The 124157-nt window shown below is 41.6% G+C and overlaps 1 protein-coding gene across 1 annotated transcript; it reads left to right on the top strand.

Moving 5' to 3' along the window:
* The first annotated feature begins 45866 nt into the window (after positions 1-45866).
* On the top strand, positions 45867-118793 carry LOC124595033 (juvenile hormone esterase-like). The gene is made up of 10 exons (XM_047133594.1): positions 45867-46118; positions 78613-78741; positions 79769-79928; positions 86739-86924; positions 91450-91634; positions 93047-93221; positions 95078-95256; positions 104498-104645; positions 109172-109304; positions 118495-118793. Exons 1-10 carry the CDS (start codon positions 45885-45887, stop codon positions 118703-118705), a joined length of 1740 nt encoding a protein of 579 aa, XP_046989550.1. The 5' UTR covers positions 45867-45884; the 3' UTR covers positions 118706-118793.
* Positions 118794-124157: the final 5364 nt, after the last annotated feature.

Genomic DNA, 124157 nt, shown 5'->3' with positions numbered 1-124157 from the left:
TGTCACTGATTGTAATAATACTGAGGTGTAGGGAGTCGGGTTATTCTTGTACTTAAATGTTTTGTTTCGTGTCTAACTGGGAACGAAAGCAACACAGTAGCAGAGCCAGGGACGCGAGGTGTGTCGGAACCAGAAGCGGTACGGATTTTGTTGGAAAATGTAGCACAAGTGACAGCAGACAATATGCAGTTGAGAAATGAATTAACATCTAGAGGTGAATGGGAAACTGCACCTGACCAGTCATTGCAGCCTAGGGTGCAGGATCCAGCTGCCTCAAGTTAGATTATTCAGTTTTCTGGCAAGGCATCTGAGGATGTGCGTTCGTTTGTGGAGGTCTTGTAGACTTCAGCGGTGATGAATGGTTGGTCTGGTGAGCAGTTGTTACATATAGCCAAGATTAGATTAACGGGTGAAGTGAAGACATATTGAAAGTGTTCTGAGGCCTTAAGGAAGGCAGGACAGTTTAAGCAGTTGAAGGAAGGGCTTTTACAAAGGTACCAAAAACAAAATAGCACTCAGTACTTTAGAGAGAGGTTAAGAACAATGACAAAGAGACAGGGGGAGACAATGGAGAAATTTGCGGACAGGATAAGGGAAATTAATGAGTATACTTACGAGTTGGGTCAGAGTGATGAAGCGAATAGTGTTCTGTTGCAGGAGGCCGAGCAAAGGGCACTTGATGTATTTTTGAGAGGGTTACCAGAGCATATGTCACGGAAAGTGTGTGAAGGGGCTCCTAAAGATTTGTATTCGGCCATACATCTGACAATTAAATGTGAGGAAATAGACATGGCGAGAGGCAAACAGTGTTTACAGCGGGTGTAAAATGTTTTAAGTGTGGTTGTATGGGACAAGTGCAGAGGCAATGTACCCAGTCACCGAGGAATAAATGAAGGGGTGGAAATCGACAGCAGGGAGGATGGAGAAGTGGAGACAGGAGAGGTGGACAAGCGTTAATTGGCAGAGGGGGCCCAAAACCCACCTAAGGGAACTCCAGTTTCATTTCATTGCTACAAATACATATGCAGAGGTGGAATGTTCAGTGGTATGATCCATAGGAACTAAAAAGTTTAAGATTTTGTTGGACACAGGGGTGCAAGTGTCAGTGGCTACTTGGAATATAATGGGACGAAGGAAGCTAGACCCACCACGTTATAGACTGCATGGAGTGGGGAATAAGGAGGTCACGCCTTTGGGGTCAGTGACAGTTGACTTTCGAACAGAGGAAGTCCAATTTAATGCATGCATGGAGGTAGTATCATGGGTAAGCGAAGGCTATGACATGAACATAGGAGTAAATTTCTTGTATCAACACCATGCCAAAATTGACCTTGAAAAACGAACTGTGGAACTTGGTGTAATGTTATTTCAGCTGTTGTCAGCGCTGAGCAGTTGCGAGGGTCGTTCAACGTAATGAATAAACCAACTGAACCGCGTACATTAGCGTTAAGTCTTATTTCGCATGAGTGTGTGTCTAGTGGCACTGGCAAGTCGCTTTGGGTAAGTGTTGAGTCAAATCTACCTGTGGGTACAGTATGTGTTATTGAACCATTGGAGGATAATGAAGTTTTGAGTCCATTGGATTGTTTTGTGAAACATAGTGTTGTACGCATACAGGAGTGGAATGACGGGCAAGTAGTTCCCATGAACTGGATAATTTTAGCATTGTAGACGCGAATTTGGAAAGGAATTTTAGTAGCAAATTTGGATGTGCCAGTGACAAAGACTGGTGTTCGAGAGGTAGGCGTAGCGATGAACCACTAACTGCTGATAGAACTGCATTGCGTGAAACAATTAAGCATTTGAAAGGAGGATAAAGAGAGCACATGGAAGAATTATTGTGGGAATTTAAGGATTTGTTTTTTTTTCACAAGCGCCGTTCCATGTAACTTCATTAGTTTAACATAGAATACTAACAGGGAATGAAGCAACTGTTTACCATAAACCAAATAGAATACCGAGGTATTTGCAACTGATTGTGGACGATTTCATTGATCAGCAGCTTGCGGACGGTATTATAGAGCATAGTAATAGTTCCTGGGGAGCAGGAATTGTCGTTGTGCCTAAAAATCTATGGATGGAACTGTTTGCCAGACCGAGACTCGAACTTGGGACCTTTGCCTTTCGCGGGCAAGTGCTCTTACGGATAGGGAAAGTTAGTTTTGTGCAATATTCTGAGAACAAGTTACAGCCAGGTGCAGGCCAGATTGCAGTGAGTTATGCATACCAACAGTTGCGAAGTAGAATGGAGGCCATAGGGCCGTCAAATAGCTGAAAGAGTATACGTAGCAGTTTTGCATGTCACAAATCACTGGCAGAAGGGGCCCACTGGCCAACCTAGCATGTTATGAGTACGTGACACCAAGTGGTGCGTATGGCAAAACAGAGGCGCACAGCCGCGTATAAAAAGGTGTGGATTTCTAATGAGATTCATTCAAGTGTGGCAGCTCTCCTGGACAGCAGGGCAAGTCACACCACCAGCTACATGCAGCAGCAGATGGGGCACTAGCATTCCAGTCCATGGCAGGTCACTGGTTCGATCCTCTGAGGCCAGCTAGCGGCAGGCAACTCCATGGTTTGCTACCACAGGCAGCAAGCGTCCTGGCTTCCAACACAATGTGGAGGCCTCTCGAGGTGAGGGCCACAGATTCGGACGCCGGATTGCTGGTACTTGTTTTCGCCGTGATTTCAGCCATGCTGGCGAGAAGCACGCAGCTGGCCGCCTATGGCTCTCACCGAGCGGCACTGAGTCAGCTGAGACGCAGGCTGCTGATTCGACTGCTGGCATCCTGACGACACCGCAACTCTGCTGGCGTACAAGGCCGACACACAGTGCATGCACGGTTTGCTGAGGCAGCCATTCCATGCCAAGCCATTTGCAGACAGCAAAGTGGTGTCCTCAGCATTGCGGGACCCAATGACACAGATTGAGAGGAATGGGGGCACTGTATTTGGAAACAATAAATCACTTGGAAAAATCTTAATACGGCGCCTTCTACCTCTTCCCGCTACATTTGGTCATCCTGACACATTCGCTGGCAGAAGTTGCCACTACACTACCTTGTGAGGGGTCCACTTGTACGTGGATCCCGATTTTACAACATATTTAATGAAAAATGACATGAAATGGCTATCACATGTAGAGATTGTATCTTTGACACCACTGAACTAAAAATGTTGCCTGAGTGGCAGAATCGGCAGTAAGTAGGGGCGCGTGAAGTGCAGAAGCAGTTACCATTGCTCTCTGTTAAAGATAGGATGTAAGGAAATTAGTGGCTAGCTGTGAGAATTTAACTGTTGGCCTGTGGACACAGTATAAACAGTTTTGTAAGGTAATGAAATTTTGTACATTTAGTTTTAAGTATGCAGCAACGCAATGTGGATCTTGCTAATTTTACATTACTGACCCCTGATTAGTAATATTTTGTGTGTTTTGTAATCCTGATACAGACAAGTTAAATTTTGTAATCTATTTTGTTAAACGATGTTAGTCTTCTGGCCTTTTAACAGTCCAAGTGTCTTTAATTATGACAATAAGTGAGAATTATAGAACACTTTAGAAGTTCACTGATTTTGAAGTTAATGCAATATGTTTCATATTAGATTTTGCGAAGGAGAAACATTATTTTGAATACAATTTTAAACTGAAGCTTTCGGTCTTAGCATATACTGTTTTCAGTCCCCTATCCCCTTCTGTGTCATGTTGTTTAAATCCAATGAGTATTTTTCATTTTCAATCAGAGTCAGAAAAGTATTAATGTGCAAGAACCAGAAAAGTATTAATGTTTGTAACAGCTTCAATGTGGACAGCGTTGCACAGTACTGAGCCAATATCTAAAATTATCACTCAACATTTGCAAGGTTATTCATTTATCAACTAATTACTGACATTATTGTATGAAGCTATTCTATGGCCAGCAATGCACTTCGCTGAGCCAAGACTAAAAATTTTATATGCCTACTGTGGAGAGAACAGAATACCAAGACTACATCCTTTGCACTTCAAGAGCTAAGAAAATTGTATTTCATTACTTATTTGCGCAGGGAATTTTACCAGTTTACTGCAAAGGAGCATAGAACTCGGTGCTCACGAGAATGAGTAAATTTCAGAGTGATTGATTTCATTATAGGCATTACATACTGGTTTTCCAGATTAAGTTGTTTAATTTTTCCTTGGAGTACAGTAAAACTGATTAAGCACACAATTTTCTCAACAACACATCACAGAGTAAATTTGGATAACACAAACATATTTTTAAAGAACATTACACTTTGATATTTATTAAAGAATGTTACAACCCTTTAAATGAAACATGTTTAAGACTCTTTTGACTTCCACATTCATGAGGACCGTTTCACTTGGGGTATGTGGAAGGCACATCAGCATTTTTTTAAATGGTTATTGTGTATTCTAGTTTTTCTGACATGTTGTACATGCTGGAAGATCTCCTCACTATGGATCTATTGAAGCAAGACCAAAAAAAATACATCTCATCTCTAATGTAATATAGATCGCTCTTCATACACTTCCAAAATTCTAGCTGCAGACCACTTTTTAACTATTATTTTAATAAGAAAATGAAAACACACTGAAAACAGACGTAACACAGCAATAGTGTTCCACGAAAACAGGTAAACAATGGTGGTGTTTTGATGAACATCCAGCAGGGAGCAGTGAATAGATTATGGTAGGGGAAGGCTTGTGGCGTCACTAATTACACCGGCTTTGGAGTTTAGTGTCGTGGCAGGTAGTGGCACTATTGTAGCGACGCCATCGGAAACTAGTTGTTCACTCGTGCAACTGCGGTGCAATTGCAGAATGCCTCGAGCACTGGCATCACTTTGGTTGCGCGACTTTCAGCGCGCTGATTTGCTGATTTGCCCGGCCTTGGCCGCGCGCTTCGGTGGGTCCCCTGACGCAGGACGTGACCTCAAGGGAGATTCCCCTTCCTCCTACGCTTGCCTTCCCGCCGGGCAGAGCCCAGCCGACGAAGCGATGGGAGCGGAGCGGCCTCATTTCTCAGCATTACCAGTAGCACATTTGTCTTCTACCGCTCCATTTCATCGAATTGAACTCATATATTAATGCATATCCTATCGTCATGTCTCTTACCCTTCTTAGTGTTCTGCACACACTTTTCCCTCGGCGATTCAGCGGAGAACCTCCTCGTTTCTGTCAATGACAAAATCCGCTACAGCTGTAAAAATGATTAATTTCTAAAAAGGAAAGCACTATCCCGTTTCAGGACATCTGCTCCATCTTTCAGGTGCAGATAAAAACATGAGTCCGGGTAGTGCTTTCCTTTTTATAGATAAATAATTTTTACAAGTGTAGCGGTATTTGTCATTGACAGTTGTGGACGTCCCATCAAGAGAAAAATTTGTCTCCTCGCTTCTTATCTCATCAATCCATTTAATCTACGGCAGTGTTCTGTCACATAGCATTTCAAACGTTTCGATGCTCTCCATATTTTCACGCTCTTGGTGATTCAGTTCAACACAGTACTGTGCTTCAGATGTTCAGAAATTTCATTATCAGATTAAGGCGTGCGTTTGATACCAACAGATTTCTGTTGGCGAGGTAAGGTTTCTACACTAGTGCTGGACTGCTTCTTATACCCTTCTTGCTTCGTGCCCTATGCGTTTTTGTCAGCTACAATAAGACTAAACTTACGAACAATACATCAAGGAGATAACAGAATAAATTAACAATGAAGTTCTATAACAAGTTCACAAGTTTTTATATTTATTCTAATTTGAGACGACTGTATGGACATAGAATCGTACCGAGGAGATCCTTCCCACTTGGCAGAACTGCCAAAACTGCGCTCTACACCCCTAAAAAGCTTCCTTTCTGCAATTTTTTTCTAAAAATATTTCACAAATTTTAATTTTCTAAGTCGGTTCAACAAAAATGTAGCACGTCGTGTGAGACGAGATGCCAGAATTACATGCGTTAAACGTTCAGCAAAGTGATTGGCAAAGACTGTGAAGACTTTAGACGCTTTAGCATGTGCCAGAGTTCCATTCGCACTAAAATAACAACGAGATACCTAATACATAGGTGCCCTATTGTCAGTGGTCTTACCACACCAGATGCTGGGACGGAGACGATGAACAAAGGCAGGGCATGCGTTTACTTATTAACAGATTCGACGTGATGTATCACTGCCATGTAACGTAGCTCGATGAAACTTGGACCACACATAGAAAGAAATGCTGCACTATAGTACAGAAGGAAACTTAAAGATACACACAATGAACCGAACAGAAATGACAGTTTTATCCAAAGTCAATAATTGAACTGAAATCTTACAGTTTTAAACATGGCTGTTCCTCAGCAACTTAATACAATTTTCAAACATAGATATTATACAGACAACAGGTTGCAAATAACGATTTGGTACAACTGAACTAGGTTTCGACACCTACTAAGGGTGTCTTCGTCAGAATGAAATTTTGACAAACACTATAAAATAATACATAGGAAAATAAGAAAAAAAAAACATTAATTAAGATGACAGCTGTCATGACGTACAAGAGTTACTTAGGTAAAATTACTTTACGAGAAAACAATGGTCAGAATTTAGAGCAGCTATGCGCAAGTCAAAAATAATATAAAATACGTTTCAGCCTTGTCACGTATTCCTAACTGGGAATAACATCAGACTGATCGGGCCAGTGACTCACATTGCTGCCACGAAAACAATACAAGTAACGCCACCTATCGGGCGTGGACAGTGACATGTGGCATTTGAAACATGGTACAGACATCATTAAAAAAGACAGTTAATTATAAAACCAAATTACGAGGAAGATAGCTTTATGTATTTTTGAAATTGCACAGTAGTCAATCAGATGAAGTACGGGAATTATTCATTAGGCTTTACAGAATTTACTGTTACGTAAAGGACAGGAAAGTATAGAAAATTTATACAAACAGCTGCACAATCCAAGAAATATCTCTATTAAGGTAACTATAGTAGTACACATCGGCGAGATCCGAAGAAAATGATGTTTCGAACTAGATGCAGAAAAAGACACTAAAAATAGAGGAATCAAAATCCTGCGAGTAGTGAAGTAAAACCATTGAAAAAATGTTTGTTACGTAATGGTAGCTGTTCACTCAGGATGAAACCGTCGTTCTTAGAAAAATGCTTGAAAGTCTCCAGTCCTTCCAGTACGTCCAGTCTACGACCTTTCGTTTCTCTATGTTGAAGAAATTTCCATTTTTGGACTGAAATTTTAAACGCGTGGATATAGAGAAAAAACGTAGGTTGCCCCCCTTGCCCAAAAGTTTCTTAGTTGTCAAAGTACGGGATGTTCAAAAAGTCTCTCCGCAGTGCCGTATGATTGTTATCCGCGCGTGCCGTATGATAGTTCACCTGCCTGAGTTTTTCAACGAAACAATAACGCACAACGATACTGCAGTGATATTCTGTACCCATTCATAGGAGAACTTGTGTTAGGTGAAATACTGAACGGTTATTTTCAACAAGATAGTGCAACCGTGCATACAGCCCACGTTTCAATGTCACTGCTTGCTGTCCTTTTTGGTGATCGCGTAATTTCACAGGGGTTTTTTCCTCGACGATTACCTGACCTAACACCACCTGACTTTTTCTAAAACAGTCCAAAATCCATAGATGAATTGAAAACTGCAATATCCACTTCACTGCTTCTGTTACAGAAGAAATGTTACAGCTTGTATTTGGAAACATGATTAGACGAACTGAATTGTGTATTCAACAACAGGTGGACACTTTCAACATTTAATGCGAAAATTTGTAAGTAAAAATGAATATTCAATAAATTAATAACTTGTGTTTCACTGAGTTTCATTTCGGTATATTCAATGCGGCATACGGCACGCGCGGCTAACAATCATACGGCACTGCGGAGAGACTTTTTGAACACCCCGTATAATGGAGTAAGTGGCAGTTAGAAAGAAAGACGAAAGGAACTGTAAGTGGAAGAGCAGACATTGGTAGTGAGATACACTATAAATCGACGGAAGAAAAAAAAAAGACAGTGGGAGTGAGACACATATACAGCACCGCAAATCAGTGTAAAAGCAAGGTAACCACGAAAGCAATAGTACAAAGTCTAAAAGCATAAATGTATAGAATTTGTTGTGAAAGCGTATGTACATATAAGACCTAAACAATAATGACGGAATAACCAAATTTCTTTCATAACACGAGTAACAAAATACTGCATTTGGATTTCCTGGATGGATATTGGTATATTGTTGTGTCATTGCATTCTTAGTACTTCGTCCAACTTCCGCTCTTCGTAATTACCTCAAGAATTCTCTTCGCCATTTATTTTGTCACGGTTTATACACGGAAGCACCAAAGAAACTGGTATAGGCATACATATACAAATACAGAGATATGTAAACAGGCAGAATACGGCGCTGATATCGACAACGCCTAGGTAAGACAAGTGTCTGGTGTAATTGTTAGCCGGCCGAAGTTGCCGCGCGGTTCTGGCGCTGCAGTCTGGAACCGCGAGACCGCTACGGTCGCAGGTTCGAATCCTGCTTCGGGCATGGATGTGTGTGATGTCCGTAGGTTAGTTAGGTTTAACTAGTTCTAAGTTCTAGGGGACTAATGACCTCAGCAGTTGAGTCTCATAGTGCTCAGAGCCATTTGAACCATTTTTGTAATTGTTAGATCGGTTACTAGTGCTAAGATGGCGGGTTATCAAGATTTAAGTTACTTTGAACGGGGTGTTATAGTCAGCGCACGAGCGATGGGTCACAGCATCTCCGAGGTAGCGATGAACTGGGGATCCTCCCGTACGACCATTTCACGAGTATACTGTGAATATCAGGAATCCTGTAAGACATCAAACGCTCGACATCGCTGTGGCCGGAAAAAGATCCTCCACGAACGGGACCAGCGATTGCTGAAGAGAATCGTTCAATGTGTCGGAAGTGCAACCCTTCCGCAAATTGCTGCAGATTTAATTGCTGGGCCATCAACAAGTGTCAGTGTGCGGACCATTCAACGAAACATCATAGACATGGGCTTTCGGAGCCGAAGGCCCACTCGTGTACCCTTGATGACTGCACGAAACAAAGCTTTACGCCGACATTGGAGTGTTGATGACGGGAAACGTGTTGCCTTGTCGGACGAGCCTCATTTCAAATTGTATCGAGCGGATGAACGTGTACGGGAATGGAGAGAACCTTATGAATCCATCGACCTTGCATGTCAGCAGGAGACTGTTCAAGCTAGTGGAGGTTCTTTAACAGTGTGGGGCGTGTGCAGTTGGAGTGCTATGGAACCACTGATACGTCTAGATACGACTGTGACAGGTGACACGTACGTAAGCATCCCATCCTGTCTGATCATCTGCATCCATTCAAGTATATTGTGCATTCCGACGGACTTGGGCAATTCCAGCAGGACAATGCGACACCCTACACGTCCAGAATTGTTACGTAGTAGCTCCAGGAACACTCTTCTGCGTGTAAACACTTCCGCTGGCCACCAATCTCCCTAGACATGAACGTTATTGAGCATATCTGGGATGCCTTGCAACGTGGAAGAGATCTCCACCTCGTCAGGCTCTTACGGATTTATGGGCAGCCCTGCAGGATTCATCGTGTCATTTTCATCCAGCACTACTTCAGACTTTAGTCAAGTCCATGCCACGATGTATTGCGGCACTTCTGCGTGCTCGCGGGGGCCCTACACGATATTAGGCAGATGTACCAGCTTTTTGGCTCGTCAGTGTAGTTCTTGCGGTGAAATTGTCGCCCAGTCTTCTCGTGTCGCTCTTTTCAGCTCACATGCGGCCTCAAATTATTTTCCTTTGTAATCGACGCGCCTTGCAAATATCCCCAAAGGTTTTTCACGGGGTTAAAATTCAGTCTACGTGGAGGTCAGGGCAAGACATCGATATCGTTATCTGAAAACCACTTTCTGTTCTAGCAGAACCATACACAGATGTAATCTGTTGTTGAAATATTAGACTTTCGTCCCCTAGGTTCTCATATATTCCAATCAATTCTGTTTCTAGCATCTCAGTGTAGACGTTAAGAGTTCATTCTAGTATTCAGCCAAGCATTGCGCGGCTTATCTTTAGCGCAGAAGGCTGCGCATATCATAACACTTCCACCACCAAAATTTCTGCTCATTCTTACCTGCTGCTCTGTTCTCAGATCACGTCAATCATACTGAAATCCATCCGGCCCATATAAATTACGCTTCTTCTCGTCACTGAAGATCGCTTTATCGCATCATCAAGTGTTCCTAATCAGGGGCAAATTATTTAGTTTCACCTGAGTGCTGCGGTAGTTAGGTTTTCGAATATCTGCGTGTTACTAGACACAGTTCGTGCGTTTCCGTCAGGGTCTAGAGTCGAGTTGCGCAGCACATGCCGATAATCCGTTTATCTGCATAGTTTAGTTTTCCACGATCATCCGTTTATCTGCATAGTTTAGTTTTCCACGATCTTTAGTATGGTCAGGGACTGCGATTGTTGTGTGCGGATGCGAGCCGAGTAGGTGACACTTCGCTCTCAGCTTCAGGCTGTGATGCAGAGCTTTAGGCAGCGGTGGATGGGCGCCACTGTTGTGGGCCAGCAGTGGGGATGCAACGGACGTCCAGTACGTCAGAGTCCGACGATCAGTCCTCACCGGTGGCCAACCGAGTTACTACTCGCACTGAGGCTGACCCTTCACTTGTGGTCGAGTGGGAGGTCGTCCTGGGGCGAAGCAGGCGGCGAAAGGCTTCCCAGGCGGCCGCTCGTAAGGCCTCCCCAGTTTGTCTGACAACCAGGTTCCGGGTGCTGTCTGTGGCTGACACTGTCGCTGAGCCAGATGCTGTCGCCTGTCCTGTTTCAGAGGAAACCACTCAGCCTGCAAGATCCGGGCAATCGCAGAGGGTGGGGTTATTGGTATTTGGGAGCTCCAACGTTAGGAACGATATGGGGCCCCTTAGGGTCTTGGCTGACGAGAAGGGTAAGAAAACCAACGTGCACTCCGTGCACATACCAGGTGGAGTCATTCCAGATGTGGAACGGGTCCTCCCGGATGCCATGAAGAGCACAGGGTGCAGCCAACTGCAGGTGGTTGCTCACGCCGGTACCAATGATGTGTGTCACCTTGGATCAGAAGAGATTCTCTCTGGATTCGTGCGGCTAACAGAAGTGGTAAACACTGCCAGTCTTGCTTGCAAGATGAAAGCAGAGCTGACCATTTGCAGCATAGTCGACAGGGCCGATTGCGGACCTCTGGTACAGAGCCGAGTGGAGGGTCTGAATCAGAGGCTCAGATGGTTCTGCGACCGTGTGGGCTGCAGATTCCTCGACTTGTGCCAAAGGGTGGTTGGGTGTCGGGTTCCGCTGAATAGGTCAGGTGTCCACTATACGCAGGAGGCGGCTACACTGGTAGCAGGGGCTGTGTTGTGTGGACTGGGCGGTTTTTTAGGTTAGAGGGTCTCGGGAAAACACAAGAAGGGCTTCACTCACAAAGGGTGAAGGCTGAGCACTGGAAGAACGTAGATACAGGAACTACTGGTATGACAGTTGTAAACTGTCGTAGCTGTGTTGGGAAAGTACCAGAGCTCCAAATGCTAGTAGAAAGCACTGATGCTCAAATCGTTATAGGCACTGAAAGCTGGCTAAAGCCGAATGTAAGCTCAGCCGAAATTTTTGCGAAGAACCCAACGGTGTTCCGAAAGGATAGGCTAAACACGGTTGACGGTGGCGTGTTTGTTGCTGTCAGAAGTAGTTTATCTTGTCGCGAAATTGAAGTAGGCACTTTCTGTGAATTAGTATGGGCAGAGGTCATTATTGGCAACCGGAATAAAATGATAATTGGGTCCTTTTACCGACCTCCCAATACATATGATACAGTTGCTGAAAGGTTCGAAGAAAACTTGAGTTTGATTTCAGACACGTACCCGACTCATACGATAATAGAGGGTGGTGACTTTAATTTACCCTCGATATGTTGGCGGAAATACATGTTTAATTCCCGAGGTACGCATAAAATATCATCCGAAATTGTGCTAAATGCATTCTCTGAAATTTATTTCGAGCAGTTAGTTCATGAGCCCGAGCGAATAGTAAACGGTTGTGACAACACACTTGACCTCTTAGCAAGAAGTAACGAGCATCAAAACCGATTCAGGGATTAGTGAACACAGAGTTGTCGTAGCGATATTGAATATTGTAATCCCCAAATCCTCGAAAAATAAGCGAAAATTTTTTCCTGTTCAAAAAAGAAAATAAAAATTCACTTGACGCCTTCCTAAGTGATAATCTCCACTTATTCCAGATTAATAATATAAGTGTAGACCAGATGTGGCTTAAATTAAAAGAAATATTATCGGCAGCAATTGAGAGATTTATACCAAATAAGTTAACAAACGACGGAGCTGATCCTCCTTGGTACACAAAACGGGTTAGAACACTGTTGCAGAAACAACGAAACAAACACGCCAAATTTAAACAGACTCAAAATCCCCAAGATTGGCGATTTTTTACAGAAGCTCGAAATTTAGCACGGACCTCAATGCGAGATGCCTATAACAGTTTCCACAACGAAACTTTGTCTCGAAACCTGGCAGAAAATCCAAAGAGATTCTGGTCGTATGTGAAGTATGTTAGCGGCAAGAAACAATCAATGCCTTCTCTGCGCGATAGCAATGGAGATACTATCGAAGACAGTGCTGCCAAAGCAGATTTACTAAACACAGCCTTCCTAAATGCCTTCACAAAAGAAGGCGACGTAAATATTCCAGAATTCGAATCGAGAACAGCTGCCAACATGAGTAACGTAGAAGTAAATATTCTCGGAGTAGTGAAGCAATTTAAATCATTTAATAAAAGCAAGTCTTTTGGTCCAGACTATGTACCAATTAGGTTCCTTTCGGAGTATGCTTGCTGATGCATTAGCTCCATACTTAACAATCATATACAATCGTGCGCTCGACGAAAGATCCGTTCCCAAAGACTGGAAAGTTGCACAGGTCACACCAATATTCTACATCTACATCTACATGATTACTCTGCAATTCGCATTTAAGTGCTTGGCAGAGAGTTCATCGAACCACAATCATACTATCTCTCTGCCATTCCACTCCCGAACAGCGCGTGGGAAAAGCGAACACCTAAATCTTTCTGTTCGAGCTCTGATTTCTCTTATTTTATTTTGATGATCATTCCTACCTATGTAGGTTGGGCTCAACAAAATATTTTCGCATTCGGAAGAGAAAGTTGGTGACTGAAATTTCGTAAATAGATCTCGCCGCGACGAAAAACGTCTTTGCTTTAATGATTTCCATCCCAACTCGCGTATCATAGCTGCCACACTTTCTCCCATATTGCGTGATAATACAAAACGAGCTGCCCTTTATTGCACCATTTCGATGTCCTCCGTCAATCCCACCTGGTAAGGATCCCACACCGCGCAGCAATATTCTAACAGAGGCCGAACGAGTGTGGTGTAAGCTGTCTCTTTAGTGGACTTGTTGCATCTTCTAAGTGTCCTGCCAATGAAACGCAACCTTTGGCTCGCCTTCCCCACAATATTATCTATGTGGTCTTTCAAACCGAAGTTGCTCGTAATTTTTACACCCAGGTACTTGGTTGGATTGACAGCCTTGAGAATTGTACTATTTATCGAGTAATCGAATTCCAACGGATTTCTTTTGGAACTCATGTGGATCACCTCACACTTTTCGTTATTTAGTGTCAACTGCCACCTGCCACACCATACAGCAATCTTTTCTAAATCGCTTTGCAACTGATACTAGTCTTCAGATGACCTTACTAGACGGTAAATTACAGCATTATCTGCGAACAACCTAGTAGAAGTAGTAGAGGTAGTAGAAGTAATCCACTAAATTACAGGCCCATATCATTAATGTCGATATGCAGCAGGATTTTAGAACATATACTGAGTTCGAACATTATGAATTACCTCGAAGAAAACGGTCTATTGACACACAGTCAACATAGGTTTAGAAAAATTGGTTCAAATGGTTCTGAGCACTATGGGACTTAACTTCCGAGATCATCAGTCCCCTAGAACTTAGAACTACTTAAACCTAACTAACCTAAGGACATCACACACATCCATGCCCGAGGCAGGATTCGAACCTGAGACCGTAGCGGTCGCGCGGTTCCAGGCTGTAGCGCCTAGAACCGCTCGGCCACTTCTGCCGGCTGTTTAGAAAACATCGTTCCTGTGAAACACAAGTAGCTCTTTATTCACTTGAAGTGTTGAGTGCTACTGACAAGGTATTTCAGATCGATTCCGTATTTCCGGATTTCCGGAAGGCTTTTGACTCAGTACCACACAAGCGGCTCGTAGTGAAATTGCGTGCTAATGGAATATCGTCTCAGTTATGTGAATGGATTTGTAATTTCCTGTCAGAGAGGTCACAGTTCGTAGTAATTGACGGGAAGTCATCGAGTACAACATAAGTGATTTCTGACGTTCCCCAAGGTAGTGTTATAGGCCCTTTGCTGTTCCTTATTTATATAAACGATTTTGGAGACAATCTGAGCAGCCGTCTTCGGTTGTATGCAGACGACGCTGTCGTTTATCGACTAGTAAAGTCATCAGAAGATCAAAACAAACTGCAAAACGATTTAGAAAAGATAGCTGAATGGTGCGAGAAGTGGCAATTGACCCTAAATAACGAAAAGTGTGAGGTCATCCACATGAATGCTAAAAGGAACTCGTTAAACTTCGTTTACACGATAAATCAGTCTAATCTAAAAGCCGTAAATTCAACTAAATACCTACGTATTAAATTACGAACAACTTAAATTGGAAGGAACACATGGAAAATATTGTGGGAAAGGCTAACCAAAGACTGCGTTTTATTAGCAGGACACTTGGAAAATGTAACAGACCTACCAAGGAGACTGCCTACGTACACTACGCTTGTCCGTCCTCTTTTAGAATACTGCTGCGCGGTGTGGGATGGTTACCATATAGGAGTGACGGAGCACATCGAAAAAGTTCAAAGAAAGGCAGCACGTTTTGTATTATCGCGAAATATGGGAGAGAGTGTCACAGGAATGATACAGGTTTTGGGCTGGAAATCATTAAAAGAAAGGCATTTTAAGTTGCGACGGAATCTTCTCACGAAGTTCCAATCACCAACTTTCTCCTCCGAATGCGAAAATATTTTGTTGACACCGATCTACATAGGGAGGAACGATCACCACGATAAAATAAGGGAAATCAGAGCTCGTACGGGAAGATATATGTGTTTATTCTTTCCGCGCGCTATACAAGATTGGAATAATAGAGAACTGTGAAGGTGGTTCGATGAACCCTCTGCCAGGCTCTTGAATGTGTTTTGCAGAGTATCCATGTAGAGGTAGATGTAGATGTTTCTACATTCATTTCTTGATACAAGACGTTTGTCATATGACAAGATTTGTCGTGCACGTCTGGCAACTGTAAATCAGCAACAAGTTGAGAAGAGTAATAGTTTGTGGCCCTTACTTTGCGGAAAAGTAACCGTTTCGTTGCCTCAGATAATTTTCTACTTTGTCATATTTTCCTTTCAATCCATATCATGCAGCCAGTCATACGAAATTATAAATCAAATGGTTCAAATGGCTCTAAGCACTATGGGACTTAACATCTGAGGTCATCAGCCCCTAGAACTTAGAACTACTTAAACCTAACTAACCTAAGGACATCACACACATCCATGACCGAGGCAGGATTCGAACATACGACCGTAGCGGTCGCTCAGTTCCAGACTGACGCGCCTAGAACCGCCCGGCCACACCGGCCGGCCAATTATCAATCACTGTACTTGAACGGTTCAAATTCATGGCGATTTGACGATTAGAGAGTCCAAGTTTCTTGTAAGCACCGATTTTCGCTTTTTCATCTCATGATAACAGTTTCCTTGTGGCACCGTCACACTCGTGCTTTATGTGCACAACACGCATTATCACTTCGGGTTTCTGGTTCCTATCCGCACTAAGCGTACGTACGCATGCACTAACACGCGCTGCCTTCATACCGAGCTCCAGCCTCTACCACCAAATTGTCGATGTCTTGTTGTGTATTGTACAACTGCCATCAAATGCGATGCCATTTGCCCACATTTGTAGGTATACTGGACCTTATGCTACTGCATATACACTGTGCACATCTATTCCAATCGACAATGTATTTTCCTACAAATACCCATGCCTTTACGCTGATTACCATTGCTATAGAGAGTGGCAGTGAGAGGGAGAGGTTGAGTGTGAAGGCGTAACTACAAACAGAGACTGGGTAAAAGGATTTTAAATGTTTTGTGTCAAAAGAGCGCGAATATATTTGCCCACAAAATATTCCGGCGAGGAAGGCAGATTGGGAACTGAAGCAGCTAGTTCTCAAATTCTCTGTCAGAATGTTTTAAAGAGGTACATGTTCATCTTTTCTGTACTCCCACAGGAGCATTTCCCGGTGGTATTTTTATCTTATTCGTGAATATCTCCTTCACCTTCTTTGCTTGGTTCCTCCACATCCTTCGCGTCTCGCTACATTCCTCAGTCTGCAGAAACCGGCAAAAATCGAGAACCTTCGATCAAGTAGCATATTTGCTTCAGCATCAGCTTGTTGACCTTTGAGATCCTAGTACAACACTGCAGCGAAGTAACTGCATGAAATGCATTGTCGAACACGAGCGAGCTGCGTGGGCAGTAGCTGTGTGAACAAAGTGCCCTATTGCCACACATTCTGCATCTGCATCCACTATAGCTATTTCTGTAATCTGCAAACCATCTTGAAGTGCACGGCAGAGGGTACGTCCCATTGTGCCAGTTATTAGGCTTTCTTCCCGTTCATATTCACGTATTGACCGCAGGTAGAATGATTGTTTAAATGTCTCTGTGCGTGCTGTTATTATTCTAATCTTATCCTCATGATCCCTGTGTGAGCGATACGTAGTGGGTTGTAGTATATCCCAAGAATCATCATTTAAAGCCGGTTCTTGTAACTTTGAAAACAAGCTTTCTTGGGATAACTTACGTCTTTCTACAAGAGTCTGACAGTTCAGTTTCTTCAGGATCACTGTGGCACCCTCCCACGGATTAAACAAACCGGTCACCATTCTTGCTGCCCTTCTCTGTATACGTGCAATGTTCCCCGTCAGTCCCATTTGGTACGGGTCTCACACAGTTGAGCTAAATTCCAGAATGAGCCGGACGCGTGATGTGTAAACAATCTCCTTTGTAGATTGATTGCCCTTCCTCAGTATTCTACCAACAAACCAAAGTCTACCACCTGCTTTATCCATCACTGAGCCTTTATAATCATGGCGTTTCATATCCATAGAAAGTGTTACACCCAGGTATTTGTGGAGTTGGACCATTCCAACAGTGACTCATTGATATTATAGTCATAGGATACCAGTTTTTTCGTTTTGTGAAGTGCACAATTTTACATTTTCGAAGTCATTTGCGAAAAGTCTGAGGTTACTATTAATATTGCCCCACATAAAGCCGGTACGCCTCAAGTACTGGTTAATCATCTCTGGTCGAACTGCTTGTGAAGTCGCAACATTGTGTCGAGAGTTTGCTACACTGCATCTCTTATAAACAGGTAATAACATCTTTTTTAACATTACTGCTACCTATTCCTTTTTAGTTAGTCCATTTTTATTGAATCTTGAGCGTGAGGGGTACCTGTGTCATGTGGGATACCCTGCACAACATGAACAGGTAGAGTCCCAACACACTTCCTTGGGATACACCCGAAGTTACTTCTACATCTGACGATGACTCTTCATCCTAGGTAATACGCTGCGACTCCCTACCAAAAAGGCCTCAATGCAGTCACAAATTTCACTTGATACCCCATATGATCGTACTTTTTGCAATAAGTGTAGATGTGGTACAGGGTCAAATGCTTTTCGAAAATGAAGAAATGCAGCATCTACCTGTCTGCCTTGATCGAAGAATTCAGTATGTCATGTAATAAAAATGTGAGTTGGGTTTCACACTTCACATGTTAGTGATAGACGTCTTTTCGGTGGAAGTTGTTAGGTTAGGGTGCTACTTGGACGAAATAAAACGACCTGTAGAAACGAATTGTGAGAGCACCGAGGCGTTTGCAGTTGCGTGTCGAGGGAAAGTCATCTTCTCGTAGGCAGAAGGCACATGCCGGTACACCAGTTGTAGAAATCATGCAACTCCCCCACGTAATTCTTAAACCAGTGCTTCTCAAATTTTTTGAGCTTCGGGCGCATTTAAAAGGCCGCAAATAATTGTGGGCACACTATGTGCACATTTCTTAGGAATATTTTACAACAGTCCATACAGGAAATAAATACTGTGATAAAATAACAATTAAGTAATTTTATTTTGAATTTCGCGTCCAGACTACAGAAAGTAAAACTTATATTAATAAAAAAACATGCATTATCACAAATGAACAAATAATTTTTGTATAAAAAATGTGAAAGATTCATGAAACACGATTGTCGCCCAAATGAGACGCCCAAGCGCCGTGTTGCCTCTTAACCTGCCAAGACGAAGGGCAATAGAAACTCTTAAGTGAAACGCATTGAAATGAAATAATGCAACAAAACTAACGATTAATTCAAATTATAGAGAAAGTAAAATGCATTACGAATGGAACGTACCTTAAGTCTACTCTTTCTAGTGTTTATAAGAAACATGAACCTGATGTGGCCTGCGATTTCTTCAATGTTTGGAGATGTATTTAAAAGACAAACTCTCATTTTCTCGTCAGTACATTCAAGAGTTCCTCTCTTTTTACGTTTAATTGTGGTGAGGGCAGAAAATCCTCATTCACGTAAATATGACGTCGAAAATTGAAGTAAAATGTTCAATGCCTTTTTAGATATCGACACATATTCTTCTTTTATAGAAATCCGAAAGGCTTCAAGAGACAGTTCCTTATGCTTAATCTCCAGTCCACGATCAGTAGATACAGCTGCCAGTTCTTCTTCATCTGCTAATTTTAAGCCGAAGTCACCTGAAGTTTCCATGAATGGGTTTCGAATCCAATCGTACTCTTCATTATTGATGGATGGAAAATATGAACTCAGTTTCTCTTCTAAACTTATTAAATAGTCTACTACTACTGGAAGAATTTCATTTATGCACGTGTTCTTTACCAACGGGAAAATTTCCACTTTACCTTCAACAGCTTTTCTTTTCCATATTTGTAGTTTTCTGTGAAACGCTTGAATTTTGTCGGTGGATGTGAGAATATTTTCTTCTTTCCCCTGTATGCTAGTGTTCGAAATACCGAACTTTAGACGTATATCGGTCAAATACTGTAACTGGCAATCCAAAATTCACTCCGAAGGAGGTTGCAAAAATGTAAATGTTTTATTTCTTTGAAAAACACGAGAAGTTCTGATCGTAGCTCTTGCACACGGGTAAGTATTTTCCCCCTAGACCACCACCTGATTTCCGTGAGTAAAAGCAACCGTCTGTGTTCTGACTCCATATCGATACAAAGTTTTTCGAATAAACAGGTTTTGACAGGTCTTGTTTTAATCAAATTTACCATCTGAACAGCTCCTCCAAGACTTCCCTCCATTTTTCTCCCGATGTTTTTGCTATTATGGCTTCCCTATGAAGAAAGCAGTGAGTTACTATAACATCTTCATTTTGGCCCTTAACACAGCCTACCATGGAAGGGGCGCCATCTGTACAAAAGCCTACACACGACTTTTATGTTAACTCCGCTTAGTAAGTTAAAAATTTAAAATGTTGAAAACGCCCACACCTTCACCAGACACACTTAATTCTTTGCAAAAAAAACTGATTTACTATTTTATCTTGATTAACGAAACGGACAATTGCTAAGAGTTGCGATTGGTTGGTAATGTCTGTTGATTTATCAACTTGCAATGCAAAGTTTGAGTGCTTGAGTTTATTACTGCATACATTTTTCTCAGTATCAGTAGATAGTTCTATAATACGCCTGTGAACTGTCATTCGACAAAGGAATCTTGCTTATTTTCATAGCTGCTTTATTTCCTAGCACCGTCATGACTATTTTTTTGCAAGCAGGCAAAATAAGTGACTCAGTTATGGTATGAGCTTTCATACTCTTTGCTATTAGTTCAGAGACTTGGTAGGAATTGATCAGAACTTTATCAGAAACAGGAATTACACTTTTAAAAGAATTTGCTACCCTTGTTTGCTGTTCAGACGACCTTGAAATAGATTACTGGTTTATCTTGCAAATGCGAATGTATTGTTTTAAAATGTTTGCTCAGTTTATTAAGAAGCAGAGATTCATTTTCCGTTTTATACCCACATACTAAGCATAGTAGGATAGGATAATTTTCACTCCTCGTCCAAGTGAAACCATAGCTTAGGTAGCTCTCATTGTATTTACGGGTAGGCTACTGTTTTGCTTTTTTATTTGTACTTACCGTTTGTTCACTTCTAGACTCGGATTCGTCGACAGCATGCTTTTTTTCAGAAATCTGCCCATTTTATTCAATTGTGTTTTGCATATGAGATTCACTTCTAGCGCTTTGAAAATAAGCAGTACGCTGCACACGAAACACAAGCCCCATGTACACTAACAATACCTCACCGATATATCACCTGAAAGCTCTGCGATAACGTCAAGCGCACAACTGTGGAAACGTGTTTTCCTTCTGGGCCTGGATTCCTGTGCCCCCGGGGTTAACAGTGCTGTCAACGATGTTTTTCAAGTTCCGATAACCTTGTTGGAAGCTTCTGTCATGAATCTGCTGGATCACTGAACTACAGTGGAAATGACGTTCAGAAGTAGCAAGGCTTCACGAACAATGATGATCATCTTCATCTGTGCTACTCATCTGTAGCAAAGAACTTGAAATGAAATTCTTTTAGTCACGGACAGCTCGAGGTCAAACAATAAGCAGCTCTCATAGATAATTTCCTCTGCTAGCAAATCTTTTCAACAATATTTTGGTGACAACAGCAAGGTATGCATTTTCAATAAAATGTTGCGAGTCCGTCTATTTCTTCGTCAGGAATTCCTCATATTCCGATTTCTTCAACTGATATCATCAATTTGTTTTTGGAACGTCACAAATAATCTACCAAAACAATAAACACAATTAAATGCATAATTTGATCAGAAACCTACAATGTTTGTATTTTCCGAATTTCATATTTATTCATAATTGTATTTTTATTAATAACATAATCTCAAATCTAGCCTAATAAATAAAATCGATTATTTTACATGTGTTTTATTGTTTTGCCTACTACTACAATATCACCTTACTGCATACCTATCTTTCCTCTTTGTATGGTACTTTGGTAAATAGAAATATAATAAAAGAATTTTATATACAGAATTTGAAAAAAATACAGCAATAAGAGTTTATACATGCATTATTTAGCTTCAATGGCACATTTGTTCCAACACCAGTAATAACAAAGCTGTATTTAAAGACTTACTTTAAAGTCATGGCCAGATTTCAATAGGCTGTGTACAGTTTCTGAATTGCGTGGTTTGGCGTTGCAGAACATTCTTCAGTTTCCCGTGCAATTCATCGAAGGAGCCAACTGACATACGAAAGTACTTAAAAACTTTTGGTTGTCGTTTCTCAGGTCTGCAAATAATGTGTAGAAAACGCCGACTTCCTGACGTCTCAGATTAATTGGATGAACCCAGTGAAGGTGATTACGCCTTCGTCTTCTCTGACGTCGATACAGTATCCATAACGCAATGACTTGTTCACTATCCATAATAAGAACTGTACCAGGTCACACTTTGAAGGGAAATGATGTTCTTGTTTAACGTTTAAAAATCGTTCAGTGTGAAAAATCAACAGACTACGGTTTTTTCCCGTACGGACGAAAATGTGTAATGTGCAAGCAGCCTAAGTGTTCTCCCCTACCCTGCTCCATCCACGAATGTAGCGTCAGTAAGCCCCTGTATTAACTCTAATAATCGGATTTTTCGTCATGGTCATTTCGCGCGATGTGTGTGGGAGGAAGTAATATGTTGTCCAATTCTTCCCGGAAAGTGCTCTCTCGAAATTTCAGTAATAAACCTCCCCGCAAAAGCAGAGCGCCTCTCTTGGAATGTCTGCCACTGGATTTTGATGAACACGTCTGTAAAGCTCCCGCGCCAGCTGAAAAATTGGATATTCACTATTTCTTCTATCTGTTCTACCTGGTAAGGAACCCATACTGATGAACAGCACTCCAGAATCGGTCGAGCAAGCGCCTTGTAATCCACTGCCTTCGTGGACGAGTTACATTTCCTTAAGATTCTACCTATTAATCTCACAAGGGGAGGCCGCCAATTGTGAAATTCAGATTCGATTCATACTGCGCATAATAAAAGCTCATGGCCAGAGGTGTGATGTGGCAAAGCACCAAGATGCATTTCTCAGCCGTTGTCGAGAAAATCGACAGTTAAAAGAAACCGCTGGGGTGAAATAATCTCTACGATTAATAGTTTCCTACAGCGTCGTGGCGCAGCGGTAAGGTCGCCGGATCGAATCTCGCGCCATGCAACATTTTTTTTTTAGCATTTGTTTTTTGTAATATATATATATATATGTTTTCCGCAAAGTTGCCCGCATCTCGTGGTCGTGCGGTAGCGTTCTCGCTTCCTACGCTCGGGTTCCCGGGTTCGATTCCCGGCGGGGTCAGGGATTTTCTCTGCCTCGTGATGGCTGGGTGTTGTGTGCTGTCCTTAGGTTAGTTAGGTTTAAGTAGTTCTAAGTTCTAGGGGACTTATGACCACAGCAGTTGAGTCCCATAGCGCTCAGACCGCCGCAAACAAAGTTGTATTTCACAAATGTTATTAATTGTCTTCATAATGTTAACCACGTATAGTTAACGGAAGACGTAGAAACGATATTCCGAAACGAATATGTATAGCGTAAGTCAAACGTTCGAATTAGAATAGAGACCCCACGAACATAAATTTGCTGTGGCAGGTATGAAATATAAACTTCGTTACTCGCTCGTTACACTTGAAGGACAGATGTTGAATGGGCCGAAACGAGCCGCCGCCGCATAACAGCGTACTTGCGTGCTAACTTCGAAAGAAGGTAGATGCGGTCCCTAGCGCAACTTATAACATCGTCGAAAATCAGTACGGACGAGAGAGCTTTGGTACACCCTGTTAAACAAACGGAAAAATGGAGGCGGTACAATTGGAGAGCGATCCGCCTTCACCAACAGGTTCGTAATCCGAAGGTCGCCGGATCGAATCTCGCGCCATGCAATTTTTTTTATTATTAGTTTTTTGTAATTCAAATATATATATATATATATATATATATATATATATATATATATATATATAATTAGTTTTTTGTAATTCAAATATATATATATATATATATATATATATATATATATATATATATATATTTGAATTACAAAAAACTAATAATAAAAAAAATGCATGGCGCGAGATTCGATCCGGCGACCTTCGGATTTTTTTTATTATTAGTTTTTTGTAATTCAAATATATATATATATATATATATATATATTATATGTAGAAAATTATTCATCGTACGAGAGTATTTCACCGCAATGGTTTCTTTTAACTGTCGATTTTCTCGACAACGGCTGAGAAGTGCATCTTGGTGCTTTGCCACATTACACCTCTGGCCATGAGCTTTTATTATGCGCAGTATGAGTCGAATCTGAATTTCACAATTGACGGCCTCCCCTTGTCAGTCTGGCATCTGCTTTTCCTACCCTTTTTTTTGTGTAGTCATTCCACTTAAGATGGCTCTGTACAATTACTCCTCGCTACAGTAGATACTGTTGTTAGCATTTTGTGATCGATAGTGTAGTTGTACAGTAGTAGATTTCTATTCCTGTGTATGCGCCATATGTCACATCTATCCACGTTCAGGGTCAACTGCCAGAGCCCGCATCATTAGTCAATACTAATCAGGTCATTATGCAAATCGATACTGTCTTCTGGCATTGCTTGTAGAGAACCACATTACCCGAGAGAGCTTTCGACGCTTTCCACTAGATTATATTCGAGCACATTGTAACTTACTTGGGGAACTTCAAAAATTACCTCCACATCTGTCGATTTTGTTCCGTTAAGTTCTGTCTCCAAAGAACTCTTGAGTCCAGTCTCAAATCTGTTCCGAAAATCGGTACGCCCGATTTTTTTTTTTTCACTAAACGGCAGCGTGGGGCTGTGTCAGATGCCTTCCTGGTGTCTAGAATACGGCATCAACCTGAGCACCGTTGTCTAAAGCGCTATTAATGTCATGGAGGAAGTTTCGCAATGTCTTTGTTCGCAAAATCCATGTTGGTTTTTATAGAAGAAATTCATAATTCTTGAGCATAAAATATGTTAAATGATTCTACAACAGTCTGACGTCTACGACGAAGGCCTATAATTATGTGTGTCTCGTTGTCGTGAAGGCCACCGCGACCTCGGGTGCCATGTTCCCATTTGTGGCGACCGTCAGCTGACCAGTGGTTCCCCGTCTCCTCGCTAGGGGCAGTACATGTGGCAATCCGGCGGCGGAAGTAACCGGTCAATCGCACGTACCGAGAATCGAGCGTCTTTCTCAGTACCCCGCCCGCGCGCGATTGTGTCAACTCCGAAGAGGGGACTCCCCTACAGTGATCGTGGAGAGAAAGAGAACCTAAACCATCTCGTATAATTATTTTAATAACTTTCTGACGTCTTGACCACACTTTTTATTATTTTCAAAATCGCCTTAAGCGTTTCGAAATTCCGTCGTTTTCGAATGCTATAATATACAACACAAAACTGGTATCAAAAGATATGAAAGTACGTTATTTCACCATTGACTAGAGACGTAGTATAATGAGTAGAATATGGTTTTCTAGCTTACCATTGTTACGTCAATCATATAAAACCGTTCATTAGATACATGGTATATCGTCAATATTCTCAAGCACGAGACAAAGCTCGTGTACACTAGCGCCACTCAGCTGGCTCTTCCAGTGTATTATTTTCGACCATTCAAAAGAGGTTACATATCGTTTTGTAAAGAAATACTAAAAAAAGCATTGTAAACTGATTTCCGATAATTGTTTACTCATGAAACTGTCTTATACGATGTAACGATGAAAATTTAGTTGTAAACAAACAAATGGAGCGTGTACCACGTATCCAGCACCCTGTAGCAGTTTGTAGTTCTCTCGTGACTGAGAATGTACAACGTATGTAAAGAACAGTTTTATATGGCTGACGTAACACTGATAAGCTAGAAAGCCATATTCTACTCATTTATACTATTGTCTCTAGTTAATAGTGAAATGTAACATATTTTCATATCTTTTGATACCCGTTTTGTGTTGTATTTTATAGCATTTGAAAGTGACGGAATGTCGAAATGCGTAAGGCGATTTTGGAAATAATAATAGTGGGGTTACGACGGCAGAATGTTATTAAAGTGCATCAAGACGGCCACTAAGTCTCATAGCACTTTCATACAAATTGCATACGATACATATCAGCGGTGAAAACATGAAACAATCGACGCTTGCCCTACTCCGAACGAGAGGAATGGGCTGGTGTAGTCATAATGTTTTAATTACCACCGCGGAAAAACTTAACTTAGGTGAGGGTGTTTGTTGTTCTCTACAAACTCAGACTTGAATGAGAAGCATCTTTCCATACCACGGACGACTTGACAGAGACTATGTTTATAGGAGTCTGCACTTTGGCTGTGCTGTTTCTCGATAATATGAAACGTGTTGCTCTTCTTTGAACTTTCTCGCTGTACTCCGTTAATCCTATATGGTGAGAATCCGAGCCCGCACAGCTGTACTTCAAAAGAGGACAGACAAACGTAGTGCAGGTAGTCTCTTTAGTAGATCTGTTGCATTTTCTAAGTGTTCTGGAAATAAAATTCAGTCTTTGGTTCACCTCCCTCACAACATTTTCTGTGTGTCATTTCCTATTTAAATTATTCGTAATTGTAATTCCTAGCTATTTAGTTCAATTTACGGCCTTTACAATTGAATCATTTATTGTGTAACCTAAGTTTAGCGGATTTCTTTTAGCTTTCATGTGCATGAACTCACACTTTTTATTATTTAGGGCCAACTGCTATTTTCCCATCATACAGATTTCTTTTCTAAATTTTCTTTCAATTGGTTTTGATCTTCTGATGACTTTACTACACGATAAACGACAGCATCTTTGCAAACTACCTAAGACGGCTGCTCAGATTGTCTCCTGAAACGTTTATATAGATAAAGAGTAGCACAGGCCTATAACGCTACCATGGAGAACGCCAGAAATCACTTATGTTTTACTCGATGATTTTCCGTCAGTTACTACGAACTGTGACCTCTCTGATAGGAAATCACAAATCCAGTCACATAACTGAGACGATGTTCCATAAACACGCAATTTCACTACAAGCCGCTTGCGAGGTACGGTGACAAAAGCCTTCTCGAAATCTAGAAATACGGAACCAGTTTGAAATCCCTTGTCGATAGCGCTCAACATTTCGTGTGAGTAAAGAGATGGTTACGTTTCACAAGAACAATGGTTTCTAAACTCGTTTTGACTGTGTGTCAGTAGACTGTGCTCTTCGAGGCAATTCATAATGTTCGAACGTAGTATATATTCCAAAACCTGCTGCATATCGGTGTTAATGATATGGGCCTCTCATTTATTGGAATACTCCTACTGCCTTTCTTAAATATTGGTGTGACCCGTGCAACTTTCCGGTCTTTGGGACGGATACGTGATGAGTCGCCCGTCAATACAATCATGTTCAGAAGAAAAAAAAACAAAAAAAAACAGAAGGCCTTGAACGACTAGAGATACGACATTTATATTCATGAGGCGTGTACATTGGTATGTTCTGCAGAAATGATTAGCGTTTGACTCATGTAGACCCCCGGGTTCAAGGTCAACATCGATATCGCGGCGCAATACCACCTACCCGTAACAAGTGCCTGCGGCTGTCGTTTTCGCTATAAACAGAAGGTAGTGGAAACTTCCTGGCAGATTAAAACTGTGTGCCCGACCGAGACTCGAACTCGGGACCTTTCCTTTCGCGGGCAAGTGCTCTACCTTTTTTTTTTTTTTTTTTTTTTTGCTAATGAACCGCTGCAGGAGCAGGACGACGGGTAGGGCAGGGGTCGACACCCGAAGCCTGGCCATCCCGCCGCCATGCCCAAGCAACGTGTTCGAGTTCGAGGATCGAAGGATCAGGAAGAGGATGGATAGGGTTTGTCGATGTTGTTCTTTTTATTTATTTATTTATTTAATTTTTATAACATTTTTTGTATTATAGATTTATTTTTGTTTCATTACAAAGAAACATCCTACAACTGCCGTAGCCGAGCGTCCGAGTCGTCTTCTCGTCTGTTGGGAGGGGTTCCCCCCTATTCCGTCCGTAGAGGATCAATATGCTCCAGGATTCTTCTTCATTTTCAGCGTCTCATACCCGGAACGCCCCAGTGAGCAGGAGGATCCGCAAATAATGAACCTAAATAATTTGCGAAACGAGTTCTGTACTTCGGGTGGCGGCTGAAAGCTGCATGTGTCGTCATCAATAGGGACCAAAAGTCGAGCGTGCCTTTGGGAGCATCGCAAAATATGTAGTAAACGGCCATGCCTTTTAGCCAGTTAACGGCGTTCGTTCTGGTTGATGGAAAGTATACGACGTCGGGGCGCAATACGTCATCAGGGGAGATAGACTCCGGCAATCGCCGCAAGAGTAATGCCAGCATGCGCTGCGTCAGTAGCCAGCACTCGCTGGTCGCGGCACACGTCAGACGGTGTGCATCCGATTCAGCGACTGAGCATGTCGGACACAAGGGGTCGTCCGTCAGATGTATGGAATGTAACCTCTGACGAGTAGCGAACTTCCCATTCACAACCATGTACCACAATGAACGCACCGTCGTAGGTAGAAAAGGCGTGTGTACCGCTCGCCACACCGTGTTCCAGGCAACTTCAGGATGTCTGTGGGTGACCGTATTTACAGGTTGCCGCTGCTGATAGAGGCGATAATAGTCTTTTGTGCTGGGCTTCCGTGTCGTCGGAAGTTCTGACCGTAAGTAGCTGAAGTCAATAAAAAAGTCTCTGATGTGGGTGAGTGCCGGTGAAATGTGTCCTACAGAAACCGGGGGATGCAGAGAGTGTGGTGCCACTTCCGCTATCAGGGTGCCCGTCAGAGTGGCGTGGGCAGAGGTCCACGTGCGACGCATAGTGTTGAAATAAAGCGATCGCGCACGGTTATATACGTGAATTAAACCGATACCGCCCGCCCGCTGCGGCAGTGTCAGGGTGGCGTATCGGACTTTGAAAACCAGACCGGTGCTTACGAAATGTCCATATGCTGCTTGAAATCTGTCGGCCATCGTAGCTGTCAAGGGAAGGATATGCGCAAAATAGTTCAGTTTTGAGACAAGATAGGTGTTGACATAACGTGTTCTGAGGAGCATATCCAAGCGACGCAGTTTGTTGTCCTGCAGCAAAGCACGTGTCTGGTGTAGGAGCCGGCGGTACGTAGCCGCCGCCGTGTGGCGGACATTGCTATAGAATTGCACTCCTAAACACTTGAGTACGGGCACCTTGTCAAAGGGCACCGCCGTTGTGTGGGAAATCCCCCCTCCGACATCCATGTATTTTGTCTTCTTCACGTTGATGACGCTCCCAGCGACCGCCCCGTACTGGCGTAGCCACTGTAGCGCCATATGCATTTCATCCTCTGATCTGGCCAGGAACACCACGTCATCGGCGAATGCACCACAACAAAAGGTCACGTCCCGCAAGGAGATCCCAGTTAATCGCTGCCGTAGACCATGTAAAGCTGGTTCAAGCGCCGCAGCAAATAATATGCCCGACAGGGGGCACCCTTGTCGCACTGACCGTCCAACAACAATTTGACCAGACTGATAACCGTTGACCATCATGCGGGAGCGCGCTCCGTGGACCAGTCGAAGGACCACCTGTGCAGACTCCGGAGAGAGGCCCATGTGTTGCAAAACTGCGCGTAAGAAGCCGTGATCGACGCGGTCGAATGCGTGGTCAAAATCTACGGCGACAAGGGCGCCTCGTATTTTGCAGGCCGCCGTCAAAGCAATTACGTCGCGGTATGCTCCTAACGCCGTATGAATGTTGCTGACACCACCTAAACATGTCTGATCGGTGTGGATGGCTTTCCCGATAGCGGTGTGGAGACGCGCGCGGAGGATATGGGCGAAGATCTTGTAGTCGTTGTTGAGGAGTGTGAGTGGGCGAAAGTCCTGCCACCTACAACCACCATTCGGTTTCGGAACTGGGATCAAGATGCCTTCTGTGAATTCTGTGGGGAGAGTGAAATCAGGGCGGATCAGGTCTTGAAACATTTGGAGCCACTTGTCACCCATAAGGTGGTAAAAAGTGCGGTAGAATTCCAGGGGTAAACCGTCCGGTCCAGGCAACTTGTTCGGTGCTCCACGTGCCAAGGCCGATGTCAGCTCGTCGGGTGTAATGGGCAACAGCAAACTATCATCGGGTGCCACGTCCCGAGGGGCGGGAAAATCGTGCAACAGCTCGTCATAATCACGTACATTTCGCGGATCTTCCATGTACAAGGTCCCATAGTGTCTGGCGAACGTGTGCGCGATGTCCGTTTGTGTCACTGCGCGCCCGCCGTCCTCCGTGTTTACCGCCGTAATGAGCTGACGTTTGCGGTGGCGCCTCTCGCGCGCAATGTGATACACTGACGCTGTTTCGTTGGGGATACAGTCTTGCACTCGCGCACGGATGCGGACACCGTCTAGCTGCTCTGTCCTGATGCGAAGTAGACGAGCTTTGATGCGTTGTACGGACATCTGAGGTTCGGGAGACGGCGGTTGCGTCGCCAGCTCACGTAACGCTGTATAGTAAAATTCCGATGTTGCCCTTTGCCAGTTCGATCTGTCACGCCCGTAGGCCATCAAGGTCTTTCGGAGGGCAGGTTTGACACATCCCAGCCACCACAGCAACATGGAAGCATACATAGGCAGGCGCCTGATACATCGACGCCACGTGTCAGTGACTGCTCGCCGACACGCTTCCTCGCGAAGGAGGGAGACGTTCACGTCCACGGGCCCCGGCTGCGTCTTGTGAGTTGTCGGGGCAAGGTGACAGTGCAGATGTGCGCGAGATGGTCCGTGAAGGCCTTCGGCCAGAGTTCTGCATCACGGGCTGCTGTGCGGAGGGCACGCGAGACGTATATCCGGTCCAGACGACTGGCAGAATGGCTGGTAAAGTGCGTATATCCACTCTGGGTCCCATGATGTAAGAGCCATGTGTCGTGGAGCGCGAGGTCACGTATCAATGCTTGTAGAGCCGGGCATGGGACGTAATGCGGTATCTGGTCCTCGGGCCGCAGAACACTGTTAAAATCGCCGCCCACTATGTAATGGTCCATATTTCCTTGCAAAAGTGGGGCCAACTCCTCCGAATAGAAGACATGCCTGTCACCACTGTGCGAATTACCGGAGGGAGCGTAGACGTTAATGAGGCGCACTGCGCCAAGTGTGAGTGCGATGCCTCGCCCGTTCGGCAAGTACGTCGCGTCCGTCGCGTCTATGCCATCTCGGAGAAGGATGGCCGTTCCTCCTGCGCCATCACCTACGGGTAGGCTGTACGTGGTGTAGCCATATGGGTCTAAACACAGCTCGGGACGGACCTCCTGGAGAAGGGCAATGTCCAAGTCTGCCGCTCTGATCATGTCGTGTAACATGCGGGTCTTGACAGTGGAGTGGACACCATTTACGTTGACTGTTCCCACACGGTATGACTGAGACATATCAAGTGGCGGAGGCAGTGTGCCGGTGCAATCCCACAGTGATCTCACACACCACACACCACACAGCCATCCATCTGCATGCTGTGCATTACTGTGCCGTATGAGTCCCTGACTGGCAGAGCCCTCCGGGCTCAATGTCAGCCATGGGCTCTGGTGGAGATATCGATGTTTGCTGTGCATCATCTGCCTCCATATCGTCTGCCCAATCACCAAGAGACGATTGTGATGTCATTGGGGGCTCGACGCTTTCACAGGAGCCCACATTTTGGGAGTCGACGCAGTGCGCCTCGTTTTCTGGGCCACCAGATTTAGGAGAGTGTTCCTTGTCTTCAGGCACCTTCTGGTGAATGATGCCACTGGAGTCCGTTGTCCATCTGAGCTACCGAAGCACGACTCACGCCCGGTACTCACAGCTTTACTTCTGCCAGTATCTCGTCTCCCACCTTCCATCCCCCAGGTTGTGGCTTAGCCATGTCTCCGCAATATCCTTTCTTTCAGGAGTGCTAGTTCTGCAAGGTTCGCAGGAGATCTTCTGTAAAGTTTGGAAGGTAGGAGACGAGATACTGGCAGAAGTAAAGCTGTGAGTACCGGGCGTGAGTCGTGCTTCGGTAGCTCAGATGGTAGAGCACTTGCCCGCGAAAGGCAAAGGTCCCGAGTTCGAGTCTCGGTCGGGCACACAGTTTTAATCTGCCAGGAAGTTTCATATCAGCGCACACTCCGCTGCAGAGTGAAAATCTCATTCTAGAAGGTAGTGGGTCAGTGTGTCTTGAGCAGACGTGCAGCATGCCTCGAAGACGTATGCGCGAACCATACCACCAGATCAGTGAGTTTGAGAGAGCGTGAATTATTGGTATGAGAGAATGTGAGACATTCATCCAGGAAACTGCTGCTCGTGTGGGACCAAGTGTTTCGGCAGTGCAACGGGAGCGTGCAGAATGGTTCACGGAAGGCGGCAGAACGCGAAGAGATGGGTCAAGTCGCACCACCCAGACCACCCCACGAGACGATCGACACCTCATCCTAATGGCATTGCAGGACAAATCTTTGTCCTCCTCGGCCCTGAACGCAACAGTGGAACAGTGTAACACATCGTACACTATCAGGGGCGACAGTCCATCGCCGTTTGTTACGGCATGGGCTACGTGCGCGCATCCAGTTCTCCGCCAACCTTTGACGACTATGCAGAAACATGCTAGACGGCAATGTCGTATGGATCGATGTCACTGGAGACAGGAATGTTTTCTTACGAATCCAGGTTCTCTTTGTTTGGAAAAATATAGTCGCATTTTGGTTCTCCGCAAGCAAGGGGAGCGGTGTCTCAGTGACCGCGTTCGCACAAGACATACATCGCCAGCTCAAGGCCTTATTATGTGGTGTGGTATTGGGTACAACCACAAGTCACAGATGGTGTGTGTACGAGGCACTGTGACAAGTGCGACCTACTTGAATGACATCCTGCGACCAGCAGCACACCACCCCAGACGCCATTTTTCAGCATGACAATGCGCGACGTGTTGCTGCACGAACATGTGCCTTCTTAGTGCCACAGGATGTCGGCCTTTTGAGCTGGCGCTCCAGATCACCAAACATTTCGCCAATGAAAAATGTGTGGGACATGGTGAAAATACGGGTGGAGCGCTGTGACCCAATACCGACCACCACAGATAAACTTCGGAAACAGGTGAATCCAGCATGGATGGCTATACTACAGGAAGCCTTTCACGTCTTATGTGCGTCAATTGGTTCAAATGGCTCTGAGCACTATGGGACTTAACTTCTGAGCTCATCAGTCCCCTAGAACTTAGAACTACTTAAACCTAAGTAACCCAAGGACATCACACACATCCATGCCCGAGGCAGGATTCGAACCTGCGACCGTAGCGGTCACGCGGTTCCAGATGTAGCGCCTAGAACCGCTCGGTCACCCTGGTCGGCCTGTGCGTCGATGCCACCACGCATGGAACAAGTTGTCAGGGCCTATGGCAGACCCTGTGCCTACTGCACAACAAGACACATGCTAAACCGAGGTGACTGCAATGTTAATGATTCCTGCAGAACATACTAATGTGCATGTCCTGTGAATATGAACGTCCTACTCTAGTCGTTCAAGGTGTTCTGTTTCTTTTTTTCTGAACATGAGTGTATAATGCCATAGGTCAACAATGAATAAAAATTTACAAAATATTTTAACTTACTGATTTCTGTTTTCTTTAAACTGACAATTACTGTTGTGGTCAAAGCATACAGAGATGAACAGTTTAGCGCGTCTACTAACCACATTTCAGTACGATAACCTAAAAAAAACGCCTTTTGCATTCTGCACATATTTTTATTTTACTACCCCTAGTAATATGTTGCACGCAAAAAGGAGTTTTTATTTTATATTACTGCAATTGATATACAGCTACTGCGAAAATGGCCACCACAAGAAACTAGTTACATATTTTTCATATCATGTCTTCATCACTATAGACACTCATGATATCAGAACTTTCTGCCTTGTCTTGTTTATTACTTCTTATTAGTGTATGACTGTAATTGGAGATGAATTATTTTCTACAGTACAAAACTGAATGAGCTGAGTTTTTCTTTTTACAAAGTTTAAATCTAGATGATTGGTGAGGAGTAGTTAATAACTTTAAGTAAGGCATCATTTACAACTTTCTTTCTTGGTGCTTGTTTGCTCTGCTTGACATAGTCCTTTTACCGTCTGCTAAACGAACTAATTCTGCCACCTGATTCAAATAAAACGGAAGACCATTAACAAAGAGCAATTAAAGCAGTGCCTCATCGTCAAATTGTGCGGAATAGTTTCGTCCCTTGCAGGGTGTCTCTGTGTGAATTACATAAACAGCCTTGCGTAACTTTCTGCAACTCTGTTTCTTAAATAGGGACTACAACAGGCATGTGGTGAACCACTTACTCCATAAAAAAGTAAATTGCCTAAGAGAATGATATGACTGATATAAGACTGCAAAAGATTCCAACAGGCAAATTTTTCCATTATCCAATTACAGTTCGGACTGCAAAAGCGCCGCTTTAACGAGTAACAATTTATATATTCTCTGAGCAAATAATAAAATGAGAAAATGTAATCGCAACAACTTTGAAGGCTTATGTTAAGAGAGAAACTAACCAAATATCTTTGGAGTCATCCTGTGGAGTCACCTAACAATATCATAATTTAATGTGGATGGGTAAGTACCACGGACTGAAGTTAATTTGGCAGTAAATAACATTATGAGGATCTCTTGCATGAATTATATCTTACAAGGGACCTTCAATAAGCAACTGCAACACTTTTTTTCTAAGAGCAGTTTGGTTTTATTCAGGATTCCTACATCGTATTACTCCCTACTCTTTCAGCTACAAAACCCTATTTTTCACTGTAAATTCCGCCACCTGTACGCCCTCACGGTACCACACAACTGGGCGACGTCTTGCTGCATCAGTAACCTCCCCGTCATCCACGTACTGTTCCCCGCTGAGTGCATCCGTCATTGGGCCAAACAGATGGAAGTCGGAAGGTGCGAGATCCGGGCTGTAGGGTGGACGAGGAAGACTTGTTTTTCCTTTATTGTAATTTCATGCCCCTGCTCCATGCGCGCGAAAAAAGGGGGACATAAAAACACAGAAATGGAGATAATGGAAGATAGTCATGGACAAGGCGAAAATCATTTGTATTCTCGTGGGGCGAACATGCTGATATCGTTTCTTCGATTTCCTGAGTGCAACGCACTACACTTGAGGGTTTATCGTCACGCTATAAGAGAGAACTAAACAGAATAACCGCTTGAAAGTCCCAGAAGATCGTCGCCATGATTCTGAGGCTTTGCACTTTTCTTCGCAGGAGAGGTGGTGGGACACACCTCCACTCAGCCGCTATTTCGAAGGCTACGGATGTGCCGCCACCTGTCGGAACTTCATGAAACTATAGGGGCTGCAACGGGAATATTCCACGATGTCCGCCAACAAAATCCGCATTTTTCAATAGAAATTTGCCGAGAAAAATGTGTTGCATTACTTATCGAACGCCCCTCACATAAAAACACCTTCTAATTACCAACTTCAACATCTACATCTACATCTGCCTGATTACTCTGCTATTCACGATAAAGTGCCTGGCAGAGGGTTCAATGAACCACCTTCATGCTGCCTGTCTACCGTTCCACTATCGAACGGCACGAGGGAAAAACGAGAACTTAAATTTTTCCGTGCGACCCTTGATTTCTCTTATTTTATCGTGATGATCATTTCTCCCTATGTAGGTGGGTGCCAACAGAATGTTTTCTCAATCGGAGGAGAAAACTGGCGACTGAAATTTCATGAGAAGATCCTGTCGCAACGAAAAACGCCTTTGTTTTAATGATTGCCACTCCAATTCACGTATCATGTCTCTGACACTATCTCCCCTATTTCGCGATAATACAAAACGAGCTGCCCTTCTTTGCACTTTTTCGATGTCATCCGTCAGTCCCACCTGATGCGGATCCCACGCCGCACAGCAGTACTCCAGAATAGGGAGGACAAGCGTGGTGTAAGCAGTCTCTTTGGTAGACCTGTTGCACCTTCTAATTGTTCTGACAATGAATCGCAGTCTTTGGTTTGCTCTACCCACAACCTTATCTACGTGATCGTTCCAATTTAGGTTATTTGTAATTGTAATCCCTAAGTATTTAGTTGAATTTACAGCCCTCAGATTTGTGTAACGTATCACGTAATCAATATTTAGCTGATTTCTTTTAGTACTCATGTGAATAACTTCGCACTTTGCTTTATTCAGTGTCAATTGCCACTTTTCACACCATACAGATATCTTATCTATATCATTTTGCAATTCGTTTTGATCATCTGATGACTTTACAAGACGGTAAATGACAGCATCATCTGCAAACAGTCTAAGACTGCTCCTCAGATTGTCTCCTATGTCGTTAGTATAGATCAGGAACAATAGAGGGTCTATAACAGTTCCTTGGGGAACGCCGGATATTACTTCTGTTTTACTCCATGACTTTCCGTCTATTACTACGAACTGTGACCTTTCTGACAGGAAATCACGAATCCAGTCGCACAACTGAGGCGATACTCCGTAGGCAAGCAGTTTGATTAGAAGACGCTTATGAGGAACGGTGTCGAAAGCCTTCTGGAAATCTAAAAATATGGAATCAATTTGACATCCCCTGTCGATAGCATTTATTACATCATGAGTATAAAGAGCTAGTTGTGTTTCACAAGAACGATATTTTCTGAATCCGTGCTGACTATATGTCAATAAATCGTTTTCTTCGAGGTACTTCATAATGTTCGAATACAGTACATGTTCTAAAACCCGACAGCAAATCGACGTTAGTGATAAAGGCCTGTAATTCAGCAGATTACTCCTCCTTCCCTTTTTGTGTATTGTGTGACTTGAGCAATTTTCCAGTCTTTAGGTACATATCTTTCTGTGAGCGAGTGATTGTACATAATTGCTAAATATGGAGCTATTTTATCAGCATACTCTGAGAGGAACCTGACTGGTATACAATCTGGACCGGAGGCGTTGCCTTTATTACGTGATTTAAGCTGCTTTGCTATACCGAGGATATCTACTTCTATGTTTCTCATCTTGGCAGTTGTTCTTGATTGGAATTCAGGAATATTTACTTCGTCTTCTTTCGTGAAGGAGTTTCGCAAAACCGTGTGTAATAACTCTGCTTTAGTGGCACTGTCATCAGTGACTTCACCGTAGTTATCGCGCAGTGAAGGTATTGATTGTGTCTTGCTACTGGTGTGCTTTATGTATGACCAGAATCTCTTTGGGTTTTCTTCCAGATTTCGAGACAGAATTTCGTTGTGGAAATTATTAAAAGCATCTCGCATTGAAGTACGCGCCATATTTCGAACTTCTGTAAAACTTTGCCAATCTTGGAGATTTTGCGTTCTTTTAAATTTGGCATTCTTTTTTCGTTGCTTCTGCAACAACGATCTGACCCGTTTTGTGTACCATGCGGGATCAGTACCATCACGTATTAATTTATGTGGTATATATCTCTCAGTTGCTGTTGATACTATCTCTTTGAAAACATTCCACAACTTTTCTACGCTTAGATGATCAGATCGGATTTTTTCTTTACACATTTTATTGTTTCTTGCGATTACCAGTTTCTCACGTATTTGTTCATCTTCAGATGGCTGCTTTGCATATGAGGACGAACAGTTCATGATCTGCGGAATGATGATTGAATGTCATGGTGCTCTACAGTGAAAACATTTGCAATTGATAAATTTTCCAAAAGGAAGTGAAAATCGTTGATACATAAAAACTGAAAATGTATGATAAATGTTCAGTGTATGTACTTAACACTAAATGTGTTCTAGTTGCTTTGTGCCTTGCATTGTTGAACCGATATCATTATGTGCCCTCGGAGTCTTTCTCGGCGGCATGTCTGAATAAAATCTTCTCGGTCCATCCCAACATTAAATTTACCATCGAGATGGGGAAGGATGCCAAGTTACCGTTCTTGGATGTTTTAGTTGAGCTGGAGGTTCAAATGGTTCAAAGGGCTCTGAGCACTATGGGACTTAACTGCTGAGGTCATCAGTCTCCTAGAACTTACAACTACTTAAACCTAACTAACCTAAGGACATCACACACATCCGTGCCCGAGGCAGGATTCGAACCTGCGACCGTAGCGGTTGCGCGGTTCCAGACTGTAACGCCTAGAACCGCTCGTCCACTCCGGCCGGCGTTGAAGGCAGGAGGTCGTTCAGTGTACAGGAAACAGACGCACACTGATCGACATTTAAATGCAGTTAGTTTTCACCGCCCTGTACACAAGAAAGCTGTCCTAAACACGTTAATACACAGAGCAAAAGTTATTTCTGACGACGATCACCTACAGTCTGAATTGCAGCACATGAGACAGGTGTTCAGAGAGAGTGGTTATAGCAAAAGAGACATCGCAAACGATTTCAGGTGCCATCGAAGACGGATGCCTTGTGAATACGCAGAACAAGCGAAACCGGCGGTTTTCCTGCCGTACGTGGGGCAGCGAGCAACAAGTTAGGATGTGTACTGCAGAGACATGGATTGAGACGAGTGTTCCGGCCCGAGATACGAGGTATGCTGCGAGGTACGAGATATGCTGCGCCCTGTTAAAGACGAAATAGCTCTTCGTGTGCCCCGTGTGTATGGTGTCCCTTGCGAGTGCGGCAGCATCTATTAGGCCAGGCAATTCGCACAGTCGCAGAGCGTTGTACCGAGCACAAGAGACATATTAAACAAAAGGAGCTCGAGAAGTCGGCCACATGTGAGCATTGCCTGGAAAACGGACACAAAATACAGTCTGAAGACACGAGAGTCTTGGCTCATGCGAACGTGCTGGGATTCCGTTATGAAGGAGGCAGCTGAGATTAGAATGGACAGCAACAATTTTAACAGAGACCAGGGCTATACACTGAATAGGGTGTGGGGGCGGGCTTTGGATGTCGAAAGGAAGCAACAGCGGATGCTTAACGCCAGTAGGGAAGCGGTAGCGGCAATTTCAAACCTGGCGCCACCTGACGTCACTCGGTTCGGTGGCGGGCCGGAGCCGCTACGTCGGTTCGGTGGCGGGCCGGAGCTGCTACGAGCTGCCCAACTCGCCTTCCGCGCATGCGTCGTTTCGGCCCTCTCTGATTGGTGCCAGCGGCCGTAATCGTAGATATACACTGAGGCGCCAAAGGAACTGGTATAGGCACGCGTATTCAAATACAGATATATGTAAACAGACAGAAGACGGTGCTGCGGTAGGCAACGTCTATATAAGACAAGTGTCTGGCGCAGTTGTTAGCTCGGTTGCTGCTGCTACAGTGGCAGGTTATCAAGATTTAAGTGAATTTGAATGTGGTGTTATAGTCGGCGCACGAGCGATGGGACACAGCACCTCCGAGGAAGCGATGATGTGGGGACTTTCCCGTACGACCGTTTCACGAGTGTACTGTGAATATCATGAATCCGGTAAAACATCAGATGTCCGACATCGCTGCGGCTGGAAAAAGATCCTGCAGGAACTGGACCAACGAGGACTGAAGAGAATCGTTCAATGTGTCAGAAGTGCAACCCTTCCGCAAATTGCTCCAGATTTCAGTGCTGGGCCATTGACAACTGTCAGCGTGCGAACCATTCAACGGAACATCATCAATATGATGGGCTTTCGCCCGCATCTCGTGGTCGTGCGGTAGCGTTCTCGCTTCCCACGCCCGGGTTCCCGGGTTCGATTCCCGGCGGGGTCAGGGATTTTCTCTGCCTCGTGATGGCTGGGTGTTGTGTGCTGTCCTTAGGTTAGTTAGGCTTAAGTAGTTCTAAGTTCTAGGGGACTTATGACCACAGCAGTTGAGTCCCATAGTGCTCAGAGCCATAGTGCTCAGCGCAGTGGTTAGTACACTGGACTCGCATTCGGAAGGACGACGGTTCAATCCCGCGTCCGGCCATCCTGATTTAGGTTTTCCGTGATTTCCCTAAATCTCTCCAGGCAAATGCCGGGATGGTTCCTTTGAAAGGGCACGGCCGACTTCCTTCCCCATCCTTCCCTAATCCGATGAGACCGATGACCTCGCTGTTTGGTCTCTTCCCCCAAACAACCAACCAACCATAGTGCTCAGAGCCATATGATGGGCTTTCGGAGCCGAAGGCCCACTCTTGCACCCTTGATAACTGCACGACACAAATCTTAGCGCCTCATCTGGTCCTGTCAACACTGACATTGGACTGTTGACGACTGGAAACACGTTGCCTTGTCGGACGAGTCTCGTTTCTAATAAAATGGTTCAAATGGCTCTGAGCACTATGGGACTTAACAGCTGTGGTCATCAGTCCCCTAGAACTTAGAACTACTTAAACCTAACTAACCTAAGGACATCACACACATCCATGCCCGAGGCAGGATTCGAACCTGCGACCGTAGCAGTCGCGCGGTTCCGGACTGAGCACCTAGAACCGCTAGACCACCGCGGCCGGCTCGTTTCTAATAGCATCGAGCGGATGGACCTGTGAGGGTAAGGAGATAAACTCGTGTATCCACGGATCCTGCATGTCAGCGTGGTACTGTTCAAGCTGGTGGAGGCTCTGTAATGGCGTGGGAAGTGTGCAGTTGGAGTGATATGGGACACTTGGCACGTCTAGATACGACTCTTGACAGGTGACACGTACGAGGTGCATTCAAGTTCTAAGGCCTCCAATTTTTTTTCTAATTAACTACTCACCCTAAATCGATGAAACTGGTGTTACTTCTCGACGTAATCGCCCTGCAGACGTACACATTTTTCACAACGCTGACGCCATGATTCCGTGGCAGCGGCGAAGGCTTCTTTAGGAGTCTGTTTTGACCACTGGAAAATCGCTGAGGCAATAGCAGCACGGCTGGTGAATGTGCGGCCACGGAGAGTGTCTTTCATTGTTGGAAAAAGCCAAAAGTCACTAGGAGCCAGGTCAGTTGAGTAGGGAGCATGAGGAATCACTTCAAAGTTGATATCACGAAGAAACTGTTGCGTAACGTTAGCTCGACGTGCGGGTGCGTTGTCTTGGTGAAACAGCACACGCGCAGTCCTTCCCGGAAGTTTTTGTTGCAGTGCAGGAAGGAATTTGTTCTTCAAAACATTTTCGTAGGATGCACCTGTTACCGTAGTGCCCTTTGGAACGCAATGGGTAAGGATTACGCCCTCGCTGTCCCATCGCTGCCCCATCATTTTTTCAGCACTGGCGGTTACCCGAAATTTTCTTGGTGGCGGTGAATCTGTGTGCTTCCATTGAGCTGACTGGCGCTTTGTTTCTGGATTGAAAAATGGCACCCACGTCTCATCCATTGTCACAACCGACGAAAAGAAAGTCCCATTCATGCTGTCGTTGCGCGTCAACATTGCTTGGCAACATGCCACATGGGCAGCCATGTGGTCGTCCGTCAGCATTTGTGGCACCCACCTGGATGACACTTTTCGCATTTTCAGGTCGTCATGCAGGATTGTGTGCACAGAACCCACAGAAATGCCAACTCTGGAGGCGATCTGTTCAACATTCATTCGGCGATCCCCCAAAACAATTCTCTCCACTTTCTCGATCATGTCGTCAGACCGGCTTGTGTGAGCCCGAGGTTGTTTCGGTTTGTTGTCACACAATGTTCTGCCTTCATTAAACTGTCGCACCCACGAACGCACTTTCAACACATCCATAACTCCATCACCACATGTCTCCTTCAACTGTCGATGAATTTCAATTGGTTTCACACCACGCAAATACAGAAAACGAATGATTGCACGCTGTTCAAGTAAGGAAAACGTCGCCATTTTAAGTATTTAAAACAGTTCTCATTCTCGCCGCTCGCGGTAAAATTCCATCTGCCGTACGGTGCTGCCATTTCTGGGACGTATTGACAATGAATGCGGCCTCATTTTAAAACAATGTGCATGTTTCTATCTCTTTCCAGTCCGGAGAAAAAAATCGGAGGTCTTAGAACGTGAATGGACCTCGTACGTAAGCGTCCTGTCTGATCACCTGCATCCATTCATGTCCATTGTGCATTCCGACGGACTTGGGTAATTCCAGTACGACAATGCTACACCCCACTCGTCCAAATTGCTACAGAGTGGCTCCAGGAACACTCTTCTGAGTTTAAACACTTCCGCTGGCCAACAATCTCGCCAGACATAAATATTATGGAGCATATCTGGAATACCTTGCAACGTGCTGTTCAGAAGAGATCCCCACCCCCTCGTGTTTGTACGGATTTATGGACAGCCCTGCAGGATTCATGGTGTCAATTCCTTTCAGCACTACTTCAGACATTGGTCGAGTCCATGCCACGCCGTGCTGCGGCACTTCTATGTGCTCGTGTGGGCCCTACACGCTATTAGGAGGTGTACCAGTTTCTGTCCATTGTATAAGCTGGAAATAGCGCCAGTTCCAGCAGTGAGTAGTTTTACTCCTGACGACGATGGCGGAGATGGCCACTGAAAGCTCGAGAATTTTATTCGAATTGACACGGCTTAAAAACCGAGAAGATTTTATTCCGATATCATTATGTTATGTGAATTTTAATCGCAATCAGCACACATAGTCATCTCTAGTAGTCATCTCTAGTGCGGTTCCAAGCTGTCGTGGATGCAGACTGTCGTCATGCTGATCAACGTTTGTAACCTGGAACGTAAACATGGTCCGCAATTAACAAATGTTATCCTTCTCATGTGGAAATTACAATCTATTTCTTTCGATGATTTATCACTCCTTTTTCATGGAGAACCTCTGACGCAGAGAAAGTTTAATTCCAACCAACTTGTACAAAGTGGCAAGACACAATCGAAACCTTCACTGCTTGATAACGTTTGTAATGTTACCGATGACAGTGCCACAAAAGCTGAGTTGCTAAATACAGTTTTCCGAAATTGATTCACCAAAGAAGGCAAGTAAATACTCCAGATTTTGAATCAAGAACACCTTTCAACATGGGTGGCTTAGAAGTAGATGTCGTCAGCGAAAAAGAAGCAACTCAAAACACTTCGTTAAAGCAAGTTTTCCGGTTCAGGTTAGGTTTATTTTAGAGTTACTGATTCAATAGCTCCATACTCAGCAACCATGTACAACCGCCAGTTTGTACCCAAAGATTGGAATGTTGCAGAGGTCACACCAACACACAAGAAAGGAAATATGAGTAACCCGCTGAATTACAGACCCATATCACGGATGCCGATTTGCAGTAGTTTTTGAAATGTGTTCGGACATTGTGAATTACCTCGAAGAAAACGATCTGTTGACACATAGCACGGATTCAGAAAATATTGTACGTGTGCAACACGTAAACGAGTAAAACAGAAATGATATCTGGTGATCCCCAAGGAAGTGTTATAGGCCTTCAGCAGTTTAAATTTTCATCGATATGTACACCTAAAGTTTTCGACGTTTTGACCTTTTTTATTATTTCCTCACCTAGTGTTACACCTATCATTAGTGTAATATCTGTAGATATACACAACCGAATACATTGCGACTTTTCGAAATCGAGAGTGAGAGCGTTTGTAGAAAACCAATCAATGTTATTTTAAAGAACATTGTTTTCAATTTGTTCTGTTGCTGTATGTATGCTAGAGTTGATTACGATACTAATTCATCCGCAAAAAGAACTAATTCTGCTCGTTGTATATTGAATGGGAGATTGTTTGCATATAAACTCTAAGTAAAAAAGGAGTGACGCATCATAAAGGAGATGGGACGGAAATCGACAGCCGTGATGCACATGTACATACAACCAAATGATTACAGTTTTTAAAAAATTCTATGATTTATTCAAGCGAAAAAGCTTCACAAATCAAGGAAGTCAATAATGCTTTGGTCCATCCACAGCCCTTGCGCAAGCAGTTATTCAGCTGGGCATTGATTGGTACAGTTGTTGGATGCCCTCTGGGAGGTAACGTGCCAAATTCTGACCAATTGGAGCGTTAGGTCGTCAAAATCGCGAGTTGGATGGTGGGCCCTGCCCATAATGCTCTTAACGTTCTCAATTAGGGCGAGATCCAACGACCTTGCTTGCCAGATAGGGTTCGGCAAGCATGAAGAGAAGCAGTAGAAACTCTCGCCATGCGCATGCAGCCATTATCTTGCTGAAATGTAAACCCAGGGTGGCTTGCTATGAAGGGCTACAGAACGGCACATAGAATATCATTGGGCCTGAATTTGAAGAGGTACTCACCACTGAAGACAATTCTACTCCAGTCATTGAGATTCCACGCCAAAGACGTGTCTGGAGACGCCCTGGACAGCAGTGGGATACCAACCTGACTGTTGCATGCAACACAGCCCAACAACCAGAAGTATATGTGAGGAACAATAGTGGATCTAAGACTGAGCCTTGGGGAATCCCATACGTGATTTCTTCTCAGTCAGAAGAGTCTCTCCTGATTACATTGGTTGAGTTACTAAGTAGAGTCTTCAGCGTTCTAATGGTAAGATACTATATTATCTATGGGTTGGCTATACCACCAATCTCCAAGAACTGCAGTTTATCTAGGAAAATATTGCGATTTACACAGTCAAATGCCTTAGATAGGTCACAGACAATACCATTTGGTGCTATCTTATTATTTAATGCTTGTAAAATTTGACGAGTGTAAATGGCATTTGCATAAGAGGAACTCATTTGAAATCCAAACAGTGCTTTACTGGGGATATTACCGTTGCTCAGATGGGATACAGTTCTAGAATACATCATCATCATCATTATGGAAAATGATGTCAGCAGTGAAACAGGTCGGCAATTTCTGACATCCATTTTACTATGTTTCTTTCAGAGGGGTTTGGCAAAGGCATATTTAAATCTCTCTGGACAAAAGTCCTGAGTTAGTTTAGGATTACATGTTTTAGGAAAGACCGTTCTTCTTATATGTAAACAAGTCTTTAGTACTCTGTTGGAAACACCATAAGATCCACAAGAACTTTTATTTTTTGGGGAATATATAGTTTTCTTAATTTCAGAAGGAAAAGTGAGTGACAGATCCACATGACTGAGTTTTATGTAAGTTGCATTTTCAACATACTGCTTTGAGTTTTCTCTTGAACTCTTCATCCCTATATTTTGTAGTACATTTCAGAAATGATTATTAAATATATCTGCTGTGTGTGAATGATCATTTATAGTCCTTCGATTTAAATTAACAGTCGTGTTATACTGTTGTATTGCCTGTTGTCCTGTCTCTCGTTTCAGTACATTCAGATGTAAGTGTGTTGTCAGAGTCCTGACATAATCTTCATGTTCACTGATTTTTAATAGCTCTTCTCAGTAATTTTGATTAGTTTTTGTGGTGTATGACTACTGCAGGATCTTTACTTGTCCTTGTTAACAGATACATTTCCGTTTTCCTTTTACAGTATATTTTAATCCATCTCATATCTAGGGTTTCCTACATAGTTGCTTAATGTGCTTTCTGATTAGCTTATGCAGAAAACTATTTTCGATTAATAATATGAATTTATCGTACAATTGTTTGAATTTTATGTCAACATTTAGTTAATTGTGAATTCCATCCCATATCATCTCTTGTGAACTATTCTTAAAAATGTTAGTCTGGGAGCTATTAATTATTCTGAATCATTTCCACTGAGGAGTATCTATATTGTATTGTAACAGACTGTTTTATCTATCCTAAATAAATGTGCATCAAGATCTTAGAGAGCGTTAGTCACTGGGTATTCAGTTATTTTCTTGCTTTGAGCGCCACCAAGGAAAACAATATCGATTAGTGTTCTACTGCCTTTGTCGACCTGTGTTGGGAATTACTGAGATCAAACTGTATGGTCAAATTAAGGTATCCATGTCATTTTTGCTACAAGAATCCTTTAGAAAATCTGCAATGATATCACCACAGATTATTAACTGCTTACTGCTGTCTGATAGGTACCACAGTAAGAGCTCCATATTCCTCATCAACAGTTCATAATTTCCCTGTATGGCTCTATACACAGTTACAATTAAACAAAACTATTTTTCAGTATCAATTGGCAAGCACACACCTCTGTGCGCTGAGCACTACAAATTCAACTTGCTCCAATGTTTTTGAAATTGTGTTGTGTGTTAATGTAAATAATAACTCCTCCTTCTCCCAATTAGTTCTACATCAGTAAGACGTGAAGGTGTTTAATTTCTCTAACCTTGCAGTTTTGTTGTAGTCAGTTTTGCACAAGGCGTCAATCTTTGTCAGAAGTCTCTAAACTTTCCAAACAGACCAGAAGCTCTTGTACATCATTACTCATCTTCTTAACATTGTTGTGAAATAACGTAGCCTTACTTTCCCTCGCATTTTTAAGCATCTCGTGGGGCTCTGCTGTTAGTTCAACTTCTTTGAAAACATGGTGCATACATCGAAATAGGGATTTCCACACAACAGGGGATCACGCTTGAGTGTGGTGTGTGAAGCACAGTGGAAAACGCCTCGCAAGTGTCATCAGACTACAAAATGCGCAGAAGCGTCTTGGCGGGAAACGAGATCTATATAGACCTTGGCGGAACGGCTTTCACAACAGCGCGGCGTCGCGGCAATTCAGGGAACTAGCTGTCTCGGCGAGTGAGGTGCCTGCAGTGGGGGCTACGCGTCTGCCACATAAAACAACCGCTGCGACTCCCTCGCGGCCAGACAGCGATAATGCGGGGCACACGCGGAGCACTGGCGTTGCTGCTGGCGGCGTGCGTCGCGTTGCTGGCGCCAGCGCGGTGCGCCAGCAAAGGTGGCGGCGCTAGCGAGCAGCGGGAGCCGCAGGTGCAGACGGCCCTGGGCCGGCTGCGGGGCAGCGTGATGACGTCACTGGACGGCCGGAACATCCTGGCTTTCCGCGGAGTTCGCTACGCGCTGCCACCCGTCGGCGAACTGCGCTTCAAGGTGAGGCCCCGTCTGTCGGACGCGATCGATGCACTGGGCGCAGTTCGTACAGAGGTTGCCTGGCGGGGACGTGGCTCTGTTTCAGGCCACCTCCATCTTAGCAAATGAAGCAATATCGAGACGTGTCGCTCCTTTTTGGTTCGCGCTAGAGATGGGCAAAGTCGTTCATCATTGGGAACTATTTCACTGGTGATCGATCTTTTTTGGGAACCGTTCATTTTTACTCGTTCACAGTTCACTGTGCTTGGTGTATGCTTCTTATGAAAAACTGAAAATTTGTAGTATAGGTGACTGAAGGTGGAAGGCGCCAAGAGGGGGCACTTGCCTCCCTCCTGGAGTACAGAGTTTTTATTCATAACAGAAGTCTCACACACTTGTAATTTTTGTGATTCTGCAAAACATCTCGTTTAGCCAACTGTAGCGTAATGTGGCTAATCGCATTAAACTAATATAAGGTGGCGCACGAAAAACCGGCCCCGAGTAGAGACTGTACGCCAATTACCCACAAATTGTTGACCGCTACGGACAGAATAGATAAACATGTAATAATTAGACAGTGAAGAAATAACAAATAAACTAATGCAAACAACTTCGAGACAATAGATGACGATTGGTAAGCGACAATGAGCAGTCAGTACTCGGGGCCGATTTTTCGTGCGCCACCCTGTACCACTGAAATAATGTTGTAGGAGTTACCTATTCTCCCACACTCGATTACGAAGCGCGGGCTTCATTCTTTTGTAAGTCGGTCTGCCTTCCATAACAATGAACTTGCTCTTTTACCTGGGGTCAAAAAAGGACGGAAAATGGCCACTCGTGTGTGCTGTGCCGACGTCCTTTGCATGTCTAATAGCAAAGAATCTTGCCTTTTTACAAACATTTCTTCTGTTGTTTATCGATATAGTGAAGTAAGCTGATGCGCCGTTTTGTTGCCTGAAAAGATGTATGTATTACATACCATGTAATTTTTATGTAATTTACGTAATTATAAAGTACATTTTAATTACCAGTCGTGGACGCTGAATAGAATACGAAAAGAACCAGAAGTTCAGAGTTCTAAAAAGGTTTGAAACAGATCGAGAATGGGCGTCCGAAGCGAACGAAACGAACAAGATACTGAACAGTGAACTATGAGCAGTCGGCAGTGGTACTGCGACGAGTGGCCACACGAAGGCCGAGTCCGACCGAGCGAGACCGAGACAGACGGAAACGGAACCGAGGCTGGAACGAGACTGGGCGACATGCCGTTCGGGAACGAGACCGACCGTATCCCGTTCCTGGGAACTATAAGTAGAAAGCCGCGACCGAAGTGAACTATGAAAGACCGTTGCTTAGAACTCGTTCCTCGCTCGTCCCATTCATCTTGGTGAACCGTTCCTTTGAACCCGTTAGTTCGTGACCATGTGTAGCGACCAGTGGCGCACCAAAGCGACGCTTGGCGGATAGTACTCTTCGTCATTGGTCCCTTCCTAGCCTGCAATCTCTCTCCCAGCGCAGAGTCCCAAGCGACTAGAAAAAAGCGCAGATGACTTCAATACATAAGAACCGATAAATAACGGACCTACAAAATTATAGACCAATATCCATAACATCACTTTGTTGCTGAGTTCTTGAGCATATTGTAATTTCGAATACAGTAAATTGCCTTGAGACAGAAAAGCTTCAGTTCACAATTCAGGACGGATTTAGAAATAATTGCTTGGGTGAAACTCAGCCTGTCGTTTTCTCGCACGATCTCCTGCGAACCACGCTATCCGGAAAGCGTTTGGCACGGCGCCTCACTGTAGACAGTTAACGAAGGTCAGAGGTTATGAATCAGGCTCTCAGGCATGTAAATGGCTCAAAGCCCTCTTAAGTAATAGGAGCCAGTACATTGTTCTCTACGGCGAGTGTTCATCAGAGACAACGATATCGTCAGGAGAGCCCCATGGAAAAGTGACAGGACCGCTCGTATTCTCTACATACATAAAATATGATCTGACAGATACAGTGAGCCAGCCAATGTGGCCGAGCGGTTCTATGCGCTTCAGTTCAGAACCAGGGGCCTGATATGGTCGCAGATTCGAATCCTGCCTCGGGCATGGATATGTGTGATGTCCTGAGGTTAGTTAGGTTTAAGTAGTTCTAAGTCTAGGGAACTGATGAGCTCAGATGTTAAGTCCCATAGTACATAGAGCCATTTGAACCATTTAGATACAGTGAGCATCAATCTGCGGCTGTTTGCTGATGATGCTGTAGTGTGCGGAAAGGCGTCGTCACTGAGCGACTATAGGAGGATGCAGTACGACTTAGACAGAATTTCTAGTTGATGTGATGAATGGCAGCTTGCTCTAAATGTAGAAAAATATAAGTTGATCCAAATGAGCAGGAAGAACAGTACTGTAATAATCGAATGTTTGTTGCACACTGCTTGACACAGTCATGTTGATAAAATATTTAGGCTTGGCGTTGCAAAGCGATATGAAATGGAACGAGTATAAAAGGAAGACAGTGAGGAAGGCGAATGGTCGACTTCGGTTTATTAGGTGAATTCCGGGACAGCGCAACCCATCTATAAATTAGAGTACATATATACTGAAGAGACAAAGAAACTGGTGCACCTACCTAACATCATGTAGGGCCCCGCTAGCATACAGAAGTGCCGCAACACATGGTGGAATGGACTCGACTAATGTCTGAAGTAGTGCTGGAGGGAACTGACACCACTAATCCTGCACAGCTGTCCGTAAATCCGTACGAACACGAGGGGGTGGGCATCGCAGATATGCACAATAATGTTCATTTCTGGGGAGTTCGGTGACCAGCGGAAGTGTTTAAACTCAGAAGAGTGTTCCTGGAGCCACTCTGTAGCAATTTGGATGTTTGGGGTGTCGCATTGTCCTGCTGGAATTGCCCAAGTCCGTCGGAATGCAAAATGGACATGAATGGATGCAGGTGATCAGTTTCCGAAAACTTACGCACGTGTCACCTGCCAAGAGTCGTATCTAGACATATCACGGTTTCCATAGCACTCCAACTGCACACGCCCCAACCATTACAGAGCCTCCACCAGCTTGAACAGTCCCCTGCTGACATGCAGGATCCATGGATTCATGTGGTTGTCTTCATACCCCTACACGTCCATCCGCTCGATACAATTCGAAGCGAGACTCGTCCGACAAGGCAATATGTTTCCAGTCATCAACAGTCCGATGTCGGTGTTAACGAGCCCTGGCGAGGCATAAAGCATTGTGTAGTGCAGTCATCAAGAATATACGTGTGGGTCTTCGGCTCCGAGGGCCCATATCGATGATGTTTCGTTGAGTGGTTCGCACGCTGACACTTGTTGATGGGTCAGCATTGAAATCTGCAGCAATTTGCGGAAGGGTTGCACTTTTCTCACGTTGAAGGATTTTCTTCAGTCACCGGTGGTCCCGTTCTTGCACGGAGATTTGATGTTTTACCGGATTCCGGATATTCACGGTATATTCACGAAACGGTCGTACGGGAAAATCTCCACTCCATCGCTACCTCGGAGATGTTGTTTCCTATCGCTCGTGCGCCGACTATAACACGCGTTCAAAATCACTTAAATCTTGATAACCTGCCATTGTAGCAGCAGTAACCGAGCGCCAGACACTTGTCTTTAATTCTGCCTACTTACATATCTCAGCATTTGAATTTTACATATCTCATCATTTGAATACGCATACCTATACCAGTTTCTTTGGCGCTTCAGTGCAGAACACTAGTGCTTCCCATTCTTGAGTACTCCTCTGCACTAAGTCGCATTTAGGTATTTATTTATTGCAATATTTATTCCATAGACATAGATCCATTTTTCCGTTGTAACGCATGGATGTGAAACGAGTCAAAAGGAAGACATCGAAGCAATTCAGAGGCAGGCTGCAAGATTTGTTATTGGCAGGTTCATTAACTTGCGAGTATTAGAGAGATGCTGCGTGAACTCAAACGAGAATCTCTAGAAGGAAGACGACGTTCTCTTCGCCCAAAACGATTGATAAAATTTGAAAAACCAGCATTTTCGGCTGACGGCAGAACGATTCTACTACCGTGACGTACATTTCGCATAAGGACCACAAAAATAAGATACGAGAAATATGGGCTCATATGGAGGCACATAGATAATCGGTTTTACCTCGCTCTGTTTGCTAGTGGAACAGGAAAGAAAATGGTTGGTAGTGGTACGTTTGGTACACTCTGTCATGAGCCGTACAGTGGCTGTGGAGAGTATATGTAGATGCAGATGATAGTGCAGACTATGTGATATTATATCATTATATGCAGTGTGCAAGACAAAGCATGGAAAACGTCACTGGAGAACTACCGAAACAGGTTAGCCACTAAATTTTAGTATTAATAATATAGTAAGTGATGATGCATAATTAAATCGTTCACCCGAGCAACTTTTAAGCTGACAAACAACAAATTATACAAGAGAACAGATAAACTGTTTTGTGCTTACGCATTTGCGCTTTCTCAGTGCAGGCAATGTATGTAATGTGAGATGCCTTTCTGCATATATTTGTAACAGTTATTACACAATTGCTTATGATATCTTTGAAAAACAGACTATTTTTTTTATTTTCTTGGACGAACAACGTCATATAATATGCGCAGTCACAAAGTCATTTTGCTGAAACGCACCGGTTTTTCTGTTACTTATTGCAGAAACAGAAAGTTTATTTTGAGAAAAAACAAAAACACAGGTTCAAATACCTAATGTTTACTGCAATACGAATCTGCGCATACATCAGTAGAAGACATGGAAAATTCAATATTAATCCAGTTCTAAGTACGCCAAACATGTACAGTCAACATCATATTTTCTGTTCTCAATCAGTGCCTTTCTACGGACAGACATGCGAATCCATTATTAACTTGCTACCGTGATCCACCGACAACGCCTGACAACATGCGCCAGTATTGTCAATGCATGTGCGAACATTACGGAAGGCGATCTACTCGCTGTTGAGAGGAATGTCGTTACACGTATTGCCAAGTGCATTGAGGTTGGGGGACATCATTTTGAGCATTTATTGCATTAATGTGGTATTTACAGGTAATCAAGCTGTAATAGCATGCGTTCTCAGAAATGATAAGTTCACAAAGGTATCACATTGGAACAACCGAAATAAAATGTTCAAACGTACCTACGTTCTGTATTTTAATTTAAAAAACCTACCTGTTACCAACTGTTCGTCTAAAATTGTGAGCCATGTGTTTGTGACTATTACAGCGCCATCTATCACAAAGCGAAAAAAGTGGTCCAACTAAAACATTCATATTTCTTTACGTACTACACGAATAAGTAATAAAAAATGGGCGTTCCTATTTAAAAAAAACGCAGTTGATATCCGTTTGACATATGGCAGCGCCATCTAACGGGCCAACCATAGCGCCATCTGGTTTCCCCCTTCAAGCTAGACGAGTTTCGTTCTTTGTAGTTTTTTCGTTTGATGCTTATTTCGTGAGATATTTGGCCCGGTCACTATCAGTGGACTACCCTGTATACAGATTGCGGTAGTATCGCGTACACAAGTTATTAAAGGACAGTGCATTGGTGGAGCCGCCATCTGTACTCAGTGATGCTAGTGTAAAGGGTTCCGACGGCTTTGAACGCGGAGTGGTAGTTGGAGCTAGACACTTGGGACATTCCATTTCAGAAATCGTTAGGGAATTCAGTATTCCGAGATCTGCAATGTCAAGAGTGTGCCGAGAAAACCAAATTTCAGGCGTTGTCTCTCACCACTGACAACGCAGTGGCCGACGACCTTCAGTTAACGACAGACAGAAGCAGCGTTTGCGTAGAGTTGTCAGTGCTAAGAGACAAGCAACATTGTGTGAAATAACTGCAGAAATCAACGTGGGACGTACGACGAACGTATCCGTTACGACAGCTTAGCGAAATTTGGCGTAAATGTCAGCAGACGACTGACGCGAGTGCCTTTGTTAACAGCACAACATCACCTGCAGTGCCTCTCTTGGGCTCGTGACTATATCGACTGGACACTAGCCGACCGGAAAACAGTGGGCTGGTCAGATTGGTCCCGATTTCAGTTGGTAAGAGCTGATGGTAGGGTTCGAGTATGGCGCAGATCCCACCAAGCCTTCAACCCAACTTGTCAACGACGCTCTGTGCAATCAAGTGGTGGCTCCATAATGGTGTGGGCTGTGTTTACATGGAATGGACTGGGTCCTCTGGTCCAACTGAACCGATCCTTCACTACTTGGACGCCATTTACAACGGTTCATGGACTTCATGTTTCCAAACAACGATGGAAGTCAATGCGCCATGCCACCGCGCCACAGTTGTTTGCGATTGGTTTGAAAAACATTCTGGACTATTCTAGCGAATGATTTGACCACCCACAACGCCCGACATGAATGCCATGGAACATTTATGCGACATAGTCGAGAGGTCAGCTCGTGCACAAAATCCTACACCGCCAACACTTTAGCAATTATGGATGGCTATAGAGACAGCACGGCTCAATATTTCTGAAGAGGAATTCCAACGACTTGTTAAGTCCATGTCACGTCGAGTTGCTGCACTAACCAGTCAAAACGAGATCTGTTGCGATATTAGGAGATATCCCATGACTTTTGTCACCTCATTGTATGTGGAAGGATAAAATTGTTTTAAAGCTCATAAAGTTTTGCAAGCACATTTTCCGGATCCAGACGTTTAAGAATACGATGTTACTTCCGCCGAGACTGTATGTTTTTGTTTGTTTAAACCATGATTGGTCAATTTCGATTATAGAGCCATTTTCAGCTCGACAAGTTCATAAATATAAGGGGTGGTCTGAAACAGTCAGAAGACCTTGAAGAGTGTTGCAGGATAGGATGTGCTGAGAAATAATTGTTGGAAAAAATTCGATGCGTTACGCCGTTTTCGAGTTAGCACTGAAGTTATCCAAGCTAGCGATTGCACGCGCAAATTCAAGCGGCTCGCCAGAGACGGTGCCGTCAAACGTGTTCTTCGTTTGTTTTCTTAAAACTGCTGGACACTATGTTGGGTACAACATCGATACACGAAATCGATATTTTTGTTTCGGTACCCATACCTGGTTCAAGTTAACAACCATAAATAACGTGACAATGACAATAAGCAGATGAACGCCCCATTATTTTTAACATGTACGAATACATCCTTGAGCAATACTGCTGCGTTTTTCCCATAGGAGTATGGGTTGTTCGTTCTTGTTAACATTAAAAGAATGAACTGTTGTGTCATAAATGAACGTTAAACACAAACATCCAAAAAATTAAGTAAAATCTTAAAAATGACTTTACCATTAAAAATTGAATAAAATGCGGGTCCAATACGGATAAAAACGCAAAATTAGACTTGTATTTCTGCAGCCGGAATATCCGGGATTTTAGTACATGCGAACAATGCATAGCTCATAAGGGAAGAAAAACGTCAACAGACTCCGAGCATTTTTAATAAGCTACAATAAAATGAAATGAATCTGATGATCTGCTGCGTGTGGAAACTGCTACATGAATTACGCGGTCTAGATCTATATAAATACTCCACAAGATGCCATAAGACGTATGGCGGAGGGTACCTTGTACCGCTACCAATCATTCTCTTTTCCTGTTGCAACCGCGGATGAAGCGAGGGGAAAAAACGACAGTGTTGTACGTGTCTCCGTACAAGCCCTAATTTTTGTATCTCGTATTCGCTGTTTTTACGAAAAATGTACGCTAGCGATAGTAGAAGCGTTCTGCAGTCAGCCGAAAACGCCGGTTCTCCAAATTTTCACAGTAGTATTTCACGAAGAAGGACGTCGTCTTCCCTCCAGAGATTCTCTCTAATACTTGCAAGTTGACAGAACCTACCAGTATCAAATCTAGCAGGCTGCCTCCGAATTGCTTCGATGTCCTCTTTTAATCCGATCTGGTGGGGAGCAGTATTCAAGAATGGGTAGCATCAGTATTCTGCATATGTGCCTCTTCTTTATAGATGGGCTAATGTTCCCAATATACCGAAGTCGATCATTCGCCTTCCTCATTGCCGGCCTTTCATGCTTTTTCCATTTCATATCGCTTTGCAATGTTATGCCGAGATATTTAATTGACGTGACTATGGCAACATTACAAGATTGTTTTTCTATTCATCTGTGTTAACTTACATTTTTCTACATTTAGAGCAAGCTACCATTCATCACGTCAAATAAAAATTCTGTCTAAATCACCCTGTATTCACCTACAGTAACCGAATGCATGCACTTTCCCGTATACTAGAACGACATCAGAATGAAGTCGTAGATTGCTGCTCACCCTGTCTATCAGATTATTTACGCACGAGAGTTGGAACTTAAATAGTGGCAACTATTTATTCACGACCGATACAAAAGAGTTACATGTTTGCACCTGTTACTATCCGTCGAAGTAGTCACTGGCGTTGTGTAGAACCCGTTGCCAGCGATGTGGAATGTGTAGTATACCATTAGCAAATCCTGTTCTGTTGATGGTGCGAATGGAGCGGTCTACTGCCTGTCGAATCTTTGCAACAGTTCTGAAGCGAATGCCACGAAGTGGTTCCTTCATCTTCGGAATCAAATCAAAGTCACAAGGACTTAAGCCCGGGGAGTATGGTGGACGGTACATTACTTCCCAGTCCCATCGACCGAACAGAGCAACAACAATGCGCCCACGCATTGTCGTGCAAAATGATGGGTGGGTTGCGCAGAAAGTGTCACCGCTTCTTTCGCAAACCTGGTCGCAGGTGATGCTCCAAAAACGAACAGTAATACTGTGCATCGACGGCCTGCCGTGGATGAACGTAATGCGTTAGGATAACAAGCTGTGGTTGCTATGTTTGGTCGATGGGACTGGGAAGTACTGTACCATCCAGCATACTCTCCGAACGTAGGGGAGAGTGGGGGAAATACACGCACCTGAGGAAAAATAGATGTGAACTATTCGTTACGTCATTAAAACGTATGAAAATAAGTACATACCATACAATGGACATTTCTCCACATATTCCAATCGTTTGTAAATAGTTATAAACAGTACCTTAATTTTGCACATTAAAATAAAAAAAATGTGCAAATGCGTGGTATTCCCCACCCCTGAGGGCAATGACACGCAAAGTATTGGGTAATAACACGTAAAACAAACAAACCATAGAAATGTACAATACTTCCTATTTTTATTTGCTAATTAGTTACTACAAATAGTAAGCAGTACACTTAAGAATGAAATAATGTAATTCTACAAACATCTCTTATAATCTTCGTTTTTTACATTTTTAGCGATGTGAAAAGAGTTCATTTTCTCATACAGCAAAGATCGCACTTGTAACTTTTTGGAGTGTTCCTTCCACTACATTCTTCATGACTCCATCTGCTACAAGAAATACATCGACACCATAGTTCTACATCTTTTCCAAACTTTTCCCAAACTAAACAGACATCTTCTGAAATCGCCAACGGATCAATATCATCCATTTCATCGTCATCACAAATGTTCTGCAAGTCCAGATTTAGGTCATCCTCGCTGCTACTCTCACTTTCTTGGTGGTGTTTCTTTTTGTATAATGTCTGTTTCTTCTTCGAAACTTTTTTAAGTTGCAGAATTCTGCACTTATCTGCCTTATCCATTATCTGCTTTAGGTCATCCTCGCTGCTACTCTCACTTTCTTGGTGGTGTTTCTTTTTGTATAATGTCTGTTTCTTCTTCGAAACTTTTTAAGTTGCAGAATTCTGCATTTACCTGCTTTATCCATAACATTTCTTTTCTTTTTTTCCTTCAGCTTTCTTTTTCATTGCTTCTTTTTGTTTCTTTATTCATAACTCCGTTAGTAGTTTATTCTTCTCTGGAGTTTCTGTAAGGATCACTGACTTTCCCTTAGGCTTTCCCTTGGCTTCTTTCGTCTTAGGAAGAACTTGTTTTTGTTTTCGAAAAGGAAATATGTCAAATACACTAACGTGCTTGACACATGCACTTTTAGTTGATGTTGTTGTGACCTCTTCTAGGCCTACTAGAAGTGGAACATCTTCTGCTGAAGATCCAGGATTCTGTTCTTGACTCCTTTTGGAGATTTGTGGCTCGTTTGTAGATGCAACCACCTCATTTCCATTTGTTGCATTCGGAACCTCTTCGTCTTCAAGGACAACATCTCTGAAGATCTCACATTGTTGTAAGTCGTCATGTTCAAATTTGTTTGGATTGGAAGGGCAAATCCCACATGCCTTAAACCCTGACTGCCCTTTGTCCATGGTAGCGACCTTAATACACTCCTGGAAATTGAAATAAGAACACCGTGAATTCATTGTCCCAGGAAGGGGAAACTTTATTGACACATTCCTGGGGTCAGATACATCACATGATCACACTGACAGAACCACAGGCACATAGACACAGGCAACAGAGCATGCACAATGTCGGCACTAGTACAGTGTATATCCACCTTTCGCAGCAATGCAGGCTGCTATTCTCCCATGGAGACGATCGTAGAGATGCTGGATGTAGTCCTGTGGAATGGCTTGCCATGCCATTTCCACCTGGCGCCTCAGTTGGACCAGCGTTCGTGCTGGACGTGCAGACCGCGTGAGACGACGCTTCATCCAGTCCCAAACATGCTCAATGGGGGACAGATCCGGAGATCTTGCTGGCCAGGGTAGTTGACTTACACCTTCTAGAGCAAGTTGGGTGGCACGGGATACATGCGGACGTGCATTGTCCTGTTGGAACAGCAAGTTCCCTTGCCGGTCTAGGAATGGTAGAACGATGGGTTCGATGATGGTTTGGATGTACCGTGCACTATTCAGTGTCCCCTCGACGATCACCAGTGGTGTACGGCCAGTATAGGAGATCGCTCCCCACACCATGATGCCGGGTGTTGGCCCTGTGTGCCTCGGTCGTATGCAGTCCTGATTGTGGCGCTCACCTGCACGGCGCCAAACACGCATACGACCATCATTGGCACCAAGGCAGAAGCGACTCTCATCGCTGAAGATGACACGTCTCCATTCGTCCCTCCATTCAAGCCTGTCGCGACACCACTGGAGGCGGGCTGCACGATGTTGGGGCGTGAGCGGAAGGCGGCCTAACGGTGTGCGCGACCGTAGCCCAGCTTCATGGAGACGGTTGCGAATGGTCCTCGCCGATACCCCAGGAGCAACAGCGTCCCTAATTTGCTGGGAAGTGGCGGTGCGGTCCCCTACGGCACTGCGTAGGATCCTACGGTCTTGGCGTGCATCCGTGCATCGCTGCGGTCCGGTCCCAGGTCGACGGGCACGTGCACCTTCCGCCGACCACTGGCGACAACATCGATGTACTGTGGAGACCTCACGCCCCACGTGTTGAGCAATTCGCTGGTACGTCCACCCGGCCTCCCGCATGCCCACTATACGCCCTCGCTCAGAGTCCGTCAACTGCACATACGGTTCACGTCCACGCTGTCGCGGCATGCTACCAGTGTTAAAGACTGCGATGGAGCTCCATATGCCACGGCAAACTGGCTGACACTGACGGCGGCGGTGCACAAATGCTGCGCAGCTAGCGGCATTCAACGGCCAACACCGCGGTTCCTGGTGTGTCCGCTGTGCCGTGCGTGTGATCATTGCTTGTACAGCCCTCTCGCAGTGTCCGGAGCAAGTATGGTGGGTCTGACACACCGGTGTCAATGTGTTCTTTTTTCCATTTCCAGGAGTGTATATGCCTTATTAAAAAGTTATGCTAACTCATATGGTGTAACTTTTTGATACACCTGTGACTTCACATACATGTCACATTCACGAATGAAGGCTGATTTCAAAGAAGAGAAGAATGTAACATCTAGTGGTTGAAGCTCGTGAGAAGTGTGTGGAGGTAGGGTTACCATGACAACAGAATGCTTTTTACAAAATTCAAAAATATCAAGTGAAATGTGGCTGCTGTGATTATCTAAAATCAGCAGCACACGGTCATCAATAGTTGATTTTACATTGTTCTCAAAATGTTGGATCCATTCGAAAAATAATGACTCATCGGACCAGCCACTGACAGAAAAACCATATATTGCTCCAACTGGTCCACCTTTATTTAAGAGATTTGACATCCTCTTCCTGGGGAAGATAAAGATAGGGGGGATGTAGGTACCAGCAGCAGTGAAACGACATATCACAGTCACGTTTTCCCCCTTTCCCAAGACGTGGCCCCACCTATTTGTTTAACACCTTTAGGAGCCAAAATTCTCTCGGGCTTGTGTACAGTATTTATGCTCGTTTCATTGATGTTGAACACTCGCCCCTCTTTAAATTTATATTTTTCAAAGATATGTTCTAAATATTTAAAATATGCGTTAACCTCTTCTTCATTAAATGCCTGTATTCTGTTAATGCTAGTTGCTTCAGGTTTTCTCATGCTAATACTTGGGTTTCTTTTTAAAAATAGAGCTAGCCAATCCTTTCCAGCTAACCTAGATGACTTATCAAAATTGTTTGCAATGTTGTTAGCCTCTATATACTCAAATGCAATCTTTCGCAGCTGGATGCATCTAATGCCATAGAACAGCTTGGCCATTGTAATAACATGATCCCTTATCTCATTTTCCTGTTCTCTCGAAAATGTTGGGTTTCTTCCAACTTTTGGACCCTCGGTATTATTAACCTTCATTCTCATTCGCAGAGTAGATTCATAAATCCCGAAAGCTCTTGATACTTCTCTTATTTTTCTTCCAGATTTGATGGCATCAAGAGCCTTACAAAGTTCCTCTTTGTGTCCATTTCGCTTTCTGGGTTTTTCTTTTATAATATCTACCCATCTGAAACTAAAAAAAAAAAAACCTCGTTAGTATTACAAATATAACCTGCAAGGGGGATACCACGCACTTCAACAGCTGCGTGGCATTACCCCACCGTAACCTAAGCATAATTCGGCACCTAATTCAAATAGCGGGACAAATCTACAATTAAATTAAAGGTTTCATCTAGGGTTAGTAGTTGATACGCAAGAATTGCATTAAAGAAACTTATAGCAGCACTTACCTTGCAAAATATAGCTGACCAAAATTACATGAGACACGCCAAAAATAAACAATACTTCACTGCTCCAACAATGCCACTGGAAAATGGCTGGCCTAAGCTGCGTAGTAGTTGTTACTGCTGCCGGCAGGGTGTAGCACCAACTGGGAACAGCTTGCGCCATTAAAACTGCGTAAATCAGCCTGCGTGGGATTACCCACATGCGTGTAATTCCCCCACCTTCCCCTAAGTCCTTGTGACTTTGATTTTATTCCGAAGATGAAGGACCCACTTCGTGACATTCGCTTCAGAACTGTTCCAGAGATTCGACAGGCAGTAGACCGCTCTATTCGTACCATCAACAGAACAGGCTTTGCTGACGGTATACTACGCCTTCCACATCGTTGGAAACGGGTTTTACACAACACTGGTGACTACTTTCAAGGACAATAACAGGCGCATACACGTAACTCTTTTGTGTCGGTTGTGAATAAATAGTTGCTACTATTTAAGTTCCAACCCTCGTATATAGAGAGCAAAAACGGTCCTATCGTGCTTCTCTGGGGCACTCCTGACGATACCCTTGTCTCTGATGAACAGTCGCCGTCCAGGACAACATACTGGGTTCTATTACTTAAGATGTCTTCGAGCCTCTCACATATATGGGAGCCTAATCCGTATGCTCGGACCTTCGTCAACAATCTCCAGTGGGGCACCGTGTCAAATGCTTCTTGGAAATCTAGAAATGTGGAATCTACCAGTTCCTCTACTTCCATGGTTCGCAGTATGTCGTGCGATAAAAGGACAGGATGAGTTTTGCACAAGCGATTCTTTCTAAATCCGTGCTGATTTGTGGACGGAAGCTTCTCTGTCTCAAAGAAATTTATTGAATTCGAACTTCGAATATGCTTAAGGACTTTGTAGCAAACTGATAACTTTTGCAGGTCCGTTAATTTACCCTTCTTATAGACAGTAGTGACCTACACTTTTTTCTAGTTGCGTGGGACTTTGCGCTGGGAGAGAGATTCGTTATAGATGCTAGCTAAGTAAAGGACCAGTGACATAGAGTGCTCTCTGTAAAACCAAATTGGAATTCCAATCGGACCTAGTGGCTAGCGCGAGTTTTGATGTTCTCGTAAAAATAAGTCATTTTAGATTATAATAACATTTAGTTTAGTACTGATTACGTGATAAATAGCTGTATTTTTTTAAGCGTACCATTAAAGGTTTCATTTTTCTTTACGTAATATAGCAGAAAACGTGAAAAGATCGTACAGTCGGGCTATAGTCGTATTTTCTGTTTACGTTTTGCCGCAGCAAATCTATAGAATTTCGTTTAATTGTTCTTTGCTCTCTCTAGCAATTTAACTGCAGCGTACCGCTTCATTATTTAACTCACATTTCCGGAAAGTAGCGTAAAGTTTAAGTTGTTGTTTTGGAAACTTTGCACTGTTGTTTTTGTTTACATACTATTGCGTATAGGCCAAATTTTTGGAATCTTATTTTTGTGTTTATCTGTAATTTAACAGACTTATTCTTAATAAACTATTACGTTTATCTTGAGTGGAAAGTGCTTGACCTGCCGTAGGATTGTTAGATCGGGGCTTCGGTGTGACGGGTGCTGTAGTGTTTTCCACTGTAGTGGCGTGGGAGTAGGGGAAGTAAATGAGACTCATCAGTGCTTTTGTAGGATATGTAGTAGAGATAGGAAGATACTAGAACAGGAGGGGAAAAGTGCCGTCCTTCAGGCTGAGTTAGACAAGGCCAGGGGAGATATTGACAGGTTAAGGAGGGAGAAGGGTAAAGAGAGACGGGAAGTTGCAACAGGCAACAGGAGGAACAGGCCTAGAAGTTTGTCTGACAGCTTCATAGTGAAAATGGAAAACAGATTTGACCTGTTGCTACAGTTAGAAACTGGTAAGCCTCAAGCAGTTGCAGGTGTAGACAGGGCACAACAAACTTCCACCAGCAAATTGGAAAGTAAGATTGTAAGGAAATCAGTAAAGAGAAAGAAAGTGTTGTTGTTAGGTAGTTCCCATGGAAGAGGTGTTGGCCAACTTTTGCGGGATGAACTAGGATCAGAATACCAGGTCACCAATTATTTTAAACCTAGTGCTGGTCTGGAGCAGGTGACAGAGGATTTAGGGTCACTTTGCAAAGATTTCACTAAGGAAGACACCGTGGTTATAGTGGGTGCGCCAGGTAATAGTACTGACGGAGATCTTGGGTGCAGTAAAGAGTGTGACCTGGAAAAGATTGCATCAGCACTGAAGCATACTAGTGTTGAGTTTGTATCTGTTCTTGGGCGCCATGGCCGACCTCATTTGAACTCTTCTGTCAGGAGAGTTAATTCTGAGGTTGGAGTGGCTGCTTATGTTGGGTGCAGGGTCACACATTGGTGTGGTTCCAGTTGATTCCCACAATAGGTGGGATTATACTAGACATGGCCTTTACCTCAACAGGAAACCAAAGGGTAAATTGGCTGGGAAAATAGCAGGAAAGTTTAAGGGGGAGGCACTGTCATGAGAGATAAAATACGATTGGTTATAGGGTTCAGAAAAGACCCTTTTTTAGGCTAGGGAGGACAGAGAGAAACCAAGTTTTAAGAGAGGTTAGGATTGAGACAAACCAAAAAACTTAATTCTAGCTTCTTGCATCAGCATAAACGGCTGTTGGTTAAGAATCTTCAACAATCAGCAGAAATTTCAACTCCACCCAATTTTAGCTCAGTCAATGTGAAATGTCAGCTATCTTTACTGCATCAAAATATTCGAGGGCTGAGAAATAACATTAATGAATTAATTATCTGCATAGATGAATTAGAGTCCTCAAACCCTGACATAATCTGCCCCACTGAGCATTATGTGACCACTGGTGTATAACTTTTAAGTGTTACAGGATTTAGGTCAGCATCTCACTTTTCAAGAACAGAAATGGAGAAAGGAGGAGTTCCAACATTCATCAGGAACTGTCATAAATTTAAGAACATAGACATTCATAAATTTTTCCTAGAACAGCATATGGAAGTATGTGTAACAGAAGTAGAATTTCATAAAAAAACCTTCATAATATTAAGTGTACATCAGCACTTGCAGGTAACTTTAATCTGTTCATAAACCACCTTGTACTGCTCCATTTAACAACCAGAAACAAAGAAATAGTAGTTTCTGGTGACTTCAGTGTAGATTTCCTTAAAGACTCTCCCAATAAGAACTTATTTGAGTTAGTAAACACTATCATTTAACTTAATTCCCACAGTAAAGTTCCCAACTTGGGTAGCCAGTTGCTCACAGCCATTGATAATATCTTTACAGGAAAGTCCAATGAACAAAATTATATTACAAAACCAATAGTCAATGGCCTCTCAGGCCATGGTATGCAGTTCCTTCTGTTAAATGTTAATACTGAACAGCATATAAAATCTGTTAAATCTGAACTCAAGAGGGTAATCAATAACCCAAAAATTAATTAGTTTAGGACACTCCTCAGAGACATTCACTGGTGTGATGTTTACAGTGCTCATGGCATGAATGAAAAGTATAACACTTTTGCTAATAAAGTGTTTACCTTATTTGAACACTGTTCCCCTCCCCCCCCCCCCCCCAAAGCTGACCAAGATTGGTGCAAAGTCTAAAAAGAAGCCATGGATTACTCAAGGAATCGAGGTATCTTGTAAAACAAAAAGAAAACTGTATCTGTCAATCCGAAACAGTTCTGATGTTGATGCTATAGCACATTACAAGAAATACTGCAAAATATTAAGTACTCTAATACAGACATCAAAGCAAATATGTTAGAAGGAAAAGATAGTGATATCAGATAACAAAGTAGAGACAATATGGGATACAGTGAAGGAGGAGACTGGTAGAACCAGATGCCACCATGGGATATCTCATACCAGATATTTCAAGTAACTTCCATAATATGAATTTGACCCTCACTACCCCAGCAGAAGTAATGCCCATCATAAAATATCAACAAAGTTAATTAAAGAATGTGATTCAGAGTTGAGTAACATATTAAGCTATCTGTGTAACCAGTCGTTCATCAGTGGAATATCTCCTGAATGGTTGAAATATGCTGAAATTAAGCCATTCTTTAAAGAGGGAGATAAAGAAATAGCGGCAAATTTCCGTCCGATTTCACTTTTGCCAGCATTCTCAAAGATTTTAAAAGTCTTATAACCATCTTATCACAAATAACATACTGTCAAAGTCGCAGTACGGATTTCTAAAGGGTTCTGATACTGAGAAGGCTATCTACACTTACAGTGAAAATGTGCTTAACTCATTAGACAAAAGTTGCAGGCAACAGGTATATTTTGTGATCTGTCAAAGGCATTTGACTGTGTAAATCACAATATCCTTTTAAGTAAATTGGGATATTAAGGTGTAACAGGAAATGCTGCAAAATGGTTCAGATCTTATATCTCTGGCAGGAAACAAAAGGTGTTAGGAGAGAGAAATGTATAAAGCTATCAGGCATCATCCAACTGGAAACTAATTACATGTGTATATCAATGACCTTTCACCAGTAACATTACCAGATGCCAAGTTAGTTTTGTTTGTCAACGAGGCAAACATTGCAATAAATAGCAAATGAAGTGTAGTCTTAGAAAGATCGGGTAATAAAATAATTGTGGACATTTATCACTGGTTCCTAGCCAATTCATTGTCACTAAACTATGGAAAAACACACTACATGCAGTTCAGAGCTTGTAAGGGGTGTCCCACGAATATTTACCTAACATATGATGGCAAGCAAATAGAAGAAGTGGCCAGTGCTAAATTCTCAGGATTACAGCTTGATAATAAATTCAACCAGGAGGAGCACACCACAGAACTGCTGAAGCTTCTAAACAAATCTCTATTTGCTATGCGAATTCTGCCAGACATAGGGGACATAAAAGTGAAAAAGCTGGCATACTACGCTTACTTTCACTCACTAATGTCATATGGGATTCTTTTTTGGGGTAATTCATCAAGCAAAGCTAAAGTTTTCTGGGCACAAAAACATGCAATAAGAGTTACATGTGATATGAACTCAAGAACATCCTGCAGAGGCCTGTTTGGGGAACTGGGGATACTAACTACAGCTTCCCAATATATGTATTCCTTAATGAAATTTGTCATTAAAAATATATCACTTTTTCAAACCAACAGCTCAGTTCATGGAATCAATAATAGAAATAAGAATAATCTTCACAAGGATTTAAAGTCACTTACTCTTGTAGAAAAAGTGTGCATTATTCACGAACACACATTTCCAATTACTTGCAAGCAGCTATAAAAAGCTTAACAACCAATAAAATTCAGTTTAAGAGAAGAGAAGCCAACCCCTTCTACTCCACTGATGAATTTCTCAACAGAACCAACTGATTGCGTGTGTGTGTGTGTGTGTATGTATAAAGTACAATCTAACTTTTGCATTGTTTCATTGCAGTAATGTATTCATTGTAAATAAGTATTGTAGTAGTTCTATTGTATGTTTATTACCTTATACATAAAACAACATTGTTTAATTTTAAATTCAGTGCATTAATGCGATCTTAGTAAATGAGTGTTGTAAAATGATCCTTTCGTATAATGTTATTTAAAAAAAAAAAGAATGACAATCATTCCACTTGGGATCTGTAGAAGGACCATTAGCTTATTTGTTTTAGTTGTAAATATTATCGTATTATTGTTTTTCTGACATGTTCTACATCCTGGAGGACCTCCTCACTACGGATCAACTGGAACAAAAGTAAATCTAATCTCATCTAATCTTGTTTACAACTTCAATTTTCCTTTATTTGCTGTGATCTATTGCTAAACCAGACTCGTCGACAAATGACGAGTGAACCCTGTTACCCATTTATTGCTAGTGATTCTAGGTAGGACCAGAATTTCTCAGGTTCTCTGCAAGATCTTTTCGCTAACAAGATATGTATATAAAAACTTAACATCAGTACAAAAAGGAGTCAAATATATGGGCAGTCATATATTTAATAGCTTACCAGAGCGTATCAAAGGTCTTGTAAGTGATAAAGATCGGTTTCAGAGTGAATTAAAGAACTTCCTGTTGGCCAACACAAGGACTATAGCTCATATCTCTGTCTGCATTAGAACTGCACAGTATCCATGTATCTGAGTAAAAAAGTATAAAAAAATCCCAGAGACTCCTCTGCAAGGGATCCATGGAAAACGATAAATGTAATGTAATGTAATAGTATAGACGAATTTCTAAGCCAAAATGCATAATACCTCTTGAGTATGCTTAAATCTATTTTTGTGGCTTTTATGGCCTTAATCATCATACTTTGTTTATCTACAGTGTAATTTAAAAATTGAAATGTATGTATATCTGTATATTCATTCAGAAGTCAAGTATGATAACTCACACATATAGGGACCGGTGACCTCAGTAGTTTGGTCCCTTAGGAATTTATACACAACTCATACATAATGTTACGTGTTAGCTAATCTGTTCCTGTTATTTGTATGATAAGAACAATTTACTTGTGCACTAAACAATAATTTGTAAAAATTTGACTCGTTCTATATCCAGAGGTATATTCTCATATGGATCAACAGAACTCGAAATAAATAAATAACGGTGGAAGTAACTGTATGCTTTGCGCATCCATCTTTCTACAGATGGGTGGATTTTTACTAAATTTTGCGTTTCGGCATTTCTACGTTCTGTTTTGAACCGATGATGCAACATTGTCTCGCTTTCCGAAGCATTTTCCGAATTTCATTATTAAACCACGGCACGTCTTTCCCATCTTCAATTCATTGCTTGGGACATATTCTCCCATTAAGAAAGATATCCATAGTGAGAGTTCCATCTCGGAAATGTTTTCTTACAAAACGAAAGTCGCCATCCCAAATCCAACGTCACTAAGTTCGTGCATCTTCGTAAATCTCAAGTGGCTATTGGTCTAACAAAACAGTTGCACGACAAAACACACTCATCAAAAGCTTACTCACTGAAAATTCAAATAACTGTTAACAGTTGTCAGGCGCTAATTTAGAGTAATATTTCTTTTCAATGTGGTGTACGTATGCTCCATTGTACTCTGTGGTCACATTGATGTGTACTGACCGGTAGAAGCAGGACGTCGTTGTCATTTGAACTACAGCCAACCGATGCCACCGAACAGTGGGTGGCACTCATTGAGTAATTGCTGTACAACTGCATGTATTCAATTAATTTCACAATCACTGCTGAAAATAAGCATAGTATTTGAGCATGAATGTCTCTATAGCACACTGTCATACACTCAGCTCATCGATCCGGCGTAAAAGTGTTGTTGACAGTGAACAATGTTATCTTTCAATTTTTTCATAGTGAACTACGAATAGTTGTAAGTGAGCAGTGGTGAATGTATATGGTTTACCAAGAACTTTCTGCATTGTACGGCGTGAAAAATGATTGATAAACGAATGAAAACCGAAAATAATAGTGAGAGAATCGAAAAATGAAATATAACAAGATATGGGTGAGCCAAATTCAGATATGTCTATTAAAAATACCAGCAATGTACTGGTGAAGAAAAGGTAATTTAGACCTGGCCAGTACTTACTTTATAGGTACTGGTCAGTATTTGCCATGTCTGAAATTGCATTGAAAAAATGAGATTTGCTGCTTACCTAATGTGTAAGACTTTATTGAATCTACGCCGATATCTGACAAAAATTTTAATTTCAAGAATAAAATGTAAGTGTCGTGTGACTAGGGCCTCCCGTCAGGTAGACCCTTCGCCAGGTGCAAGTCTTTCGATATGACGCCACTTCGGCGACTTGTGCGTCGATGAGGATGAAATGATGATTAAGACAACACAACACTTAGTCCCTGAGCGGAGAAAAACTGCAGCCCAGTCGGAAATCGAACTCGGGCCCTTAGGACTGACATTTTGTCGCGCTGACCACGCAGCTACCGGGGGTGGACATTTCAAGAATGATGTAGATTGAACAAGGACAACATTTCGATTGTACTTGCTGTCAGTACACCCACGGTTGGTTTACTCAGTTACAGGAACACTTAAGTTGTATGTGCTTCTCCCCCCATTTATAACGCATGACAGTCATTGTGGCGGATTCATAAACTGTCCATTTAGCGGTTTTCACGAATCTGCGAGAAAGCATAAGATGCAGTTGAAAAGTAAAGTAATTTTGTTGATGTTATAACAAACCAAACTAAGGGTGTAGAAGAACTCATCTGTGAGCACCTAGCGAATTTAGTACGTACAAAGTTTAAAGAACGCTTTTCTGGCGTATTATTTTGTGCGTTGCATGTGACCTGTATTAACGGAAAAAAATCAAATACTGTTTTTGATTATTTATTGCAGTTTAGAGCGGAGTCAGATGACGAAACATTTCGGAATCACTTTGAAAATTCCCCTAAGAATGCCACGTATATTTCTTTTCGAACCTAAAATGATTCAGATTCTGAAACAGTCAGTGCAGGTTTGCTAGCGGAAAGCTGATGCAGTTGACACATAAAACGGTCTGAAAATTGATGTTGAAGCTTGTGGTAGTGGTTCAAAAGCGCATGAACTCGAACAGTGGAGAGCATTTACATTTGTAAGGTGTGTAGCAGAGGGTGGTGTAGTACCAGTAGGCTTAATGGGGGCGGGGGTGGGGAGGGGGAGGGGGGGAGGCGAGGACTTGAGGTTAAGAAATATCCTTAACTGTTTCGAAGCAGAAATGTACAAGCTGCAGAATTAAAAAGAATTGGTTACCAGCACCGCTTGGTAATTGCTAATTAAGTATTATAACTAGTATTTTGTAATTTGAGAGCTGCGAAATTTGTGTTCTATTCAGTACATTTATTCACATTAAATATAAAAAGAACCATTGCTGTAGCTGATAATAAAAGCTGCCATAAAATTTAGTATGAATTATTATAAGGAACATAAGAACTAACGCTACATTTAAAATTGATTAAAGTTTTTTGCCAATTTTCTTTGGTGATAAAAAAGCTACAGCTGAACAATAAAATTAAATAAGTAAGTTAGTTCTGGAGACCGTAGTGATTGGGTGGTGGTAATAACGCCAATTTTTCTAGTAGCTTTCACAGAAAGTAAATTGAAAATTCCGCAAGCGTTTAAAAGAGTTATCTACAACTATGCTGTTCTTGCAGCAGACTGCATGATGTACAATATTCCCTGAACAATGACATGCTTTGTCAAGATAGCTAGCTGTCTGGTCAATTGCATGTAGCCCCTTGGTGGCGTGGGTGAAGTACAGTAGTGTCAAGGTCTGCATGGGTCAGGTTTATTTTAGTTTTCATAATTATGTAGCAAAATTTCCGTAATAGTAATACAGCACAGGAGAGCATATATATCTGTATAACAATGTAGGGAGTAACTGTTGCTGCAGTCAATTATAAAAAGTATTGTACTGTATTAAGAAAAGTCATTAAAAAGTCCATAAATATGTGCATTATGTCTGCAATTAGCATATCTGATAATTAAATTAATATTGTTAAAAGGGAAACAGGGCAATCGAGAACACAGGAAGACTATATTTCTATCATACTCAAAGAAAAGTTTGTTAACAAAGAGTCAGAAGTAGAAAATATTTTTAATTATCATTTTTTAAGTTTTTTAGAGAAAATAGGATCCAGCTGTTCATTAGAAAATGCAAGGCTGTGTACAGAAGAACTGCCAGAATGAGATTTTCACTCTGCAGCGGAGTATGCACTGATATTAAACTTGCTGGCAGATTAAAACTGTGTGCCGGACCGAGACTCGAACTCCACACCTTTGCCTTTTGCGGGCAAGTCCTCTACCATCGGAGCTACCCGAGCACGACTCACGCCCCGTCCTCGCAGCTCCAATTCTCCCAGTACCTCGTCTCCTACCTTCCAAACTTATCAGAAGCTCTCCTGCGAACCTCGCAGAACTAGCACTCCTGGAAGAAAGGATAATTGCGGAGACATGGCTTAGCCACAGCCTGGGAGATATTTCCAGAATGAGATTTTCACTCTGCAGCGGAGTGTGCACTGATATGAAACTTGCTGGCAGATTAAAACTTAGTGCCGGACCTTTGCCTTTCGTGTGCAAGTGTTCTACCATTGGAGTTACCTGAGCACGACTCACGCCCCGTCCTCACAGCTCCAATTCTGCCAGTACCTCGTCTCCTACATTCCAAACTTCACAGAAGCTCTCCTATGATATTTCATGAAATTGAAATTCAACCCACCTCTCCTACTGAAATTAGAAAAATAATAAATTCATTCAAAAGTAAAAGCTTATGTGGAATTGGTGGCATTTCCAACAGAGTATGAAAATTTGTTCCCAACAGATACGTAGGATTCTCAGCCAAATAAGTAGTAGCTCATTGAAACAGAGGATTTTTTCAGACAGACTAAAATTTGTTATTGTTAAACCATTGCAGAAAAAAGGGGATAGATCTGATGCTAACAACTTGTGCCCTATCTAGCTTCTGACAGATGTATCATAAATCCTTGAAACAGTAATGTATTCAAGAGTAGCTTAATGTATTTGTAAAAATGAAATACTAACAAAATGTCAGTTTAGTTTTCAGAAAAGCTTTCCAACAGAAAATGCTATGCATGCTTTCACTGATCGAAAACTAAAAGTTGTGAATAACAGAAAATCGCACATGGGAATATTTTGTGATTTCTCAAAACGCTTTTGACTGTGTGCCTCATGAAATTCTTCAAGATAAGCTTAAGAACTGTGGCATGAGTAGGACAGTCCACTATGGATTAATTCATCTTTAAGTGAAAGAATGCCATAGGTTGAAATCAATAGTTTGAAAAAATCAGCAGAGTCGTCTGACTGGGGAGGTATCAAGAATGGAGTCCCACAGGATTCAGTCTTGGGTCCCTTATTGTTCTTAATATACACTACTGGCCATTAAAATTGCTACACCACGAAGATGACGTGCTACAGACGCGAAATTTAACCGACAGGAAGACAATGCTGTGATATTCAACTGATTAGCTTTTCAGAGCATTCACACAAGGTTGGCGCTGGTGGCGACACCTACAACGTTCTGAGATGAGGAAAGTTTCCAACCGATTTCTCATAGACAAACAGCAGTTGACCGGCGTTGCCTGGTGAAACGTTGTTGTGATGCCTCGTGTAAGGAGAAGAAATGCATACCATCACGTTTCCGACTTTGGTAAAGGTCGGATTGTAGCCTATCGCGACTGCAGTTTATCGTATCGCGACATTGCTGCTCGCATTGGTCGAGATTCAATGCCTGTTAGCAGAATATGGAATCAGTGGGTTCAGAAGGGTAATACGGAACACCGTGATGGATTCCAGTGGCCTCGTATCACTAGCAGTCGAGATGACAGGCTGCACGAACAGTTCGACGACGTTTGCAGCAGCATGGACTATCAGCTCGGAAAAACCATGGCTGCGGTTACCCTTGACGCTGCATCACAGACAGGAGTGCCTGCGATGGTGTACTCAACATCGAATCTGAGTGCACGAATGGCAAAACGTCATTTTTTTGGATTAATCCAGGTTCTGTTTACAGCATCGTGATGGTTTCATCCGTGTTTGGCGACATCATGGTGAACGCACATTGGAAGCGTGTATTCGTCATCGCCATACTGGCGTATCAACCGGCGTGATGGTATGGGGTGCCATTGATTACACGTCTCGGTCACCTCTTGTACACACTGACGGCACTTTGAACAGTGGACGTTACATTTCAGATGTGTTACGACCCGTGGCTCTCCCCTTCATTCGATCCCTGTGAAACCCTACATTTCAGCAGGATAATGCACGACCGCATGTTGCAGGTCCTGTACAGGCCTTTCTGGATACAGAAAACGTTCGACTGCTGCCCTGGCCAGCACGTTCTCCAGATCTCTCAGCAATTGATAACGTCTGGTCAATGGTGGCCGAGCAACTGGCTCGTCACAATACACGTCACTACTCTTGATTAACTGTGGTATCATGTTGAAGCTGCACGTGCAGCTTTACCTGTACATGCCATCCAAGCTCTGTTTGACTCAATGCCCAGGCGTATCAAGGCTGTTATTATGGCCAGAGGTGGTTGTTCTGGGTATTCATTCCTCAGGATCTATGCACCCAAATTGCGTGAAAATGTAATCACATGTCAGTTCTAGTATAATATATTTCTCTAATGAATAACCGTTTATCATCTGCATTTCTTCTTGGTGTAGCAATGTTAATGGCCAGTAGTGTACATTAATGACTTGCCAAACTGTATTCATGAAGATGCAAAGCTAGTTCTTTTTGCTGATCATACAAGTAAAGTAATCACACCAGACAAACAATAATTAACTCAGGAAATTATAAATAATGTATTTCAGAACATCATTGAAAGGATCTCTGTTAATGGACTCTCATTAAATTATGAGAAGACACAATATTTTCAAGTCTGTTCAGTAATGGCATAACAACTTTAGTGATTATAGACTTTGAACACAGGTTTGTTGCTGAGGCAACTATTCAAAATTTCTGGATGTGTGCACTGATGAGAAATTAAATTGGAAAGAAACACGTTGATGATCTGCCGAAACTTTTAAGTTCAACTACTTACACTATTAGGGTTTTTGCAAATTTTGTCGATAAACATATCAGTAAATTAGCCTATTATGCCTATTTTCATTCACTGCTTTAACATGAGATCATATTTGGGGTAATTCATCACTAAGAGAAAAAGTATTCATTGCACAAAAGCATGTAATCAAGAATATAACTGGAGCCCATCCAAGATTATCTTGGAGACGTTTATTTAAGGAACCCAGGATATTCACAGTACCTTCTCAATACACATATTCATTTAAAAAATTTCTTATTAATAACCCATTCCAGTTCAAAAATAATAGCGAACTGCATAGCTACAACACTAGAAGGAAGGATGGTCTTCACTATTCTGGGTTAAATCTGACTTTCGCACAGAAAGGGGTGAATTATGCTGCCACAAAAATCTTCAACTTCATAAGTAACATCAAATAACTGTTTTACAGCATTATAAGGTCCAAAGTAGCGTCTGACGAGCTTTTCAGAGAGACCCACCTTCCGAACAGGAGTGAATATCTAGACGAGGTCACCAGGCTGGTAGACAACAGGGTGGTGGCTCGCGTCATACCTTCGGCGATCGCTTTCTTGATCCTGCAGCGTGCGGAGTCGAGCTAACTGCCGAGCTTCCTCAGCTCTGGTTAACAGCTGACCGATGTAGTTGTCGTCTACGTCATCAGGATGTAACAGAAACACAGTTTCCATCGTCGTAGTCGCCTCATGCCTATGCACCAGGAAAAATGGCGTAAATCCTGTGATGTCTTGTTTGGCAATGTTGTAGGCAAACGTCACGAAACGTAGCACCTCATCCCAGTTGCGCTGCTCAACATTGACGAACATTGATAGCATGTCGGCTAAGGTCTTATTAATGCATTCCGTAAGCCCGTTAGTTTGGGGTTGATAGGCAGTCGTCATGTGATGAGTAATGTTGCACCGACGGTTTATCTCTGTAACAAGATTCGATTGAAAACCTTTCCCTTGATCCGTAATTAACGACCTGGGGGGCCGTGTTTTAATACAATGTCTTCCACTATGAATTTGGCTACCTCTAATGCTTCGGTTGTTTTCACTGCTTTTGTAATGGCATAGCACGTCAGATAATCAGTGCAAACAATAATCCATCTATTGCCACTAGCAAACGTTGGAAATTGTCCGAGGAGGTCAATTCCAACACGCTGGAAAGGCGTTTCGGCTGGTGGAATTGGTATGAGTTGGCCAGGTGGTTTCTGAGGAACTGCCTTTCTCCTCTGGCACTCTCGACAGTGCGACAAATAGTGACAGACACTCCTAAATAAACCTGGTGAGAAAAATCTCTTGTGGATCCTATTGTATGTTTTAATAAATCCTAGATGTCCAGCCTCAGGTGTGTCATGGAATTTCTATAGAACATCTAAGCACATGTGTTTAGGAATCACTGGTAGCCACCTCTCTCCAAACGGATCAAAGTTTTTCTTGCAAAGTAATCCATTAACTACCTTAAACTGTCCTTTCACATCCTCTGACTGATATAAGGCAAGCATAATTTGAGATATCTTGGCAGCCTTCTTCTGCTCAGCAGAGAGATCCTGGAATGCAGCGAGACAGTCACTATCTTCATCAAAGTCTTGATGGTCTTGCACAGGGTTTCTTGAGAGACAGTCGGCATCTTGGTGTTTTCATCCACTTTGTACACTATGGTAATGTCATACTCTTGAAGACGTAGCGCCCACCTGGAGAGTCGTTCTGTTGGATCCTTAAGACCTGTCAACCAACAAACTCAATGATGGTCTATAACAAATGTGAATGGCCTTCCACAGAGATACTGTCGAAATTTGCACATGGCCCAGATCACAGCAAGACATTCTCTTTCAATAATTGAGTAGTTTTTCTCGGATTTTGTAAGTGTTCTAGAAGCCTAGGCTATAACCTTCTCTTTTCCACCCGAAATTTGGACCAGAACAGCACCGAGAGCTTTTCGTAGCACATCGAAAGAATCTTGTTGAGCACCACCCCAGATAAATTCAGCATCGGCTTTTAAGAACTCTTGGAGTGCCTGGCTTTGACACAAAAGTCTTTGACAAAATGACGGAAATAAGAACATAATCCGAGGAAGCTTCTCACATCTCTAATACTTTTAGGAAAAGGAAATTCTGTTATAGATCTCACCTTTTCTGGGTCTGGCCGCACACCTTCGTTTGGCACAAGGTGTCCAAGTATTTTGATTTCTTTTGCTCCAAAGAGACACTTTCTTGGATTAAGTTTCAGTACATCTTGTTGGAGACACTTAGGAACGGCCCTAAATCTTTTTATGTGTTCATCAAATGTCTCTGAGAACACTATAATGTCATCTAAATAACAAAGACACATCATTCACTTCAGGTGATTTAGGAGATTACCCATCGTCCGTTCAAAAGTTGATGGTGCATTACACAAACCAAACGGCGTTACCTTAAACTCATGCAGGCCATCAGGGGTGATGAATGCAGTTTTCTCTCGATCAGCCTCATCTACTTCGATTTTCCAATATCCCGAGTACATGTCCATGGTTCAGAAAAACTTAGCCCCCTTCAGACAATCTAGGGTATCGTCAATTCGTGGAAGAGTGTAAACGTCCTTTTTAGTTATCTTATTAAGCTTCCTATAATCAACACAAAAGCGCCAACTGCGACCTTTCTTCCAGACGAGGACCACTGGTGACGACCATGGGCTCTGCGAAGGTTGAATGATGTCATTCTTCATCATTTTCTCTACCTCGTCGCAAATTATTCGACATTCCGTTGCTGACACATGGTATACTCTCTGGCTTATTTGTTGATGGTCTCCAGTGCTAATCCGGTGCTTCACCATCGATTTGTCTAATTTGCTCTTCACCTGTGGATTAAAGCATTCAGAGAACTCTTGAAGAATGGCAAGTAGCTTCTTCCATTGTTCCTTAGTGAGATCTGGTGATAGTCGAGCTAGAAGACCTTGTCTCGTAGTGGTAGCGCCAATTTTGCCCACGAACTTGGCATGGGTGGATTCTATGATGCTCGGCTGTTCAGCAATTAATGGCCCAGTGTTTGCTACACACATGCGTCTTTGAAGGATCTACAGTTCTCGGCGACAGTTAACTATCCACAATTCATTGAATCCATTCTTAAAAGAGACGACAGAGGCTGGGATGACCAAGTTATTCTTCAGTGGTATGCTTCTCTTACATTCCACACAAGATCCGTGGGTTGATGCATGGCATGACACGTGACAGTTACTTTCTAGCGCTGACTGCAGTAATGATAAAAAATGGTTCAAATGGCTCTGAGCACTGTGGGACTTAACATCTATGGTCATCAGTCCCCTAGAACTTAGAACTACTTAAACCTAACTAACCTAAGGACATCACACAACATCCAGTCATCATGAGGCAGAGAAAATCCCTGACCCCGCCGGGAATCGAACCCGGGAACCCGGGTGCGGGAAGCAATAACACTACCGCATGACCACGATCTGCGGACAAGTAATGATCACTTCATCCAGCACACACAGTCTCCGCACATTCAGATACACATCTTAGTGTCCACAGTATCTCATCTCGTCTAGCATAATCTTCGAGCGACCACAATCTATAATTGCCTGAGAAGCTTTCAAAAAGTCCCACCCGAGAATGACTTCATGACTACACTCTTGTAAGATGATGAATTCTAAGGGCTCTGTATGGCCACTTATACCCACATGAATAACACATCCTCCTGTAGGTTTTAAATATTTCCCATTAGCCAGCTTCAGCGGAGATGTTTTGTTGTTGACGAATATGGTTTTCTGCAACTGGCGATGGTACTTCTCCGAAATACCTGAATATGATGCTCCAGAGTCCACAAGAGTTTAGACTGGTCGCCCATCTATGAGGATATCTACGTAGTTTCCTATCGTTTTTGTAGTGATCGACGGCGGAGGATTTTTCTCTTCGGTGGCCTCACCTCCAAGGAAGGTCGCACCCTTTAGTTTTCCAAGTTGCGGCAGCTAGGTGATCGGCTGGAGCTTCCAAACGGCAATGGAGTCCTTGATCGGCGTGTTGGGAAGCGTCCTCTCTAGCGTCTAGCTTGTGGCGATGGTGACCTACATCGTCGTGCACCCACATCTTCTTGTTCATCTTCGTCATCCTGGAGTTGGCGCCAGCTAAGATCGGTCTGCTGTCTTCTGGCATGGGCGTCGTCAAATATCTGCTGCCTTTCTCGACAATAGCGCACCACATGTCCCGATCGTCCACAGTGGAAACATACTGGTTGGTTATCCTGTGTCTTCCAGACGTCAGTCTTCCTTAGTGCCGAAACAGGTTCCTCATGTGGCATTGTAGGAATGTAACTTCGCTTGGGTCTCGAGCTTTTCACCGTTTTAAAGGGAAATGGAGGACGAGAGATTAGGTTCAATGTCTGTTCTACATCCTCCCTTATGACCTTTTCAAGTGTCTCGGTTTTTTTGCTTGCCGTGTAATCCAAATGCCTTCTGAACTTTCTCACTACCTGACGAAGAACACTTGTGAAATCAGTTGCTTCCTCCATCACAGACATCGATAAACATTTGGAAGCCGTTCAAACTTCTTGCGTGTAATTCTTTTTTGATGCATTGTCTCGATTTACTGGCACCATTTTATGGAGTCGCCTGCTGTCGAAACCTCCTTCAGGAGTAGTGCTTCATACATGTCCTCAGCAACACACTTCATGAGATGTGCAACCTCGTCTTCCTCCTTCGTTCTAGGATCCACTATTTTACACAGCTCCAAGTCGTCTTGAATGTAGGATTTTGTAGTTTCTCCTGGACGCTGTGCCCTGCGCTTTAATTTATCTTCAGCCTTGCACTTCTGTTGTTGTGTGTGTCACTGACCCCAGCCACTTGTTTGGATCTTGGCCATCGTAACCAGAGAACCCGGAAGGAAGTCTTTTATGGTGGCACACAGTTGCTGTCATCGTAACGTCCTCTTCTTCTTCTGTTTCCAAGAAATTGCAATCTGTTGAATATGGCTCGAACTCGGGTTTCTCGCCAAGTAAACGGCAGCTCTGTCATGGCCCGATAGGAGCCACTGTGTCCTTGATAATGTCCGGTATCACACGTTCCAATACCCAGCACCTCCACCAGAATAATATCACCTAGAAGAAGGTGTAAATAGATGAATGATGAAAACTAACTTCCCTTAATGAAGGTTTATTCAGCACTTGCACATACAAGAGCATTGAGCAAACTGCCTCCAGCCGGAACACATATGGTATATATACGGTTACAGAACATTCGAGTACAATGATTCTTTACATTTGTGGATACTTCTAGAATGTACTCGAACCGAATATAGAAATTAAGATTTTACAGTTCAGGTGAGTTTTTAACTCATGACCCTCCATGCAACAGTCTAGTATCATAACCACTGTACCGTGGTGACTGTGCTACTGAGCTTCTTCTGAGGCAATATTGTCTTTGTTTAAAAAAACTAGGGAAACTTACTTTCTGGATGCACGTCATATATTTGTTAGGTGAGCAACATAATGTCCCTGACATTCTTTCAATGATTTTCAGGTAGGCATATGTCATGCTAACAAGGAGAGTTATGTGGTCATTACACCTTATATTGCTTTGGATGGTTCCATAAATATTTGAATGTTGTGACTGATTTTACAACTACGATGCATATGTGTTGCTCAGCATACAGCTAGCACCCACGCATAAGTTCTTCCCTGAGTTATAAGATTTTTGTCCCCCCTTGTCTCTCTCTCTCTCTCTCTCTCTGTCTCTCTCTCTCTCTCTCGCACTCTCTCTCTCTCTCTCTCTCTCTTCTCCATGAGGAAGGAACTATTAATTTTGAATGCTAAGATACTATCATACATTTTTGTATGTGTTTATTGGCTGTACTAAATATTTCTCACCCTGAAGATGATTACTGGCCAGCAATTCTGTATAACTATTTTAAAGTTCTTGGATGTCCTATTCTCCACTACATGTTAATGATGTCAGAAATCTCTTCTTCATAAGTTAGAGATTTCAGATGGATCCATAAAAGGAAAGCAAGTGGATTAAGATCTAGTGTTCAAGCCAATATTATTAAAATTCTTCCATTTCAATCCTTTTTCAGGAAAATAGTTGTCCATAAGATGTTACCTATAGTGCAGAGGTGAGCAGCAGGTCCACCAGATATCCAGATATCTATCACATGTTCATAAAATGAGCTGAATGAGTTACTTTCAATAATTCTATCAAAGAAAGGTCCAGAAAATGTGAATACCTTTCTTGGTGGTATTGCCATCATCTGAGAAGACTAATGATAAAACTAGACCAGATATTGGCTCCATACTTTGTGTTGGTGTCCACATACATGCATTTTGTGGATGTCGATTTCTATTCACTAATCCACTGTATGAGAATTCACTGTGTTTCCTTTTATAATATGGGCTGCATTGTGAAAAGTATTGTTCTTGAGAAATTCTGATCTTGCATGTGATGACTTACAATGTAGTGGCAGAATTCCTGCCTAGTCTCCTGGCAGCAATTCTTGTACCTTCTACATGTAAAAGGGATAGGTAATTTTCTGTGCAGTACTCACACAACAGAGCTTTCTTAATGCGACTGTGAAATACTTGGTACTTATTCTTTGGACTTCCACAGCAGTTTGAAACACAGATTTTTCTTTCATTCTGATCTATATTGGTGCTTGCTCATGACCACTAAACTCTAGAAATAGCACAAATATACCTGGCACACTCATAGTAAATTAGAGAAACTGTATGTGAATTGATGTAAATATGACAATGGAAAGCCCTTGATGGAATACAAATAATTTAAGCATTAAAGGTAAAAACTCAGCAAATAGTGGAGTAGTTGAGTCAGTGATAGGCACATAAAAGGATGGAGAACTTTGTTAGCTTTCTGATGAAGAGAGAGAGAGAGAGAGAGAGAGAGAGAGAGAGAGAGAGAGAGAGAGAGAGAGCACTCATTCAGTTGTTGTCTTTACTTCTTTAATTATCTGGATTCATGTTAGGCCAAAAACAAAAGCAGAGCATTAATTTTACAGCCTCCTTCACCTCCACAACCTTGGAATGATGTTATAAATGCTACACAAGATGGAGCGCGGTGCCCAAATGCACAGAGTGCAAATGATAGCTCAGAGGACTGCCTATTTCTCAATGTATATACAACCAAAGTAAGTAACAAGAAAGTTTCTGATTAACTTGAAAATTGTTGTATAAATTTCCTGTAACTATGAAACAACTATTTGCATGAGATATCGCATATGTTAAATGCTGTCTTTCCTGTATATCTTTTGAAGTATTTTTAAAGAAATGCATGCCTCAAGATAACATCAATTATACAAAGTATACATGTCCCAGTTATGGGGGAAATGTTTAATTACAACAGCAGTATGTATTGTTCCGAGTTGTCAGGATGGATGTCTAAACTGTAAGCTTTCAGCCATCAGCACATGCTCTAGTTAAAGTAGTAAAATAATGCTAGAATAAGTTCACGTAACAGCTACAATTTCCGTACTGATATATACAAAAGACAGTCAGTAGCTTCACACACACACACACACACACACACACACACACACACACACACACACATATATATATATATATATATATATATATATTAAAAAAATAGAGGGAAACATTCCACGTGGGAAAAATATATCTAAAAACAAAGATGATGTGACTTACCAAATGAAACTGCACAGGTCGATAGACACACAAACATACACATAAAATTCAAGCTTTCGCAACAAACGGTTGCTTCATCAGGAAAGAGGGAAGGAGAGGGAAAGATGAAAGGATGTAGGTTTTAGGGGAGAGGGTAAGGAGTCATTCCAATCCCAGGAGCGGAAAGACTTACCTTAGGGGGAAAAAAGGACAGGTATACACTCGCGCACACACACACACACACACACACACACACACACACACACACACACACACACACACACACACACACACACATAAAAGGCTTTTTGAGACATGTATGAGCAACTTAATAGCTGTGAGTGTATGAATTTGATTCCCAGTGAGATATGAGTTTTAATTTGCCACAAACATGCAGTTCAGTCTTGACTCATTCTCCATCCCTGGAAAGTCTCCCTCATGATGGGATTTATGGTTCCCAAAACATTCGAGTGCACACTCTACCAGGAAGTGAGAAGCACCACTAACAAATTCTTTTGAAATCCATTTCAGCTGCCAGAAGGCAGACAAAATACTGGGAGGCCTGTGCTGGTGTTCTTCCACCCTGGAGGCTTCTACAGCATGAGAGGCAGCAGTGACCTGTTTGGCCCTCAGTACCTCATGGATGAAGATATTGTTCTAGTCACTGTTAACTACCGGCTTGGTGCTCTAGGTATGTACATTTAACATGCTGTCATGTTTGATTTCTGTTCATTTTGTTACCATATTTCACTCCAGGCACAGCAAGCCTGATCGATCAGCATTCTTGTAACAATACTTTTATGACATGAACTGCAAGTACAGCTAAATATTTTTATTTTCAGACCCATCAAAACAAGAAAATTTTGAGCCATTTCAGAATAACTATTTTCAAATTATATACTTAGCTTTCTTGCTCTACTTTTTTCCAAACATATTAATGCATCTGATAAAGTGTAATATACAGAGTTGGTGAGGCCTCTATGGCCTCTTGTTGATGTATTGCCTGTTGGTTTTTGTCTTTGGATCTTTGTCAAATATTTGTTTAACCATTTTTCTGATGTTTCACCAGCATGAGTGGCTGGCATTATCAAAGGTTCACCTTCCATTGCTGGTGCCATACTAGTGATGGAGGGTGAACCTGTGACAATGCCAGCCACTCATGGTGATGAAATATCAGAAAAATTATTAAACAAGTGCTGGGTGAAGATCCTTAGCCAAAACCCAACAGGCAGTACAGTAAGTGTAAAATATGTAAAAAGATATTATATCATCATATTTTAATAGATATTCAATTGAAGTATCAAGATGTAGGACCTACTGGATCTGCTCTACAAAAATTGATGACTTAAGGTTCTAAAGTATCATATAATCAAAATTGCAGTCAGCAGTTTTGCAGACTACCTTCAACTGAAAAATAGTCATGCTCTTCAAATATATCATGATATATGATTTTGAATAAGTTTAACATTATATAAATAATTACACAAATTACATTAATAGTAATAAATTACATTTTTGCAAATATTAACAATTTCCACCATAATTGCCTGTATAAAAGACATGGTGACACTGAATAGTTCAATAGCAATGAGAAGAGAAGTAGCATTTTGACCTGTGATGGAATGCACAAACTTGTGATTATGGGTGAAAAGTACTGCAGTAGAGAATGTTTAACATTGCAGCACTTCGGCAATAGTGAATAATTTAATGATTATAAAGATTCTGCCTCGACTGCAAATTGAAACCAGATGTTGACCTAGGTTTCAGCGTGGATAACCATGCCTTCTTCGGAACTACACTCTGCCTAAAGGACCATGCCTCTTTAGGCAGTTTGTAGTTTTAGTGTGTTCCAAAGAAGGCATGGTTATCTGCGGTGAAACCTAGGTCAACATCCAGTTTCAATTTGCAATCGAGGCAGAATCTTTATAATCATTACTGCGGTGGAAGTAAAAGGGTATTTTACAATTTTTTTAAAAGAGTTATGGGCTAAACTGATTCGAGGAGAATTGTGTAATATATTCCATCTTCCATTCCTTCTGTATATTAATGATCTAAACTTAAATGTAGACGCTCATAAAATGATGACACCACAATTATATTAAAGAGAGAACTAAGGAAGAATTACAGCAGACATTTAACACTGTCAAATACAACTTAGCAACTGAGCACAGAATAATCAGCTTTTAATAAATAATAAAGCAGCACCGCACTATAATTTAACATTGCTCTGAACAAGAACATTTGTGTCCCATTTCTCCCTATCAATGATGAATCAGCTGTTAACATTATAGTAACCAGATTCTTAGGATTATGGCTGCAAAACAACATAAAATGGAATATTTATACAAAACATCTTAATGCAAAACTGAACAAGAATTGCTACTTTCTTTGCTCACTATAATCCTGCTGTAGTGAGGAAACAATAAAGAGTGCATACCATGCCTGCATTCATTTTCACTTGAGATATGGGTTAACAATCTGGGGGAAATTTAAAGCAGCTGTGTAGCTCTGTTTAAGATCTCTAGTATTCTTCTTTCACCATATACTACATTATGGAAATATTTATAATATTCTTTAAAATAAATGTAACAGGTAAGGAGAGCAGATGGTAAAAAACTGTGATATTCATGATCACTTTACCAGACAAAAGAAATACTTGCACCTGACCCAAATCAACACATTCCTGTGCCAAAATAGTACTTTCCACATGGGAGTTACATCTTATAACAACCTCGCTAAAACCATAAAAGCATACACCTTTGGGAAATCTTTAAAGGCACATTACTCTGCTGAAGAGTATTCAAACATATGAAGTGAATTATGTAAATATTTAAATGTATGAAGTGTATTGTTTGTAATTTTAAATATGTGTGCATAGAAATCACTTTCACCTGCCTGCATATGAATTGGCTTGTTCAGTGTCTTACACATAAGCTGGTTTTGTAGACTACAGGAACAATAAAAATGCAGTAAAATCCAATACAACTGACTAATAACAATAATAAGACATGTCAGTGACTGTGTACACTGTCAGTACTGTGAGAATGAAAACTGTAGATCTGATGGAGTGAAGAATTGATTTTCATTGACCCTAATTAGATCAAAAGGCTTGAACTTTATCTACTTGATGACAGTTTAGTTTATTTGCATATTTGTGACAACTTGCCATGATGCTGAACATGCCAGTAAGTTGGCTAAGATATATTTTATCTGCAAATAATGTACGTGGATACATGATGACCAGTTACATAACAGTACTTTTTGGTTTTAATTTTAATTTAGAACAAAATTTGATAAATGTAATCCAACTACATATATACTATCTACTCAAAAGTTGATCTATGAAGCCGGAACACGAAAGAACAAATGATTTTAATTTGTTTTTAAGACTTTAACTATTTGCCACCACCTTTAATTCACAGGAGAGGTGAAAATATGTTTTTATGATTACATATTTTGGTCTTTTATATGCAAGAGTAACTTAAAGTTGGGGACAATGGAGGCTATTTTTGTTCCTAATATTATATTCATGAACTCTACTGTTATTTTCAAACAGTGCCAGATTCTTCATAACAAACTTTGTAATAGAGAGTAAATCTATTGTGAGGATGCTGTTAGTATGCTTAATATTTTTAACGCCTGCCTACATGAAGTTTGAGGATGGACACCAGACATTTCCTTACAGTGTGTTTCTGTCCAGTGAATATTTTGTGGAACTGGAATTGCACTGGGAATTTATTCCAGATGACATTACTCAGAAAACAGATGGCTTTTCCATCAACCACCATAGTCTGAAAGATGGTGATAAGATATTGAGTAAATAAAATGACAAAAATAATTTGGAATAAATTAAAAACCTGTGATACCTACTAGGAGAAAGTAAGCCCAATCTGAATTGCAATAAAAGAAAAAAATCTGACTAAACATAACCAGATTTATATTTACTAAGATGGTATCTGTTCTTTCGGACATGTCCGAAAGAACAGATACCATCGGTAACCAAGCAGCTCGTTAGAATGAAATGACAATGAAATGAACACCATTAGCTGCTTACAGGCGTTGACAGATGTCAACGGGGACAGATGAAAATGTGTGCCCCGACCGGAACTCGAACCCAGGATCTCTTGCTTACATGGCAGACGCTCTATCCATCTAACCCAACAAGGACACAGAGGATAGCGCGACTGCAGGGATTTATCTCTGGCATGCCTCCCACGAAACCCACATTCTCAACGTATTGTCCAGCTCTACATTCGTAGTGCCCCCGCCCATTATACACATTACTCGCGGCGCGTTGCCGATTCCCGTAAGAGTGCGGGCATTGTTTGTGCATTTGCATGGAAGAAGAAGATGGTCAAGTGGCCAGTGAGCCTTAACTATATATTTACTAAGATGGTATCTGTTCTTTCGGACATAGTTAAGGCTCACCGGCCACTTGACCATCTTCTTCTTCCGTGCGAATGCACAAACAATACCCAAACTCTTACAGGAATCGACAAAGCGCCACGAGTAATGAGTATAATGGGCGGGGGCACTACGAATGTAGTGCGGTACAATACGTTGAGAATGTGGATTTCGCGGGAGGCGTGCCAGAGATAAATCCCTGCAGTCACACTATCCTCTGTGTGCTTGGTGGCTCAGATGGATAGAGCATCTGCCGTGTAAGCAGGAGATCCCGGGTTCAAGTCCCGGTCGGGGCAAACATTTTCATCTGTCCCTGTTGACATATGTCAACGCCTGTAAGCAGCTAAGGGTGTTCATTTCATTGTCATAACCAGATTGCCAGTAGCCCTTCCCTATACTGATATGAAGGAAGCTGTGATCATATATGTGAGTGGTAGTGTCACCTTCTGCTTGTGTGTTCTAGATGATCACAAATTATCACTCAATTTCATTTGGCTATATTTTCGCCAACAATGAGTATCCAATTGATCTGATTTGAAGTTTGAAATGGAAAACATTTACTTTGCTTTATGAGAATTGGTGACTTTCTTGATGAACTTCAGGGATGAAATCTTTCTGAGTTAGAAGCTAACAGTGTCATCTCAATTTAATGATTCAGCAGCTTTCCTACTAATCATTTTCAGCCAACACTATTTCAGAGTGACACTGTTACATGGCTGACAACCTAAGAAAAATTCATCATTGAATGTTATTGTTGCTGGAGAATATGGTAGCACTGAGGAACAATGAGAACTTATGTTTATATGAATATATGAGAAGTTACTGTACGATAGGTATTTAGATGCCACTCCACCAATATCAATCTAAATGTGGTAACACCCATTTCATGAGAGAGGATGTTTCTGTCATCAAGTAAACTGATGTGTTTGGAGGCTAAGTGTAGGTCAAGCTACAGGCAACATAGAATTATGAAAGTTTCCGTAGAGCTCACAGACAAGGAGACATCTATAGAAACAATAGCAGTAAATTCTTCACAGACTTCAATTAGCACACAAACTACAGCCTAATAAGAAGGTAGGTGTACCATAAAAGTGAATTACTAGTAATGTTGGATGTTTGTCGGAAATAATCATTACCAGCAATGAAGTAATATTTCATTAATCTGAAAAAGTTAACAGGTACAGTATGCAAGTATGACAATCTGAGATATACTGCATATCTTTAAGACTGATTTTGATAGCCAAAAAGTGATGTGATTGTGATTTTTATTGGCCCCGTAAATTACCTTTTCTACAGTCTGTATTTGTAACATGGGACACGTCCTTATGCTTACAATGCAATACAATTTTGTGATATGATATTATCGTCTGTTGTACATGAGTGACTTTAACTCTAGTTTACTTTCTAACACTAATTTCTTAATGTGAAGCATAAAATTTATCGCTCACAAGATGAACTTTTCCTCACTGTCTGGTCATGCACTCAGCCACACTATGGACTTCTTCTTCAAGTGGAAGCTTTTTTAAGGTTTCAGGAAACATCCTCTCAGTTTTGAAGTTTTACAAGTTTTTTGGCAATGCTTGTATTAAATTTATACCACAGTATTTAGGTCCTTCTTTGAAAATGTGAAGTCTATGTAAATATTTTGTGAGCCAAACTACAATTTGATGGCATACATGATCCATCTGTGTCCTATTTAAGCAACAGGACACAGCAGCTTTTCAGATAAAAATAGATGCTCTTCATTGAAGCAAATATGGACAGGAGTACCACACGACCTGATAATTCGTGCACTTCCATTCATCATTGCAATTCATGATTTGCCTTACCATGTAGGAGTTAATTCAGTAATGTGTTATGCAGATGACATCACACTGCTAGGTACACACCATGACACCATACAATATGATCACAACAGGCAGCTAAGGAAAAATTAGAAACGGCAATGAATTGGTTTTTTCTAGTGCACTCTTTTGTAACCCATATAAAACACAGGAACTAGCTCTGGGGTTAACTTAAGATGTAGAAAGTATACCGGTAGAACTGTTAAGCTTCAAAATTGATTCCGCATTATATTACAAGGAACGTATGAGCTCATGTGTACTATCATATGTAGAAACTGACAGATGTAGTAACAAATGAGTACTTGAAGGTGGAATATTTGGGGATTTTCCAGTAACACATAACCAATGGCATACTGATGTGGAGACATTCCTGTTATGTCAATGAAATCCTGATAAAGGAATCAGAATATTTTGTAAAAAGTTATGTACTGTTTTAGTAATCAGAATAATGAGCAAACTGAATGCTAAAGAACACTCCCAATGTCTCTTTATCAAGCTCAAGATATTGACTGTTGTAAACCTATACATCTACGCAGCATTGTTTTATGTGGGAAGCAAGTTAAGTGAGTTTGACACCAAGGAGAATATCCACCTTCACAACACTAGAGGCAAACTGCAGTCCAGTAAACTGGGACACAGAATGACAAAGACTACAGACTCAAATAAAATAACATGCTTTAAATTTCTTTATAAACCTCTAATCTCTGCTTAGTCCTTTCCCTATAATATTTTCAAAGTCAAGATTTATGATTGACTGCTGAAACACCCATTTTACAAGATAATAGAATTATTTTTAAATAAACATAATGAACATTAGTTTCTAAGAATATTTCTCAAAATGTGGAAATTAATTGAAAGAACTTATTTGTAAAAAGTGTTATTAATTGTATGTTTAATGTATAACTCTGTTCCATTGTAAATGGTCAATGGTTCATAAAGAATTAAATTGAATTTTTGATGTATGACCTGCTTTCCTCTACAGAGACAACTTTTTTGAGCCATATGTGCCTGGTCACAAAGAAATGTTGATTAATGGTATAATGTCACCCGAAGGTGAATCTACAAGGGTTCATTTTTGCAACAGCAGCTATATTATCACACTACAATTCAGTCACTAGCTTTAACAATTTCATTAATGCTTCCAGTTACCTTTTGCTATTTTGAAATAATTAATTCAACATTTTACAGTGCTTAAATTATTGTCTTCATAGCCTATTTACCACAACAGCAATAAAATAATTGTGGATTTTCAGGCTTCTTAAGTACTGGAGACTCTGTTCTTCCTGGCAACAATGGATTCAAAGATCAGGTACAGGCTCTTCGATGGGTGCAGCAAAATATTGCCTTCTTTGGTGGAGATCCGAACAGTGTCACAATTTCAGGGTACAGTGCTGGATCAGCTAGTGTCTACCTGCATATGGTTTCTCCAATGTCTAAAGGTATCTTACTAGCTTTAAATAGGATTTTAGTGATAATAATGTTTGAAATATAATGTTATTAGCAATATTGTCTTTTAGCCTATGGTCATTATAATATGAGTATGTTTGCATAATCCACCATCTCATGCAGATAATTATATTTCCAAGTTGTTAAGTGTAGCACAGAGACTTTGTATAGCTGTGTCTAAATAATTTTTAGAAACTTAATCATTCATTCATTAAGTTGTACATCATGATCTGTAAATTATATTATGAAAGAGAGCCTCTAGATTTGTGGAAAGAGTTATGCTGTATAGTAAGGTAGTACATGTAAATATAAATGTTGTGGACTAGGGCCTCCCATTGGGTAGACCGTTCACCGGGTGCAAGTCTTTCGATTTGACGCCACTTCGGCAACTTCCACGTCAATGGGGATGAAATGACTGTGATTAGGACACACAACACCCAGTCCCCGAGCAGAGAAAATCTCTGACCCAGCCAGGAATCGAACCCAGGCCCTTAGGACTGACATTCTGTCGCACTGACCACTCAGCTACGAGGGGCGGACAAGGTAGTAGGTGAAAGTCAGTAAATGCTAAGGCAGTTCCTAGTTATTTCAAACATAATAGGTGGGTGATGTGCTTCAAGGCTTTGATTTGATTTGAAACTACTGATTCATAAAATGGAAGTAAACCAAAGAAAATGGATATTTTTGTTGCCTGGAAATAATGGCAGTTCTTTGAACACAGTTTAGAATTGAATATATTCGCTGCAAGATAACATTCACTTTTGCTCTACTGTTTTTCTAAAACTTGTAGCAAGAACAAAATTATAGATACTTGCTGCATTTCACATTTGGGAGAAGTGGTAACTTAGTAGGAGATAGCCACCCATATCTTTTATTTTAGGCTGTAAGGATGCTAATCATACTTTGTAAATATGTAGGAAATGTTTTCACAGAATGTAATTAATTTAGGACTAACAGAGACCACTCACTGAATAGCAGAAGCATTTAGTTGTTGTCAAGCACACATAAAAGTGAAAGTAAACTTAGTAGCTTTCAGAATAAATCCTTTGTTAAACAAGAGTACAAATACACACACAAAACACATGAATGCACCTGTGCCCCTATATCGTGCTAGTGGGGCACACAATAAGGGCACTACGTTTCAGCAGGTTACTAGGATGAGGTCAGTGTTGTATTAGGTTGTGTTGGGTGGGGTGGGTAGAGGTGAAGAGAGGTGAGGGGCAGAAAGAGGAGATGTGGGTGGATAGGTAGTGGCTTGGAGGGAGGCAGCAGATTTACTGGCTTGGAATGTGGGAGGGAGTGGTGGCAGGTATACAGGCTTGACGTGTGATGCATGGGTACCAGAGACAATGAGGTATGATGCATGATGAAGGTGACATGGATTTGGATGGGTCACAGGACAGAGGAATGGGATGGAGGGTGTGGGGGGTGGTAGGTTAATGGGCATTGAGGCCATGAAGGTTAAGGGAGCAAAGGACATGTTTCAAGGGTAACCCACATCTGCATAGATCAGAAAAGTTGGTGATGGAGGGAAACAATCCTGATGGCTTGTGTTGTGAAGCATCCATTGAAATTGACCAAGTTGTGCTTAACTGCATATTGTGCCACTGGGTGGTCAACTTTGTTCTTGGTCACAATTTGGTGGTGGCCATTCACTCAAGAGGACAGCTGATTGGTTGTCATACTGACATAAAAAACTGTGCAGTGATTGCAGCAGAGATTGTATATGACATGGTTCCTGTGGGAAGGTGTTGGGACTGGGAGTGGCATAGGGATATATCAGGATGTGTGTAGGTTGGGTGGGTGACGAAATATCACATTAGGAGGGGTGAGAATGATCTTGGATAGGTTGTCTCTCATTTCCGGGCATGAAGATGGATAATCAAAGCTTTAAAGAAAGATACAGCTCAGTTGTTGCAGTCCAGGGTAATACTGGGTGACAAGGGCAGAGAAGGGGGGGGGGGTGCTTCTTTGTAGATGATTCTTGGGGGTGGTGGGAGGATTAGGGGTGTATAAGGATATGGCACAGGGCATCTGTTTGTGGTCTAGGTTTGGGGAGTAGTACCTGTCTGTGTAGGCCAAAATGAGACCTCCAGCGTACTGGACAAAGAGGTTCTTGTCACTGCAGATACGCAGGCCACATATGGCCACACTGTATGAGAGTGGTTATTTGGTGAGGAAAGGATGACAGCACTCAAAATACAGGTACTGTTGGTGGTAAGTGGGTTTAATATGGACAGGGTTGTGAATAACCCATCGGAGATGAGGAGGTCAGTGTTGAGGAAGGTGGTATATTGGACAGAGAAGAACCAGGTGAAGTGGGTGGAAGAGAATGTGTTGATGTTGTGGAGGAATCAGGATAGTGTGACCTGTCCCTCAGTCCAGATCATGAAGATATCATCAATGAGCCAGAGAAGGGGTTTGGGGTTTTGAGAGGCTAGGAAGATTTGCACTAGACAACCCATAAAAAGGTTGGCCTAAGAGGGCACCATGCAGGTATCCAGGGCTGTAATGTGGATTTGTTAATACACAGGAGTGTATACAGAAACACTAAAACCATAACACATTACTATACCTAATACAGTGTAGAAAATCCACTGGCACTCAAAACATCTTCCAATTGAATGAATAAATACAGCTCCTGTATAGTTTACAAGGGAGTACTACATCTATTTTCCTGCAGAATAGTGATAGTTCAGGTAACGATAATGGAAGTGGATGCCAGTCTTGTGCGTTTCCCTCCACAGTAGACCACAAAAGATCAATAATATTGATATCTGGTGATTAGTAATAATACATTCTTTTAGTTTTTTAATTTTTATTTATAATGGCTACCAGTTATGAAGTAGTAATTCATCAATAGAATAGGAGGAGTTGTCTGGAAGACATGGTTTTAAATTAGATTTAAAACTTGCTTCAGTGCCTGTCAAACATTTTATGTTATTGGGCAAATGATCAAAAAATTTTGTTGCTGCATATTGAACTCCTTTCTGAGCAACTGACAGCTTTAACAATGGCTAATAAAGGTCATTTTTCCCTTAATGTTGTAGGTATGTATATCACTGTTCTTCACAAATTGTAATGGATTATTTATGATGAATTTCATTAGCTTTGATGGCACAGTTAAAATGTGTAGCGCCTTGAAGTGGTACATACATTATGTCTATGGGTGACTACCACATGTTATTCTTACAGCTCACTTTTGTGCAATCAGTACTTTCTTTCGAAGTGATGAATTATTCCAGAAAATTATTCTGCAAGACGTTATTGAATGGAAATATGTAAAATATATCAGCAGCCTGCTTTGTTTGTTTCCACGATTGGTAATGATATGAAGAGCAAAAGTAGCTGAACTGAATTGTTTGAGAAGCTCAATAATATGCTTCTTCCAGTTTAAGTTTTCATCAACATGTACATGCAAAAATTTTGAGCATGTATCCTGTTTGCTGACTGCTGTTCACATGCTACATCAATTGTTGATATTTCTCTATTTGTTGCACAGAACTGAATATTGTGTGTTTTCACAGAATTTAGGGAGAGTCCATTTTCAGAGAACCACTTAATAATTCTTTGGAAGGTCATTCACATATGTGAGGAACAGGAGTGGATCAAAATTAAACCCTGTGGGACTTCCTTTGCCCCCCCCCCCCCCTAAAGTCTCTAAAATTATCTACCTTTCCGACATTTTATGAATTATTCAGCTCAGCCTTTTGCATTCTGTTTGTTAAGTATGATTCAAACCAGCTGTGCATAAAGCCATCTTTTCCATGAAACATGAGTTTTTCTAAGAGAGTAACATGACCTACGCAATCAAATACCTTGCAAAGGTCACAAGAAAAACCAACTGACTATATATCATTATTTAAGTCTTGTACTACTTGATGAGTGAATGTATAAAAAGAAGTCTCAGTCAAACAACCCTTCTAGAATCTGACTGTGATATGCTGAAGAAATTGTTGCCACTTAAATGTGTGATTACTCTTGAGTACATTACTTTTTCGAATATTTTGGAAAAAGATGTCAGTAAGGAAACTGGATGATAATCACTTAAGTCTGTCTTGTCATTTTTTTATGAAGTGGTTTACCAGTTTCCCCTTCCTCTGTCCAGTCACTCCCTCCTAACCCATGTCACTGTCATTGGACACCACATTCCACAGGCTCTGGTACCCATGCAGCACATGTCTAGCCCGTGTAGCTGTTGCATTCTTGCCCTCATTCCTAGTCAGCAAACCTGTGTGAGTGTGTGTGTGTGTGTGTGTGTGTGTGTGTGTGTGTGTGTACTGAAGCTTGACAGAGGATTATTCCAAGAGCTAATGAGTTTGTGTGTGTTTCTTGATAACTCAACATTTTTGCTATTTGATGAGGGATCTCCTTTACACCTAAATAATAATATGTTCTGTTCTTTTTACATTGTGGTACCATGATTATTAGTGTTGTGTATGATATAAATCATATTATATTCAGTTTATTTGTGTTAAGTATGATAAATACTTTTACAGACAATTTGATTCATTCCAGGTTTGTTCCATAAAGCAATTGCAATGAGTGGCGCTGTTCAGAATGTAGTAGTTAAGGATCCATTACAACAAGCAAAAAGGCAAGCAAGACTATTAAGTTGCCCTGATGGGACTTCAGAGGAAATTGTTAACTGCTTGAGAGGAAAAGATGCTCAAGAAATTGCTGAAACTCTAAGAGGATTAGCAGTAAGTGTAGCATATTTTCTAATTTAGTCAAAAGATCAAAAACTAAAATATCATGAATTGATTTCACAGATTTCCAAAATTATCAGTAACCATCCAGACAACTGCTAATGTATTTTCTTATTGATTGAACATTGTTGTGGTAGTACACAAATTACATTTTCTTTCATGCAAATTTCAATACAAAGGGAAACACGTGGGGGAAGGGGGTTTAGACAGTTGTCATCTCCAGAGAAAGGCCTTCTCATCCCATCTGTTAAGCCTCTCCTGACCGAGGGTTCTGGGTGACTTTTCAAAACTCTACCCCTTTGCCCTAACATCACAAGTTCTTTTCCTTCACCCCTCTTCCTTCCACTTCAACCCTTCTGCCAGAAGAGGGAGCCATGGGCTCTGAAAACTTGCAAATCATAATATTTTTACATGTGTGTTCTCCTGTCACTACTTGGTGAGTAGAACTTTTATCTATATCTTATATTCTCAAAAAATGATTATTTTCATTAAAATAAAGATAATGATGGTGATATCTCACGAGTATTCTGATAGAGAAGGTGTTGAGTATTGCCATAAAACTATGAGGCATATCATGAGTCCAAATAGTAAATATAGTACTGGAAACAAGGCTGAAAGTATTGAAACTCTTAGAGAGTTATATATAGGCTTTCCATAAATATTCAATTGTAGAAGGGACCCATTTCAATTGCTATCACTGTACCTCTGATTAGTTTATAAATATATTAGCATTCTGTTTTACTTACATTTTTATAATTTATTTACTAGCTGTGTCTTTTTATTTAGTCATTCATAGGCACTAGTAACCAATCTTTGTGAGACCATGAGCCCAACACTGACCAAAAGAGTTTTGGAGATTACACAATAGCTGTTCATATTCAAATTGATTGATTCCAAATATTTATTTATTTCCTTTACATTTTGTACCAGCCAGCCTACTGATCTGATGTTCCTTCTAGTTTTTATCTTTGCTGCAACACTTGTGTATGGTCTGTTATTAATATTTGGAATGTGAACTAATGTTAAAGTCATTTTCTCTTGTCTGTATTGACATGCTATTAAAGTGGCAATATCTATGCATTTTTCATAATCATTCCCATTTCTTCTTGCAGCTATTAACAGAAATGTTTTGAATATCTAAAAGAATAAGTTTTCTTGCATATCTTTTCTGGTCATGTGTCTGCCAGCCTTCTTATGTTATTTTTACATCAATAATAGGGAAATAGTTGCAGCTTTTATGTCCTTTCACATTAAATTAGTATCATAATTAGTTATTATTATTATATTGAGAAACATTTATTTCTATCAACATGTAATAATTGTGTTTCTTAACTTTTTTATTTTAATTCAGCAGTGATTTTTCCTCTTTATAAATGTCGCTATTTACTATATTTTTTTCTGTTTAGGAATGGGGTTGGGATCCAATACGGGTGTTTGGAGCAGTTGTTGAAGATGATTATCAAAATGAAGCAGAGAGATTTCTTACTGCTGATCCAACAGAGCAGTTCCTTTCAGGGAATTTTACACATATTCCACTAATTACAGGAACCACTAAAGACGAATTCAGTTGGAAAGCTTTGCGTATGTTTACCTCTTCTCCATGAAATACATACAGTTAACCATTTTATAATCTGTGTTTAATGCACATTTGTAGGTTAAGGGATTTTTTAGATCTGTGAAACAACATGGGCATGTATTAAAAGATGTCCTCACATCATTGTGACACCTAACATAGATACAGGGCATACCTGTGCTATCTGGCTTCTGTATGTCTCAAATACTCTGTACCAAAACACTCAAAACATACAGTGAGAAGCAGAATAACTAAACAAGACCACTGGCTACACTGACTATTCCATTAACATACATCAAGTGTTTGTGCACTTGTGTGCCATTGATAGTGTTAATGAAGCAGATAATGAAGCTGATAGGAAATTCAAATATGATTTTGCAATCTATATTGTGTCTTTGTGCTGTTCCATCACAGTTTAGCTTGGACAATGTGGCTGCAATTTTTATCTCAGATGTATGGGCATGGGTGTATTACATGTAATGAGAAATATTAACACTGACCAATGACAGCAGAACATAGGTCTGCCAGAATTTCTATTTTACAAAATAAGTCAAAACATTTTTGCATAATTTCATTACTGCTACAAGAAAACAATTTAAAATAGTTCTCAAATGAAAAAAGTTTTTGATTCATCAGCTGCATGTTTAAAATGAAGTTGTGGTACATCGATCCAAATAACTTACAAAAGTACCATACTTTTGTGTTGCTTTCTTTCTTTCTTCCTCTTTGGTGTTAATTTTGTCTCATTGGGTAAGTATGTCTTAGTTTATTGCTGTGAATTCCTCTGAAAAACACTTTACAGTGTGTTGCAGAGTATGGAGATATAGATGTAGAATTTTATTTATTTTGTTATTTATTCATCCATAGATCATTTTCTACAATAGTATCAGACATAGCAGACAGTTTGCATCCATCTTCAGGTGTCTACTAGCTCAGTTTCTCCAGTGTCTCTGAGACTCACTCGCATGGGTCAAAGAAATCTATAATTATTTGTGCTGCCATTATCATTATATTCAACATCCCTTATTATACCTATTTGGTACAGGTCCCACACACTAGAGCAGTTTTCTAGGATGGGCTATAAATGTGATTTGTAAACAGTCTGCTTTGTAGACTGATTGTACTTCCCTATTATTCTACAAATAGACCAAAGTCTGCTTTACCTAAGACTGAGCCTATATGAGTGTTCCATGTCTATTCTTACAAAGAGCTACACCCAGGTATTTGTAAGTGCTGATTGATCCAAATTCTGACTCATTGATACACTGTATTACAAGGGTACTACATTTTTTGATTTTATTTATTTATTTATGTTACATTATTGAATGTTTAAAACAATTCATTTAGTGAAGGGCACAATTTTACATTTCTGAATATTTAAAGCAAGTTGCCAGTCTTTGCCCCACTTCAAAATCTGCTCAATATCTGACTGAATATTTGTGCAGCCATTCTTCTCTGTCTTCATAATAAATCATCTGCATGTCTTGTGCCTTTTCTGCTCAATTTTCTTATCTTGCATATTTTCTTTCAACCCTCTTTCTTGAGACTTGCGTTGTGGCTGTCACAAATACAGGATACTCAACTGTTCAGGGAATATTGATTTGTTATATAGATTAGTTTTGGCTGAAATTCATTAGAATAACTGCGGCATTTGTTGGATTATGAAGAATGTATAGTAACTGAATCATCCTCATCATCATTAGTTTCATGCTGTATAGTCAGTTCAAACACAATGATCTGCAGAAACACAAATTTTGGACAGCTTGCTGTGTTCAATAATAAAAATAAGAAAAACATACTGAATTTGTATATATATGCAGATCAATGTGACATTTGTTGAGCATATTTTGGTTCTGTATTTCAGAAATTCTTCGCAACACTTCCTGGGCAGAAGATATGAGTGAAAATTATGAGAGAGTTTTTCCCATATCTTTCATGTACGAACGGAATACTCCACGATCACGCCAAATCAGCAGAGAGCTGAAAACTTTCTACCTCGGTACTGAACCAATAACAAACAACTCCAGGATTGGACTTGGCCAAGTGAGTGAGAAATGAAAGCTCAGCATGATATCTGTGTCACAAAAGAGCATGGCAGCTTACTAACTGGTGTGTTTAAAAGCTTCAGTACAGTGACTGATCATGAATATAGGAAAGTAATTTCTAAAATGAAACATAGCTGTGAGATGGTGTCCTTTGCGATTTGACATGTCCTATTGCAAGTATCAGGTGTGTGTGAATGAGGAAAAAGGAAACTACTTTTGAGTTTGAACTTAAGAAACAGGTGAATGTAATTCCCAGCTACTAATTAAACTCAGTATCATTATTTATTATTAAAACCTTGAAAAAAAGGAAACAGAGTAGGTTACCATTCACCATGCAGCACCTTTCTTTCTTTCTTTGGGTCTACACAGCAAGGGAAGCTGCAAATACATACCATAAGTACTCTGCTACCTGAGTAGCTGCTTGTGTGTAGTCCATGTGGGGTCTACTCAAAGGGGTCAAATATTTCTTATCATACAGCACATGCTGTGTTGTTTGCACCTGAACCTCTGATTCAGACCCTTCATTCAGCTCCCAAGCTGAAGTCCATGATCTGTCCCGGGGAAAATGTTGCAGATCGTGAGATGTTTATGTTATGTGAGGAGGCTGAGAGATTTTGCCCCTTCAGCCACTCACCAACCAATTATCAAAGAAAAGTTCATAATCCAAAAAATAGGCATTGTCAATTCCTATGCTGGGCAGTTCAAACAAAATTAGAGTATCATCTCATATACAGTAGATACCCCATTCATACAGTTACAGTTAGTGGTGACTTCAGTCTAGCCTCACTGTTGGTGAAAATACTTTTTCAAAGCTAATGGTAGATAGAAATCATCATCAGAAACTGTACTAAATGCTTCCTCCAAAAATTATTTTGAGCAATTAGTGCAGGAGTCCACTTGAAGTGCACGTGGTTGGGAAAAAATACTTGACCCCTTAGTGATGAATAATCCTGAGCAAATAGGGAGCATCATGATGGATACAGGGGTTACTGATAACAACATCATTGCAGCAAGACTGACCACTGTAACATCCAAATCCACCAAAAATAAACACAAAATATATTGATTTGAAAAAGTAGATAAAAATTCACTGACATTCTTCAATCCTTGTAAACCAGATGTGGCTTCAATTCAGAGAAATAGAACCTGTGACAATTGAAAGATTTGTGCCGAATAAATTAATAAAAGGTGATACTGATTCGCCATAGTACAAAAAACAGGTCAGACAACTGTTGCGGAAGCAACAGAAAAAGCACGCCAAATTTAAAAGGACACAAAATCTCCAAGATTGTAGACGTTTTACTTAGACACTTAATACGGACTTCAATGGGAGAAGCTTTTAATAGTTTCCGAAACAAAATTCTGTCTCGACTATCTGACAGAAAATCCAAGAGATTCTGGTCATATGTAAAGTACATCAGTAGCAAGATACAATCAATACCTTCACTGTGTGACACCAATATATTACCAATGGTAGTGCCACTAAAGTGGAGATATTAAACACAGTTTTCCAAGATTCCTTCATCAGAGAAGACAAAGTAAATATTCCAGAATACAAATCAAAAACAGTTACCAGCATGATTAACTTAGAAGTAGATATCCTCAGTACAGCGAAGCAGCTTCAATCACTTAATAAATGCCATTCTTCTGGTCATGACCGTATATCAGTTAGGTCCCTTCCAGAGTACACTGATACAATAGCCCTGTATGATGAGTGGACCATGGTATGGTAGGAACTGCTCTTCCAATAGCACATGGAACATGTAATATACATAGGCTTTCTTCATGAAAGTAACTTTTCATTCACCTACATCAAATGCTAGTCAAAAATACACTCCCATACTTCTCTCTCTATCCAAAGATCATCCACCACATGCCAGCCATAGATGTTCAGGTGTTGGCGTAGAGGTCAATACTCAACACAGTCCCCCACACTGGGAATATAGAGTACTGTGAGACATGATGGTTGGTGTAAGCTGGTGCACGTGGCTGCTTGTACCCTGACTGGCCCTGCATGGGGTGTGACCAGACCATTTCTCATGGTGCTGTGTGATATCATGATGCCATACATATGGTGCTGTGCCAGATGTTGCAGAAGGTGTCTGACATGGCCATATCATCATTCAGATGGTGTGATGGGTGAAATGGGTGGTGGTAGAAGCTCATCGAAGTCCTGCCTGGCTCACATAAAATCTGAGGTTGGCGGTGACATGGGTGATGTGTGTTGGTTGTTGCCCTTGTTGACTCTTGTGTTGACATCCAGGTGTGTTGAGACAGAGTTATCCTAGAGCACCCAAGCAGGTTTAAGTCAAGCAAGTGAGACAGTCATCGGTTTGCTATGCACTAGAATGTTGAATGTTTGTGGGCAGTGTTTGAGCATCCTGTACAGATCTGAATAGGGGGCTGCAGAGCTGCTTGCACGCATGGCATCATCTCACAACATGACAGAATTGCAGGAGCTGAGGTCCTTGTGGATGTACATGTTTGGTGTTGAATGAGTTGATGGGGATGGGACATGCGTGTTCCAAATATGTTGCTGAACATGATGCACTGGCGTGGGTAAGAATGTCTCTTTTGAGTCAGGCATAGGCTAAGGGAAGTCTGCAGGCAAGACAAATGGCTCATTGTAGACAACCTTTGCCAGAGATGCCCATAGGTAATCCTTGTACCGGAGCAAATGCCAAGCAGGACCCACAGGAGCATCTCAGTCCATGAACCTCAAGGGCATGTGAGGGCCACCTTCAGGGTTTTCTACCACCTCTCATTGAGGCCATTAGTCTGCAGGTGAAAAATGTGGTAGTCCATGTGTGGGTAATCTCACAGAGGTGACACAAGGCAATGCAGAAGACCAATTCAAATTTGTAGCCCTGATTGGTGGTAATCAGTTTGGGGGTGCTGAAGCAGGCAATCCACATCTCAGGAGAATGCCTGTGTGGATGTTTTGGCTGTGATGTTGTATGTGGGTATGGCGTCTAGTCATTGTGATGTCCTGCCAATCATGGATAGGAGGTATGAAGTCCTTCTGACTCAGTCAGAGGTTCAGCAAAGTTGAGGTGGATAGGCTGGAACTGGATCTTCAGGAAGGGAAAGCACACAAAGTGAGGCTATGTGTAAGGGCCTGTAAGACAGCTTTATGTTTGATAATAGTCTCATTTGATGTTGGCCCACACAAATCAGTCAGACCATCACACTGATGCCGGGGAGAGACAGGTTATGTAACTGCTCAAATATTTAATGGCACATTGTGGCCTGTACTGTGAAATGTTACAGAGCAGAGTTTGTGAGACATGGGGAGAGACTGATATTTGATGCAAAGGTTTGTGTCATGGCCATTGAAGAGGTCTTAAGTGCTCAGGTTGTTCATTTGTTCAGCTGCCATGTGCCCTTTGTCATATCAGAGAGAATCTTGAAAGGTAGTCTGCAGGGATATTGTCTGCACCATGGATATGACATATGTCAGTGACATACTGTGCTATAAGGTCAAACGACTGAATCATTGTGGAATGGCATCATGAGACACGTTCCTGATAGTATCTACCAGAGGTTTGTGGTCTGTGTGCCTGGTCACTTGGCGGCCTTCAATATCCTTGCTGAAGTACATCTACATCCATACTCCGCAAGCCACCTGATGGTGTGTGGCAGAGGGTACTTTGAGTACCTCTATCGGTTCTCCCTTCTATTCCAGTCTCATATTGTTCATGGAAAGAAAGATTGTCAGTATGCCTCTGTGTGGGCTCTAATCTCTCTGATTTTATCCTCATGGTCTCTTCGCGAGATATACGTAGGAGGGAGCAATATACTGCTTGACTCCTTGGTGAAGGTATGTTCTCGAAACTTCAATAAAAGCTCGTACCGAGCTCCTGAGCGTCTCTCTTGCAGAACCTTCCACTGAAATTTATCTATCATCTCTGTAACGGTTTTGCGATTACTAAATGATCCTGTAACCAAGCGCGCTGCCCTCCTTTGGATCTTCTCTAACTCTTCTATCAACCCTATCTGGTATAGGCCCCACACTGGTGAGCAGTATTCAAGCAGTGGGTGAACAAGTGTACTGTAACCTACTTCCTTTGTTTTCGGACTGCATTTCCTTAGGATTCTTCCAATGAATCTGAGTCTGGTATCTTCTTTACCGACTATCAACTTTATACAGTCATTCCATTTTAAATCACTCCTAATGCCTACTCCCAGATAATTTATGGAATTAAACTGCTTCCAGTTGCTGACCTGCTATATTGTAGCTAAATGATAAATGATCTTTCTTTCTATGTATTCGCAGCACATTACACTTGTCTGCATTGAGATTCAATTGCCATTCCCTGCACCATGCGTCAATTCGTTGCAGATCCTCCTGCATTTCAGTACAATTTTCCAACTTCACTGCAATGCATACTGTGAAGAGCTCTTGATCAGAAGCTGACCTCTTTGACTGTGTTTCCTCAAAAAGAATGGGAGTGATTTGACCACCCCGTCTCTGACCCCCACCGCAGTGTCGCTTGCATCAGACATGAGAGTGAGTTGTATTTGGGATTAGAGTGTGCCAAAGTAACGGGTTGTGCTAAACGGTTCTTTGCCCATTGGAATGCTTCTGTTATCTCTGCAGAACATGCAATTTTCTTTTTGTGCAATTATCTTTGCCAGCTAAGGCATTAGTGAGAGGAGACTGCAATGTAGCTGCATGAGGAAAGTTTTACTGATACACTCCTGGAAATTGAAATAAGAACACCGTGAATTCATTGTCCCAGGAAGGGGAAACTTTATTGACACATTCCTGGGGTCAGATACATCACATGATTACACTGACAGAACCACAGGCACATAGACACAGGCAACAGAGCATGCACAATGTCGGCACTAGTACAGTGTATATCCACCTTTCGCAGCAATGCAGGCTGCTATTCTCCCATGGAGACGATCGTAGAGATGCTGGATGTAGTCCTGTGGAACGGCTTGCCATGCCATTTCCACCTGGCGCCTCAGTTGGACCAGCGTTCGTGCTGGATGGGCAGACCGCGTGAGACGACGCTTCATCCAGTCCCAAACATGCTCAATGGGGGACAGATCCGGAGATCTTGCTGGCCAGGGTAGTTGACTTACACCTTCTAGAGCACGTTGGGTGGCACGGGATACATGCGGACGTGCATTGTCCTGTTGGAACAGCAAGTTCCCTTGCCGGTCTAGGAATGGTAGAACGATGGGTTCGATGACGGTTTGGATGTACCGTGGACTATTCAGTGTCCCCTCGACGATCACCAGTGGTGTACGGCCAGTGTAGGAGATCGCTCCCCACACCATGATGCCGGGTGTTGGCCCTGTGTGCCTCGGTCATATGCAGTCCTGATTGTGGCGCTCACCTGCACGGCGCCAAACACGCATACGACCATCATTGGCACCAAGGCAGAAGCGACTCTCATCGCTGAAGACGACACGTCTCCATTGGTCCCTCCATTCACGCCTGTCGCGACACCACTGGAGGCGGGCTGCACGATGTTGGGGCGTGAGCGGAAGACGGCCTAATGGTGTGCGGGACCGTAGCCCAGCTTCATGGAGACGGTTGCGAATGGTCCTCGCCGATACCCCAGGAGCAACAGTGTCCCTAATTTGCTGGGAAGTGGCGGTGCGGTCCCCTACGGCACTGCGTAGGATCCTACGGTCTTGGCGTGCATCCGTGCGTCGCTGCGGTCCGGTCCCAGGTCGACGGGCACGTGCACCTTCCGCCGACCACTGGCGACAACATCGATGTACTGTGGAGACCTCACGCCCCACGTGTTGAGCAATTCGGCGGTACGTCCACCCGGCCTCCCGCATGCCCACTATACGCCCTCGCTCAAAGCCCGTCAACTGCACATACGGTTCACGTCCACGCTGTCGCGGCATGCTACCAGTGTTAAAGACTGCGATGGAGCTCCGTATGCCACGGCAAACTGGCTGACACTGACGGCGGCGGTGCACAAATGCTGCGCAGCTAGCGCCATTCGACGGCCAACACCGCGGTTCCTGGTGTGTCCGCTGTGCCGTGCGTGTGATCATTGCTTGTACAGCCCTCTCGCAGTGTCCGGAGCAAGTATGGTGGGTCTGACACACCGGTGTCAATGTGTTCTTTTTTCCATTTCCAGGAGTGTAGAAGTTAATGAGTCCAAGGAGTTGACATGGGCCAGGAAAAGTTTCTGAAAGTGATAGGTTTTCGCTGTGTCCATGCATTCTGGTTTCAGTTTGATGCCTTGATGCACTGAGTGTATGGCCTGAGAAAATAACCTGCATTTCTCAGAATTGCACATTTGCTTCATTAATGGCAACCCCATCTTGTCAGAGTGCAGCTAGAACTTATTCTAGGTGATGCAAATGTTCTTCAAGAGTGTCGGAGAAGGTGAATACATGATTGAGATAGTGTAGCAGAACACATATTGAAAGAGTAGTTTATCAATAAAACATTGCCACACTTGTGCGGCATTCTTGAGGTCATGCAGCATAAAGGGAAATTTGTACAATTCAAACAATGTGGTGACTGCCATTTTCATAATGTCATTGGAATGCATTGGGATTTGTAAATACACCCTCTTACAATTGATAACACTGAATATTGGTATTCCGAGGAACACATGCATTAAGTCTTGGATGTTAGGTATAGGGTAGCTATCATGTACAGTACTGTAGTTGAGTACTCTATAGTCTCCACTAAGACTGACTGAACCATATTTCTTAGGTATGAGCTTAATGTGGGAAGCTTACAGCCTTTCTTAGTGCCAGATGATGCCCTCTTGCACAAATTCCTGTATCTCATTACAAGCAGTCTGCAGATCGTCAGGGCACAAACGGCAGGGTTTGTGACTAATGGGAGGATCATTGGTAGTTGTTGTTCAGTTCATAGTTCTGTCTCACACTGCACCTATGCACACTCAAGTTTGATGAGGGTGGGTTGTTTACAAATGCTGCATGCTGGGTTGCATTGACCTTGTTGTGATTGTTGTCACGGGGTGAAGTCAGTGAGGGCTGCAGTGAGGTGACTGTTGTCACCTCGTTGTATGTGGAATGTGAGTTGGTAGAGGGGTATAGTTGTAGGCTTCACCCCATGTGCTGCAGCTAGCCATTCAGAGCATAGACATGAACTTCTTCATGGACCAATTTGAGTGCTACCTCTGTCTCTCTAATGCAACGCTAGAGACCTGTATTTCTGATGTGTAGGTATCTTTGCATGGTCATTGTGGTAGCAACTTGAGTTTGCATTATATGTGGATGGGGTAGGCAGCTTTATTCTTTGGGTTGGGCTGAAATGCCTATTTCCGTCCACTGATGTCATTTAGGAACTCACAGAGAGCACAACATTCATGAGCAGCATGTCTGAATTGGCTACAGAGCCAAGGGATAGCATGATGCTAGGTGCTTTGTTGCACCACGGTACAGATGAGGTGGTCATGTTATGGTGGAGTGTTGGCTGTCAAGGATGCATGACATCACCCTCAAGATGTGTTGAGCTGGCTCAGATAGAAATAGATGGCATTCAAGATGTTGCTTGTGCAACATCATGCAGGGTAGTGTCTATTTAGCTGTTTAATATTTGCTGGCCATACTTGGCTAGAATATTGCTGTGTGGGCTGGGATCCTTACCATATAGAATTGACAGAGAACACCAAAAAAGACCAAAGATGGACAGCCCATTTTGTATTATCATGAAATAGAGGAGGGAGTGTCATGGCTATGTAAGTGGGTTGGGATGCCAATCATCAAGAGAAAGGTGTTCTCATTGTGACAAGATCTTATCTGGAAATTTCAGTCACCAACTTTCTTCTCTGAATGTGGAAATATTTTATTCTTGCTTATAGAGGGAGTAATGATAATCATAATAAAAAATAATGAAATCAAAGCGTGTACTGAAAGATTTAAATGTTCATTTTCTCACACACTATTAGAGAATGGAATGGCAGAGAAACAGCCTAAAGGTGATTCAAAGAACCCTGTGCCAGGCACTAAGTGTGAATCGCAGATTAGTCATGTAGATGTAAGTGTAGTGCTAACATGAGGCACAACCAGAAACTAACAGCAGCTTGGGTGGTCAGCAACTACTCACAGAAATTCCTGCATATGTCAGATGAGACGACATGCAAACTCACGAAACACACATTGGATTTGGTTTCCAATCTAACTGCTGTTTGCTTACAGGGTTTCTGTTGATGTTGTTTTTGGTGTGCATTGGTGCTCCATGGTGAGGTTATCAGACCCTACAGGGTTTCATGGCACACCTAACTTTGGAGTTCCCAAAAACTTATTAGACTTTTCCTTCTTTCTCTTTTTGGATCTTGCAAGAATGTTGATTCAAATCCCAACATGAGATGCAACTTGTACCAGCTCAGGCTTCTTGTCAGCACTGACAGTATCCCATATCTGTTGTCAGGGGAAATAGGACAATGGTTGGTAACTCATTCACTGATGTGAGTGCTTCTTTGGCCTTGAAGTTCATGAGGCCAACTACTGACACAGAAGTTCAGGGTTTTTAATTTCCAGGAAAATGTGAGGTGTAAATCTACATCTGTGCTCTGAACATCACTGTGAAGCACATGGTAAGAGGGTAGCTTTTATTGTACCCTATGTTAAGCTTTGTTCAGATCCCCTTCACAGATGGACCATGGGAATAATGTGCACTTCTGTGCTAATTGCTATTTACCTAATTTTGCATGATCTTTACAGCAGATATACATAGGGGGCTGGAGAACATTCATGATTCCAGCCCTGAAGAATTGTTCTTGAAGTTTTGTCAGTAGGTTGCCACGAGACCTGTGGTGTCTTTCACCAATTATCCACCCATTAACACTATTCAGCATTTCTGTTACAATCTCTTATCAGTCAGTGAGCCTGTGGCCTGCCACGCAGACCTACTCTGTGTGCAGTCGATATCCTCTGAGAGTTCAACTTGATATAGAGTAATTGTTTTGTTCATATTGTGAATTTATATGAAACTATGCTAAACTGAATACTGTGGTGTATACATAGTAAAATATGTCAGATAATGCCTACTAAACTTGTGAACTTAACTGTTGCTTCTGAGTCACCCATCAATTTATACGCAAAGGAGTAAGACTTACATTAGTGTTTTTTGTAATATGGTAACAATTTTACTACTGATACCAGTTTCTGCAGAGAGAGAGAGAGAGAGAGAGAGAGAGGGTGGTGTGTGTGGGCGCACATGCGTTTTTTGCTATAGGAATGAGCACTGAAGATCTGATATTCCTTTTACTTCTGTGTTTCAGTTGTATGCTGATGCTATAGAAATATTTCCAGTTGACCGTATTGCGAAGATAATATCCAGAAGTAACACTTCACCAGTGTACTATTACCAGTTTACTTACCAAGGAAGGTATAGCTGGGTGTACATTCCTGGAACGCTAATACCTTATGGTAATTATTTTGGCTCCAGATAGATAAGTACTATCACTGCTGTATAAAACAGTCCTAAAATGTGTATTACGTAATTTGCAATATAAGAAAAGTGATACATTGATGCTCATTGTAAAGATGCCATGTTGAGATGCAGACAGGAACAATGAAATGGCTGTTACATGTTTAGCTTTCAGCCAAAGCCTTCTTCAAAAAATGAAACACATGCATACATTCATTTACATAAGAGCACGCCCCATACACACATGACTGCTATCTCCAGCAGCTCAGATCAGAATGCATTCCTGAGATGTCAGTTGTACGTGTGTGAAGTGTGTTCGCTTGTGGGAATGAATGTGTGTGTGTTCCCTTTTCTGAAGAAGGCTTTGGCCGAAAGCTAAAGTGTAACAGTCTTATCATTGTGCCTGTTTGTAACTCAGTGCATCATCTTTCTGGTGAGTAGCAGTCTATTTCTGTCCTTATATTATTGATATTCCAACCTGGAGTTTCCATTGTTTGCTATAATACAATTGGGAACTTGGATCTCATGTAAACTGTATTTTAACTGTATCAATTGGAAAATTCCATTCAGAAATGTATTAGGTTCATCAAGAGACAGTGCACTATCCAGGACTTACCTTTTGAAGGTTTATCTGTCAGTGCCAGTGCTAGACTCACACACATAAATGAAAGCAGATAATACTCCAAGCTTTGAGAATTCTGGTTCCTTCCTTCATGGTAGCAAAGAGGAAAGTTTATGGGTGTATATAATTTAGAATCCAAAGTGAGAAGGATCTGAGGAGGAAAGGAAGAAATAATGAGGAAAATCCTGAAGAGAGAATAAGAGGTCCAAGACAGCACATTAAAAAACATTTTTGCAGCTCATATCATAGGTGGGAATAAACGAGTGAGAAGTAAAGATAGATATAAAAGGACAGAAAATAAACTACAGAGACAATGAGGTCAGATGTTAGTGGGGGGGAATAAAATACATAAATAAAAAATAAATAATTAACAATGTAGGAAAAGACAGATTGCTGCTTACTGTAAAGAAGACACATCAAGTTGCAGATAGGCACAACTGAAAGACACTCACATATGGTTTTGGCCACAACCTTCAACAGTAAAAGAGACACTCATGCATACACCACTCTCACACACACAAGCAAGCACACCTCATGCACACATGACTGCCAACTCCAGCATCTTGGGCCAGAATTCAACTATCGCATGGGATGTGAGCAACACTCTGGAAGGGGGTGAGGAAGGGAAAAGGATGATAGAGTATGGCTGGGGAGAGAGATGAACACTGTCTAGTGGAGTGTGCAGGAACTAGAATGCCAACAAGCGCAGCCTCAGGAGGTTGTCAGGTAGGGAGGTGGGGAAAAAGGGAGGAAAAAAAAGGAGAGAAATGGGGGAAAATGGGTGGAAGCATTGGCAAAGGGCAGAAAATAAACAAGGTGGGAGATGAGAATAGGGAGGAGATGATAGAACAGAGGGGGTGGAAACTGTTGGGGGGAGGGTGTGGGGACAGTATGTTTCTGTACATTGAGGCTGGGATAGTTACAAGAACGGAGAATGGGTAGGATAACTCCCATCCGCACAGTTCAGAAAAGCTGGTGGTGGAGGGAAGGATCCAGATGGCTTGGGTAGTGAAGCAGCCATTGAAATCAGGTGTGTTATATTCAGCTGCACGTCGTGCCACAGGGTGGTCTACTTCGCTCTTGGCCACACTTCGGCAGTGGCCGTTCATTCTGGTGGACAGCTGGTTGGTAGTCATACCAATATAAAAATATAAAAAGCTGTGCAATGACTGCAGCAGAGCTGGTAAATGACATGGCAGCTTTCAGAAGAGGCCCAGCCCCTGATGGAGTAGAATAAACCAGTGTCAGGACTGGATAGGAAGTGCTGCATGGGTCGATTGGGCAGGTTTTGCAACTGTGTCTTCCACAGGGATATCATCCTTATGGCAAGGGGTTGGGATTGGGAGTGGCATAGGGATGGACTAGGATGTTGTGGAGGTTGGGTGGGCATTGAAACACCACTTTAGGAGGGGTGGGAAGTTCCTTGGGTAGTGTAAAAATGTTACTTTTTTAAAAAATTGCTTAAAAATTATGGTCCATCCTCCTCCTCATCACCATCAGTTTCCTGCTATATTAGCAGGTCATTTGCCTCTCCATTTTCTGTGATCTGTTGCTTCCTTCTTAAGGTTGCTGTATGTTGTACCGCCCATCATGTCATCCAGTACGTGAAATTTCTTCCTTCCTCACTCCTTTTTCCCTTCTACAAAACCTTCTAAAACTGCTTTTATCAGTCCACCATTATTTCTTAATATATGCCCAATACAGTTTCTTTTTCTTCTTTTTATCACATCTAGTAACTGTCTTTTCTCTCCCACTCTTCTCAGTACCTCTTCATTTTTTACTCTGTCCATCCAACTTATTCTTTCTGTCCTCTGCCACGTTCGCATCTCAAAAGCCTCCAGCCTTTCTTTGTCTTTCTTCCTCCAAGTCCATGTTTTGGCACCATACAGAGGAACACTCCATAGAAAACATTTTATGAGTCTTTTCCTCAGTTCTCTGTCCAGACTGCTACAGAAAATTCTCCTTTTCTTATAAAATGGCTCTTTTGCCATTGATATCCTTGTTTTAATTTCTGTGCTGCACTTCCAGTCAATGTCCATCCTGCTTCCAAGATACTTAAAATTTTGCACCTGTTCTAATTTTTCTCCAATCAGCATAATTTTTATTTCTTTATTTCCTCCTAGTGCCAATACTTTTGTTTTCTTTGTGTTAATTTTCATTCCATAATTTTTTCCATTAGCTTCAATGGTGTCCACTAAATCCATCCTGTAATTCTTTCTCCCCTGTGGCTAGAAGGACCATGTCATCAGCAAACCTCAAACACCCTACTCTTCTTCCTCCAATTTCTACTCCTTTGTCATCTAATGAGCATTGGTCAATCATATTTTCCAAGTAGGGGTTGAAAAGTGTAGGTGATAGACAGCATCCTTGTCTTACTCCTTTTCCTAGTCCAATCCAGTTTGTACTTCCTCCTCTCACTTCAGATGAGGCTTTTTGATCCAGATGTAATGAGTTTGCAAGTCTTCTGGTTTTCCAGTCCACTCTCTTTTCCCTCATTATAGTCGCCAGCTTGTGCCAAGCCACATTGCCAAATTCCTTTTCTAGATCAATGAAGCACATATTCCTTTTTTAATATACCTTTCTCTCAAGATTCATAGGAGCCTTATTGCATCTCTGGTGCCCATATTCCATCTAAAGCCAAACTGCTCCTTGCCAAGATTCTCCTCCATGACTTTTTCAAGTCTCTCATTACTTATTCTTAACATCACTTTGGCTGCATGTGAAATGAGGCTGATTGTCCTGTGCTCACTGCATTTCTTGGCTCCTTGTCTTTTTTTTTTTTTTTTTTTTTTTTTTTTTTTTTTTTTTTTTTTTTTTTTTTTTTTGTAATGGAATCATTACTGTCATCCATCCTATAATGCATAAAATATGGTAGATGGTGTTTCACAATTCTATTACAGGCTTCTAGGGTTTGTAGAGGGGATGCATAAGACAAAGTTTTGATAAGACCCCAAGTCTGTGAATGTACCATTTGAATATAAAATGAGTTTGAATATTGGATCACTTTCAAATCTCCCACTTCATGATACAGTACACAATGGTAGATGTGTACAAGGAAAATGGTTTCCAGATAATCTGAGTCCACCAGATACCAGTTTCATCCAATACAACAAGAGCTGCAAGAGGAGAGTTCACTATGATTCTCCACAGTAATGCACCAGTGTTTGTGGACCATGTGTATGAAGGCACATGTCACAGATACACCTTGTGCAGTGGAATGCAGGGTCGCCACTTGGGGCAGCTCCTATAGAGCACACAGGTCAGAGCTCATTGATTCTGCTGTGGGCGTTCCATGACACAGGAGATTTGAAAGTGGTCCGATCTGCAAATTTATTTTACATCGTCCGATCTGCAAATTTATTTTACATCCAAATGATACATTTCTGGATATGGGTTCCTTATCAAAACATTGTCTACTAAGCCCTCTCTACAACCCATGACAACTTGTAATGCAAATTGTGAACCATACTGAATAAAGAATCAACAAAAATAATCTGTGTTTGAAAATATAATATGGATAGATAAAAAAAAAATCTACTCACCAAGCTTTGGCAGAAGAAAACACACAAAAGATGTGGAAATGTACGAGCTTTTGGAGTGAGTGGCTCCTTATTTTGGTATAAGTGTTGAAAGGAAAGGAAAAGTGTTTGGAAAAGGGTTGGTAAGGTTTAGAAAATGGGAAGCGCTACAGAAAAGTCATCCAGAGCATCAGGTCAGGGGGAACTTACTGGATGCCCAGTACTATTCTTTAATTGCTGTGAAATGTGTTTTTTTCCTTTGATTATTACATCAAAATTTAAATATCTATTACAATTTCTGCATGGATTTTACATTCTTTATGATTTGTCAACAATTTTTCTTTATTTCCTTTAAATAACAAAATTGTGTTCATTTGTTTAATAGGTGTTGTGCATCATGATGACCTGATCTACTTGTTTTACATATCAGTGTTGTTTCCACCATTCACCAGTACTGATCCAGAATATACAACTGTTAAAAAAATGACTAAAATGTGGTCTAATTTTGTTAAGACTGGGTAAGCACAAGCTGCTGATATTATTATTGTAACTATTATTAAAACTTACATATCATTTTCTGTCATTTCCTTTTCAAGTTTCTGAAGCTTCAAACATGATTCCAATTTACATTTGCTGAGGAAGGTGCATTAGCTACACATAAATAATCAATAGGTCACTGCAGCCTGAAATGTGTGTGAAGTGCTCCTGTCCAGAAGTTCTGAACTGCTGCATCTTGAAATAATGCCCAAACCAATTTATATTTATGTGGACTTCTTTACCATTGTAGCTTCTTGCTGGAATCTGCAAACTTTTTTACATCTTTAACTTTTACTAAATAATAGAAAGCACTTCTTTTAAAACACAATTATTTTGCTTCTTCTGGTACGATAAGGCGACAATTCACATAATATTCTTGTTCATACAGTCACTATGACATTAAATTCATTCTGTATGACATAATGCCAGTTCAGTTCTAATCTGATGTTTAACTGAGCTTCATTTGTCTTCCATGATGTAAGTGTCATTGTCACGGCATGTCGTTTTCTCGATGGAGCACCCTGCTACTCCAATCTGGGGTTGCGCAGCATGGAATACTGCCAAGCCAGCAGGTACTGTGAAGTGTAGAAAGCTGCTATCATTATACCACCTTGCAGATGTACAGCATCCCTTTTGACTGTTGTGACCATCATTCATCAGTTAAATGGATGTTGCGTAACACTTCAAGAGATATGTTGCACTGCATATCCCCATAAAATTATTATTGTAACAAACTGAAATTCTGAGGAACAAGTTCTTTCTACTTTTACAACCTTTTGAATTACATGAACTGGATGACATTCATGCATAGGGCTGACTGCACCAATGTTGATTAAAAGTTAATTGCAGTTAAGTCAGCGTTTAATCCTGATCAACCAAACATTTAACTGCACCAACTACACTTAAAGTTATATGAGGGAGTTGATTGTGGTTATTGTTGACCAAGGTCAGAGGCATATTTGTCTAGTTACAATCATGGCTAAAATAAAGTAAACATGTGCCATATTAAGATGGTGACATTTTTTGATTTTTTAGATAGCATAGCCAGTTACTTTGGAATAAGGCTGGGCATCTCGGACATATTCTGAGTCGTGGTCACCTTTGTGCTCATACGGCAAAGACTACCAAATCCACCGGTTAGTCCCTCAATCGTTAGGGGTAAAACTCAATAGGACTCGGGGCAAGTAAAGCTAGCAACCTGCTTCCCTGGTACTTTAAATATGATGCTGGCAACAACCAGAGCAAAATGCCTCGGACCTTTGGAGGTGATGGAGTCCCACCTCTAACTGACAAACCAGGGACTCCTAAGATCTCTTTAAACTGAACGCTGAAAGGCATAATCAGTCTTAAATGATGATGATGATGAGATAGCTTAGAAGATGAAGAAATGTTATATCTTCTTCATGTAAATTGTTGCTGCAACTGTATTGGTACACTTGCAGAAAGGAGAAATCCTTTCAAAGATTGCAGTGACAGGAAATTTGAAGAGAGATTAAAGTCATTCAAAAGAAACAGTGTAATTCTTATTAAGTCAAATCAATGAGAGGTTGGAATTTCATACTTATTGATTTAATCTTGTCTCACCCATGAACATATGTCTAATGACATTAATGGAATAGGCAACTGGTGCATTTGATACAGTTACTGGTGACAGTGCTAATGTACTTAGTATGATGGTGCAAAATTGATCAGTGATGTATTGGGGACCAGAGCAGCAATTTCTCCACAATATATAAAGCTTCCTTCTTGAGCAGAATTACATTACTTGGTAGAAGGTTTCAGTGTACTGGATGATTTCCGGAAGTCATTGGTACAGTGGATTGTTCTCACATACGAATTCAGTCTCCTGGGTGAAATAATATGGATATTTTCTGCAACAGAAAATCAATATTTGTCATTTGACTATCAAACTACCCATGACCACAAATTAATAATATGAGATATTGTTGCTCAGAGGCCTAGCTGTATGCAGTTGTGAAAATCTTGTCAGTCTGTATTTAAAAATCTGTCTGTTACCTCATTATGCCACTACATACCACAATTCAGTACACTAAGTGAAATAAAATTATATAGAAGTTGTGCAAATGGTTGATTTGACTTCAAATACATATGCAGTTTGTAAGCAATTAACACTTTATTTGTATAAAATACACTTTGCTCAAAATAGTATACTTCTATCACAAAACAAAGCACAGACCCATCCATTTGTTTGCATTATAAAATTTTTGCATTTCAGCCAACCAGCTCTGAAAGTATATTGATTTCCAATTTTGAGATATTTGTCATCCGTTTCTTGCTCTCCATAGTGCAGTAACAATGCCCAAATTACTATAAAAAATTGAACAGCATGCATAAGTACATCAGACAGTGATTATCTTTATCTCTGCACCTATAATGGGTGCTTTCCTTTGTAACACACGGAGTTAGCTGTGGTAAAATTTCGGGTTAGCTGAATGTCTATTGCTAACCAGTGTTTAACATTGGTGCAGTGCAGAGACAACTCAATTGTGATTAAATGTTATAACCATGATTACCCACGGTTACTTCATTTTTTATCAACATTGGTGTGCAGTTGGTCTGCATCATTTCCATGAAGAATCTAACTTTCCAGTTAACTGAGACTAAACATTCCATGATTATCTGTTCTGAAAGAACATTCAGTAAGTATCGTTTCTGGTCATGAACTTTATGTGATTATCTATGTTCAGAAACTGCCTATGTGTTGCTACATTTCTGGTGTTCCTCTGAAAACAAGTTTTAATATTTGGGTAACAGAGGGATTTCCACAATGGAAACCATTGAATGTGGAAAGAGAGACAATAGACCTGATACTCCTGGTGGAGAAGAAAGAAAGGAAAAGTAGTAAGACTAGAATGGTGCAACCAAAGAAACAAAGATGACAGACTTCAAAGATAGATTACTCATCTCCACCCCCACCCCAAGGATTCCTCCCTGGGGGAAGGTCATAGGATGAAGATCTCTGCCAATCCTACAGAAAGGGCACCACCAGCTTCACGTTCATAGGTCCTGAAAATTGTTCTAACGCCCTACTACTGAAAGCTTGTGACAGAGTAGTAACACAAATAGCAACTTCCGTTCAGGTAACAGACTAGACTATGAAAGAAAAACCCTGGCTTGTGAGCTATACCTCTCATTTAGTTTTCACACCCTGTAAGTAAGACAAGGTAGTAAACTAGTTATAATACTTACACTAAGTTAAGCTAAGCTCCTGCCCCCCCCCCACCCCCCATTTGACCAATTTATCTGTCCCTGTAGCCTATGTTCAGATGGTTTCGGACATGAATTGCAACATGTGCTGCCATACCATCATTCTGGAACCACAATTCATGCTGAATGTCCAATGGTACATCTTCCAGAAACTCTGCTAGCAATTGTTGCAGGAATATCAAGTATGTGACACACGTTAGAGGGGCGGAAGGATGTCCTGCACAATCACATGATAATCACAGATACCTGCCTAGACATCAATGCTGAAGGTGTGCTGAAATCTTCATGTACACATGACTTTGTGGTTTTTTTGGATTCCAAATGTGACTATTTGGAGCATTCAAAACACATTTCCCATTGAAATGCACTTTGTCTGTGAACAAAAGTCCCCATGGCAACTGAGGAAAATCCACACAGTGGTGCAAACACCAAGTGTAGAAATTTACACATGGCACACAATCCACTGGGAGCATGCAGTGTGCCTTCTTAGGGTGATATGGGTGGAGTTACTGTTCATGCAGAACACTCCAGACAGACGAGTGAAGCACATGCAAGTCATGTGCAATAGCTCATGTACTCATTGATGAGTTCTTTTCAATTTGATGAAGCACTTCTTCCAATACAACAGTGCGCTGCCTGCTTGGTGCATCGCAGTTTGCTCTATTGCTTATGAATTTCCCATTTTCCCACAGCCATCGTTCTGCTCTTACAGAGATGGGATCAGATGTAGTCACATAATTTAAAAAGTACCCATGGTACAGGCATTGAACTTCTCTTCCATTATAGTGAGCTTCACTGTAAATTAAAATCATATCGGTGTATCCTGCAAAGGTGTACTACAGTACTAGACACTGTAATGTCAATTGACACATTACCAGGAAGCATGAAGGTTCATCTCAGTATCATGTAGAACCTGGTCCTCCAAATCTGAGTTACCCACAGTCCGTGATCTTCCTGCACATCCATCTGTTTGAAGAGACCCATGATCACACAAAAGCCAAATAAAGGGTTTGAAATTTAGTGTGATATGGTTGGTATCTGTGAGGGTACTTGTTTTGGTACAGCCATGCTGCATTTTGACCATTTCCATGTGCTTGGCTGTATACAAACACCATCTTGGCTTGTTCCAGACATGAATACTGGACCATTCTGTTGCTTACAGCAGGCCGATGAGACCGTGCAGTTCTAGGCGCTTCAGTCCGGAACCGTGTGACTGCTACGGTCGCAGGTTTGAATCCTGCCTCGGGCATGGATGTGTGTGATGTCCTTAGGTTAGTTAGGTTTAAGTAGTTCTAAGATCTAGGGGACTGATGACCACAGATGTTAAGTCCCATAGTGCTCAAAGCCATTTGAACCATTTTTTTTGTTGCTTACAGTACACCGCATCAATCACACAGCATGCACCACACAAGGAATCCATCATTTCTAGTCAGGAATCTGTCCTTGTAGTTTGTCGGTTTTATTAATGTAACTTCCTGGCAGATTAAAACTGTGTGCCCGACCGAGACTCGAACTCGGGACCTTTGCCTTTCGCGGGCAAGTGCTCTACCATTTGAGCTACCGAAGCACGACTCACGTCCGGTCCTCACAGCTTTACTTCTGCCAGTATCTCGTCTCCTACCTTCCAAACTTTACAGAAGCTCTCCTGCGAACCTTGCAGAACTAGCACTCCTGAAAGAAAGGATATTGCAGAGACATGGCTTAGCCACAGCCTGGGGGATGTTTCCAGAATGAGATTTTCACTCTGCAGCGGAGTGTGCACTGATATGAAACTTCCTGACAGATTAAAACTGTGTGCCCGACTGAGACTCGAACTCAGGACCTTTGCCTTTCGCAGGCAAGTGCTCTACCATCTGAGCTACCAAAGCACAACTCACGCCTGGTCCTCACAGCTTTACTTCTGCCAGTATCTCGTCTCCTACCTTCCAAACTTTACAGAAGCTCTCCTGCAAACCTTGCAGAACTAGCACTCCTGAAACAAAGGATATTGCGGAGACATGGCTTAGCCGCAGCCTGGGGGATGTTTCCAGAATGATATTTTCACTCTGCAGCGGAGTGTGCACTGATATGAAACTTCCTGGCAGATTAAAACTGTGTGCCCAACCGAGTTCGAGTCTCGGTCGGGCACACAGTTTTAATCTGCCAGAAAGTTTTATATCAGCGCACACTCGGCTGCAGAGTGAAAATCTCATTCTAGTTTTATTAATGTTTACCCTGTGTGTGTGTCTGTGTGTGTGTGTACTGGGTCTTGTACATATACAGAGAAAAACGGGAACATTTCCACAATCCAATAAAACTAGAAATTATCAAGGAAAGAAATTGCATTCATAGTAATCGAAACCTTACAACTTTGCCATTTATGAAACACTGATGGTATTTATCATTTTTAAAAAAGTACATCCTTTACAGATGTAATTCTCCTGTATGAATACATTTGTGAAATCAGCTGTTGAGTTCCTCATTGACCGCTGCAACATCTCAGCTGGGATACTGTGAACTGCATCCGGAATTCTCTGTTTTAACTCATGCTGGGTTCTTGGCCGAGTCATGTAGACTTTTTTTTTGAGGTAGCCCCACAAGAAAATATCACAAATGGATAAATCTGGTGATCTTGGTGGCCAGGGACTGTTACCGAATTGTGAGGTCACATGGTTGTCAAACAATTCTCGCACATATGCTATTCATTGTCATGCAGTGTGTCATGTCATTCAGTCCTGTTGAAATCAGGCTTCTTGAATGTTTGGAAAGTTATTCAATGCAGGTGAAACGAAAGTTCATAACATCTTCATCTAACAGTAGGCATTGACAGTTTTGACACAATGGTAGCAGGATGTAATTAAAAAAAAAATGATAAATGACATCAGTGTTTTTTAAATGGCAAAGTTGTAAGGTTTCAATTACTATGAATGCAATTTCTTTCCTTCATCACTTCTAGTTTTATTGGATTGTGGAAATGTTCCCGTTTTTCTGTGTCACCCTATATATGAGACCAAAGTATATTTTTTGCTTCTTACCAGTATGTTGAGCTGCTGTGGCTCTTAATTACCCTATGTGGATCTCAGCTAGATGTTAGCCCATCATTCAACTATTATACAGGTATCTCTTTCCTTTCCAGGTGTGATCAAAAAGTAATGGGAATTTTTTAATTTTGTGGGCATTATAAATCCAATTAAATAAAAATACCTTGCTGGTACACATGTTCCAGTGCATTTTTGCATTTTCAGCTGTCTGAATATTTATTTTATTCTTGACAGCCAAAATGGTTATATGTTTTTTTGAGTGTTTGGCAAATTTTTACTTCAGAAAAAGATGGATCTTTTAGAATTTGCATTAAATATTGCTTGAAAAATGGAATAAAGTGCAACATCATACTTGAAATGTTAACTGTGACTTTTGACAAATCCACTATGGGGCAGAGCAAATAAAAGTGGCCCAGAGAACAGAATTCCATGTACAAAGAAACACAGGAGAAGAAAGGAAATACAGTACTAGCCTAACTATAGCAGATGCTGAAAGTGACCACCGTTCATTGCTTGGCTTGTTTGGGCCCTGCTCAGCAATTTGCTGAAGAAGGATCAAAGCTGGACTGCTGGAACTGCTGCAGTATCACCTGAAATGTTGTGCTGCAGTTCTTGCCACCTAGATCACAACCAGACTGACCTCTGCCACCAACTCTGTCAGGCATGAAGATTGTGTAAATGTGCTCCAAGGTTAGGCTAGCTATGTGGACAGTTGCTCCATCCTGTTGGGGTGTGGTTGTATGCACACATTCATATCCAATGTTATTCACTCATCCAGGCCATTTTATCTGTCACACCCTGTATAAGTAAGTTTATGAGTGATATAAGGATTTCAAAGAGGATCAAGGAGATGTTGAAGATGATAACTGCCTTGGATACCCTAGCACATCAATTAGTGAGGAGAATGTGGAACAAGTAAAGGAAATGGTTCTGTAAAATCACTGAATCACCATCAGAGAGGTTTCTGATGAAGTCAGCATATCCTTTGGCTCATGCCAAGCAATTTTTTTTTATGTTTGAGGAACAAAACATGTACCAGCAAAATTTGTTCCGAAATTGGTGAATTTCAGCCAAAAATGACACTGCATAGATATTGCTCAGGAATTGCTGAAATAAGTCATCAGCGTTCCAGACCTTCTAAAGAAGGTTATGACAAGTGACAAAACCTGGGTATATTGGTATGACATTGAAACCAGGGCCCAGTTGTTCCAAGGAAAACTGCCTGAAGAGCCAAGACAAAAAAATTCAACAAGTTCAATCATATGTGAAGGTTCTTCTTTGATTGCAGTAGGATAGGGGATAATGAGTTCCTGCCTTATGGTCGTACAGTCAATAAGGAATACTACCTGAAAGCTATGTGCTGTTTGTGTGAAGCAGTCTGAAGAAAATGACCAAAACTGTGGCCAAGCCATTTCTGGAAATTGCATCATCATAATGCTCCTGCTTACACCTCAATATTTGTTCATAATTTTTGTCAAAAAACAGAATTGTTATGTTGTCTCAGCCACCGTATTTGTGAGACATGGCCCCCTGTATCTTTTTTGTATTCCTGATGCTGAAGAGAACCATGAAAAGACGTTATTTTGCCAACATTGATGAGATAAAAACAGAATTACTGAAGGGATTGTACACCATAATGAATTGTGAGTGCCAGAAGTGCTTCCAAGATTGGAAAAAGCACTGGCAAAAGTCTGTTATATCTGAGGGGGATTCCACCGAAGGGTACAAACTTTATGTTGATAAATAAAGATTCTTTAAGAAAAACAATTTCTGCACTTTTTAATCACGTATCATAACTGTTTAACATAATTCACATGTTCTCTTATAAAACATCTGTAGAAACTAGCTAAGCCCAAAAATGAATGTAACTTTATAGTTCAAGGCAATCTTTTATTTCTTGAATTCTCTCCAGATTGGCTTTGATTCCCTTTATTCCCAGGCTTCAATTCCTGCATTGTGTAGTTTTATTATTATCCCTTTTTTTGCAAACTTTTTAAGGCTTTGATGAGCAGTGCACAATGAGACTAATAGCAAATCACCCACATACATAATTAGTTCTTGTATTAATGTACTACCTAAATGATTGCCTAGAGCATGGATAAAAACTGCTACCAATATGTTCAATTCAAAAGTCAATATTTTAAACTGGTAATATTTTCCTTCAAATAGAAATGCTGTATAAGATCTCATGTAATAGTACCTCCCACTAGCCACCCATTAAATCGATTTACAATTCTGGTTGCCAGTGTTCTGAGCTGTAGACATTAATAAGTTCTTCTACAGTGTAATTATTATCAAATTATTTAATTGTTATTCATTAATAAATTAATCCTTCATATTTCTGGGAATCTTTTATGGACGTAAATGCAGAATTGCTTGACTCCATTGCTAAGGACAACAACAACATTTGTTGAAAATGCCTCCATCAAAAATTTATTTATTTCTTCTTGATTTGTATTTAATATATTCTTTTTGTCAAAATTTCTTTAATTCTCAGCACAGAATTTATTCTAGGCCCTTCACTAGGGTGCTAGAGGAAGTGTGACACAAGTTTAGTTATGTGCACAAAATGCTCCTGTTCAGTTTGTGAGAACCATTATTATTAGCTAAACTATCATTAAAGAATAAATCTAACCTCTCTCTTCAGTTAAGAACTTTCCTTCGCCACTTTCACATAGCAGGCATTAAACTTCTGGTAAACACATATGTCTGCAGTTAATTCTAGTTGTGAACACAGCAGTATCACTATAATTTGTAGGCTACAGCATGTAAATAAAAACATCTTCATAGTGGTATCTGTCAAATTGTGGAGTCCTTGGCTCTGAAACCTAATTTTCAGGTCGACTTTTGTTCACTAACCTGATTGTACTTTCACTTTGAAGAAAATTCATGAATTATGTATTATGTGATATATATGTTTCAGCAATCCAACATCTGAAAGAAATGATTTTGTGAATGTGGAGTGGCAAAACTTGACAACTTCAAGACAGGTGTATCTGGAGATAGGTTCACAGTTGACAATGAAGAATGGGCTATATTATCAAGATCGTATGTCACTATGGGATAGCCTGTTTCCCTTATCAACTAGTGGGCATGACAGAATTAAAGGACATGGCCCTCAGAGAAAACAGTAATGATCTCTAATATGATTACTATGAAATATTTTATGTAATTCAAAGACCAAACATTTACACTAAAAAATAAAAATGAGAAAAATTGAAACCTGTTGTTATTTAGGACCATAAAAGTCATGTACAGAAAGAGTAATCATTTATATGATTATGGAAATTGTATGTAAGGTGTAACTAGTTTCATAGTTCACTTCACCTTCTCAGATATCACCTGTATAACAAACATTTATCGGAACAGAGTTATCCAACATCTGTAATTATATGCATCACCAAATTGTGAAACATACATGGATTGTTTATTGTGAAGACAAAAAAAAGTCATTTCCATAGACCTACAGAACCATCTAAGGTGAGTATATGAACTGTAAATGGCTGCATACACTGTTATAAAATTGAATTACATGTAAAAACAAAGATGAGGTGACTTACCGAACAAAAGCGCTGGCAGGTCGATAGACACACAAACAAACACAAACATACACACAAAATTCAAGCTTTCGCAACAAACTGTTGCCTCATCAGGAAAGAGGGAAGGAGAGGGGAAGACGAAAGGAAGTGGGTTTTAAGGGAGAGGGTAAGGAGTCATTCCAATCCCGGGAGCGGAAAGACTTACCTTAGGGGGAAAAAAGGACAGGTATACACTCGCACACACGCACATATCCATCCACACATACAGCTTGTGTCTGTATGTGTGGATGGATATGTGCGTGTGTGCGAGTGTATACCTGTCCTTTTTTCCCCCTAAGGTAAGTCTTTCCGCTCCCGGGATTGGAATGACTCCTTACCCTCTCCCTTAAAACCCACTTCCTTTCGTCTTCCCCTCTCCTTCCCTCTTTCCTGATGAGGCAACAGTTTGTTGCGAAAGCTTGAATTTTGTGTGTATGTTTGTGTTTGTTTGTGTGTCTATCGACCTGCCAGCGCTTTTGTTCGGTAAGTCACCTCATCTTTGTTTTTATATATAATTTTTCCCACGTGGAACGTTTCCTTCCATTATATTGAATTACATGTAAGGTAAAGTAATATAATTGGACAGCTAAAAAATCTACTCACCAAGTAAACCATATGGAAAGTCTCCCCTGACCTGCAGTTTTGCATGACTTTTCTGAAATCTACCCCATTTCCTACACCTCTTAAATTCTTTTCCTTCACCCCTCTTCCTTCCCCTCCAAAAGTTTGCCTAGTTATAACCTTCTTTTATGTGTGTTCTGCTACGGCTTGGTGAGTAGATTTTTTATCCATCCAATTACATTAATTGTCGAAAATTGATTGTTTTCATCATTATAGAAGGTAAATTATTATATACCCTATTAGTGAAATTATTAAAAAAGATCAGTGGCATTTAGTATGTTAGCAGGATCAGTGTATTCTGACTAACAATTCAAGACATGATATAAGTAAATGTGTCCTTACCACATGAGGCCATGTTTTCATACAAGCAGGAACAATTCTCATATGTAAAATAATAAATGGAACAGGCAGCTGGATGTCGTTGTTGTTGTTGTTGTGGTCTTCAGTCCTGAGACTTGTTTGATGCAGCTCTCCATGCTACTCTATCCTGTGCAAGCTTCTTCATCTCCCAGTACTTACTGCAACCTACAACCTTCTGAATCTGCTTGGTGTATTCATCTCTTGGTCTCCCTCTACGATTTTTACCCTCCACGCTGCCCTCCAATGCTAAATTTGTGATCCCTTGATGCCTCAAAACATGTCCTACCAATCGATCCCTTCTTCTAGTCAAGTTGTGCCACAAACTTCTCTTCTCCCCAATCCTATTCAATACCTCCTCATTAGTTACATGATCTACCAACCTTATCTTGAGCATTCTTCTGTAGCACCACATTTCGAAAGCTTCTATTCTCTTCTTGTCCAAACTAGTTATTGTCCATGTTTCACTTCCATACATGGCTACACTCCATACAAATACTTTCAGAAACGACTTCCTGACACTTAAATCTATACTCAACGTTAACAAATTTCTCTTCTTCAGAAACGATTTCCTTGCCATTGCCAGTCTACATTTTATATCCTCTCTACTTCGACCATCATCACTTATTTTACTCCCTAAATAGCAAAATTCCTTTACTACTTTAAGTGTCTCATTTCCTAATCTAATTCCCTCAGCATCACCCGATTTAATTTGACTACATTCCATTATCCTCGTTTTGCTTTCGTTGATGTTCATCTTATATCCTCCTTTTAAGACACTGTCCATTCCGTTCAACCGCTCTTCCAAGTCCTTTGCTGTCTCTGACAGAATTACAATGTCATCGGCGAACCTCAAAGTTTTTATCTCTTCTCCATGGATTTTAATACCTACTCCAAATTTTTCTTTTGTTTCCTTTACTGCTTGCTCAATATACAAATTGAATAACATCGGGGAGAGGCTACAACCCTGTCTCACTCCCTTCCCAACCACTGCTTCCGTTTCATGCCCCTCGACTCTTATAACTGCCATCTGGTTCCTGTACAAATTGTAAATAGACTTTCGCTCCCTGAATTTTACCCCTGCCACCTTCAGAATTTGAAAGAGAGTATTCCAGTTAACATTGTCAAAAGCTTTCTCTAAGTCTACAAATGCTAGAAACGTAGGTTTGCCTTTTCTTAATCTTTCTTCTAAGATAAGTCGTAATGTTAGTATTGCCTCACGTGTTCCAACATTTCTACGGAATCCAAACTGATCTTCCCTGAGGTCCACTTCTTCCAGTTTTTCCATTCGTCTGTAAAGAATTCGCATTAGTATTTTGCAGCTGTGACTTATTAAACTGATAGTTCGGTAATTTTCACATCTGTCAACAACTGCTTTCTTTGGGATTGGAATTATTATATTCTTCTTGAAGTCTGAGGGTATTTCGCCTGTCTCATACATCTTTCTCACCAGATGGTAGAGTTTTGTCAGGACTGGCTCTCCCAAGGCTGTCAGTAGTTCTAATGGAATGTTGTCTACTCCTGGGGCCCTGTTTTGACTCAGGTCTTTCAGTGCTCTGTCAAACTCTTCACGCAGTATCTTATCTCCCATTTCGTCTTCATCTACATCCTCTTCCATTTCCATAATATTGTCCTCAAGTACATCGCCCTTGTATAAACCCTCTATATACTCCTTCCATCTTTCTGCCTTCCCTTCTTTGCTTAGAACTGGGTTGCCACCTGAGCTCTTGATATTCATGCAAGTGGTTCTCTTCTCTCCAAAGGTCTCTTTAATTTTCCTGCAGGCAGTATCTATCTTACCCCTAGTGAGACAAGCCTCTACATCCTTACATTTGTCCTCTAGCCATCCCTGCTTAGCCATTTTGCACTTCCTGTCAATCTCATTTCTGAGACTTTGTATTCCTTTCTGCCTGCTTCATTTACTGCATTTTTATATTTTCTCCTTTCATCAATTAAATTCAATATTTCTTCTGTTACCCAAGGATTTCTATTAGCCCTTGTCTTTTTACCTACTTGATCGTCTGCTGCCTTCACTACTTCATCCCTCAGAGCTACCCATTCTTCTTCTACTGTATTTCTTTCCCCCATTCCTGTCAATTGTTCCCTTATGCTCTCTCTGAAACTCTCTACAACCTCTGGTTGTTTCAGTTTATCCAGGTCCCATCTCCTTAAATTCCCACTTTTTTGCAGTTTCTTCAGTTTCAATCTGCAGTTCATAACCAATAGATTGTGGTCAGAATCCACATCTGCCCCTGGAAATGTCTTACAATTTAAAACTTGGTTCCTAAATCTCTGTCTTACCATTATATAATTTATCTGATACCTTTTAGTATCTCCAGGTTTCTTCCACGTATACAACCTTCATTCATGATTCTTGAACCAAGTGTTAACTATGATTAAGTTATGCTCTGTGCAAAATTCTACAAGGCGGTTTCCTCTTTCATTTCCTCCCCCCAATCCATATTCACCTACTATGTTTCCTTCTCTCCCTTTTCCTACTGACGAATTCCAGTCACCCATGACTATTAAATTTTCGTCTCCCTTCACTACCTGAATAATTTCTTTTATCTCGTCATACATTTCATCAATTTCTTCATCATCTGCAGAGCTAGTTGGCATATAAACTTGTACTACTGTAGTAGGCATGGGCTTTGTGTCTATCTTGGCCACAATAATGCGTTCACTATGCTGTTTGTAGTAGCTAACCCGCACTCCTATTTTTTTATTCATTATTAAACCTACTCCTGCATTACCCCTATTTGATTTTGTATTTATAACCCTGTAATCACCTGACCAAAAGTCTTTTTCCTCCTGCCACCGAACTTCACTAATTCCCACTATATCCAACTTTAACCTATCCATTTCCCTTTTTAAATTTTCTAACCTACCTGCCCGATTAAGGGATCTGACATTCCACGCTCCGATCCGTAGAACACCAGTTTTCTTTCTCCTGATAACGACGTCCTCTTGAGTAGTCCCCGCCCAGAGATCCGAATGGGGGACTATTTTACCTCCGGAATATTTTACCCAAGAGGACGCCATCATCATTTAATCATACAGTAAAGCTGCATGTCCTCGGGAAAAATTACGGCTGTAGTTTCCCCTTGCTTTCAGCCATTCGCAGTACCAGCACAGCAAGGCCATTTTGGTTAATGTTACAAGGCCAGATCAGTCAATCATCCAGACTGTTGCCCCTGCAACTACTGAAAAGGCTGCTGCCCCTCTTCAGGAACCACATGTTTGTCTGGCCTCTCAACAGATACCCCTCCATTGTGGTTGCACCTACAGTACGGCCATCTGTATCGCTGAGGCACGCAAGCCTCCCCACCAACGGCAAGGTCCATGGTTCATGGGGGGAGCTGGATTTCAGAATACAATAATTACAACATACATAAGACCACCATGAAATGAAACTTACAGAAAATTACTATAACCCTGTGAAAGAACAAGTATTTTTGTGTAACTCATCATTCTATCATACTTGTTGAGTGTTCATCCAGATTTACTAATAATATATGTTTGGAATACTCACTCAGCTGTCTTTATTTATTATATCCATATTTACACAATGGCACTGACTTTGGATTTACACAGCTTCACCGTCAGCAATCTGTATGGCAGCCCAAATCAACTAACTGTGCAGTATACTGATGATTGTCATTCTCAAGCTCTTCACGTAGACAGAGTCCTAAAATATTAATAATGGCTGAATTCCAGAGACCTACATACTTATGTCTGATAGTTCTTTTATGTCATAGAAGGTACTCAAAAGGCTTGCAACATTAGCCTGCAACACACTATTGCCAATACTCTTCAACCACTACGTTCCACCATTTGATTATATCGTACCATACACTGATTGTAGAATGAGTTTCAAAGGAAGCACCATCAGGTGATAACTGACTAAAACAGGAGAAAGGAATACAAAATATAAACGAGTAGCTTTGAGAGATGAAATACTGAAGGTATCAGAGGACAAAATAGGCAAAAAGACAAGGCCAGTAGCAACTCTTGGATACCGCAGAGGGCA

Source organism: Schistocerca americana, chromosome 2, assembly GCF_021461395.2.
Source record: "Schistocerca americana isolate TAMUIC-IGC-003095 chromosome 2, iqSchAmer2.1, whole genome shotgun sequence".
In the NCBI taxonomy this organism is placed as follows: Eukaryota; Metazoa; Arthropoda; class Insecta; order Orthoptera; family Acrididae; genus Schistocerca; species Schistocerca americana.
This window is presented reverse-complemented; position numbering and strand designations above follow the sequence as displayed.

Excerpts from the sequence above, each read along its gene's own strand:
- LOC124595033 (XM_047133594.1), top strand. The coding sequence starts at position 45,885 with ATGCGGGGCACACGCGGAGCACTGGCGTTGCTGCTGGCGGCGTGCGTC. Across the intron at positions 86,925-91,449 it reads GGTTTCTCCAATGTCTAAAG|GTTTGTTCCATAAAGCAATT; the intron begins GTATCTTACTAG and ends GATTCATTCCAG. Across the intron at positions 95,257-104,497 it reads CCAGGATTGGACTTGGCCAA|TTGTATGCTGATGCTATAGA; the intron begins GTGAGTGAGAAA and ends TCTGTGTTTCAG.